This window comes from Eucyclogobius newberryi, unplaced genomic scaffold (genome assembly GCF_026437365.1).
Source record: "Eucyclogobius newberryi isolate DKJ021-1_F unplaced genomic scaffold, fEucNew1.0.hap1 SCAF_9, whole genome shotgun sequence".
Lineage (NCBI taxonomy): Eukaryota > Metazoa > Chordata > Actinopteri > Gobiiformes > Gobiidae > Eucyclogobius > Eucyclogobius newberryi.
In genome coordinates this window covers 27,510,660-27,645,817 of record NW_027316532.1, presented here as the reverse complement: position 1 = coordinate 27,645,817, position 135,158 = coordinate 27,510,660, and the positions used below count along the sequence as shown (strand labels likewise).

Here is a 135,158-nt window from a genome sequence, read left to right as displayed (position 1 = left end):
CTTTTTTCCACTGTACAGTAACTTGGGAAAAGTCCCGCCCTGTGCAGCATGGTGGTCTTCAGCAGGGTGCAGAAGGCTGAAGATTACAAATCATATCTGAATCCTAAAACACTAAATGAAAAAAACTATGAGCTTGCTGTTCAATGATAATGAAAACATTCCCTTTTGAATGCAGCTTTGACACTTTCTCTGCTTCATTCTCAGATGTGAAAAACCTGGAGAACTTCCACCTGGTAGAGAGCGTGCAGGAGCAGGTGAACGCGGCGCTGCTGGACTACGTCATGTGTAACTACCCTCAACAAACGGACAAGTTTGGCCAGCTGCTGCTGCGGCTGCCGGAGATCCGTGCCATCAGTCTGCAGGCTGAAGAATACTTGTACTACAAACATCTGAATGGAGATGTGCCCTGCAACAACCTGCTCATCGAGATGCTGCACGCCAAGAGAGCTTAAGGACACTACAACACCCACAATGCACTTATGTGCACTGCTTCAGCTGCTAGCCAAAAACGACATGCTTTTACCAAACCTGAAACCCAGCCCACTTCAGGGGAGTGGCGTGATGAAGAGAAAGCTCGCACATGGACTGAGATGTGCGCACAAACACTAGATTTGTTTATTTAAAATAAGTGTTTTCTCATTAAGGACAACAGCAAAACGCTTGAAAAACATTGAAGAATTAGCATGGACTATTGAGACTGAAAGCCTGCAAACTTCATACAGTTCAAGTGGCAGCAGTGTGTGGCAAACTGTGCCCGTAAAGAGAAGCAACTCATCATCAAAAACTCATTGGTACTGTAAATACAAGCGTGGCTTATCGAGCCAGAGACTCTAGAATACCAATCTGTCTTCAGTCTGTCTTTCTTATGTCCTCTCACCCAACATGACTTTATCCCGAACGGAACTAACGCAAAAATGAAACGAAAAAATGAACAAAGAGCCAGTAAGGAAAATGCTTTTTTCATAATGCTTACCATGTAATTGTTATCTAATATAATTTAAACTATGTACCTCAAAAATTCTTAAATTTATTTAATAACCAAAATCCCATGCTAAATTCATTTCCCTGCTCTATAATTTAAAACTTAAGTGTAATCGTGCAGATGTGGAAGGAACCATGGCTACTTAGTGCAGACGACCAAAGCCTGCAGAACACCAACCAGAATCAGTATTGATTAATGACAAAAATGATTTGTGATGTCACACTTCTGTGAGTTTTGCCTTATTTCATCACCATGCTAGCTAACCGTGCAGATGTGAATGAAAATATGTACAAATATATATATTAAAGTATTAATGTTGTAAGATAATTTTAAAAAGAAGAATTCAACAGGTGTTTACATGAATGTGGTCATATGGAGAGAACTGTGATGGCATTGCAATTTCAATGATTTCCAAAAAAGAAAATGAAAAAAAAAAAAAAAAAAAAAAGATATTGAAGAATTGAAGAAAAATCCCTCTGATTTGCGTTCTTGGTTGCGTGTACAGTGTTTTGTTTTTCAGCAGTACTTCAATGATGTCGTGAGACACTAAAATCGAAGAGGAATCACACTTATTTCTTTGTGTCTGCTGGCATTCAAACATTTGTTCCTTAAGCATTACTGTATAATGGTCCATGTTAGGTTTCAGCCTGTTTTTGTAGATTTTTTTACAGTGTATTTTAACTTTTTGATGTACAGTATGTCACTGGTTACGCTTAATAATGAAGATAATTTATTGCATCTCTTGGTTCCCATCTTTGTGTTACATGACGTGATGTGTCCGCGCCAGAATAAATTTGTTTACTGTAGAATGGTCTTATTGTTTTCCAGATGAGTCAATAGCCAAACATGTTTTCACACATTCTTTATTTGGTGTCAGCACGTTGAGGGAGGGCTGTATTTCAGTCTGGTGCGTGTGTGAAAGGACAATACGTTTCATATCAAGCACAGACTCTTATAATGACATTCTTACAACACTTTTCAACTTGGTTTCCCATTGGAGTTGTTTTCATGCATTTCAAATATGTGCAGACATTTGAAAATAACGTGTTATAACTGTTGCCAAATCAGAACTACAACATTATAAAAGATAACTGAACTAGGAATAAATAGCCAACATGGTTTACACATCATTTGCAAACACTCCAGTGATAATGAATCTATATATTTGGCTTTGCAGACATTCACATGTTATTCCTTATTCCTTAGACACACATATTAAAATTACAAATAATATAAAGGTTGTTGTTTGCTATTGTGGTCCTGCCCCTAAAACATGTACATGGATGTACAGAGGATACAAATACAAGTTGATACTCACAAAATATAGTACAAAGACAACAGCGAAAATCACAATTTGACAAAGGACAGAAGCCGAGGCTGGTGTCAGTCAATGTGGACGAGATGGTGGTTCGTCCGAGGGCTCAGAGGGAAACAGGAAGCAGAGAACTCCAGATCCAGGGGAACGTGAAGACTGCAGCCCACCGGCACAGAGCCCACCCCGGGGCCCACCTGTGGCAGAGCAGGGGCATGTCATTTTGATTTGATTGATTGATTCATGAAAATCATATTTTAAACTTAACAGATACTGACACACACAATCAAATAAAAATATATAGGGCAATTTTACAGTTTAATTATTTCTGACTTTTTCTTACTTTTGTAACAAACGTGGATTAAACTGTCTCCACTTTTGAGGGCTCTTGAGCTGATGATGACTTTTTAACAAATCATGAATTTGTCATTGTATTAATAAATGAATAAACTAGATAGTAAGTTATGAATAAATTGTATCTTAGGAGTAAATGGTTGGAAGCTTATATTTCTTAATTTAGATTAGTAAATAAATTTAAAAAAAAAACACCAACAACAGCACTGTTTATAGATTTTTCATTCAAATCTACGTCTTTCGTTAAAATGATCACAATAATCTAAATGGATATCCAGCAATTACATAATTAGTTAAGTATTTGAAGATAAGTCTGATATCAAAGCATTAAGATGCAATTCACAGTCTCTGAGCGCGATCTCCATGAGCTTTCTCAGAGCTTGGTTTGCAATGCCAGGCCTCCTGTCTGTAAATGTGTTAAACCAGCTTTCACTTGCCCTGAATTTGTATAAATAATGTATATACATTTATCCACAGACTCTAACAAGTGCAGCCTCAGGTGAAAATACTCAGAAATGCATGCTATGCGCATCCCTGAAGGTGGACATCAGCTTCAAACCTCGGCTCAAAAATGAACCACACAGAGAGCAAGAAAAGAGAGAAAAAACACAAATGAATAAGTTGCCAAAAGCAAGCTAAATGTGCGCGCACACAACTCGACTCACACACACAGGAGCCTGCTAATGCTCACAAATACAGGGCTGTCAGTTCCTAAACAACTTTTCCTTTCCGTCACACAAACAGCCCCAAGTTGCTTCTGCCAGTGTGATGAGAAAGCTTTTAAACTCTGGAACAACATCACTCGTGTTTACCGAGATGCGCTCATACGTTCCACTGTATTGTCAAAGAGAAAAGGACTGGAGGCATGAGGAAAAAAACAAGCTTTTGGAAATATTCCAACAGTGTGAGAAAAAGCTACAGATGAGCGCTAGAACAAGACAGTTTTGTGCTTCGCCCAGATTCAGGCAGAGCGGCGGTCTCAGGAGGAAAGACAAGCGCACAGCCGCCTCAGCCGCCTCAGCCGCCTCAGCCGCCCATAAAACACTCCACTGGACATGAAAAGCATATATGTGAATCATAACTAAATAGTCTTATTGGAGTACATTGCCTCTACATTTCTCTGAAAATCACATTTGTTTTGACAACACAATGACAAAATCAGGGCGGGTCAACTAACTAGATTATCGTATTTTAATGATAATGACACATTTTCTGGCTTAAAAGAAGCAGCACAAACCTTCAGAGAGGTAATTAGCCAACTTTCCAATGGCTTCCACCAAATAGCAACTCAGGGAGCTATTGTTTGTCGGTCTGATGGACAAACTTTAAAAATGTAAAGATCAAATTAATAGGCTGGCATTGTTAATAGGAACACTCAGCATTGTTATGCAAAAGCCTCACTGTGGCATGCAAAACAAATAGGTTTGGAGACGGAGCGCTCTGAAGGCCGCTGCCGTTTCATTTCAAAGCATGCATTATACATCATTGTGCATAAAGAGGAAGCCTACAGCATTATGATGTTTTTTTTCCACGATGATTATCCTTTATTAGTCATTAAAAGAGAAAGAGAGAGAAAAAATACAACTTTTAAGCACCTGAACCTCGCTGCCAGCATTCCATTAATTGCCAGCACAATGGGGAGAGCCTTTAGAGATTTTTCAATTTCAAAAAATGAAGAGCGTGTATTCAGCCGGGCTCATGTTATACCGGCACTTAAATCCTACAGAACTCACATAAAAAAGGACTCAAGGTTGCATCCGATTGAAAGCCTCCAACTACAGCCACTTCAGAAATCCATTTAGCAAGCGGGGGGTTAGAACATCTAATTCAAACAGAGTCGCCCTGTTAAAACGCTTGCACCAATGTCTTTAAAGAAAACAGAAACACACACACACACACACACACGTCCCATGCCATTGTGCGAGGGACGAGACTGGCAACACACGGCAACAAAAAATTAATCTTGCCAGACCTCAGCCAAGTGGCGAAGGTGAATGCTTGACTGCACTTGTGCGGATCTTGACCTTTGCTTTGCCAGTGCTGGGCGTGTAGCACCGCAGCGGGGACAAAGAGGGAAGAGGTCTGTGAAAGAACCACGACCTGAATTTCACGACTCGGCTCTTCAGCGCCAGCAATTTGGCAATGAAAAGGGGGAATGCTTATGTTGTTCGCGTGACCTCAAAACTGTTCTCGCTAAAATATACAAAATCTCAGACTATATGCCTACCAAAAATAAAATGGGAAAATGACCTTTGAATAACTCTTGATGCCCAAATCTGTACAAATATTTATCTTATGTCCAAAAAGGCCAATTTACCTTTAATACAATACAAAATACTTCACAGAACACATTACACGGGTAACAGCTAAAATGGGTTTCACATCAGAGATTTGCACATCAATCCATCTTCTTCTGCTCAGACGGGGCCGGGTCGCGGGGGCTGCAGTCTAAGCAGGGACTCCCAGACTTTCCACTCCCCAGACACTTCCTCCAACTCCTCCTCCGCCCAGGAGGCATTCGGAACAGATGCTCGAGCCACCTCAGCTGGCTCTTCTCGATGTGGAGGAGCTGCGGCTCTACTCCGAGCTCATGTTTAAATATGCACAATGACAATGGGTAGTGGTATATAGTGATTGCTATTTTAAAAATATATGTACGACAATATATGGTAGCATTGTGATGATGGTAATAATAATATAACATGCATACACAAATACACACACGCAAACACACGTGCATCCACGCACACACCCACACACGTATGCAAATGCACACACACACCTACACCTACACACACACACACACACACACACACCTACACACACACACACACACACAATCACCCCGCTGTTGTCCCTCTATTTGTCTAATGTCTGCATGGTTGTTTTTATTCTTCTTCTAAATACATTTAAATAAATATCAAACTGTAAATGTCCCATCCTTTGGGATGCAGCCAAAGCTGTTTTTTTTTAGGTAAAATTATTTCCGTTGCCCTGGCTAAAAAGAAAAAAAACTATACTATACAAAGATTATTTAAAATTGAGAATAAAGCAAAATTAATTGCAAATGCTTTTAATTTTTGAAAAATACAGTAGTAGTAATTGTCCAGATTGTTGTAGGTTCAATTCTCAAACTAATTGACTAGATAAGATCATTTATATTTGTCCTGCAATGGGGAAATTTTAGTGTTGCAACACGCAGTTCAATAACAGCAGGTGAATAGAAACATGCGATAAAACAAAACAAGCAGATGCTGGTAGTGCAAAACTATTAGGTACAATAAGTTGCTCTGGCTATGATGATGTTCTGTGCAGTATAAGATTAAATGACAAGTTGTTACTTCAATGAATTGTATTGAAACAATTGACATTATGTTACAGTATTGCACATATTATTACATCTGTAACACTTGTACACCTCATTAAGTACAAGCTACTGCACACCAACGTGTAATAACCTGTAACCTGAACCTTAAAACAAAGTATTTCATGCTTTTTTATTGTTGTTAAACAGTGCGTTATATGACGTGGGTGCAACGTATCAAGGGGTAAAATGTATCAAATGTGTGACCAAAATCTCCGCTAAAATGTGTTTGAATCCACGTGTATTTACCGTCCTTTAGTCAATAGTGACACAACCTTTTTGCCCCATCAGACACCATTTGTACGTCTGATTAACTGTTGACACTTTATAGATTTAAAGTGCTATATGGATGTCGCAAAAACAAACAAAATCTGCATCACAAATTTAATATTGTTTTCCCTTGAGTGTACTGTACTCTGCTCCTATCAACCTCAATTTAGACTGATTCTGCTTTTGCCCAAATGGAAATATTCTGCAGCAGTTTTATTTAAATATATATCCAAAGCATTCCTAGCAACAGCAACTTTCTTTTCTTCCCCTGCTTCAGTGCTTCTTTTCTCTCTTGTAGCGGCGCAGACGACCGCTGGCAGGCCTTCAAAAGCAAGCAGCTGCTCTCACATTGTCGCTGCGATGAGAAAGTGATTATTTAGTCTGCCGCGCGTCTCCCGGGACAGTGGCGGTTTCACAGAGGACTCTTAAGAAAAGCCTCGTGGCTGCTGGAGGCAGAGGGGAGCGCACTGGTAACAGAACATCACAGACTGAACCACAGCCGGAAACGGGAGGACAGACCCCAGGGAAAGGCTTTGGGAAAGGCCTCCTCAGCATCTGTTTGCGTTGGCTGCGCGGCCCGAACCTGCCGACGACCGCCACGAGACTTTCAAATCATACTTTGGTAGCACAACATGAGAAGAAACTGTGATATTCGATAATGTTGAATTCTGTGACAGTGCTTTATTGTCAAGGCCATACGCTACGCGTAAAACTATCAGATTTCAATTCACAATAAAGACAATAAAGAATGACTATTAAAGCAAGGACAAATAACGACTCTTGTACAGATTTAGATTGGAGTATCTAAAAAGACATGAAAAATAGCGGTGAAAAAACTGCTATTTTTACACACTGCTTACAAACATAGCCTTAAGGTCATATTCTTGAAAACACAATTACTGCCGTGTTGCTGAAATGTGTCAAGTGTTTCTTTGTCCTTTGAATTGGCGACAATAGACAAGCCTGTGTCAGACCATTGTATCACTAACATCGTCTTTGGTGAATGAACTTGTTTCGAAGATACAAGCCGCTCTAAACAGTACAGGGAATGACGAGAAATAAAGATAACAAGACTACTGTAAGAACTTACTGGCAGCATTTCAACACAACTACTTAGGGAATTTAGAAGTCTTAATTTCTGTTTCCAAATTTATATCAGAATTTGCATTGAAAGAATGAATGTGCTATTCATTTTTTTTCATGCGGTTAGCTATTTACCTATAAAATTAAATGAATGGAGGTTGAAATCGTGTGCTTACGAGCTGGAAAGAGCTCAGCAAAACATACAAAATTAACAAAGATGTCAAAATCTTAAGCTTGTTGGTTTATGATCAAGGTATCCACAAATAAGGAGTTAATTTAACCGAGAAAACAAACAAAGCAGTGGCCACTGTAATCCTCTGACTGGAATGTTTAGCAAGGCCTATGAATCATACATTTCAAGGGAAATAATATCTAAACTATATAAATGCATTAATAATCTGGACAACCATTCTACTATGTCAAAAATAAATGGGAAAGAGAGGGTAATTTTATTTTGACTGATGAAGAATGGGAAAATGCATGTACATCTCAATCACATCAACAAAATCACATGTTTAGGAGTTCTGTGGGGTGGGGGGGGGGGATATTGTCACTGTTGTGCTCACTAATCACAAGGAACTGCAGGAGAAACTGTGGTCACCAGAAGACACACCGTTATCGTGTGGTTTGGGACTGTCCTGTTAATCAGAAAAACTGGACCGAAATCAACAAGGCACAACGAAACGTCACCAGCATCCCACTGCATTTCAGAACTACAGTATGTATCTGGGCCTTAAATCTCCTGCCACGGACACAATAAAGGACCTTTGGATCATTCTTTTGGCAGCGGGGAAGAAGGCCATCACCAAAAATGAATGGCACAAACTGAGCCAACAATCAAAGACTGGACTGACATAGTTAGAGACATTAGACATTACATTTTTGCTCTCTAGTCGTGTTCCTTGTTCTGTGTTTTGTGTGTTCATATTTAAAACATTTTAAAATATAAAAGCAAAAAAGTTAAAAGCAACCTCTGAAATTGATATGAAAATGAAAATTATTGGTCTGAAAAGAGCTACAGGTAATATTGAGAATGATATGACATCTTGCACATTGTGTGTTTTCACGATCCTTAGCAAGTTTTCTTTTTCTCAGCCTGGCAAATCTGAAACAAATATGAGAATGATAAAAAAAAAAAAAAAAAAGTGGTGAATCGGAGCGGGGGCATTGTTGAGTGACCTCCAGCATGACACGTGATTGACAGCCAGTGGCTCGTGTTGTTTGGCTCATGTTAAGCAGCGTTTGACAAGTCCTCTGTGCCCGCACGGTCTGGCTCTTTAGTTAGTGAGTGGAGCGATGTAAGGTGAGGCCTCGGGCGCAGAACCGCAGCACCCGAAGAAGCAGAGGCTGGAGCCGAGGTCAATATAGAGTCACACAGTGCAGTGGTTGGTTAGGTCAAGAAAGGCCTAACCACCCAAAGAAAAACTACAAACAAAATTGAAAGAGGTATTGCTTGAAAATAAGCTATAAATTTCAATTTGAAAAAACTAAAACATGCACCATATTAGCAAATCCTTAAAGGCGTAATGGACGATTTTTCGCCGATTTGAGAACTCAGGCGCATGCACACTCCCCCCGTGTGGACTGATACATCACACACGTGCGTTTGTTTATTAGCGCAACGGATCGCATCGCATCTCTCGTCTCCCGTAGATTTTCTCTTAGATTAGATAAGATTCTCTTCTGAGACAGCTCGAACAGTCTTTCTCCGTCTTAATTTTGTCCCGTACACTGAGGGAAATATATTATGATAGATCCATGCGCTTAGACATGCGGAAACGTGCTGCTCTCATGGGGACGAGCCGACGCGGCTGCAGGTGAGCGGTAGGTGCGTTCTATGATTGATACGTGGCAGGACTAATCGGCAGTCCACGCCACGAAGAAATGAGACTCAGATTTGGGCCAAAAAATCGTCCATTACGCCTTTAAGCATTAGGTAGTTCTCCTGATCAAACCTCGCAGCATTGCGTATGGGTCAAATGCAGATGTCAAATTTACCTACAAGGACTATAAACGCCTTTACCTGTATTACTTGAATGACTGGATAATTATACATATTGTTGAGTACATAAAAAATATAATTTATGATGCCCACAAAAGGTATTATTTACTGTATCGAAATTACCAAAAAATAAAGAAAATCTAGCAAGTTTTTCTGATGAACTGCAAAAATATCCCACAAAAATGTCAAATCTCTCCAGAACGTACTGCATACAGTTAAATGCAAAATCTCAATCCCACATTTAAACTGATAAAAATGTCAAGTGGAATTTGTAAAAAGTACTGAATAATGTATGCTGAGACTGGGCAGGGGAGCGTGTTCGATAAGAGCCGGTGCTAGACGTGTGGGCTCATCTCCAAAGTGAGAAGACGATGTTAATTATTGTGCCTGGAGACCTGAGGATCTCAATCAGCTTCCCCCCACTTTCTCCACCTACTGTTCAACATACTCACAGACACTTACCATCATACAAACTAGACCCACCGCATCACGTGCCCCCAATAGCCAGCAGTGGAGGAAACTCACGCCCTTAATTTAAAAATCAATATTTGAAGAAAGTGAACCAACTGAGCTCCTACAATTTGAATGGCTCTAAGACAAGTACGCAATACTTGTCTTTATGGATGCTATAGATAAAAACAGATTCAACAGTCTTCCTCAAACTCTGGTCTGATAGATGAACAAACTTGCATTCTTAGTGTGAGCAGAGTCGCCTCTACACAGAGCTGACCTGTAACTTGAACTGATGGCAATTCCTGCTTGTCTTCATGGAGATGGATTGATTTCATTCTGGACAAAGCAATAACATCTCCATGGCAGTACCTTCACCTATAGGGTTGGGCGATATGGCAAAACCGTATCACGATTTTTTTCTCCCCCATAATGATTGATCCCGATATTCAATGTCTTATCACCTCCAGAGTCTCGCTCTAAAACCTACAAACCAAATTAGAAATCTGGGGGTAATAATGGACTCAGACTTGAACTTTAATAGCCACGTCAAATCAATAACATCAGCAGCTTTTTACCATCTAAAAAACATTGCCAAAATCAAAAATATACTGTCAAAACCAGATTTAGAGAGACTTATCCACGCGTTTGTCTCCAGTAGATTAGACTACTGTAACGGCCTGCTCACTGGTCTCTCCAAACGAGCTGTAAAACAGCTGCAGTACATCCAGAACGCTGCTGCTCGGGTCCTGACCAGAACCAGGAAGTACCATCACATTAGTCCTGTTCTCAGGTCTGCACTGGCTCCCTGTGGCTCAGAGAATAGACTTTAAAGCAGCTCTGCTTGTGTACAAGTCTCTCCATGGCCTAGCACCAAAGTACATCTCAGACATGTTAGTGCCATATGAACCATCTCGGACTCTGAGGACCTCAGGGACCGGCCTCCTGCTGGTGCCCAGAGTCAGGACAAAACATGAGGAATCTGCGTTTCAGTTTTATGCAGCTAACAGTCTTCCTGAAGATGTGAGACAGGCTTCTACTCTGACAATGTTCAAATCTAAGCTAAAAACAGTTTTGTTTAGCTGCGCATATGACTGAAAGGATTTTTTCTTTGCACTCTTCTCTTTTGTTTGTGATTTTATTAGTTTAGAAAATCAGTTGGATTGATAATTTTTAATTTAGTTAATTTTATTGTATTTCTGTTTCTGTAATTTCTTTGTGATTTGAATGCATTTTTCCTGCTGTGTGAAGCACTTTGAATTGCCTTGTGTATGAAATGTGCTCTACAAATAAACTTGCCTTGCCTTGCCTTGCCTTATTGAAATAATTTAAATTTATTCATTGACCTTTATTCAACCACGATGTCCTGCTGAAATGTAGTAGCTCTTCTTCAAGGAAGTCTTGGCCCCAGAGGGGAGGAGCCTCTTGTACATGTTTTTAGTGGTAGGGGAATCCAGAGCACCCAGAGGAAACCTACGCTGACACAGAGTGCACGTGGAAACTCCACACAAAAAGGCCCAATGCCACCCGGGAATTGATCCCAGGACCTTTTTGCTGTAAGGCAAACCGCCGTGTTGCCCAAAAATGCCTTTCAAAAATGATGTTCAAAAATGCCTTTTAAAAAATATTCAAACAGTGCCATTTAACAAAGTCTGAACTCTACTCGAACTATTCATTAATTATTCATTTGCATATGAATTTGGACACAAAGCAGGAGATTTCTTGTCATTAATGAAACTTGACAGATATTTTTTTAAGGCTTAAAGTATTGGGACTCATTTTTAACCATGCTGTTCCATCATGAGAGGGGGATGGGGAGGGTCACATGTGAGCAATGTCAGGCTGTGCACTGTCCTGACCTGCATTCAGACATAAACAGGAAGTGACCTACAGGAGGGAAGTCATATTTTTTTCACAGCTGTGCCCTGGACTACACCGAACTTAAAACAGAGCTCTCAAACCATAAAAGAATGTAACGTTATTTTTATGTCACGTTTCACTACTGTTATTTTTGCCACCATTTCCTATTATTAACCTGCCTTTTCCTCCCCCAGATAAACAAGTTTGTCTCTTTGTTTTCTTTGTTGGAAGACGATCAAAGCTGCGAGACCAAGCTAGGTCTTGTGATCTGTCATGGCGCAAGGATTTATAGGCCACTTGCATCCAACACTACTCATCGCATCTGCAATTCACAGACATAAATCAGGACAATGAACGCCACATCGGTACAGAATAGTACCACAAGATGTTATAGGTGGTTTGCATTGGTGATGGGGTCTGGAGCCTTTTGCTGTGTATTATTAATGAGTTACTGTACGTTTATACCTCCGAGACATCCCCGTAGAGACAAGCACACTTTAAAAAAGCCCTGATCAATTCCTCTGTCTGTCTAAAAGGTGTTTAAACGGGATTAGCATTAGCGGGGAGCAGACTGAAAACGAGAGGAAGTGATTTAATGTTCAAAAAGACAGGGGCTTGTTTTTTTGCAAAGTCTCGTTCCTGTTGTGTTCAGATAAGGACTTCCTCTCCACAGTGGGGCTGGATATGGGTGTCATCCGTCTGTCCATACATCCACCCATCGTGCCCAAAGTCCACCGCACCTTTGGAAATATCAGTCTGATCTTGTGCCATGCTTTCCAAAAAAACATAACACATCATTTGAATCTCCAGTAATGAGTAAAGCGTCATTTTTTAAAATTAAATTGAAACGATGGATAGTAGTGCGTGATTTTACCAGAGCATGTTTGGTCAAATCAGACTCAGCGATTTATGTCCATTAATTCATGATTAACGCGTCAATTTCTTTGGATTAATCACATAATGAACAGGTTGTAGTTTTAAGCAGTCACCCATGAACGACCCCTCTTGCCTGAGCCTCGACCCCAGCTACAGCGACACCAGGATGATCTCTTCCTGTCTGCCTCAGTATCTCTGCAACTCCCTTCCTATCCGCTAAAACATACTCACCAAGATCATAACATAACAAACATTAACACTATCTGAACATCATAAACTCCTATTGAATGAAAAGCCCATATCTCCCTGTGTTCATGTCAACGAACTAAGGCTGGTTTTAGAGTGGTTGAACTAGATCGAGTTCCTTTTCTGGTGCTCTTGTCTTCTAAAAGCCCCTAAAGAGTCCTTTTTTGCTAAGAGTCCTTGAGAGTTAAATGCTGCTTGATTATCAGTGGTCTGATGGTACCAAGGATAAATAGCCCATTCATGAACCTTGAAGAAACCTTTAACCTTTTAACAAGCTTGGAAAAGAAAAGCTCTAAGATACGTGCACTGAAAACTGCATGGGAACATAAATGTAATCTTGTAAAGTAGGGTGTATTACTGATCTTAATCTAGCACTGTGTATTTATAGAATTGAATAGTGTTTTAATATATGGATGGGAGATGAAAAATAACACTTGCTATAAACTCTGTATGCATTGTACCTATTACGGTCTTGGCGGTGCGATCGCAGCTGCCTCAGGTAAATACTGCCCTTGTGTCCTTGGGCAAGACCCGCCTCACTCCCAGTGTCTGCGTACAATGGGTGTGTGAATGTGTGTGTGTGAATGGGTGACTGGTTCCTTTATGTAAAGTGCTTTGAGTTCCTTGAAGGTAGAAAAGTGCTGTATAAATGTGTCCATTTGAACATTTAGTACCATATTTTCTGGTCTATAAGTTGCACCTTTTTTGATAGTTTTGGACCGGGTTCGACTTATACTCAGCAACTGAATTTCTGCAACTGAATTTCACATGTTAATTATTTTCACACTGACAACCTAGGCGCCTAGACCTGACGCTCTAGGCGCTTCTGCAATGCAGAAGAAGAATCTGCACTTCCTCTACCTCTGGAGTTTGCAGAGTTGTTTTGAAGTGACACAGAGGAAGAAGAATTCAATGGATTGGAATAATGGTAATACTGATGCTTTGGTAAACTTGTTAGCATGTTCTTTATGCTATAGTTATCTGAATAAAGGTGAATATGTAACGTTAACATACCAGACACTTACCACAGTTCGTTGTCTGTGCGTCATGTAGCTGAAGGTGTTAGCTATTCACAATCTTCTCTAATCTGTTATTATTTTTAATTGCATTTCCCCAAAAAATGAAACTTATATATGTTTTTTCTTCTCTATTATGCATATTTTGGCTGGTGCAATTGATACTCCGGAGCGATTTATAATCTGGAAAATATGGTATGTCTGACTGCATTGTCCCTGCTAAATAAATACATAAGGAAAATAAATACATTTTGTTAGGACAGATGAAGAATTGGAACATATACATCTCATTGAGAACAAGTCTCTTGTTTGGAAAAAATTCTGTTGTTGTACAGCGGTGTTCTATACTATTTCATAATATGATGTCGAAGTGCATAGTATTCAGAAAATTTGAAAGCCCACTATTACTATGAGTTTTCAAGCAATCAATCAAACAAACTTTACTTATGAAGCGCTTTCCATACATAAAATGTAACAAAAAGTGCTTTAGAGTGCATCAAAACAGAAATAGGCCGATTGTTCATAAATATTAGAGTTAGAGTTTCATAAAACACTACAAATGATTTTCAACATGATCATCCTACTTGTATGAAATGAATATTGAATGAAACAATAGATGGACACGTTGGATTTTGGCAGCAGGAGAAAAGCTGTCCATAGAAAATAGATGACACAGAGTGAGCCAAATGTCTAAGATTTTGTTTTTGTTATTTGTTTAAATTTGTTCTCATTAAATTCTATATTTTACTTCCAAAAAAAGTAATTGACAATATCTCAGTATTTTTCTATTTATTGCCCTTCTCTAAACATTTTCTTTCATCAGCATTGGAATGAATCCTGACCATGTTTTGTATTATATGGGGTGATTATGTCCGTCATTTTGTCATGTATCCATAAATAATCCATTTATTCTATCTGCAACAAAAACTCATCCCACAATGGCCTACGTTGAGCGATTTAATGCAGCTTCACGCACACACACATTCACCAACAGTCTACAGATGGAGGAAGCCAGTCCAGCCTGTGTCTGTGAGGATGTGAGCTGCGGTGATGGCACATTAACGATTGGACCCATGACAGCAGTACGCATCAGCCCAAAACCAAAAAAGTCTTTAATTCAATGCATATTGTTTAAATGCAACAATGGCCCGGGGTCCCAGTGTGGTTTAGGGAAGGGTGAGAAAGGTGAGCATGTCCGTGTTTTTGTGTTATGCGCTGGAGAAGATCCCGTGGGTTCTATGGGACACTGGATCAGAAATATTGTTGTGGTGTGCCAACATCCGCATCAGATAATGGACAAAATGTCAGACAATGCCAGGGCAGAACAGGAAAGCGTGCCATAAAAACTATGAAGAGATCCAGAGTATTTAAAGTCAAGCTTATAGTGTGGTTTAACAATTGTTAATTGTTCCTGACATACTAGTTCCTTGACATACTAGATAATATTACTATTCATTCAAATATTATCACAAACATTATCACTATTATCACTGCCTTGGTAACCAGAATCATGGCAAAAATAAATGTATTGTCAATTAAAACATTCATCAACAAGCTATGAGTTACTGAGCAAAGTTCAATCTTCCAATAGGGAAATAGTATTTTGTTCATGTTCTAATACACACATTAAATATATACAATTCAAATGTAACAAAATCAGACCATAATTTGACTATAGAAAAATGGCGCTGTTAAGAGACCAAAGTTGGAATTCATCCCTCAGGCGTTTTGCATTTTGACATTATCAGACAGATCATGAAACGCACTTAAGATTGGCCTATACTACTTAGCATTTCCCTAGCCCATTTGGCCTATGCTAATGGAGTGTACTCATGCAGAGCAGCAGATCTTAATGAGAAAACCTTTGGCTGGTGATCAGTGCTATTGATCAGGCTGAGCCCCAGGTTTACACAGGGCTAATTGATCAATCACTGCTGGTTGGTCTGGATTAATGGAAACTGACTGGTGCTTGGCCCCTCCTCGACTGGGCCACACAACCAGGAAGCACAGGAGGAGCGCCCTGCCAATATTAATACAGACAGAATTTTAAACATACAGGGAAAGTGAAATTACCTCAGATAGAAAGGTATCATAGTATTTTGAGAGCCCTGCTATTCATGCATTTCAGCTCCCTCTTTTAACAATGTCCCCATTCAAAATATATAGTATTTTGTTTTGTTTATTGTTAATTGCTAAGGCATTAACAATGGTCCTAATGAATTACCGGTATCATTCTGAAATCCATAAATATGTAAAAGTATATAGAATAATGTTAAATATTCTATAAAAACATCACCTAAATGTGTGTCCAAATATGAAGTAAACATTTTCATAATACATTTTACTTCCTTTTAATATTTGAAGGGCTGCAGCTAATGATCATTTTGCTAATCAATTAATCTAGCAATTATCATTTCGTTAAATAGATTTGTTGTTTAGAATGCAAAACTCAGGTGATGAAAACATTTTTAGTCAATTTGACCCAGATGAAGTGAAGCCGTGGAGCACTGGTTGAGCACTAAAGGACTAAAGAGTCAAATACACTGAAATTGTATAAATTTCCCACATGATTTTCATGGAATTACGGCTAAATTTCAGACATAAAACGACTTTTCTCAGCTCATGCCAAGTTATAGAACAAGTACACAATTATTCAATTCCTAACTGATTAGTTATGATTACTCGATTAACTTGTTGCAGCCCTAGATATTTTGGTAATTCATTTGCGTTTACTAAAACATATCAAATACAAATTGTATTGTTTAAATACATTATTTGGTTCTCTAGCCAGTTATCTAATAAAAAGCCTAACGAGTACTTCACTTTTGGTTGCCAGATCTTAAGACTAAAATCATACAATAAACCAAAAATTCTGCAATGTGCCTCAGCTAAATTTAATTGTGATTAAATAAGTTGGCGAGCAACTATGACCTTTAAATTAAGTACAAAGGCTAATCAAAATTGTAAAATAAAATGACAAAAACATTGATAAGATAAACGTTTTTGCAAACCTCTCCATGGATTACACAGCCATTTCAATCAGTGCAAGAGTAAAATGTCCAGACCAACAGTCGGCATGACACCAGCACTGTCTCTGCCAGGAAACCTCACCACACCGGCCAAAACAGGAAGCCCTGACAGCACACGCAGCCATCCCAGTGAGCGGCTGTGCTGAGCGGAGACTGGCCCTCCGCAGAGCCCTCCTCAGGGGCCAGTGTGTGTGTGTTTGCGGGTTTCCAGCTGCTCTGCCGAGGGACTCCCAATCGCGTGTGAGTGAGACACAGAGGGAGCCGCGGTAACAAGGCTAAATTAAAACATTCAACAGGAGGAAAAAATGAGCAAGCAAGGGAGGTGTACAAGTGTATTTCTGTACTTGTTACATCTTTGACTTAATATTTGACTGCAGCTTGTGAATTTCTTTATTTGATCTGTACATCTGTATCAGTCGCTTGACAACAGTGGTCGTATTTCACCTGAGGCCTTTAAGATGCAACCCTCTTTATCCAATCTGTCCCTGCAGAAAATAAACACTGGCTATGGTGCTTTGAATATTAATATTGAATAAAAATTTCAAAATATTAAGAAGTTTGTGATTCACACTGTCTATGACAAATTAATATTTCTATGACACACTATGAAACTGCTAGTTTGTTTGGGGATTGGGTTTCAGTACACGGGCGTACTATGTAACTCTTCTGGTGGTGGTGTGGGAGGCACCTGCTCATCTCCATGGAATAATTAATGCTTTGCCTGGAATGTTCCAGAATTTCGTATTAAACCTATATTTTAAATCACGGCAGTTTTATTTATATATATTTAATCCCCTAATGTGGAACACTCCAGGCAGAGAAGTAACATATCTATGGAGACAATGTGGATTGCTTTCCACCAGAAAGTTATTATCTCTGATCAATTAAAGATGGCAACCGAGTCAGTTGGATGGTCATTTTGAGGGTCCCGGCCTGAAAAGTTTGGGAACCCCTGGTCTAAAACACTTGCGCAGCATATAAACACTAACAGCCCTGCTTTACCAATGCAGTGATGGCTCTGTGAACTGGGACTTCCACTCTAACCTCGGGTGTGAACTTAATTGTGTATACTCAGGTATAGGGTTTCCAACCTGCGGAGCTCAAAGAGAAACAGACGCTGTGAACTTGACAATGAGTGAGGGAGAAGGGGAGATAGGGAGAATAAGAGGAGAGAGACCACCCAACAGCAGAGAAGAAAAATAAAGCAGGGTGGCGAGAGGAAAGTCAGCTCCGATCAGGGCAAATCTGTCACAATCTGGAGGTTCAGCGGCAGTAGCAGTTCACGAAGGGCCAAAAATATGAGGCAAGCTAAAAGTTGAGATTGAATAATTTAGGAGCAATGAGGTTAACCGTTCAAAGTGAGCCTAGTCGCATGTATTTTCTTCTGGTTATACATTACAGTGTGATTCTGACAAAACATATTTAAATCTGAAATAAATATGGCAATAGGAAGGTATTATTCGTGTTCAAGTCTTGCTAAAACAGCAATTGAACAATAAACATATTTTAAACATTCAGGTGCGTTACTGGCACTGACCACAACATCTGTTAGTTATTTGACATTATGCTTTAATTTAGAAGTAATTTGTTATTATTTTATATCTGAGTTTCCTTTTCACACCTTCACACACGAGTTTAACCAATACGCCGTACAGCAATATAAAGAATTGTAAATGAACTTGTGCATGTGAATGTGTCATTTTATGATGCTTATTTAATAGATGTACATAGATAATTGATATATGAATAAATGGCTTATCATTTTAGCCGTAAAATAATGTCTAGATCGAGCAGGATTTCACCACTGAACATTAGAATATCCTGTTCTTGTGTTTTTCACATCAAAAGTAAATCGCCAGTAATGTTATGAGAACTGGTCCGAGCTGCTGAGTGCTGCTGTTGACTCTGTTAACCCAACAAAGTAATCTCTCAACCCTTCACCGTGGTCTGTTTTTGTCTTGAGGTCGGAGGTCAAATGCCGCTGTTGACCTGCTTCAACCGCCCTGTTACCCAAAGCTCAAAGTCCCAGCGCTGGACTGACTGACATGAAACACAGTATTCATGGTTGTACGTCAGGAGTCAAGTACCTCTCTGTGCTTGTGAGTGGCGTTGGAAGTGTGGCCAGGAGGATTTTCTGTACTTCCAGGTGCAGAGGGCGGCGACCGATGACCTGGGCACACAGAACCAGACGGACTGGGTAACAAATGCTAGTACAACATGTAGTATATTCTGTTGAATGTATGCATACTTTTAACATTTATATAAAAATAAAGCATGTCATTATATTTGATATTTTGGCTGAGCGAAGGGAAGGGAAACAAAACCGTCCAAAAGCAACACCACATTGAATTGGAAAAGGTTTGACACATTGACAGTTGCCACATTCACAAAGATCCTTAATTTGATGGAAAAAATGCTAATATCTCATTGCAATAATATTTCCAGTAAAAGGGCAATACGTTTGATTTAGCAATTCAGATACTCTAATTCCGGAAAGTTTCTTAAATTACAACCAGAATTTGGACTCCTAATGACAGGCCGTCTATAAGGGAGCCAAGATTTCTTACTGTAACAGGCACATTTGACCCAATTATGAAAGGAAAGCATGCAGTAAAAGGAGGGATGACCCAGAGGTGGAGGATTATAAATTGCAGCCAATTAGGCCCACGAAGAGGAGATAAGACAAGCGTGGCTAATGATCCCATATTCATCCACTCCTGACACTTGTTTTACATTTGAGGCATTTAGAAGATGATCGGCCAGCTCTGGCTCGCACTGATTGGGCAGCGCTGCAGGGGCTAAGTGTTGTTCAAGGACACAAGGCCGATTATAGCTGATGGACAACAAGAAGGCAGCAAGGAACACAGCAAACACACTTCTAATTCACTGAGTAGCTATTACAGATACCTTATTTATGATATCTATGTTAAGTGCATGTTGATTTGTGGTTAAATGTTTATAAAAGTCTAATGTTATCTAGATTTAATAATGAGAGTTGGGGTTATCCTGATAAAGGATTTTAAAAAATGTTACATAAGCTTTGATTTAAACTTATTATATAAACCCATTCATGCATGTCATTTTGCACTTTTTGTTTCATTCCTATTTCCCCAAAAACATGTAGAAATTAATTAATATTAATTAATGTACATTTGTCAATTTTAAAACTATAAATACTGTACATTCACAGAAAATAATCAATATAATATGATACTACTGTCATTGCCTGTACCAAATCGGCCTCTAACTAAAACCTATAGGCAAAGATTAAGAGGTTGAAAGTGTTGTTTTGCATGAGGAACTTTTGAACCTCAAATTGAATATGGAGTCCCATTCGGCTGTAATAATATACAAACACAATTTGACAAGGCATTTTTATTGGTGAATTTCCCCCACCCGAGTGTCCATAACTACCTCTGCTCCAGACCTCATCTGCCTGAAGTAATCACTGCCGATCTGAAGGTGGGCCGGACACATCGCCAACCGAAAGTCATTTCACTGTGACGCTCTGTGACCCCCACCTGCACCGACAAACAGCCACACACACTCCACTGCATATCTTCATAAGTCTCTGTCTCATCTGCATGGGGAGGGGCGCGGAGGCGGGGCATTGGTCCGAGGGTAGAGAGGTCAGCGCTCTAAAGCAGTGGATCATCCAAAGGTGTCAGAAATGCTCTTTAGGGCAGCAGATGAAGGGGACTTATGGAGTACGGCAGGCATACATTAAAGTGTGTACTGCATAACTAGATTCTCGGCCAAAGTTTAATTCACAGAGCTGGCTAACATCCACAAACCGACCACCATGGAGTGCATTTTGCATTTGATTATAACCTAATTATAAATCCCACACACTGCTACTGTCCCAGGCCTCGATGGTGATTTGGTGGCTGAAGCGCACCAGGGGTTGTACTGTCAGAGCTGGTTAGATGTGCACATTTTTGTCATTCACAAATAAACACACAGTGGACTGACTGTGTTTGGCATGAAGTAAGCTGCTTTTAATAGCATCAAACTGACTGCATTTGGTGTGCAACCATCTGTCCAGCCCATTGTGTGTCTCCGCTGTGGCTTTTTAGATGCCTGTTAAACAACAGCTAATGTATGGGCTGTGGTCATCGCTGTCTAGACCCCAGTCAAATTTTTCTCTTGTTAAATTTATGTTATAAAAATCATAAAGAAATGATAAAATACTCCGTTGTGACTTTTTTACTCAGGTGTTGAGGCATGGACAGACTAGGATGGAGGACTTTATGCATCAAACCATACTAGCAAAATATAGTTTATTATTTAATGATTATAATTTTTTAAGTCTTTTATTTTTTTTATTTTTTCAGTAAGACAATGAAAGGAATGAAGGATTTTACAGTTTGTGTTTCTGTCGTCAATAATTATCGATAATCATACAATTGACACTAGATCCTTAAGTAGTCCATCTATAAACTGTAAATTAAGTGTTGTACAAGGAGTGAAAGAATGCATTAAAGTGTGGAGACGAGGGTTGAGGGCCAGGTTCAGGAAGTTTTCACTCCTTCCTTCCCATGGTGCCCCTGGCCTCCCCAACTTCCAGTCACCGCCTGAGAGAAGCCAGACGCGGACCGGATAATAACCATCTAATAAGACAATATTGAAAGCAGGCTGGCGCTTGTATATTGGATGTTAGACAGGCATCTGCCGACAAGATTCTACAAGTCCCTTCGATGTGTTGTATAAGACAGTGCCAGGTGAATTCAAAATGCATGAAAAGTATTAGTTAGTTTTCAATTCGAACATGTGGGCAAAAACATATTTTAAGTTTGGACACATGAAAATAACAAACTTGCCCTGTCAGATCTTCTTACCCTCCTCTGCCACCAGCAGAGAAAAATGTTTGCACATGGCAAAAGATACCAATAATTTCCCAGTGTATCAATTATCAATTTTGAAAGTGGAACTGAATCCCCTTTGGTTTTGTGCACTGTGTATCTGGTTTGGAGATGGATGGAGGCCGAAATGAGTTTGTTTAAAAAAAGTTTGTAAAATATGCTCATATGTTTCTTCCAAGAGTAATCTTTTAGTTCATATACCAAAACCAAAATATAAAAACTTGGATTTTATGCAATGGTTGCCTTTATAAGCAGATACAGTATGTACCTGAAGTTCAAATAAGCACATCACAAAGTGATCTCTTGTCCCTGTATTTGATCTCTACATATCCACATTAGTACAAAATTGCAAGAAAATTCCAACTTGCCTTGACACAACAGGAGAGACTCAACCATGTCTTCAAACAAAGCCCAGCCTCTCACAACCAGATGAGAATCTATCCTTTCTGCTGGTTTCTTTGATTTGAGGATGGGGCAGAGCAGCTGGAGCCTGCCGCTACACTGCTCAGCCAGGGGAAGGCAATAGGTTTAGCAGGCGAGAAGGCGAGGCAGATTTATGGCTCTGGAGGTGACCTCTGGGGCCGTAACACGGTGATGGGTGAGTGGCTCTCAACGGTAAGCTACTGGCACTTGACAAAGTGCTCGAAGCAGAATGAATTTACTTCTCTTTTCCTCAATCATCAAGCAGCCACTGCCCTGACCCCCATCCTGACTGCTATAACAAGATCTCCCATCTCACAAGGGCCTGAAAAATTTACTGTCACATCTACTTTTCAATGAGCTCAAGTGAGCACTTCTTTCACCTTCAGCGGAGCGGGTGCCAGTGTAGAGGATGGCGAGCTTGCCCGCTGGGTTCATGTGTGTTATGTGGTGTGTGTAATAAAGAAGAGACACACATTTGTGAAAGTACACAGAAATGCAGTGTAGTCTCACTTATCCGGCGCACAAAGCAGCGATATGGGTGCCAGGCAGGGACACAAAGGGCACTTCTATACAAATGTCAATAGACACTTGTGAAGTTTAGATTAGAAGTCAATCTACCTTAGCACATTGCTTAGCCACACACATCCCACAGAGACATTACAGAGGCAGTGTGTTCACCTGCTTTCATCAGCGTGATGGCAGTAGAGTTGAATTTAATGATGCTGATATTTTTTTATATGCACTTCATAAATCTTGGTGCACATGCATTCAGATTTCACCTTTACTGCACTCTGGTTTGTGAAGAGCAATGACAATGGCCAAGAGAAGAACTAAACCAAGAGAGCTTATGATTCATTCAGTCTACAAAAAGTGAAGCCCACTCACGGATTACAGTTTAAAAACTAGAAGGACATCTACAGTTGTTCAAGCATTAAATCATTTAAAGAAACATTTTGCTGCAAATCAATATGCAGTCATTTAGACTGTAAAAGTTGGTTGAGCATTTCATCTTGTCACATGAACTCTTTAAAAGCCAATAAGTAATCAAGCCTTGTTACTTTTATGGCTCTTTGGTTCAGCCACATCCCCTGGGAAAATATTATTATAATGAGCCAATAAAAATCAATGATTAAACATGTGTAATTTTCCATAAATGGGATATTACAATTTATTGTGATTCTCCAGAGGAACATAAAGTGAGACAGTGTGTTGCTTACGAGGAAAAATAAAATCTGTTCAATAAGCTACAGTAAAATTGATCAGGCAGTAAAAGTGGCTACATGCACTCATAGTATTACACTGGGCTTGTTCTATAATGTCCTACATCTTTCAAAGGACCGGCTAACTGACATTGTATTATAAACATTTATGAATTAATTTTATTTAATGCATACATATGCAGTTCATGTTCTTTACTGGCAATCAGTCATTGATTTACACATAACACATTCTTAGAAGAGAAAGACAATAGGATGATAAAAGCCTTTTCAAAGAAACAACTTTTCAAGTTAAAGTAAAAGAACAGACTATCCCCCAAACCTTTATGGAGCCTGACTTAATACGCCACAGCCACTGTATACATAGTTTATAATGTTATTATGGACACTGTGGCACCTGAGCCTTTCTATCAAAGGAAAATGAGAATTCCACTGGCGAGTAGTGGTGCTGTTGGGTGAATCAGTGTTAGTGGCTCGGCAAACAGCGTTTTTCTTTTAACTTTCAATTCTCCTAAGCATCCGTGCTTCACAGCCCCTGGGGCTATTGCCTTTCTCAATCTGTCCCTGGAGAGGCACGAGTTATGGTCCCTGTCCATTGAGGAGAAAGGGATGTTATTCCCCTGTCACCTACTGGTCGCGCCGCCATCCTCCCTGGCCTGATCTACGGCCCGAGAGCCCCCCCACCACCTTGCACACCTCCCTCTATAGCGCTTTGCTTCATCGTAAGGTGCTGGCTATGTCGTTACCACGGCCTGTGGAGATGAGGGTGACAAAAATGTGATGGTGGGGGGTAAGGGGGGCTTGTATGGTTCAGAGGGGCTGAGGTGTCAGGGATGGGTACAAATAAAAAAACTGCAGTGAGTGAGGCAACTAGATTAGTTTAGGTTGTAGATTCTCTTTCACTGCATCAGAAATGAAGGGGAGACATTGTGAAAAGGCTTATGACAGTGAGGAGAGTGACCTGCCCTGAATATGCACTGCAGATCTTCCACTGAGCCACCTAAAGCACAGCAACCTAGGTTTGATTTGCTTTAGCATACAGCACGTGGCCAGCAGAAGACTTCCAACCTCCCAGATCCAGAGACCTTCAGAGCCTGAGCCTTTTCCATAATGACCACCCTACCACTTTTTATAGGCTTCACTACACCTTAGGCAAATGTGTGCCTTGTGAGGGTCTTTCTGGGTGAGGGAATAAATAAATAAGTAAATAAGCAGATAAATAGATGAATAACCCAGAGGAACTGGTGCTCCTGTGCTCTGGTCATCCATCATACATCCCATTACCACACACTCAGCACCACTTGCAGTATGTATAATGTAGTCAACCTCCATAAGCAGATACAAATTCAACTCTTTTCCTCCACAATTTGTTATGTGACAACCCTACAGCCCATGCCTTGTTGTTTCTTTGAATTATGAATAGATTCTCCTTACCACACTGCCGCTGAGCGCTCTTATGCAGAACAGCTGTGGAAAACAAATTCAAGAAGCGGCTGTAGCAAATGGCCATGTATTCATAAACTGTTGTGCTTAAAGCCACTTAAAAACAAACAAATGGGCTCAATATTTCATCTTGTGAGTTCTCCCATTGATAGTGAGAAATACTACATAAAACAGCGCCTGAATGGGTACACGGCTTTCTCCATTTATTCAATAGAAAATAGTTTGAACTTGGAAACTGAAACTGAATTTCATGCTAGTTCTCTTAAACGAGCCATGATTTAGATGTTAAGTGCACATTTGAACTACCCACATTTGATGGTCCAGGACATTGTTGTACAAGTGAAACGGTGAGGGGGAAGTAAAAACATTTTAAAATGTTTCTTACTCTACTTATTGCTTGTTTGAATGTAGAACAATGTACAATGTACAATCAACTCTGCAGAGATTTAGCTACATAACAACAACCTGTTTTCCTGTCTTTATCTTTTAATTGTTAAAATCATTTTGATAATTAATAATTATTTTAAACAAAAAAGCCAATGAAGGCATGCCTCTAGCTGCAAGCATGTTACCATGGCAACCCGACAAACACTGCCATAGACTTGCATGCATTTGGATGCAAGGGATGAAAATATTAACTCCACATCACACTGAACATAAAAGCCAATGGCGACTCTATCTAACTCTATAACTCTATCTCAAACCGAGCGGTCATAAAAATGAAGTAGTATAAAGTTGGTACTATCAAGGGAGGGGTGATGTATTCGGGGGATTAGAGGTGTACTCTTCGCGGTGGCTCGTACCCCGCGCCAGCAAGGCGAGGGCCTTTATCGCCGCCTGCGGCTTTAATTATTACTATAAAATCGTTTCTCTCATTGGGTTTCCCCTGTATTAATAAAACAATAAACAAAATACACAAACTATCCAAACTTACACTCCATATATATATATTTTTTCCTTTTTATTTTCAACTGGCTCTTGTAAGGACATTTATTTCCTTGTGTGAACAGAGTTAGAGCAGGCGTGAAGCTGTGAGGAAGTGTGTTTTGAGGGTTTGGCTGAACTTTCTGAGCCTGTTTGGGTTGAGCAGATGTAGAATTAGTACACATCACTTTGTATCAGTGAGATGTTGAACACAAGCTGCCACTCAGGGGCCAAATGCCTCCGTGTCACACGCACACCTCACTGCACTGTCTGTGCATCAGCTCCTGTGGTCATTATCAGTGTGATGTCAGCTCCCACAGCAACCAAAATCCCCCATACTAACGTACACTTAAATGTCTGCATAACTGGCTTGTCTCCATTTGAATTACAATTTCCACATTCAGAAGGAAAGTTTGGACAATCTACAAATATATAACACATCACAGAAACTTGTTTTGAAGGTTTGAGGTTGGACCACACTGGATTTATATGTTGTATGCCTTTTTTAGGTATTTAGTATTAACCTTTAACATATGCAGATAAATATTACCATTTTGTTAATTAATCGTAACTTAATACTGAATAATGACTATGTGACATTTTCTAACCTTAGTTGTATGACCTGGAGTCTGAGTTTTTTGTATGGCCAAAAATGTAGACCACACAGTATGACACAAACATTACACAGTTAAAAGCTGTTGATTTTGCATAAATTATTTAATTTGTATTGCCTACATGTACTGATGCTGCTACCTTCTTGACACGCCTATTCCCAGGTAGTTGGAAGCCATAAAAAACACTCATATTGTGTGTTTTATTTTTCCTTTGCCATTACGCTTGTTACTTACATTTTCACTCCAGTTCAACAGACCGTTGACCTAAAGACAATAGATGTATTAGATTAAACATTTATTGTAATTAATTGTAATTGCATGCTGTTTGGTCTACTTAAAATAGGAAATACATATGGTAAATGGACACTTAAATAGGTTATATGGTTATAAGGTTAAAATAATGAATAACGTCACCTTTAAATAGAAATCAAACCTTTATCACCACTTTTTCCACCCGCTATTCACAAAAAATCATCTGAAATAGTCAATCCACAAGGAATCTTTGTCTGTGTAGTTGAACAGACCCTGTTGCATGTCAGCGGACATTGCTAAACACACATGACGGCTGATGGTGTAGGGGCAGGGGGGATGAAGAGGGGGGGTTCAACTCATAGTGTCAGCTGCAGGATCTGGGTGTAATCTGCCGAAGATGTATGCAATATACCGCCACGCCACTTTATCTGGAAGGCCCCTAATTGCAAGCGATGCTATAAAACACATGTTAGCGAAGCAGGAAGGAGTGTCAGATGTCAGCCATGTGCAGGCGTATGGTTCCTACAAGAAGACCTGTGTAAACTGGATATGACACCAAGCCTGTATCTGCAAGAGGCTGTAGTTCGCCTCTCTGATTGCTCTATTTTGCTCCAACAATGCCACAAAATACATGAAAAGAGAACAAAATGTCTGCAACTGAATTCAATACTTGTAAAGATATAAGTGATAAACAGAAGGAAAAAAGAACTCTGGATGAGACAGAAACAACCAAAAGTATAAAACCCGGTCTCTTTTCAGTTGCAGAGTGGAGGGTTTTAACAAAGCAAGACGAGGTGAGGTAACACAAGCGAAATAGCATATTATTCCTCCGTTAAAGAGCTTGCAACCTTCACATAAACATTGTGTGGGTCCTTCTTGTCGGGAATATAACCCACTCACAAACACCCACATAACCCTTCCCTTTTCAGTTCAAACCTCTATCAATCCAAAGCTATTCTTTTGCTCCTCCATTATGCACTTGTCCTTCTCCAGTTCTCACATACCCTTAACCTGGACCCAGTCTTTTGTAGTAGACATTTGTGTGGACAAACTTGGGTAAAAAATATATACTGAACATAAACAAGACAGAAACATTTCTTCCTCTCATTTCTTCCTCTAAATCTCTAAGCTTTTATTGGCAAAGGATTGGTTGTGGTTTAAGTGACTTTTAAGTAATTCTAATCTCGACTAAAATGTATTTCTTGACAAAATGTTAGTATTTTCAACACAAAATGATAGTTACAGTGCACTATGTAACTTTTATGGTGGTGGTGGATATTGTTTTACCCAGAATGTTTCGCGCTATGGCCTTAAACGGTTCAGTCTTGCATTTATTCAATAGCAGGTGTTTATAATGTCAAACATGTTTTACTGTGAGCAGGGTGACATCTCTCTGATCTGACCTGTAACTTGGCCTTGTGGCATTACCTGCTTGTCTTTATAGACGTAGATATTTCCAACAACATTTTGTAGAATATTGCAGGCCAAACCAAGAACATCTTCATGTGAAAATGAGACGTTTCTCAGTTACGATTCAGTTTCAGGTCAGTATGTAATTTCAGTATTGATTGATTTATTGGTTTAGAATATTTGACAGCCCAGTTTGTAGATTCAGTCTTCTTTAATATTGTTTTCTAACATGTTTCATCAGTGTGTCTATAGTGCAAACATTATATTTCGCTATTAAAAACGAAACAAACTGCTCTATTCAAACAACACCCCTCACACAACATCTGTCTATCTTCTATTTCTTTATAAGCTATTTTATTAACCTTTTCAAGAAGCTTTCTTTTACATGAAGAAATGCTTTCTTTTTTGCAGTCGAGCTACAACCTGTATCTACATTTACATATTATTCGAGTATTCTTCTCTTCTCTACAGAAAATGTTGCAGCTAATGTACCACATAATAGAAGGTGACGTTCAGTTATTACTACAATCGTCTTTCTTTCAAAAACATGACTTTTGCGGCTGATTTTCATTTTTCTGCCTGCGCTTCATTCGGCTAAACGTGACAAGTAGACTGATTTAACTAGCGAGCTCTAACTGTAAGTGAAACAGTGTCGGAGGGCCATGCAAATCACCTGTAACGGAAAGGCAGTACATCACCACCAGCGCAGTCTAACAGGCAGCACATGTACTATTCAAATGTGATTGTGAAAGTCATAAACCACGGGCTGCCGTCTATTTCCTCAATGAAGACGACTCATTATAGATTATTTGCATTGACTGATATTCACGGCGTAGAAAAGCCATAAAGCTCCGCGTGAAATATGGCGCAGTTTTGTCAGAGCTTTGTATATAAATGTATCTACGTAAAGAATGTGTGGTTTGTCTGTAAATGCTTCATCCTTTTTAGGCAAATAACGCAAATTGACGTAAGGACATGCTTCGAATTACAGTCAAATCAGCAACTATGGCCTCTTGGTCTTTCATTACTCCGCTTTGAAATGTTTGCGTCCAATCTTTTCCATAACCAAACGACTGCTAAGTTGACCGAGAGCGCTGCGGGCCAGACTGCTAGATTGAATCCAGGCTCTCTGCTTAGTGTATGCAGGATATTTTTTGATTTAACATTGCCGTGCTCTCCGTTGAACCTCGTTTACCTGCATTTTCGTCCTCACTCCACTCTACATTGTACACCAGGCACAATACAAACAAAACAGTTGTAATCACTTAACTGAATGTCAATAAAGGCAGCTTTTGGGGGAATTTATTAGAAGCCGACATACCAAAAAAAAAAATGTAAGAAGTCCTTCGGCAAAGCAGCCACTTGTGAACACAAACATTTCTAAAGTCAAGGTTACAGGTGCAGCCGCGCTCAAAAGAAGTACGCGGACGAAAAAAGGTACACAACAAATATTTGACTTATTCGGAAAGTGTAGATTGAGATTTCCGCTTTCCAATTAAAAATGCTGCTCAGACGCTGACCTTCCGTGTTCTTTATGAGGCAAAGTGCCAATTGGTTGTGCTTTTTGGGAAGCAAGGTCTGCAGAGTAGTTCAATCAAATTAACTAAAATTATGTGTAGCGTTAAAGAGGAGCATGAATTCTCTGAAAAGCTAACCTCGGGCCAGCTCATGCTAATTCAAGGGGAATTGTATACAGTAACAGACTGTTGATGTTAAATATGATGAGATTTGTCACTGATCAAAACCAGACAAAATATTTAGCTTTAGATCACAGTTTCAAAATGTCATTGTAGAAGCTCGATTATGTGATAATATAATCCATGTTGCAGGGATGTCACGATATAATTTTAGTCTTACAAGAAACAATCACAATGTAACGATTATTCAATATTATTGACACATAATAACATTGATGTTCCATGATAAGTGACCAACTTTATCAAATCAAACTTTCTGAATGCAAAATAAAGTTCATTTGATGTGCACAGCCACGTAAAAATCACATACTTTTAGGTGTAATTATTTTATTTTTTGCACAAAGTGAATTTAAATTACATAATTTTGCTTCTACAATAGCCACGATTATTAGTTAATTAGTTAGTTCTTACAATTATAATAATGTCAATTACCGATTAAATGAATCATCTTGACATCCCTACAGTGTTGACAGAGGTAGAACTAGTCAATAACTTAATCATCAAGTATATGACAGAGTGGTCTTTTCTGCATCATGCAACATTTGTATATTTTTATTTTTCTCCCCATTTTCCCACATTATTATTTTTTCATTCATTGGTTGAATAATCTTGCTTTGTTAGGCTTAATTGTCATTTTATTGATTGAGGTCAATAGTTTGTGTAAAAAAATATTTTGTTGTTTTTTTATTTGGTTTTTCAGTTAGGTATAAATGATCAATTTTATATCACTTGCATTCAATGAGAAAAGTCCAGCTGAGATTCAGGGGAGACCTGGTCCCAGATGGGAACATAATGTACATGTTTTTAATGATAGGGGAAACCGGAGCACCCAGAGAAAACCACACAAGCTGCACACAGAAAGGCCAAGGCCACTCTCCAGAGTCCGGGATTTGCTGTTGGCTGGAATGGTAACTATGGTTCATACAGCAGTGATTTTGTGCCCTTCATAATAAAGTATCAGTGTGGAGAATCACCTGTTGTTCGCTCTTCCTCGTGGGCAGGGCCAGGGGCACTGCTACAGCTGGACACATTGTTGGCCTCCTCGTCCTGACTCAGACCGGTGCCGAGAGGCAAACTGGTGGGACGAGAGCTGGTCATGGAGCTGGACGGTCTGGAACTGGCACAATGCTAAAAGAAAGAGCAATAACAAGCTTTTAAAAAAAATAAAATGCAAACTTAATATCTTGTCAAAACTTGAATTAAGGGGCAAAAAAAACTAATCCTCTGCTGACATATATCTGTAATTCAAAGGTGTCAGGGGCAGAGACATCAACAGTGTGCGGGGGGCTGTTTTTATTTGGGTCTTGCTACTGACAGCTTTATTTCACAAAGCAATCTGGCAGTGTGTGTACAAGAGGGAGGTCAGGGTGGGTCAACAGACACTGGGTATGAGCCGACAGCCTGCACAGGTCCAAATGGCTGTCTGGGCGTATGTCAGAAGACCATCTCACGGCTGTGTGTGACCTATGCTTATGTTGTGAGCTACTAAAAAGAAGAGGTCCAAGGAGGTCAGCACAAGTGTGAAATTAAAAAAAAGCGCTCAGCGGAATTTTTATGAGAGACGGTCAAGGCCAGAGAAGCTACCAAGCAAAATACTTTATTTAATAACGTTATAATGATCTGCAATTTTCAAGTTTGTAATTAATAGGAGGTGGATCAAAATAAAATGTAAGATTAATTAGTTCTAGTGAAAAATATGTATTATGTGTATATAAATATGACATTTAGATAAAATTGTGAATGTTATTCTGAAGATATGTAACATTTGAATATTGTATGTCATTCATAATAAAACAAATATTTGATAGTAAAAATAAACAATGTCTAATTTTGCATCAGCTTAACATTCCTGTTTGGTGAATTTAAACCTTGATAAATGTTCAAAACCATTTCAAATACGTAAAGCAATGAATTATGTCACAGTGTCGGCTCTTGAGTCACAAATAATATGAGATATAAACTTCCCTGTCCCTGTCAAGTACCATTCATCTCCAAATGACCCCATATGTAGTAACGCCACAAGAGCCTCTTTATCCTGCGCCATCCCCAATCCAATGTTTTACAACAAGGGGAGATATAGGGGCATGTGCGGTCATCTAGAGCCAAATGTCTCCTATCTAACCACAGGACAGGTAGATACAGTATTTCAAGCAGGATTTATGGCAAAAAATAGCATTAGCTAAAAACCGTCAGGCGGTAGCATGGGCTAAAAAACGTATTCTTCTAGCGGAACCCGGCGAGATTGGAAAATTGCGAGAAGGAAAGCAGTAAAAATGATGGTAGATGTTTGAAGGCGGGGGTGTATCGCTGATAACACGCGAGACGATATATCAAAGTGCACCTGGTCACATGGGGCCCCCCCTCCCAAATCAAACACTTCAATTTATTTATTTATTTTTATATTTCCCACAACTCCGGACCATATCAGAGGTGGGAGGTCAAAGAGGAAGCATGAGCTTGCTTGGGACGGGGGGAAAAATTAATCTGCGGTTAGCAATAGCTGGAAAGGGGGCGGAGGGATTAAAGGGGGGGGAGGGGGGACTTGCGTGGGTCAGGGTGCAGAGGGAGGGGTGTAGGACAAAGTGTCACTGGCCATAAAGCGTGACACAACATCCTGGCAACGGGACGGGCGCTAATGTGATCACTCATAGGGGACGGCGCTGGCTCCTCTGTACGGGGCCTATACGGTGTGTGGAATGATGCTAGTGGCTGTTTGTCAAGCCGCTGTGGGATCTGTAATTGTCGCTATGTGCATGTGGTTTGTGCGCACTCTCGACTAGTAACTACCTTTAAAGAGCTCGGGCCGTGTTCTCAGGAGCACACACACACACACACACACACACGCCGTTTCAACCAAACAAGGTATAAATACTGGCCTGACACTTTAATGTCAGGGGACGGCGTGTCCGGGATTAGAAACTTGTAACCCACTGCGAGGCTTGACATTGCGAGGATGAAGGTGCAGCAAAGGGCCAGTCACGCAGAAGGAGGAGGGGGAAACGGGGGACTATTACAAGGAGTCTGTGTTTGATGAATAAGGGCATCTAACATGGACTGCCGACCGGTAAGAGGAAGAATCTTATTTTGTGGCCAGTTTTTATTGGCTTTGTTGAGGCGATTTTGTGTAAAGGGTGCAAACGCGGTTGTGGTCTGTTTTAAAGACTATAAAGAGACAGAGAAGATTACGTACTGAAAAATTAAGTGCTTTTCTTCTCTCCTTGATTCTGTTGACTGTGCTCCGCACCTGAGGAGAACAGAGGGGACAAATGATGCAGTCAGTAGTCTTTTCTTTCGTTTGAGCAACTTATTAAACAAACAATGTTGGATATAAGTACAATAGAAAAACACAGTAAACAATGCCAAAAGGAGAAGCACCATCCCAGTACATTTAAACATAACAAACAAATTATACATATTAGTTTATTTAGGATATTCAATAGTTCATCTAAGATATTTTTAATGTGTTTTGTTTTAAAAAATCAAAACAATATCAGTAGATTAGGTCAGCTGTTTTTTGGGGGGGTTTTCACCACGGTTTGGGAGTAAAACAGTTTGTTCTTAACTTAAGGGTGACATCATCTGCAGCTGTGTGTGCGTCATATTGAGTGAAAATACAATTAAATACAATTCAGTTGACCTATTAATATTGTTTGAATTTGAATTGTACCTGTACCTAATTAAAACAAACATGCACACAATGTTATTTTAGGAAAACTGGTTATTTCTATTAAAATGTAGAATTGTTGAAAAATGTACTTGGCCTTGTTTACACTGGTAAATCATATATTACGGTCTAGTAAAAACGTATTATATTAGTATAATGTCAGTATACACAAATGGAAAGGATGGAGACTGGTAAACAGAACTTTTATGTTATAAATTTGAGTTTGAAAAATGTGTCTAACAATTGAGTTTCTGTATTGGCACAGAAAGCGGCTGAGCCAGGCCCAAGTCTGTGTGTCTCTGTGTTAAAGTGGTTCCTCTGTGCCCTACGGTCTAATGGCACTTGAAAGTGACACAAAGAGCAGCCAAACTAAGAAGACGACTTCAAGCTATCATCTGTCAACATAGAGCGCCGTGACCAACAAATGGAGCTATTGGAGGAGAGGGGACGGGCCTAGCAGAACAGATTACATTTTTACACTCTGGCTCAAGCAGCGCACGGCAGGCTTTAATTTAACACACACTGTATCCCAGAGCGCAAAGAGAAACCAAAGCACATTGTTCTGAATATAATGGATGTAATATGTTGTAACTGATCAATTGTGTATTAAAAATCAAAGTCGATTGACATGAATGTTCAGAAGAGCGCTCATTTAAAGCAAAACAATCATACCATTATTATTAATTAAATATTGAAATGATCAATAAAGTTCTGGTGTCACAGATTAAACCCGTTAGCATCATCAGGTGTCATTTCCCTTCGTTCAGTTGTTTGCGTGGTCCAGCCCACCAGGTTAGTGAATATGCATTATGGCTTATGGCTTCATTAAGTCCCAGTGTAATAAATTATGTCAGTGTGCCGAACACAAACACAGCACACACTGTTTTGCATAAAGGCCACATAATAAAGAGGGCACCGGCGTGACAAGACAAAACCCACAGGCGTCATGTGACCACAGGGTTGATAGTGAGAGGATCCGCACAGGCCTTCAGACAGCACAGACAGAGCCGAATGTTATTTAATGGAGGGGAGAATGTCCTGGGGATTTGACTGATATCAAAAGCAGAGTGCGTGCTGAGGCAATTACATGACACAAGTTAATTAATCATTTGACAATGAGGGGAAGGGCATTGTTTTAGATGATTGTTATGTGTTTAGGGGGATTTGTGTGTACTCAAGGTTTCAAAATGATGCAATGCATGGCTCCCCATGTAAATGGGCGCACAGAGATTACCATATGAAAGCAGAGCACCCGACAACACCTGCCGACATCCTTGGAGCTGATGGAAATAAAAGGTCATCAAAGCGTGGGATTACAAGGTGACCACCAAGGAAAAGCTAATTGCAATGAATAATGGAGAGCTATTGTCAGGTAATTAGCAATTAAAACACTATTTTGTGTTTAATAGCTGTAGAGGCAGTTTGTCTTCCACGGAATATCTGTAATTATGAAGCTTAGACTCCATAAATGAGCATTGCTGAATTTGGACAATGGATAATGCAACAGCTTTCCTTTGCATATCAAAGAAAACTGGGCATACTCTGTTTAATTATACAATACCTTTTGCTTTATTAGGCTGACTCTTATTCTCACGTGTGAAAAGTTTGTAAAAGAAAGGCAAAACTAATTTAATCTTTTCTCTAATTTCTATTAAAAATATTTCTGCTTAAAAAATAGTGTAATACAGTATGATGTATGAGAGTGTATATTTCTCTGATATAACATGAATAATGTATCACCGTTTTTGAAACATGTACCGGTACATGTTTTGTTTAATAGTTTACAATAAGAGCGATAAAATACAATTAAAAATATGAATACAGTTTTAAATGTTCTCAAACAATTAATTGCTGTGGTACACCTCACTATCCAGTCTGTACATTGTCTTTAGGATGAATAAAAACCACATTTGACCAAGAGTGATTTCAATGATTCGAATCTCATCCATTTACTCTCTCCGCCTCCACACTGTGACATTCTCCGCCTCCACAAATCTAAATGGTAATGCCAGAGTGATATTCGCTCATAGCATACTGCCGCTTGCATATAGTTTTTTTTTTTTCCCTTCTCTCTTGCTCTTTATGTCGACCACTGCGGAGCCCGGTGCGGAGGCCTGGCCAGTGGCTTTGTCAGGATGCTAAATGGAGGGCCGTGAGTTTAAAAACTTAAAGAGGCAGTGAAATATTAGCCAATGTGGGTGAGGAATGAGTGGCTGAGGAGTGCCGCGTGTCAGTGTTTAATGGTGGGACTCAGATGCATATAAGTTAGTCCAAGCATGAAGGGCAGTGGGACGCTGGAAACGATGGCCCCTCCCCTACACGCCATCCCTCCTCTCAGCCACGCACACACTCACGGCACTTAAGCAGGAAGCCCATCAGAAACTTGTCATTTCTCTCATTCACTCCGACAGCCTTGAGACACAATGCAGACTTACCTCTGTGTTGTACACCCCATATATCAGGAAGATGAACAGGCCCTGCAAAAAGAAAGACAGAGAGAGTGGGAAGAAGAAAGGAAAGAGAAAGAGGACAAAGTTGTTACAGTTGTTTTCTCACTTATTTCCAGTGGTCAATTTTACAATGTGAACTCAAGAATTAGCATCTTCTTTCATTAGCAAATATTATAAACCTGGTCATATTCAGTTTTTTTTATCTTTTGAAGAAAAGTCATCAACCTCAAGCAATGCTGTTTTATCTGTGGTAGTTTATTACGGTGTTGACAAAATAGAAGCTGGATTTCTGTAGCATGAATTAAGGCTGGGCCATATCACTCACAATATTTGCTTTTGGGAATTATATGAAATTATTTTAAACTACTGTGATGTAAGTTGCACACACAGCATCTACCACTAATGTGTAGCAGCCTAAACACTGGCTGTGGAGGCTCTGCAGGTGCTGAAAACACTAATAATGACAGAACAGACTAGGGACTTGAAACAGAACTTTTAACTTTATGATAATAACTTTAAACGATTGAAACAGGTTAGCACTAAAAGGGTGAATGCCACAGTTTTGTAGTGATCTGTCTATCATTATAGCAAGTAACACTCATTTATATTCATGAACTTTAGGCCACACCAATCTGCTCTAGCAGTCATTCTGTAATGGAATACTTTAATAAATGCATACCATGTTTTTTTGGATAATGATGATGATGATTATTATAATGATAATTATTATTATTATTATTACTATTATCAATAACATTATTCATATTAATATGAATGAATCGTATTATTAATATGGTCAGTAAGATTCTGTTTACAGACTTGGACTGGGGTCAATGCTTGAAACAGTTTCTTTATTCTATAAGAAAGGGTCAATGGTTAGTGCTTCTAATGTAGATAATATTTTCATGGGCTTTCAAGAAAACCAAATTCAAATCCTTGAACAGAAAATAATGATGAGTTTTTGTTTAATTTACAATGTGATGTCCGTCCTTCCAGTCCTCCCAAAGCCAACAAAGGACTGACCCAAGGTCCCACACAACCAAGACATAAGGGACGACATACGGAGGACAACCTGTTATTAACCTGTTATCTTCATATTCTATACAAATATAATGCATGTATGAATGAGTGATAAAACACAAAAAGAGAACATGTAGAACTAAAAGGAGACAAATGCTCGTAAGACCAAATGAGAAAAGACGCAGAAATGCGAAGAGAGCAGCCGAGACTATGAAGAGAAGCAGAAAATATAGAAACAGAAGTAGCATAATGAAAAAAGACGGATAAAAGAAGATATTTCATGTTCACAAAACTCCACAGCTAGTACCCAGGGCCCAAGAATGCCATGCCCTTGGACACACAGAGGCTGCACTTGTGGACACAGAAAAGCTATTTTTCATTCCAATCTATTGTGACATCCGTTGAATGTAAAAGCATCGAACGTACAACCATAATGTAATCTTGTTGCTTCAATGGGAACAGTGAAGACACAAAGCCCTGATTGAATGTTGCCACAAAAGTACTGAAATGTGCTGAGAAAAATGAAAAGCCGGGTAAAATCCTATAAATTTCAAGGCTGACAGATACAGGAGATCTTTGATAAGTCAAGCTTATGTCCTTATGGGAGTTTAGAGTGGCAAACTTTTCAAAGTACATCGGCCAGCTGTTCTGATTACCGTATTTGTATTTCTCTCTCTTTTTTTAAACAGAAACGTGAAGACAACACAAAGAGCAAAATTTTTCATTGAATGATGCAATGTTGTGAGAAACTTTCCTTACATTTGCCACAAACAGAAGACCGTGATTAAAATAAATCTTTCACAATTTAAGCATGTGCAAACCTTCAGTCATCACAACATTTATAAAAGTAGTTAACAAAATGTCTTTTGTACAAGTTACAAATTACAACTTTATACACACTATATATATTATTATTTTATTTTATTCTATTTTTTATTAATAATTGTTTTATCTTGCACCTAATGTTTGTGAACTGTGGTCAATGACAATGGAAATAAACCTTTTCTGATTCTGATAAAAGAGTTACGTCTGAATATGTAAAAAGCATAACATATTTTGCAATTGGTTTAAAATTGATGCTGGGAGTAATTTATCATGTTATTCCATTTCATTAGTATGTAGCCTCACGTATCAGACTAAATGTGATCTAATCCAGTAGATTTGAGCCTTTACACATTCTGGCTGATCTTGAGAACCGCACATACTTTCATGCATCACCAAGCAGTGGGTGGTTAATGTGCCGCACTATTGTGTTGCATTAGAATTGCAATTTTCAGCTCATTGTTGCAATTTGATTATCATGTTTTTGATCAGTCCCCTGATTTGTAATTAATCTTTTGTTGTGTGCTGAACAAAGTGGAGAGAACACGGTGTGCGCATTAGGAAAAATGAACTATTAGATTATAATTGAGTTAAAAATAAGTGGCAAACATAATGATGGCTTGTTTAAAATGTTAATTCATTAATATTCCCAGTAAAAAACAAACACAGCGGAAAAATGGGCCACATTATTCAAATGCGTGTGTGCTTTTTCAAAACTCAGGCCTGTTTCTTTTGAACTCTGCTGCAAATGGTACAAATTTATGCAAACGATGAGCTTTCAAAGTATTGCTTCACTGTACATCAAACAATCCATAGATTCATTAGCCGCGAGCTAATTAGGAGACAATTGTATCTTTAAAAAGTTAAAGCCGGCAAACAGTAACCAAAAACAAATATTACCCGAGAGATTGTGCGCACGTGAGACGGAAAGATGCGTGAAGTGAACTACTTGTACGGCACTTCTTGTGTTTTGTCGGAGGCGAAGCATCTGCTCTGGTGCAACTTCCTCTTCAACCATTTGCACATTGTGCCAGTGATGTCCTTGTAAATTGCTCATTGGAAAAGCATTTTATAGAGTGCATGAGACTGAAAACATTAAGTTCTTTTCGACAGAGTTCTGAGAGCTTGTCTTAATAGCAGAGGAGGTTTAACATCAATTAATCAGAAATCAACATTCTACTTCAACTGGAAAAAGTGAATGGAGAATTTGAAAGTGTACACCTTTGAATGACAGTTAACCATGTTTGTTTACTAAACATAAAAATATGTCAAGAGTTTTTGTGCTTGTTAACTTTCTTTCTCAAAAGGGTTCATATTGGGATTATAAACACATTTTTTTATATATGATTACAAGAAAAAAGCACAACACAAAATGTAAATTCAGCACGTCAAACAAAATGGCTGACATTTCACCAATCATTGACCAGTCTTTGGACAAAACGACTTATTTTTTGGAATTTATAGATGAAAGCTTGTATTATACAGTATGATATCTCAAATTAACATGAAATCGATGTTAGAAGAGAGTATGCATTTATAAACCGGTATATGTAATATCTCAAGTCAAGTCACATGAACTCACAGATTTTTTTTTAAATTTAAGTTTAGAACAAAAACAGCACCAAGGTGAGGTTATTTATAAGTAACTCGCCAACGGAATAAGTACTATACATTTTATTTCATTTGTACTTGTTTTTTATTATCAGAATTCTTGTCCAAAAGAGGAATACAATCTGAACAGTGGTGAGTCAGTTCCAACAATTGACACAGTTACAGAAAATATATGCAGTTTCCACTTAAAGATGCTTGCCAATCCAGGTACATGAAACTTGAGAAATGTTTTGTTTTTTAACATGGTGTAATCCTTGCATGTTCCCCATCTGTGTGTTTAGTTGTTCGACTGTTGTACATGTATTTATTTCTTTAGCTCCAAATGTCATTTTTCACTAAGATAGCTTTAATTTACACCTTTTGACCTACATCCGAACGAATCAACATTTTAAACCTGACATTCTACAGTGGGCCAGAGTATTTTGTTTAAGCTGCTGAACTCATGCGTCCTTTGCGGAGGCTTTCCAGGCTCTGTGTGTCACCCAACGCCAAAAGTGAGCAAAACGAGCAGAACCAGCCGTCAAATCCCTCGCCCAAATTCAAACACACAGAGACACTTTTCACAAATAGAGCTATCTGCATCTCCACTTGGCCAAAAATGTGAGGCAAGAATTCTGCCCGGCACCTGGTTGTCATTACCAAAATGAGAGACAGAAGAGGTTAAAACGCTGCGATGGGGGAAAGAGAAGAAATTCACACTTCTACGCTGGGACTTGCTAATGTCTCTGACCCCTCCACGCATAAACAGTTTAATTAACATGTATACATAACTTTCACTTTAACTGCTCGTGGCATGTCAAATCAAAGTGTCTGTCAGAGCTGTGAAACGGGGAGTTGATACCTCGCAGGTTCGCGGTTCAATTCCAGCTCTGTAAAACTTCTCCAGCTGGCGGCGGAGGCTGGCAGGAGGACGTTAGGGGAAGTCGAACACGCAGGTAACCAGGCCGCTCGCCAACCTCAGTCTGACCAGGCGAGGGAAAAAACGTTGGCGCGCTAAACCGTACGACGCAGAAATAAGCATAATTGATGTCGTTTGCGATAACTAATGATGATGGGAAAGCAATTAACAGAAACTAGCATTGTGTCGGTGTATGTAATTGTGTCAGTGTATGTAAAACGCACACGCTTGAGTTGTAATATTGCAGATATTATCGAATTAAACGCACAGAGAGCAGGGTTTGACCTTTAAGGGTCGGGGTCACGGCAAGCAAATTCAGCCGAAGGGCCCCACAACAATTTGACTAAAGATGATTTATTCGAATAACCTCAACTATTCAGACACTATTTATTTTAACGGCATGTCACTCAGGCTGTGGAAACTCGGGTAAAAGTTGAACATTTGAACTAAGGGATGAGAAGGTGTCTTTAGAGTGAAGATTCTGTCCACACACAGTTGCAAAAATACACTTGTAAACACAGCACATGACAAATGTATAATTATAGTAATTTAGCAGTTGAAGGAGTTGTAATGAGTTGTTTGTTCGTAACATTGATTATACAATACAAGCAATAAATAACAAGACGTAATGTTGCAGTTATAAGGATGTCAGTATCATGATCATCTAATCTTTTATTATTTTTATTACATTTTTTACAACTGTTCATGATTTTTGCACTGTCTAGCTTTATGAAATCCAACTTTCGAAAAGAAAAAAAAAATAATGATAATAATAATAATACACCCATAAACAGCCATATATAAGTATTTTACATGTAGTTTGAGGCACAAATTGAAATTAATTTACTTTATTTAGACCTGAATAATGACAATTATCGATAAACATAACAATCTTAACATCCCTGGTGTGCTATGAAATAGAAGTCGATGAACAAAGGTCAATCAGGGGGCATTTCTGAGACCAAACATAAGAACGCCACGCCAGGATCATAAATGTGGGACATCACAAGTTCACCCATTTTTTTTCTGCACAGTCGGACTCTATGAAACAAGCTGCATTTTACCTTTTCACAAGCACCAATCCATCAAATCTGCCTCATTCTCTCACTGACATTACATATGCACTCGATGGATCACACTGTGAGGCAAATGTACGGTCCAACTTCATATCTTGCCCCTATTCTGAGGCAAAAGTACATCATTTATAGTTTGTTAAAAAAAAAAAAAAAGAAATACTTGAAAAAAATGCATGTCCTCTTTTTGCTTCCCCACAAACTCACACATCTAGTCAGTTGAGGCTGTCACTTTGAGAAGCGGACCCCCAGGCCAGCCACTCTGCTGCGCACACACACACGCACGCACGCACACACACACACACACACACACACGCACACACACACACACACACACACACACACACGAGCCTCCAAACCAGCTCTGAGTGAGGCCGAGCCCGCAGCAACGCCAGCACAGCGCGATGTGATGGCTCGGGAGAGGAGGGAGAGTTATTAGCTTAGCCCTGAACCACCTCCTTAATATAGGGGCCGACGGTGATCGCTAACAGAGCCTGGCAGAGGTGACAGCTTTTGGCCCTGCTTGAGGAAATCCAATTGAAAAGCAGCCAAGAGGAACAACAAGCCCGAAACAGATGTTGCTCACCACTGCTGCACCGCTACTTGGGTGTACACACAACACAAAAGCCGCGGGCGACAGACTGCGGTGGGGAGTGTGACACGGACGCGGCGGAGTACATCCACGTATCGCAAGAGGCTAAAAAATGATCTGTGAACTCAATTCTGAAGATGCTTAAATAAATACACTATACACACAAAAAATAACAACTGTGATTTTTTATCCTTGGATTTTAAATTATAATTAATTCAAAAGATACACTTAAAAAAAAAATGAATGTGTATTTGCGGCATATTTTGTCACAAAGCAGAAAATGTATGCGATACTATTGCAAATAAATGATTAAAAATAGGCTAATTTTACGCAGCTTTTTCCATATTGGGTTTGTATTAACTCTTTGTTCCTAGGTTGGACCGGAACCATGAATGTACATACAGGTAGTAATGTTGTTATGCACCTGTTTAGCTTGTATAGTCGGGGGCGCCCAGGGGAACCCACCACCGAGACATGGAGCAGACCACAAACTGGGCATCCACAGTGTTTTCCTTTCGACAGCGAGAAAACCAGTAGTATCATCTTTTAGGTACAAAGTTTACAAGTGAGGTCATGGCGGGGTAAGTACAGTTTAGTAGGTCGCAGTAAAGTAATGCTGCTGTTGGTGAGAGGATGACAAAACTGTGTACTTTGAGGTTAATGAAGGCGAATGTGTGCACATAGTGACACTGATATTTTAAACTCAATTTTGATACTGAAGAATAGCTTGATACTCAATACCAATTTCGAAATTTCCAAAAAATAGACTGTAATTTTCAACACAAAATAGTACTTTCTTTATTTTATCATGTGGCTTTATACTTGTACTGATAAAGCATGTAAAAAGATTTCAAGATCATTCTAAAACTGTCCAAGAAAGGTCAAATTGTATCGTGTTTGTGATTTTTAACACATTTTCAAATACATTTTTATCAATACTTGTTCAATGGAGTAGCTAGTTTCTATACTATATTAATACTAGATTTTAGTATTAACCATGTGGTCTTATAGGTCAGGTCAAAATCAAGATCATTCTAAAATTATTGAGGAAATGCCCAATTGTGTCCTGTACAGTTTATGATTTCCAGTGTCTATACTTAAAATGATCTAGTTTTGACAATAGTTTAAGCATCAATTAGTATCTGAATATCTTCTTCTTTTGTGTGCAATTTTAATGCCATCAACCTGTCAATAAACTTCATCTTGCACTGTGTTAAAATTGCCACAACTTGTAGCACACTTTATGAACGGACAAAATCATCCCTTAAATGGAACAAAATATGCTCTTATAATAAACACAAACAAACAACAAAACAAAGACATTTCCACTGAGTTTTAAAGAAAGACGCAAGTAAAACAGCAGGAAGTCAAGGTTAAGTAAATCTTTTTATATTGAGAAGCACAAACAGCAAAACCCAAAAGGAATTAAGTAGAAAATAGTAGCTGAGAAAAAATAACACATATATTACAAGTTGAGAACCAAACCTTTTACAACTATCTATTTCCTCATCTTTCATTTTTAGAACAAAACATCAAATTATTACACCCCTTTACGCCAGTATTAATTGACTTTGACACGTCTGGCCGTGCCACAGCCATAACAACATTCATTTTTCTGTTTTATTTCTTACACAGAAGAAGAGATAGAGTTAGCATGTGTGTGTGGGGGGTAAAAAAAATCAATTGTGACATATCTTTATTGCCACTCAATGACAAATGACACCACATTTACCATTGCCCGTGCTCTGCGTCGCTGCGTCATATTGATTTTATATCAGACAGACAAATGTTATGATTAAGTAACGGATGAGCACTCTATTTGACATCTTTTAACGTTTAAATAAAGTTGAAAGATGGAGCGCGAAGGCTTTGCGGGCCACGAGTCATTTGCTAATACTAACAGGAATCGCTGGATTTTTCTGGACCAATATCGAGATGGGTTTGCTAAAGCCTGAAACTGATTGCGCGGCACATGTGGTGCAAGAGCCCGGGCAGAAGTGAGCGCGGGCGCGAGGGAGAAGAGTGAACTGTAAACAAACTGGCTTTTAAACAAGACAATTTGGGGTTGCATGTCTCGAGTGCCAAGCCAAACACGGCGGCGGAAAACTGATACAAACTTTTAACACATGGGTCGATGCGGAGTCTTTGAACTGGGGAGGGAAAGCGCACCGCCAGAGCTAAGAGCTGTTTAATTAAAAAATACTTATGTATCCGAGGGGCCTTTTTTGAGCATCTCCCTGTCAAACTGTATGTGATTCTGCTGTCAATCTCTGAGAAGGGTTAGACTAGTTTGACAAAGGCTGGAAAAACAGTCACACTTTAACGCGCAGCACAGTAATAACATGATAATAGGATAGAAATAGCATGAAAACCAGGATAAAATACTGACCATGGATTCCTCTTATAGTAGGAATACATGTTTTAATTGAAAAATAAAAACACCTACAATTGAAGATAGACAGTTTAAAGTCGCTCACGTTTTCCTAATTATGACTTTGTTTGGTGAAATAGTCCGCTGTAAATAATTATCATAGTTTTACATCAGTCAAGTTGTGATTTGCAGAGAAATATTGACTCTAAAAAACTCTAAAACAGGATTGCTGGGTTTCAGGTGGAATCACAACGTCCTATAGGCCAATAATATCTAATACAGATTGGCGCAGCTAACATTAATCTTATTAAAAATCTGATTTTTGAGTGAATGTGTTTAGTTACTCATAGATATTATAAGATTAAATACTTCTGAATTTACCAAGTAGATATGTGATATAAATACTACAATGTAAACTACCAATGCCTCTACTTATGTCATCAAAAAGTGCCATTCCATCAAAAATGCAGAGTGTCCGAATGTCCACACTCCCCATAACCCCTCAATCACTACACAGTCCTACCATATTAGGCAGACTTCATAGTGCACTTATTCACAGAGCGATTTCGGACCCTCCGCTTGTGGATATTGATCAAATTATTGTCATGGCTGTGTCCTATTTATCATGAGTCAAGACGATCTTGCTGCATATGGGTCACAACAAACTATTCTGTGTATTTTAACTATTCTGTGTATTTTCTAATCATCTGTGGACTAGTCTAAACAATCTTAAAGCGGACGTCATAGCGAAGGTCAGGCCATGTTTATCAGACCCAAGCAACAGCGATATAAAACACAGCTAATTCTTGTGACGGGTCGAATCTCAGCTGCAAGACGAGCAACATGCTGCTGTTTTGACCGTTTTTCCCTGTTTTCATCAAATAAAGAACTTGAGAACGATCTTCGCCTCTCGCAGTCTGTATAGACTAAACTTCGGCAGAATTGGAGGAGGATGCGGGCATCTCATCGTGCTTGGAAAGGAAACATCTGAATTTTGCTCTAAACGATTCCCTTCTGGATGTCGGCTGACGACGCATAGCGTCCAGTAACAGTTCAGCTGGGAATGATGGGAGAACAAGGACCGAGCCGAAAGAGAGACAAAGAGGAGTGGATTGCCAGTTTATTTTTGACTTACAATTGTGACTGGGACATTCAACAAAAGTAAGGCAGAAACCTCTTGTATTTATTACGAAAATCTGCACATTGAAAATGCTAAATTTACCAAAACTTGACCTAAATTTTCCACATTGCATACAAGTATGAATTTAGTGAATGTTAGCTCATTAGTTTAGACAATCAGTTGGACTGATTTAAAGAGGAGTTGGACTCCAAAACACGTTGGACGTGTAAAAGTACGTACAATCAGTTGGACTGATTTAAAAGGGAGTTGGACTCCGGAAAAAATAAATAAAAATAAAACGTGGGACGTGTAGGTAACTAAAGGGAACTAAGAAAGCTATTACTTGGCTTAAAGCATTCTACTCACAAGATTAACTACCCTCTGTGGCTAGGTGGAATTTTTATTTATTTAGTTAATTTTATTTTTTCAAGTTTGTATTCTATTTACATTTTAAATTATTATTTTTTTTTTTATTAGATGATTTTTTTTTATTTGATTTTTTATTTTAAATCTTTAATTTCAAATTTAAATATCATTTTTTTCCCTAAAATGTATTTCATTTCATTATTATTCTTATAATTATTGTTCGAATTATAATAATAATAGTTATTATTATTAGTTTTATTGTTTTGTTTGTTTTTGAAATACCACTGACTGCCACACTTTTTTTTTATTATCAAATAATAATAATAATCAAAAATTTTAAATTAAGATACAGATAAATTAAATAAAATGGACCTTATTCCATTCAAAATGAATAACTTTTTGAAGGATCTGGAAAACACAATCCGCGCAAATGAACAAAACCCAAAGGAAGCAAAAAAGCAAACAACACGGTGATGAAGCAGTGGCTCCCACAGAACAACAATGGAATTGTATTCATGAATATCATCAATCTAAGGTCCTGCATTACAAAACACATCAGATTTGGACAGTGAAAGGAAAAACTGTTGACAAAAAGAAACTGAAAGAACATGAAGAAAAATTATCATTTTCAGTGAAACTACATAAAATGGCAAAAGACATTTTAATCAGAAGAGAGAGACTTTTTTTGGCCAATATTCAGGTGAAACCAGAAGAGCATCAAACAATCAGAAAAAACAAAATTAAACAGAAAAACAGAGCCAATAAGCGCATTCCTTTTGGAGCGAATAACAAAGATGAAGGCTCTAGAACAGAGGAAGAGAGCGAGCAGACTGGGGTACAAGGTCGACGTCACAGCTATAGCGCCCCCCCACCTCTGGCCAAAGGAGAACTGCAGTGCCCCTCCTTTGAAAACAAACATCATAGCGCATATGCACAACCGGCGAAAGAACTGAAGAAAATTATGACAGACACGGAACAAGAAAAAACATTCTACTCCAGCGGCTCCTCCCCTGCAGTGCTCATCCATGGATTCATCTATGATAAAAGATGCAATCAGAACCATACCACTGCTGCCAACGAAACATGCTGTAGTCTCGGGTACTCTGACTATGGTCCCGTCAGAACCCACTCAAGAACAAAGACAGATGCAGGATTTGAAGGAACAGGTGTTGGCTTTGACAACATTGGTTTCCAGCCAAAATCACATCTCCAAATTCATACTCGAGCAAACAGTGGCTCAAAAAGAACAACTTGCCACCAATGCATGGTCCCCACCTGGGTTGGCTTCGGACACAGATGAAGAAAGAAGATTACAACGACTACTGAAAGAAAAGGAACGGGAAGTGGCGGCTGAGCTACGCAGGAAACAAAAAGAAAAAAAACTTGGACGAAAGGGGGAACCAGTCACAGTCCTAGGAACTGGGCTAATAGAAGCTGAAAGTAAGAAGCAAGTACAGCAGAAACTCCACATTCAAAGAGGAGTGGAACAACAGAAGAAAACGGGTTCAGACCCATTTGTGTCAACACCAAATCAATATGTGGTGGGAGCATTCACAGGAATGGTGGCTGAGCATAGATACGACAACGCTATCTTGAGTGGAGAACTTCACCCGCTCCCCGTCCACAAGGGTCCCAAGGAGGAAGAGGATGAATTTTCTAGCAATGAAGAGGCTCCTCCACTTATTGCACCTCTCCGAATGACTGCAAGTAACCAAGAAGTGTACCAACCATTCGCACTGAAAGATCTAGAAGGGCTGATGTTAAAACTGCCCGAACTGACACAAGGTGCGCCGGCCTTCCTCAGAGCATTGACCACGAATACTGCAGGAGAAACACTTTGCTGGGGAGATGTGTCTGCAATTCTTATAAGAGCAACAGATGAGAATACGGCGGCCAGGATCCGTTCTGAAATATCCAAACAGATTCATGCTCCAGTTAGAGCATCCACATCATTTGCCACCATAAAGCCTCAGTTAACTCAGGTACTTAAAGGAATGTATCCCACCTGCCTTCCTGACGCACTGTTGGCTCTGAAAATGAAAGATGATGAAGACTACTTTACATATAAGCAAAGAGCTAAAGCACAGTTCCATGATGCAACTGGAGAGCCCATACAACCTGGTACTGGCAACACTATCATGTTCTTTTCTACTCTGGTGAAAGGACTACCCAAATGTGTCCAGGATCATTTGGCTGACGTTGTTGGTCTTTACTCAAAGACAGAAAAAGAGTTTGATGCCAACTGCCAACATCACGTTGCTAAGTACCTGAAGGAAAAAAAATGACGGAATGAGGATATGGAAAAAATGAAAATGGCAAAGATCAAATTACAACTCAAAAAGCTCCAAGAAGAGGTGAATGATAAAAAGAAGGAAAATAAGTCTGCCAAGGTAATGGCTGTGGCAACAGAAGATAATCCAGTGTCAGACAGTGCCCAACAGATTGCTATGGCGGTTAAAATGGTCATGGGACAAGTACAACCCATTATGGCACAACCACAGGCCGTCCCAGCCGCCACAGGACCAATGAACAACACACCTGCTTCAGAAATCATCTACAATCAAGGACGTGAACGTAATTCATTCTCTCATGGAAGAGGACGTGGGGCAGGAGCTGGAAGAGGACAAAACAGGTTCAGCGTGACTCCTGATCAGTGCTTAAACTGCTTTGGAACTGGACATTGGGCTCAAGACTGCCCCATAGGGCAAACACAAAGAGGTCAACACCAAATGGCCCCAAACCAACCTGGCCAATTTCAAAGATGGCAAAGGATGAATATAAGTCAACCCATGTCAAGCCAGAATCATCTACCACCACCCTTGCCCCTTGTGGTCTCCCTGGTTATACCAGATCTTTGGGCCTTGGGGTGGCACTGTTTCTGTTTTTCACCATTATTGTTATTGCCTGTGTATTGATTATGATTGGATGCTATGCTGTCTTAGATCACTTATAGAACGCTTGATTGCATCTGCTCTTACTGGACAACCCGCTTATCTTTTGACCCTGATTACATACGCTATTACTCTGCCAAACACGAATCTAACTCTGATAGTGACAAGACTCCTAGACTTTTTCCAGAATCTGATTACTACATCCCACCATGTGTTTACACTAACTGGGGATGCTCCTTGTCTCAGACCGTTTTATGTCCATGATGGGTTATGTTTAATAAATGTTTTCTTTTATTGAGTTGCGATATTATACAATGATTTAATATGATTTTTAAACAGTTAGTATGTTTTTGGGGGGTTTACGTTCTATTATTTTGTGAGGTTGCGTCTGGCGCCTCTTGAGTGTGATCACATGTGGATGTGATCAAAAGGGGGAATTGTGGATATTGATCAAATTATTGTCATGGCTGTGTCCTATTTATCATGAGTCAAGACGATCTTGCTGCATATGGGTCACAATGAACTATTCTGTGTATTTCAACTATTCTGTGTATTTTCTAATCATCTGTGGACTAGTCTAAACAATCTTAAAGCGGACGTCATAGCGAAGGTCAGGCCATGTTTATCAGACCCAAGCAACAGCGATATAAAACACAGCTAATTCTTGTAGGAGGTAGAGCGTTTAGCTACCAAGCTCCTGTGTTATGGAATCAGCTCCCGACCCATGTTAAATATGCTGACACAGTCTCTTCATTTAAGTCCAGGCTTAAAACGTTCCTCTTCGAAATCGCTTATGGTCAGAGTAGTTAGGAACAGAAAGATAAACCCACAGCTTCAGCTACGCTGCCCTAGGAGTAACTATGCTGGGGGAAGTATGACAGCTTGAGCACTATCCTCTTCTTCTTCTGACTACTTATGCTATCAAACAATATTTATTTTTTGATTCCACTTGCAAACTGTTCACCGCCTTCTTTTCTTTCTCTCACTCCTGAGGACCTGTGGACCCAGATGCCCCTCCCCTGGTGAAGTGGTCCCTGCCCTGTGTGGACGGTCCCTCATCTGCCTGAAGAGTGGCTCCAGTTCGCCTCAGTCGGTCCCTCATCTGCCTGAAGAGTGGGTCCAGCTCGCCTCTGACGGTCCCTCGTCTGCCTGAAGAGTGGGTCCAGCTCGCCTCCGACGGTCCCTCTTCTGCCTGAAGAGTGGGTCCAGCTCGACTCAGACGGTCCCTCTTCTGCCTGAAGAGTGGGTCCAGCTCGACTCAGACGGTCCCTCATCTGCCTGAAGAGTGGGTCCAGCTCGACTCAGACGGTCCCTCTTCTGCCTGAAGAGTGGGTCCAGCTCCAGTCTCCTTGTGTCCGTCTGTCCGTCTGTGAGAGTCGGATCTCTCCTTCACTGGAACTCCTCCAGGTTTCTACGCTTTTTTCCCAAAGAGGTTTTTTTGTAGTTTTTCCTGGCCGAGAAGGAGAGTCTAAGGATAGAGGAGTCTGGGACATCGTCCCTCGCCACCACAGACATTGTCTGACTTCATCGCCACCACAGACATTGTTGATTCATTTCTCCCTGTGGCCCTCAGAGGCAACTGTTGTTGTGATTTTGGGCCTTACAAAAATAAATTGATTTGATTTGATTTGATTTGTGACAGGTCGAATCTCAGCTGCAAGACGAGCAACATGCTGCTGTTTTGACCGTTTTTCCCTGTTTTCATCAAAAAAAGAACTTGAGAACGATCTTCGCCTCTCGCAGTCTGTATAGACTAAACTTCGACACGCTCACTACTTTCTCCTCGCCGCGGGTCACGTGAGTCTGGCGTCTGATAAAAATGCACATATTGAAAAACGAATAATCATAGAATAGAATAAAATACAGCTTTATCATCCACCAACGTAGAACTTTATCTTCGGCTCACCTCGGGGTCAGCCCTATGTTCCTCAGTCTATTCCCCGGGACCTGCAGCGTGGCTGGATATGCTGCTATACCATACATTCATGCACAACTATTGGGGATGTGGAACTGTATATGTGGTTGAACCAGTAGCCTACTCTATAATTTGAGGAGATTTAAGACAACAGGCCTACACTCAAATATGAGGTACCTAGATTCCCCCATAGAAAAGGGGGAATATAGGTACCTCACCACCACATAAAAACATCATAAGACATAAATAGAAATGATAAAAGCTTTATTTAACATGGATCACATACTAAACATCAAAAACGGACTGGATTATTCAACTTTTTGCCTGTGATTGTGATTTTACAGCTCAAGCTAAAGTAAGTGGCTAACGCTAGCAACTTAATGGTTTATTTTGGAGTGTTTTACAGGTCAACGATTCTTCTCTCTGCTTTCTATCAGGGTTGTGTCGCTGTTTGCTGTTGTTTTTTCCGACCACAATGCAGTGTGGTCTATAGTGACCGGCCTAGTGACCACTACCACATTCGAATGTCCACAATAAATCATATTGAAACCACAATTATTGCATACTGTTTTATCCAGAGTAGAAAACATCAGACACACGATTAACCAAGGTTACTTCTGTACAACATTCTGTAATCAAAAACATCTATGTTTCCACTATGTAAAGGAAAAGTAGCATGACAGCAAGGAAATCAAGCCAGATGGAACACTGCTCAGAATTAAAAACAAATGTGCGAGAAGTACTCCGCACAGTGTCGACAGACTCTCACTTGAAATATTTCTTGTTCTAAGTGTGCCTGAACAAAGGAAACAGCCGTGTGAACACCATTGCTTGTGTATCCAGAGTGCAGAATAGAAAGAAGAGTGTGTTTATGTGCAGTGCAAACATAGGCACGGCAAATATGACTAAAATAAACATTTGCTAACATATGAAGACCTATTCAGCCTTATCTAAAGTAGCATTGTTGGTCCAAAGTAACATTGCTGCCAAACAAAGACAAAAAGATGCTGCAAAGTTTGAATGTTAGTTTTGTAAGTGTAAAAGGCTCCAGAGCCATAAGGGGAGGCATTTAGGGCCTCTGTCCCAGCAGAGGTGAGTCGGGCAGGGGACAATGTCATGACAAGATGTGGGAGACTCTGTGATGCTACTTGAAAGACATTAAGGATAGAGGTTCGACATCAGAGTGTGATGTGGTCTGTGATCAATGTTGCTTCGTACAAAGGGTATATTTTAGGAATTCTTCAAAGTCAAAGTTTACATCCTTCAAAAAAAATAAAAATAACATTGCATCCAAAACAGATACAGTAGTAACAGTGATAGCGGTGTGTAATAAGGTGATAAAACTAAAATTGACCTGATCCCTGTCATGATCTGCTATTTTGGTGATATCGTCATCTTGTGATTCACTATTTCTCTATGTGATGCAGCCGTCGGCTCAAACACAGACACTAATTCCATTCCAACTTCTCTTTTTGGTCAGTCTCTGTAAGTTCTGAGTGAGGCAACTGGTTTTCCCAGTCACAGAGGAGTGAGACATTTCTGAAGCAGATTACTTTATTTACCTCTAGGCAATAGGCAAGACAAGGCAAGTTTATTTGTAGAGCACAATAAAAAAGTATACAGTAATTGTGATCAAATCATAATTTGGATCAGATTTTTTTTGCCATATCACCCACCAAGTGATGCATTTGCAGTCAAGCATGTGATGTTACCTCTGAGTGTGTCACAAACTGTTCTAAATCTAATCAGGTAAAAGTGATATCAAAATAAATAAATCAACTACAGGTGCAGTTTTAAATTGTATTGAGGTCTCTGACCCTCTCATACAGAATCTGCTGTCCTGACATTGTCTACAGTATGTGTGAGTACGAGTGTTCATGCAGCTGCAGCCGCAGGAGCAAGAGGCAGGTGTATCCATCATGATAAACTGGCAGACATGGCAACTGTCACATGCAATCACACCTCACTACGGTCTGCAAGTCTTCAAAGTGAAAATGAATGGTAGTTCATTGACATGAAGACTTCATAAATCTTCGTTTTTTGGCTTTCCGTTACCCTATTTTTTGGAAGAGAATAGTCTTTCTCTGCTGTGCCTTTGTGCAGCACAACACCTGTGCTATTATATTCTGCTTCATGAGACTACAGCAATAGATGATTTAAGAAAATTGGTTTGCATATTATTTAGATATATTTGAAGTTCAGTATTAGCTAAGGAGACCAGCAGTTACAATATTAAATACTAGGGTTTCCAACATGAGTTTTACTCCTCCTCTGGTTAATTCACATATTTATTTTGTCATTCAAGTTGATCAATTTCAAACTACTGTTCTCTATTTTAGCAGCAATACCTCATGATTAGAAAACTGTTTAACGTGCCATTAGACCATAATTGAACATGGCAAGTGTTAAATGTGATAATCATCAAATTTGTAACCACTAGAAAGTCAAATGAACTATAATAATGCTATCAGTGCAGCTGCAGCAGCCCTCTCCCTCTGTGGCCGCCAGTGCCTCGCCTTTAATCTAGTAATGATTCTGAAATGGCAGCGCTTGAAAACGGCTGAGGCTTCGGGATCTGTGCACCTCCCTGCAGCTCTCTGGCCCGGTCCTGCTCTCACTCTGCAGCCGTTTGATTGGCACATGCTTTCACTTAATGAGGGATAATTACTAAGCAAAACAAGTGGGAGACCACATCTGCTCAGTGTAAGAAAGGCCAGGCCTGGTGCAATCTGTCAGCCAGGGCTTTCAGGTCCAGTGTTTTACCTACAGCCTCCTGGTCCAACACAAACCATCCGGCGCACACACACACACACACATGCACACACACACATGCACACACACACACACACACACACACACACACACATACATGTGCACAACCCTACACACGCACAAGCACACACACACGCACAAGCACACACACACGCACAAGCACACACACACACACACATACACACGTGCACAACCCTACACACGCACAAGCACACACACACACACACACGCACACACACATCACCCTTATGCCCAAGATGAGAAACAGATTAGCATGATTCACCGTGCATCTCTCAACATTATGGCTCCATGATTTAGGAAACAAATTTAATTGCAATTTGTTTTTTGCAATTTACATAAAATGTACAGTTTATATTTCAAATCAAGATTCAGTTAACAGTGCACATTTAAAACACAATCAGGAGCATTAACATAACAACTTTTCCATCATGTTTTAAAAGGATATTTTATTACCTAAATAATTACAGCTCTTGAAATTTGAGACATCAAATTGCGATAAGGGATGTCAAGGATATTTATCGATAGTCATGATTATTCAGGACACAATATAATCCAAAGAACTAAAAATTAATAAATGGGACAATTGTAGAAGCAAAAAAAATATTGATCAATTTAATCTATACTAATCTATACTAAAGAACACCTAGATGTAAAGTGCTTTTGATGTGACTGTTTTTATCTCCAAATCCAGTGTATTTTTACAACCCATTTTATAAGCAGAACCAGACACAAAACAAAACAAAAAAACATAGCAATAAGTAAGTAAAATAAATTAAAATGAATAATAATTTACAATAATTTACAATTTCCAAATTTTCCATTCAGAAAGTTAGATTTCATGAACCTACATACTTCTGGAACAGTAACATACTAAAACAAAGTAAAATGAACGATTGAACATTGGCTTTGTTACTTGACAATCGGGAATAATCATTATATTTAGATGTCTCTTTTCGCAATATCCGTAGCACTAACATTTAATATCGTGACAGCCATGATCGTGCACATCTTCTCCGTCAGGGAAGAGAAACGGGGTCAGGGCAAGAACAGCGCGGAGGACAATTGTCGGGCCAATCAGTGCCCCGCTGGTACGAGTGTCGTTTCCTTCTGCCTCGGCGGGTCACTCTTTCTCCTACACAATACGCAGCAGCAGCGGGCGAACACACATGTGGCCAAAGCGCTCTCCAGGCGCCGCCACACAATGCCCATAAATCATCTCCGCCAGGGATTTACATTGTCCTAAACGGCCTCTTAATGAGCGCACCCTGTTTACAAGCTGCAAGTCTCATGTGCAGCTTAACACAAGTAAATCATGTGTCCACACTGCAAAGGTGGGCAAAAATAAACTGTTGGAATATAAGAATGAAAAGAAAAGTCAGATTTTTTTCTAAAACTTTTCTTTCTCTTCATATGATGTAAAATGTACAAATGTATAATGGGAGAATGGGAAATAAAAGCGCCATTGGAAATTGACTTTGGGAACATTGGGATGTGAATACTTAAGTACCGTATTTTCTGGACTATAAGTCGCACTGGGGTATAAGTCGCACCAGCCAAAAAAATGCATAATAGAGAAGAAAAAAACATATATAAGTTGCACTGGAGTATGAAATGAGGTTGCAAGTGTGAAAATAACAAATAATATCACATATAAGTCGCTCCAGAGTGTAAGTATAGGTATAAGTATATAAGTATATGTTGCACCACGGCCAAAACTATGAAAAAAGGTGCGACTTATAGTCCGGAAAATACGCTATACTTTAGTATTCACAAAAGCTTTCAAATTCTCTGAAAATTACTTTGTTGTGAATCATAGAGACGTTCCAAGAAGAATGTTGATTTTGAAAACCGCCAATTCGAACCGACATTTCACAATCTAATAGTCCATATTCTAACACACGATTAGTTTTTGTGTGATTTGTAACAACAAGAGAAAGAACGTCTACATAACCCAGGCCAGACCAAGACATAACTTTATTGTCTCAGTCATTATTTTAATTATTTACAAAGCTCATTCCCAACCCATATTTCCTCTGTTACCATATTACAAAGCAAATACAATACCTCTCATGTAAACCAGCACCAAACACATCTGACAAAGGCCCACCCAAACCCGCCCACCAGCAGACGCCGCTTTCTTGCCCCGCTCTGACCCGGCTCGCCCTAATTACCTGCAAAGTATACAGCACATCAAAGCCGGGGCCAACGTGAGGAAAAAGTCCCCCATCAGCTGACAAAAGTGTGAGCGGTGATGTCAAGCGCCGCGAAAGGCAAGGTTGTGAACTTATAAATAGCGCCGCTCATTGTTTCGGGGTAATTTTGGCTGCCTTGAGTTTTTCCTGACGGTGTGGAAGAAGGAGGTCGCAAAAAGTCGGATAATAGGACCACATCACTGAAAAGCACTTGAAACGAAAAGCAGAGGTGACAATTAGGGCAGGGATCTAAGCAGGAATCTAAGCAGGGATCTAAGCAGGGCTGCAGTGATTAATCAACAAATCGGGATTGGTTGACTATAAAAAAAAAAAATAAGAACGTCCTCTGCATTTGATCCATCCTTCAACGCCGCTGGGCCGACCTGTCACGAGCCCGCCAGGGACACATCTCCAGAGCTCTTGGTCAGGATTACCTTACTAGTACTTATTATTAGTACTTTTGATCGATTGTGCATGTTCTGAGTTGATGGGGGGAAAGACAGAAATACTTCAGTCCCCATATTTATTTGGGTAAAAGTTGGTTTTCAAAGTCGCAAAGAAAAATAATCGACAACTAAAATACTTACTTACTATTTTTACTACTAAAAATAGTTGCAGCCCTAAATCTAAGTAAAATCGCAATGGTCTGATAAGCAAATTGCAAAGGCAGCAGCAAGTATTTAACTCAACTGAATTAGTACTTTATAAGCACACTTTAAATAGCCTTAATAAAGTGTGCTTGTAAAGTACTCAGTAACAAACTCATAATGAACAAATTGTATGTTAAGGAATGATTCGAGCGTAGTATTAAAAGTATTTAATTAAGAGTTAAGGGTTAGTAGTTAAGTACTAAGCCTGAATCATTTTAATAAACCCATTGTTCATTATTAATTAGGTCTTTACTCATGGTTTACTAAGGCTTTTTGAAGTGTTACCAATAATCTTTTGAACATTGTTTTTCATTATAGTGTTTTTAAATATTCAGTTTCCAGTGGCTCTCATTACTGCTTACACACAAACCCTAATCTATAGCTTAGATCTTGATAAACATGTCCTGAAATGCATGTGATTCAGCCTTATGTCCGAATCCTGTTCAAAATATGCACTGTGGAATTAATCTAAATTTTAAAAATGTAAATTGTTTATTCTTCACGTATTTGGATCCCAGTTAGCTGACAGCAACTCTTCCTGGGAGGCTTACACCAAAAATCCTGATTCAAAAACCAAAATTGCCAATCTAATCCCAAAACTTCTCCAATTAGATATGATTCTAAAATTGTTCGGAGCGACTCCAGCGCATAATACAGAAGCCGCTTTGTATACCACGCTTTACAAGTCGCTCACACAATAACATGCGATACAAAAGCCGAGCCAGGCGGGAGCAAAAGGACAGCGTTTGCTTTCTTATGACACGGCCTATTACTAAATTGAGCTGGCAGGTAATTCTAAAGCAAATAAATGCCAGCGGGTTTAACACAAGGAGAGGTCTTAAGAGTGGCAGCGTGAGCCATGACAGGAATTCTCTCACCTCTTTTGACAGGAAGCCTATTATTCTTACAACTTTATTTACCCAGCTCTGCCTCGCTTTTGAACACAGGGCCGGGCTATAATATTTCACCCTCAAATCAGCCTCTCATTCGGCGTCGATCTCGTCCCTAAACCCAACACACACAAGGCAAAGGCCGGTATTTTTAATCAGAGCCGCGTCGGTTTATTTCACGTCGACTTAGGTGACGGTTTTAATAAGAGCGGCTCCATCCCGAAAACCTTGAGTCTAATACCTTAAATGAAGCCGCCATCTGCAAAGCATTCTCTGGTTGAATCATGAGCTCTATCACTAAACGCGGCAACACGGCACGAGATGAAAAGAGGGAAATAAGTACAAGTTGAGACAAAACACACTATAAATATACTACTTAAAAAGGCGGTGCTGTGTGCTCATTAGAAGTGCCATCTCCGAGCGTAGTGGGAGTCAGTTCTGACCTTGGTATCCCGTTTGAATATTGTTTTAATACCGCCGCTGGTAATTGAGATTGCAAGACTGGACTTTTTTTTTTTTTTTCAAAGGAGAGCTATTTTTCCCAAGCAACGGGAATGCAAACAATTGTGTCGCACATTTGTTCTGTTTGTTTTGTTCATATCCATCTTGTAATGATCCAAGAAACACTTTAATGTGTGCGTTGCTTGATGAATAATTGCAATGATTGTACCTTTCTGTGCATTGAAAGTTTGCACCCTGCACCTCATTGTATGACTTAATACGAAGCTGTTTATTTAAGAATAATTCCACAGCATGTACCAGAGGATATTTGCATACTGCGCTTTGTGAAAATGCACTTTCTGCTTTAAATTATTGTGACCATTTCCTCTGGGTCTCTGTGCGTTTGGAAATCATTACTAAAAACCATAACAGAAATGAAAATAAAGATAAATAAGGAACATAATTACAAATACTAGAATGTTTCAAGGTTTCAAATGCATGCTATTATAAACCGTTGGTATATTGTAACTTAACATTAAAGACACAAAGGGGCAAAATATGTTCATTTCAAATATTGTGTATACTTTTTATGCTTCGTGCTTCCTCTAAATTACATCTTGTCTGACCAATTGAGCTGCAAATTGCTGTGGCTTGCGTTTTGGGCGCCCCGAGGTACAAATTCAGCCCTTAAGCTGTTGAGGGAACACTTGATGCACCCGTGTTTTAGGAAGCATCAACAAACAGCCAATCCCATGTGACTTTCAAAGTGACAGCGTTAGGTAAAATAGAAGTCAATACGGCTGTGCTTATATGTCATTTGTTTTTTCTTCTAAATAAACAAGCTCGAAGACCGCCGATGGTTGTAAAAGCACGGGTAATGTCTGGCTGACTCAAGGTGAAATTAAGAGCACACTTTTCCTACTTACTGTATATGGGAAAGTTTGCGTTCTGATGTTAGGCCTGGTTATGTCCCCAAAAAAGCACAGTGTGACAATCATTAAGTCTCATTAGTCGAAATGTTTTCACTCTCATGTTTATATTTTTCACTTCCAAAATAGTGGGGGGGAAATAGGATCAATTGGACAAATAGAAGCGAAATGGACAAATCAAGGCAGGAACAGTTGTTTTAGCTGTGTAAGAGCAATGTTTACTCACTCCAAAGCTCCATACGGCAAAAATCAATAAGAACAACACTCTATTGATCATATCCATATTGTAGATACGGTCTGATGACACGCTCTGCCAGCCAAGCACAGATACGTCCCGAGACAACTATATTTTGTTACAGGCATTGAGGAAACATCACCCTGAAATTAATAAAAGATTATGCATTATTTGCACTGCACATTGGGATCAGCAGAAAGTGTTTTTTATGGTTGTTAAATTGTTATTTTCATCACCTAAACTACATTTGCAACATACTCATAAAAAAAAAAAATCAATGCTCAGATGCAAAAAAATGAAATTAGTATCAGAACTAGATATTAATACAACATATCTTAATTTAAATATTTCAGCAGGTGTCAAAACTAAAAATAAATATGACCAAACTAGAACAAAAAAGGCCTTTACTGGGATTTTGTTTTTATGTTTTTATGGTGTTGATCTTAGTATTGGGTTTGAAATGTCAGTATTGTGAAAGAACTTCAAATTAAGAAATGTTTGATCATTGCATTCAGGTCTGTCATTATATAAAGTTAAATAAAACAGATAAAATACAAAGACATATAATTAAATATAATGATAAACATATAGAATCACAACTAATTGGAGAACTGAATAAAGAATCTAAATGACATTACATTATTTATTCTTCCTTCTACCTCCAAATAGTGACAGGTACAGCGTTGCCCCCCACTGGCTGTGCACTGACATGACAAAAATGACACATGACTCAAACAAACCACACGGCCATATTCTGCTGCAAAATATTTACCCAAGTTACTACCACTGCATTTTCTTGTCCATAACTTCAGTCCACTTTTCCCTATGCTGCCTTTAATTCCCTCCACTTGCCCACTCCCCAGCTCAAAGTTATTGATAGTTAAAAGTTATGGCCTGATAATAAGATGATAAGGTGGACACTGCATCACCGGGAGCCTATTATATCCAAGTAATGGATAGTGCCGGGTTTTGAATGACATTGCTCAGAGATTGGATGACGGAAGGTGGAGCAATTTATGGACCTCCAGCACACACGCACACACATATACATATACATATACATATACATATACATACACACACACACACACACACACACACTGCTGAGCTGTTTAGCCTCAGATTGATGAGGAAGCAGATGAGCCATGGCTATATTTATGGCCAAGTTGGACATAAAACTATACGCTCACACTACGATCTTCTCCTGGGGTTTGGGTTAAGTTCAACCTTACAGTAAAACAGCTATAATTTATATAACATCCTGTATTGGATTACTGAATTTGGAATAACATGTAAAATGAATAGAAGGGCTGCCACAATCATAACATAATCATGGCTGGTCTAATTGTAATCATATTTTGATTATCGTATCTGGAACAGAAACAAATTTAAAACAAAGACTGCTGCATTATTAAATCAAGATGTCAAAAAAATATTCTATTTTTTATCAATGATACACTTTATTTATAAATTATCTCTATTTAGATGCCTTCAGCGACCATTCAGAATAGATTTAGAACAGGAATAAATGTTTAACCAGTCGACTAATCAAAAAATACAACTCCAGTATTGACAACACCACCAAATTCCAAAGCCCTGGATGTATTAGAATAATCAAGTAGCAATTGTGAAAAAATAATCTAATTTTTGTTTCATTTGTATGTGATTTTTGTACATATATATATTTACTTTCAAACATGAACTTCATACAGTTCCAAACTTAACTTCAGGAAGCATCAGATCTTGGCTGTTTCGGATCAAGGTTAATACACTTCTAATTTGCTCTGCACAGACATGATTGGGGTCTGTGCAGAGCAAATGGACAAGCACCAGAGAAGCAGTTTACAAAGTGTTTCTAGTTGAGTGTTGAGAAGAAGAGCCACAGAGAGGGCACAGAGTGGAGCGCAATGAAAAAGGCTTGTCAACATTATCTTTTGTATTGATTTAACAGTAAAGGCTTGCCGCTTAAGCTTTATGTGGCATCGGGCAGCCCCATTGAAAATACTACAGCCACAAATAAAAAACGATTTCTTAAAAAAAGAAAAGTAAGCGTGCTTCTCATGTATTTATTGTTATGCCCTGTCTGGCGGCGTTGCATTGAGTATTGTTATGGTTACATACATTTCATCATCTTTACGAGGAGCTATTAGGTGAAACACCTTCTGATGCTGTGGCCTCTAGAGCACTAAATAGACCAGAGAAGGCGCCGCTTTAGTCAATATTATGGTAATAATGGACATAATTGAAATAATGCAAATTATGGGAAGACATTATTCATGACAAACATTGATAAAAAGATTAAGCAGGCTAGATAAGCACTAATAGACAAACAACTAGGTTACATCAGGCATGCATTCATGGCAGGGTAGGCTTTATTAGAGCAACCAGCAGGAGGCGCCACATTGTTAAATACATAAGAAAAAACACAACCAAACAAGCAAGCATGAATAAAAAAGTACAGGTAGCAGTAAAGTCAAGGTAGTGAACAGATCTGTATTCCCCTAAACCAGTGGGGTCACCTCTGACAATATTTTTCTTTCCACCAAATCACAACCAGTAGCACCAGGTCTGGGCCCGAACCAGGTCGAATGCAGAACTTAGCAGTGACTGTGGCTTAAATAAGGATTCATAAGTAAATAAGGCGAAACTAAAGGAAATTAACTCAAAATTAAGACTAGACCTGCAGAGGGCCTCACACACCATAACATCTCCCGTTCCACCAGAGATGTTTGAGAAGCAGGATTATGTGACATTGCTCTGGCATTGCATGTTTGGACTGAAACAATATTGTATTTATTAGTAACAATTATAGAATTTACTGTCCGCATTTCCCCAGTGTTCCATCTCGACTCTAAGCCTATACCTCTCAGTATACCTACAGTAAAAATCACAAATACAAAATAATACAGACAATTTATTTACTTTTTTGTCTGTTCTTTCTGTGTCAGAGTTTATGTGGTTTGATTGTTTGTACCTGAAGGGAGTTGAGAATGATGAAAATATAGGCCATGACGATGGAGAAAGGGACCAAGATGCCAAACAGCCACGTCAGACCAAGAATGGGCAGCAGGACCAGCACAGCTTTCACTGCAGCCCTGAGCACATAGAACATGAACATTCACTCTCAAGTCTTCGGCAGGATTAGTCCTTCTGCCCTCCGTTCCATGTTCCTCACATTTTCTAATCCTCTTTGTCTATGTTTGTTTCTTTGCTCATTCCATTCACAGTTGTACAGAGCAAAGGAGGTTCATTGGAAGACAACTTCCATAATTCATACCATAATTCTGTTTAGAGAGGAATTAACTTCCAGCTCAGGTGACCACCAAACCACACCAGCTGTGTGTGTGTTCCTGAGCGTGTGACATGGCAGTGGGCACTGGGCCTAGTTTGTTCAGCGGAGGAATGTGTTTGAGTTTCCGCTGCCACTGCCACCCACGGGTGTCAAGTGGTTCAAGGCCACCTTTGAAAACTTCCATAGAGCATCTACTGTGGGCTCTGGAGAGACGAGTAAGAGCAGTGGATTTTACCCACGAAATTCAGACAGGATTGACATAAAGAATGTAAATGAAATAAACTCAGTAAAAGGAAAGGTGCTGTAGTTTAAAATTAACATAAGAATTACCTTTATTTGAATTCTCAAAGACATTGCAATGTCTTTTATTCACTCACCATGTCATTAATCTGAGGCAGGGAAACAATAAAATACAGACAAATGGTGCCTCCTTGTGGCTGTTACCTGATCTGCTCATAGGCCTGTTCCACAGGGCTGGCTCCCATGGCCAATAAGATGGACCTCCTTTTGGCTGTTGAGATTGTGATGACCACCACTCGAGTTAAAACTAGAACGTTCACCTAAGAGAAGAAAGGAGTTAATAAGTGACTGATTGAGAGAAAAGTGTATGTGAAGTCTGAGGATATTTATTGAATCTTTGGTTGGATATATTTTGTACACAAACCACCAAGGTAGAAAACCATAATTGCTAACCATAATAATGAATATGACTGGTCCAGTAAAGCCCCAGATTACACCGGTCTGAACACTAAGCCAGCAGTAGCCATCAGCTGAGTATTTGCCTGAGGCTGAGGCCAGTGTGATAGTGACTATCAACACAGGCAGACCTGCAACACAGTGGAAAAACACATGAAATCTACAGTAACACCATAGCACACATGGTTTAAAGAAAGAGGGCGCGTAGGTACCCCAGCCAATCAGATAGTAATACTTCATGTGCCGGTCCTCACTGAGGTTTACTGCCACCACTTTACTCCAGAGAAGTAACCCCTCCACCAGCATCCAGCTGAACGCCGCCATGAAGAAAAGATGAAGCAGAGCCGCCACAAGCGTGCAAGCCACCTGCAACACGCAACAGCTGTGAAATTATGTTTACGTGCTGCCAGGTGGTTGAGTGGTTAAGGCGGCAGCACATATGCCAGGGTTTGTGGGTTTGAGTCTCGACTCTGACCGTTTCCTGCATGTCCTCCCTTCTTGCTCAGCTGCCCTGTCTAATAAAGCCTACAGCCCAAAAAATATCATAATAAATATTTTTTTATTTGTAGAGCACATTTCATAAACAAGGCAATTCAAAGTGCTTCACACAGCAAGAAAAATGCATTAAAATCACAAAGAAATTACAGAAACAGAACTACAACAAAATGAACTAAATGAAAAAAAAATAATAAAAAAATAAACACCTAGCCACAAAGGCTAACGTGTTTTCGGAGTCCAGCTCCTTTTCAGATCAGTCCAACTGATTGTACGTACTTATATATTATTATATAGTATATGCACTGATATTTTAACAAATAATTTAAAATTTTAACTAAAATTTAAAAAAGATTAGGATTGTGTTTTAATTTTTTCTAATTACCAATACAGATAAGATTTATAACCTAAAAAAACCTTGTTGTCTTTTATGTTCTAAATGAAGACTAAATGACCTAATGACCAAAAGGTTCAAGGGGCAGAATTCACCAAGAAATGACCAGAGGTTAAAGACACAAAGGTCAAACATACAGCAGCCAGCTGAGCGACCACTGTCCGACTGATGGAGTGGTCATCGGGCTTCTAAGAATACTACAACTAATCATAAAACTTAATTTGCATGGAAGTAATTTATTTCCTTTATCTTTTTTTTTTTTTTGCCCGTAGGAAAGGACAGTGTGAAATGGGGATGAGAGAAGGGAGGACATGAAGTCGGGATTCAAACTCACGACACTGCGACTGGTTGCACTTGGAGCCTGGCATACGTGTTCTGTGCTTTAACCACTCGACCACCGGGCAGCACAAAAGTCATTTATTTCCATGGAAAAATAACAGTATTGCATCATGTCTTTGTAAATACCTTGTTGTGGATCGCTGAGCCGCTGCACAGTAGAATCACTTGAGCACAGATCAGAGCAATGAAAAGGTTTTTATGGATGGATGTTCTGTCCGATTTAGGAATGCTAAAGACCCAAAGAGCAAAGCGTTATTACATGTTGCTTCATATGCTATTTAAATATTATAAACACACTTTGTAAATACTGTGTAGGGCGTACAAGATGACAAGTGGCACGTGTGAATCGCTTGACTGGACGTTTTGATTTTTAGCAAAGACATAAATTATCCGAGCAGGTGTTTTCCAGCTGAGTCCGATCCCTGAATAGCCTTTGTGTTAATTAACGAACCCAAAATGGTGCCATAAACCTTCAGAGTGGACTTACATATAGACAAAGGTAATTATTGGATTAGCACTAGTCAATACCCTTTGCTCGCTTAAGAAGAGGGCACCGGCAAATGCACCCGATAACTTACAGCTGTCACGGCAAAACATCCGGTCGTTTATTAATGATCAATAAGCGCAAAACTGTGTGGAAATAGCTTTATAACAACCTGACAATATATTACATCCAAAAAATGAAACATAGAAACATATTCCCAATGTGAAAATGTTGCAGCGGCCAAATAAAAATGCGACACAATGTTTATTATGAGCGAAAGCAATAGGGAACCTAAGAAGAGGTGTCAACAAAAGAGAATCTCACTCACTCCAGCACGGTAAACAGCATCAAGGTCACTACGAGAGCACAAAGAGATGCACCGCAACCGATAAATGTTAGTTTGGTCAAGATGAGCTCCTCCTCTGGACTCCACTACAAAAGAAACACAGAAATGGTGTTTGTGAAAATGTAAAAAGTAAACAAACCTTTTTTCATTTTATAAGTCATATGAAAGTGTTGAGGTGCACATTCAGGCAGTGACACCTACTGGCCAACACAATAACTTGCAAAATCCAGATTTAGGATTCAGAAATAAAAATATGATTACGTTCTCATATTGAATGCGTTCCAATACAAAAAAAATGTTCTTGATGCAAACGACGTGCTTTTATTGATAAAGGATTGGCTTTTTACTCTTGATAAAAAACACACATGAATATATATTTGACTAAAAATGACTGAATCTTGATATCAATTGAAATGTTATTGATTTCACAAGCCTATTTATGATTACATTTCCTTTCATATTGCGTGAATTTCACAAACCTCTGACTCAAGGTAATTCATGAGCACTGCAAAGTTGGTGGTGTGGTTGCACCGACACGTCACGACGCCAGCATCTGCAGATACAACTGAGCAGCCATCGCTGGACCAGCTGTTCATCTGCCTGTGAAAATATGTGTCATAAGTCAGATCAAATGAAAAGTCCAAAAATGAAACGGCAGCAAACGGTGTTCTCTTACGTGAGACTGAAATTCCAAAAGGCACAAACACTTTGCTGGGCAGACTTGCTCTACAAGCAGAAGTATAACACGCATGTTTGATACAAGGAACAAGGAAATAGTTGAAAGAAACTGGGATCATTTTGTAATTTGATAATAATTTGTCTAAAATAATATGGGCCGTACCTTATGAGAAGTTAAAAGAGTGTAATGAACTGTAACAGGGATGTTTTTTGACATGACGCCGTCTCGAACAGTTGCTGATATGACAGCAGAGGCCAGATGCTGAGAATCGCTTCTGAAAACACAAGGAAATGCTCCACTGCACAGCTTTAAATACAGAGAAACGTCAAAGAGTAAAATGGCTTACCTTACATTGTCTTTAGGAGAGTCATATTTATTAATATGCGCAGCACCAGCCACAATGTCAGTCAGATGGCTGTAGTGGGTGTGGATGAGAACCACATCTTCATATCCTGGGTTGAAATGAAAATGTATTTCTGAAGTCTCATTTATTCATCTATATATATATATATATATATATATATATATATATATATATATATATATATATATATATATATATATATATATAAGGCTGAGCAAAATAATGTCTGTTTGACATAACCTGACAAACCCGGTATGAAACTAGCTGACTGAAAAAAAAATATCAGCATTTAGTTGAAAAATTGTCAAAATCTTTCATTTGTCAATAATTTTGCCCACTCACGACCGGTCTTTCCTAAACCGCTGTGACGAGTATTTTTATCATGTTAGTAAACCTGTCTTTCATCTCAAAGGACTGATAACGCACTGCGCAACACATGTGAGACTTCATATTCAGTCCCCCACATGCGTTTGTGTCATAAAAGAACGCACAGAAATATCGTGAGATTGCTTTTGACAAGTTGGTTTGCTTCCCACAAAAGGGCCTTGAGCTTGTTTAGAGTTTCTAGCAGGGGAGCGCAGCTACTGGTACACGATGGTCCTCTTCCACCGAGCGCAGGGAGGGACACACATGGACCTGTAAGGGAGGAAGGGGACACCCGCCTAGCCAGCCAGATCAGCCGAATAAATCTTAGCGATCGATAGGGTGACAGATGTCGCCGCCAGATAGCCAGGTCGGCGCGACTTTAGTGTCTATAGTACATGACAAGCTCTGTCACGGTGTGAAATTTGACTTACGCAATGCATTCTGGGATTGAAACACGCCCAGCAGCATCATCACAACAAACATGGCGGCGCCCGTATCCCCCGCATGTTCCCCCGCTCGCCTTCGCTACCAAAATAAAGGACAACGGCGTACAAAAAGTCTATTGAAATATCTTAAAATCGTGAGATTTAGTCTCCCGATTGGGTTGATAGAGACGTTTTCCATCATTGACTGTTGAAGCCTGACCCCTGGTGGTCACTCCGAGTCAAGAAATGGCAACATTTTGATCTTTTTTTTTTGCCTTCAAAGTAAAAAAAATAAGAATTTGCCTACCGACCGACCCACTTGAAAAATGTTGACTCGGGTTACAGCAAACAGACAATTCATTTGGGGTAGCCTAAGTATATAAATTATACACTAATTGTCTACATAGTTAAGTTAATTATGTAAAACAGGTTCTTTTTTTAAATTTGTATTATCACACATACAGTAATAATCAGATTATAGAGGGTATAACATTATCGTGTGTTCTTATACTTGCTCTGATATCACACAATGCTAAAACTATTCTGTAAACTTCCTGTTTTTCTTCAGTATTGACACTTACTCAAATTAATATCTAGTTTTGATACTAGGTTTAGCACATTTGCATTACTACTTTGTCACTAGTCCAATGTCTTCTAAACTACCGCATTAAAAATAAGCTGAAGGAATAACATGTTTACTTATTGTGCCATCTCCACGTTAGTCCTTACCCTGTCTGTGTAATCGTTTCAATTCTGTGTCAGAAATGAGCAGCTCATCCTGATCCCGGCTGCTCAGCGAGGAGGAGTGAGGAGAGGCGGACGGGTCAAAGACTTCACTTTTGCTTGTATTAGAAAGACTTTGGCACTTCATGTTGACACCTGGAGTGAAGCACAGCAAACATGGATAGAAAACACACTTATTGGTTTTGTATCTTTTCCAAGCAAACTAAAAAACAAATCTTACCTATATTTTTTGTAAAGAGTGTAAAATGTCTTTTCTCTTTTGAAAACATGTCAGCAAGAATTTCAGAGAGACTGTCGATGGTTTTGACAATAGTAAATGGTCCAACATTAACCTGAAGAATAGTGAAAGACGCAGAATCGGTGAAAAGGAAAGAGAATGTCAGCAAGTACTGAACAGTGCCTTTCAAGATACTCAAAGTACTCGTATATTAATTCGCTTTTTCTGTTCTTTTACACACAATGTTCATGCAGACAAGGAAAAAATGTATAGTATCTGATTTCTGGACCTATGAATTAAATGGCATGCGAAACGCAAAATCTGATGCGAGTTCTCAGAGGAACCATGATAAGAAGGAAATCTGATTTAATAACTCCATAAATCTTTTTGAGTGAGCATGTGACAGCAGCAGTTGGCCAGTAACGATCAGAAACTAGAATACCATATTTTCCGGGCTATAAGTCGCACCGGAGTATAAGTCGCACCAGTCAAAAAGTGTGAAAATAACAAATAATATCACAATTAAGTCGCTCTAGAGTATTAGTATTAGTAAAATACAGTAATCAGTCAACTCGATAATTGGATTTGATTTTCTGTGTGTTTTTACCAAAACACACAGAAATGTCCAAAGTGAATTTAATGATCAACAATATCTGGATGTGAACAATGAGAACAAAATCAGATTACTCACATCAGAAGCTGCCGTTTACATGTCATTTTTGAATCAGATTTTTGGTGTGCATGTAAACATAACCACTGTTGCATCTTATATCACATTAATAGTAAACTCACTCCATCCTCGGTTTGGCCCATCCATTGTGCCGCCATGTGGGGCTCCAGCAACTGACTGGCCAGTTTAATGAAGTCGGTAGCGATGGACACCAAGACCTCTGACGCAGTGGCAGCAGACAGTTCAGACTCGATTCCCTTCAGCAGGAAGAGAACATCTTTGGGGGAGACTGTGGATTCGACCCCCGCTTCAAAGTCATGCAGCACAGTCCGAAACAAGTGCTGCAACAACATCAGATCCCCCGTCCAGGAAGTATTCTCGTGTAATTCTTCTTTGGTTTCCTGCAACAAAATCTACCAGTGAGTATTATTGTGCAATAGTAAGGGTCGTGTCAAAAATAGAAAGTTCCACTCACTATTTGGTAAACACGATCCTTGTTCCATCTACTGAAAAATGGTGTGTTTGGAAAAATTAAACCCTCTATGACTTCTGAAAACACAGAAGAAAGAAGTAGTTACGATCTTTTCTTTAGTAAATTAATTAAAATTATTATCGCTGATACCTTTTTTAATTTGGCAAACAGCCACTTGGAATGAATCACATGAGGTTTGATTCAGATATTGTACAACCGGATCAAAGACAACACACTGCTCCTTGACCGGTGTGAAGTCCTGCAGAAAGTCCAGGAAAGGAATCTCACTGAAGTTACCTAAAAAGACTGGGATAAAGAAAATATATATTTATATATATATATATATATATATATATATATATATATATATATATATATATATATATATATATATATATATATATATATATATATATATATATAGTGTTAAAATTGTCATGCTAAAGGACACATATTACTGCATACATGTATATTGACTATAATAAAATAATAATATATATCAATATTGATTGACTTCATATGAGACAAGTTCCTATGTTTGCGAACTGTGTTCAAGGACAATGTCAATAAACCTTTTCTGATTCTGATTGGGATATCAGTCAGTTTTCCCACATCAGGAATAAAGCTCCAGTCACTGGCTGCAGAGGGAATCACATAGGGAAGATCAACAAATCTAGCTTCCACCTGACATGCTAATGCAATCACGCAGTTGAAGTTTTAATAGATTTTACAGTAGAAAGGTTCAGATGAACGAGTCGACTTGAAAACAGCACAGAAAATCTCAGAGCTCTTAATTATTAAGTCACAAAACTGAAACATTTGAAATGGAGAGTCTTCTGAGGCTCAGACTGGAAAGGACTTCATAAACAGGATTCATCAAACAAGCGTGACTGAAGCTACGCACAACTCCAGGTCTGTTTTTGACGAAGGAACGTTAGAAATGCTCCTAAAACTTCTTTGCAGATTGTAACTTGGAGTTTCCTGTTGGAGTTCCCCTAAACTTGGAGAATGTGCACAGAAAAAGGGGGCGTCTGGCCCCTGATGGTTCACTCGGGACAATGATGTCAGACCAGCACAAGTTTGTTTTTAAGGGTGGGATTTTGAATGATGTGACTCACTAGAAATTTACAACCATTTGGGAGACTTTGCGGTTGCCAATAACTGTAGTCACCAGCTCACATTACGCACAGACTGAAGAGAAACGAGACGATTTAAAGTCTGCCAGTGTCATAAAGGGACATTAGCAGGAAAAGCTCTAGAGAATTCTACTGCCCAGAAGTGTATTACAGGATATTCGACAAATAGAAAGCTTTTTTTACAGATTAAAAGAATGTTATTTTAGTTCACCCAATTTCCAAAATATGCATCGCGTTTTTAATCATCTGGTTTCTGTTCTCAAATAGGTAAGATAAGATAAGATAATCCTTTGATATCCACACAAGGGGAAATTTCGTTGTTACAACGCAGTAGAAACAGGAGGAAAGGACAGATTACAGGAAGTTTCTTCACATGACGCACTCTTAATAGAACTCTTATGAACAAAAACAAAAAAAGGTGGAGCTACAGTAAAATATTCAAATAAATAGTGGCATGATTCTGGCAAAGAATTCGATCCAAAATGTTTCTCAGATGATCTCTCTGTTTTAGCAACTCCACCACCAGTTTTGAATCAAAAAGCTGAACTGAAAGTGGGATATGCAATTAATTTATTGACATTCAACTTTGAACAGTAAGCAAAATCAAATGCTTTGATTATGCTTTGCACAAAAGCTGTGTATACTCGCTTTTGTACCTTGACACATCTCGTCTCTGAACTGTTTCGCGACTGTGGATTCTATTTCCAAAGCCGCTTCGCTCCATTTGAACACAAGTCCAGAAGAAGGAGGTGAACAAAGGTTTTTTCCATGGCGAGGATTTCGTTCCTGGTCAATTCTCAATCCCAAATGTGTAGCTGTGCGATGCTACCAGAGAATGATTCGCTCTTTTTGAATAAACCCCTGAAGGTGTCCTGCTCCTGGCCGATAAGGAAAAGAAGAGAGCTGTGTAAGCCATTGCCCCAGAAGACAAGACTCCCATCTGCAAACACGGCCCAGCGTCCTCCATCTCGGCTCCATGAAACACTGAGTGCCAAGAGCTGTCATGCTCAAGCGCTTCACTGTAAGGCCCACGACTGCCATGGGCCATGCCATGGGCCATGCCACTGCACAGGCTTTTCTTTGATTACGTTTGCGCGAAGCTGAAATTCTTTAATGTATGTCGGGATGGAGACTTGTGCAAACTGTCATGGAGTCCAGAGTAAACCTGTGTCTGAGATGAGCACTCTTTGTGTCCGACCGTCCAGTGAACTCGAATGAGACTTTCAGAACCGTTATTCCATCACACACAAGGAAAACAGGCATTAGTGCAAAGTTTGGCACTATTCTTGGAAAGTATGCAACAAAATTCCACTGTGTCCTCGTGCTCTTACTGTAAACACTGTGGCTTAAAATCTCATGCCAGAATTGTCAGTTCCATTTCAGACAAATGCATGCTTGAAAAGAATATATACAAAGACTATGTTTTAAAATGAGAGCTAATGCGTTAAAATGACAGACTGGACCTACCTTGCGTGTGTGCCACAATTTTCCTGGCAATCCACACTGGGTGAGAAATGTTCAAGGATTGGAGGAAGGTAGTGAGCGCTTGGTTTTCTGCAGGGCTGGATACAGAGGCTAAAGCTCCTGAACGCTGGGTACACAGACTCACTGCTACATCCCACTGTTGACTGCCGGACACGTATTCATAGTACGTCTCATGTGAAGCAGTGAAGGCTGGGGAAATACAAACGGGACAAATGAACACGAGGAAGTTTTCTGATGAACTGTTTTCTCAATAAGCTACAATCACAGTGAGTTGGGTGGACTGTCCAAGATAAACAATAGGCTATAGGTGTGTTGCAGAATGATGGAAATCGTGTATTGTATCTTTTGAATAGGCAAAAGTCCTCAATATATCACCAATAAACAGGAAGCTGAACCCCATAAACATGTTTTTATATTACATAGTTCAAATAGTCGGCATGTGAAGCCAGTTAAGTTACCAACCTGATAAAAAGCCCTGGAGACAAACCTGAAATGAAATAGATTGTCAACAGCCTGTGTATACAACCAGAATGACAAGATAGCACTGCACCACAGGGACAAAACAAACCAACAGATTTATATCAGAGGAAATCTTGTGCAAGCCTAGATCAAACAATTCTACAAGGAAATTGATTATTCTACTTACAAGAAGTTCTAATTTTATCCACACTGATTTATGCATTCTGAAAAGTAAACAGTTAAAACAGGGTAAAGAGGGTGTCCATTGGTAGTTTAAAAATGCAAAAGGTTTGGTTCTTTTAATTTACCTGAGTCTCTTTTGGTGTGCTTCTATGTCAATGGCAAAAGCAGCATCAAAATCACCTGTCAGTGAAAGGCAAAAGGCTTTAGGTTCTTCACTTTGTCCGTCATTGGAGAGTCAGACTTGAGCTTCGTCTTCCAGTTGCAGTGGGAGGATGCAGTGGAGCTGAACGGAGGGTGTAGCCCAGAGTTTAGGAGAGACGGAGGGCTGCTCCGGCTGCAGACAAGAGTCCAGAGGGACGCAACACGTGTCAGTGCCGCGGCCCAAAAAGATTGGAAACACATCTGTGGAACTTCAGGGGAAACAGGTTCATCAGACGCAATGACGAACAGTACAAATTATTTTACTTTAAAAAAAAGTTTTTCATCATGCATAAAAATGGCCAAAAATGCTGACATACTAGAAAAAGTGAATATCTTATTTAGTATTTAAGCCAACTGAAAATTTTAATACAAATTAAAATGTTTACAATTTGTCAAAATATTTGAAGTAGCCTACCAGATTGGAAGGTTTGGGGTGTGTGTGTTTTTCAGTTCAATTTCTCATGTCAAGCTCTGCATGGAACGTTGATTAAATGAAATACCGGTAACATTAGGTGTGGAACCAGATTGGACAATTTTGGTGTTTTCAGGAGAAAGCTATGCTCTTTTTATTATTTTTTTCTTAATCTACAAATACAAAACAGTAACAAAGCTAGTTGTGAGACAGGCCCCTACTTTAGCTTTACTTTTTGTTTAAATCCAGGTTAAAAACAGCTCTTTTTAGCAATGCATAGGACTTTGTATCAGTATTTATAATTTTTTTAAATATATTTTAATGTAGCTATTGTGTTTTTAAATTCTTTATATTGTGAAATATTGCATACTTTAGTTATGTTTTGCATTATTGTATGTACATAAGTATATACACACAGGCATACATGTTTGATAATTTCTCCCCGCATCATTTCTGCCTCTTCTATTTTTTTTAATTTGTTTTTGAAAGCATATGCTCTCAACGTATGCTTTCACTTAAACCCCCCAAAAAACTAAACTGAGAAACATGTACCATAGTTTTGCCTGTGGTGTCTCGCCAAAATAGCCTAATAAAAACTCATTGCCAAAGTGAACATGAAAGTCGGCACAGAATTACTAAATGGGCATTACATTCCAAAATATTACATCATTTATCAGTCATTTCATGTGCACGTTTATTGCAGTAACAGCATGTATTTCAGAGGTTCTGTGTATCCCAAGTTTATAACATGGTAGAAAATATTACATGCGAGTCATTAAACATACATTTACAGCAAAGTGTGGGAGCAATTTAAATAACTCAAAAGATACAGTTGACAATATACATATGATAAAATCCCAAGTATAATTGATAAAATAACACCAGTCATTACACAATAAAAGCTGTTCAAATTCAGATGAAATCTCTTAGTTACACATCATTATCCTCTGCGCCGTATGATGGCGTATGAATGTACCATTTTCAAAGCACGAGTATATTTTTCAGTAAGTCGTGATTTTGAAGCAGAATAAATAAGCATTACACCCAGCGCGGACTGCCACCTGAAGGAAGAGCGTAGATGACTTTACTAAAAACCCTATTTCTAACTGAACTGTGAGTGACAGCCCTGTCGTGGAGTGAGGCGTCACTTTCTGAACCGTCGGAGGGGTCTGCTCCGCCCTCTCCTGCTGAGTGCTGTGGCCAAGGCAGGCACAGTGAGTGGAGGGCAGAGTGAATATCATCACGTAGGGAATTTGGAGATGAGGCAGACTGCGCTCCTTCTTTGTCCTCAAAGAGGCCAGTTATGAGCTCATCCACCCTTTTGGCTGAAGACAGAATAAGGTCTCTGGAGCTTCCAAGGTTAACATCTGTGTTTTTTCCTAAAAATAGGCGATACAAAATGAATTAACATTTGCACTGCATAAAAAAACAAATGAAAATCCATACCTCGAAGGACAGTGGATATAGAGGAATTCAACTGTCCGATAACTTGGTTTAGCTCATACAAACGGGTCACTGTAGTCCTCAATTTTTGGCAATCTGAAGTTGAGGCTTCTTCCTCAAAGTCATTATTATTCTCTTGCATTTCCTGCCAACAGAAAAAGTAATTATGAACCACAGATTAAGCAAAGGTCATTTCGGAAAAAGAAACACATGCATGCCGAGGTCTTTTCATCATGATGCTTGGTGTGTTGCAAAGATAAGGTCAAACAACCTGTCAGTTTTGACTCATTGCACTTTATTCTCTTCAGACATTTACTTCCTGAGTGCTTAACAAGGCAGAAAGATAAGCATTAAGTTTAAGAACCAACCAAATACAAACAACCTGCCAGATGACAAGTCAAGCCTTTTATACCTACTGTAGCTCAGAGAGTATTTTCAATCTGCCACAAATGCTATTAAACTGAGCCCATATGTTTGATGCTATCCATGCATCTGTAACATCGTGTGTTGATTATTGTAATTCCCTGTTTGTAGGGCTGGACCAGGGCTCCCTGCAGCGCCTTCAGTCTGTGCAGAATGCTGCAGCTCGTCTAACAACAATCAAGACATGAGCACTTCACGCCTGTTCTGTGCAATCTGCACTGGCTCCCCTTTTCATTTAGGGGGAAATTCTAAAAGTTATTGATTATTTATAAATGTCTGCATTTTATGGGTCCACTTTGTCTGAGGGAGTTACTGCAGCTTTATACTCCGCCCAGCGCCCTGAGGTCAGCTGACCAGCTCCTGCTGGTTGTGCCTAAAGGCTTAAGACCAGAGGTGACAGATTGTTTCTGTGCCTGTCAGAGCCTCGAGACTGAAAACATACTCTCTCCTACCTGGTATTTAGTGCAAGCTAGATAGGATATATCTTATTTTATCCTTGATATTTTACTCTTTTTATGCTCTCTGTATGATGTCGTTTGTACCATGTACTTGGTGTTCTTTCGTTATGTGAAGCACTTTGGTCGACTGGGGTTGTTTTAAATGTGCTATATAAATAAACCTGAAATGAATAACAATAATAATATTTTTTTTTATAAATCACTCACAGTGATATGGTAAAGCATGAAGTTCTGAAGAGCGCGGGCCAAGTCAAGTATCTTTGATTTAAGGCTTTGCAGAACCTGCAAACACAAAATCAGTATTATTAAGAATAAGAATGTCCTCATACTGCTGTGGCTTTGGTCATGGGCTGTGGTGGAGAATTCACAAAGGCCTCATGTATCAACTGTATGCAGAGAAGTATATTTGAGCACATTTTGACAAAAACGGTCAGAGAATCTTCAGAATTTGCCATTTGAAGATTATTTGAGGCAACCAAAAACTTAATTCAGAATGTAAAATGTGTTTTACTTAGATGTCATTCATGTTTTTTTCATGTCCATCAGTTTGATAAATGAGGGCCAATCTGAATCTAATTACAATTGTGTTTAACCGGTTTCATATTCACATTACAAAGCTGAAAAAGGGTCACTTTTATATATAAATACTCAGGAGTCCTACCGGATTTCGTGGATACGCCAATTGGGCCTCTCTCATCATTTCTCGAGTTATGTTGAGGCTTGCCTCTAAAAGGGAATGAAATCCTTTACTGGTTCCTTTCATCAGAGATGTGACGATTGAAGGCTACAATGAAACGCAATAAAACAAATGTTCAAGTAGACAGTCATAAGTATATTTAGATATTTTGCACTGTGATTATCCCCACAGCTGTTATGTCAAAAGAATGCCATTACTAGTGGCATTACCTTGCCAGTGGCTTGGGCAGCAAGGGCAATGGCATTCAGAGGCAAACCTGTCACTGCTGCCAAATGACAGATTGTAACCAACACTGCATTCAGACACTGGCTACTCTTCCTCTGTGCCTCCGTCACCATCGATGTTATCTCAGAGTCACAACCCTGCACAGCAAAACAAAACCTCATTTTCAGGCAGTATCAAATCACCACAATCATGCCATAATTTATGCATTAATGATTCACAGCAATTGGCCAAACACACCAACAGGCAGACACTGTAGGACAAATGTTACATTAAAATGCTACACATTGCGCAGAAATCTAAATCAGAGCATGAAAATTGTGTGTTTAGGTGGTGAGGCTGGTAAGGAATTAAAATCTATCTTCCATATATTCATGTGCTGTTGGGGCTCAAGGTTGAGAATTCCCTTTGCTTGTCCATTTCCATAGACAGAGCTCAAACAGCTCAAAGCGAAGACCAGTCAATCAATCTTTTGCATTTTGATCAGCCATTGCCATGTCCAAACTGCACTCCGCTGAAAATCTGTTTCCAGCGGTTTTGGACTAATATATTGACGGTAAGTGCCTTGAAAAGCAAAAGTATATTATGCAAGCCTGTTGCCTGTAATGGACTACGGTACTTTTCATGTGCACCTGTATGAGAAGCTGAAAAAATCCTCCCATCTTCTTTACTTGACTCTTAAGTTCTTCAGCGATTGTGTAGAGCAGGCCTGAAGACGGTTTCACAATTGCCAACCAATGCATGGTGACAAACACTGCACTCTCCATAGCGACAGCAGACTTGACCAACTGTGTCTGTGCTATGGGGTTACGTGCGAAAACTGGTGAAAAATACCAAAATGAGTACTGCAACTTTACCGAAATGTTTGCGAGGTACTTGAACTATAACCTCACCGTTTTCGGGACTGTCGTCGTCCAGGCTGTCATACAGATCGGAGATGGTTTGGGCTGCGGTGTAAACTACGTACAGATCAGAGGCCAGTCTGTCTGCCAAGCTCTCCTCTGTGGCACTGCAACTACGGAGAAGAGCGAGTGACTGGCCAATCAGCTCCTTGCAGATTCCTGGTACTGCAGAATTTGTTGAACTTGGAGACGTGGATGGGGGTTTGGGCCCACCCATTAAACCTGAAGAGTGAATGTCAAATTTAGAAAGGAGTATAGTCTGGCTGAGAAGACAAAGTGCGGTTTATATTTACCAGCAGTTTGGGAGGAGCCATTGTGAAGACTCTGGATTGGGTGAACTCTGATCTCATAGAGTTTGCCAGAAATTCTCCGACTTTTTAACAAGCTTCTACTCCTGAACATCAAATAAATCAGAAGACAATTCATGAGAAAGAGCGCCTGCTGTATTACATAAATTGCAAATAAAATAATATAAGAATAAAGGGGTGATATATAAAACAACTAAACAGAATAAACAGGAAGGGAGTAAACGTTGTATAATTACCTGCGGCGTGAAAAAGAGGAGGTGGAGGAGCCCGATATATCTTGCTCCCACTCGTCTTCAGGGTCATAAAACACATCATCATCTTTGGATGTGGAATCCTCCTGCAGAGGTTAAATCACTGTTGTTATGCCCAAGCGATTACTACACAAAAGTCTGGTAAGCTTTGTCCATTAAAGATAAAACTAGTCCGTCAATAGAGTTTGAGGAGAGATTAAAACCGTTGGCATGTATTCAGGGTTAAGGTAAACGGAAACGTGTCCTCTAGAGTTTATAGTTTAATTTTATTTTTGGGAGTAACTGTCTTTGGGTAAAAGAAAAACATACATCATTTTCTATTTTTTAGCAATGACACAAAGAAACAAACCTGTTCGAGTTCTCTCATGACAGCGATGTTGTTTTGAAATTTTTCTAAACTCCAAAATGTGGAGATCCCGAGCTTTGTGTTTTGTACCCGAACGTGAAGTCCACTTTGATCATTCTCTGAACTTTCATGTCTGCAGCAGAAGAAAGTTAATTTAGGAATAATGGACAAATGTATTGTTTTAGCCTCTTGATAGAGTGCCATCTTACCGGCTGAAGACGGTGTTTTTCCTAAACTTTGCACTTATCTTGTTGGCCTCTTCGATCATTAAGGACAGCTTCATTGAATCCCATTTAGGACAAGCTACAAGACACAGTGGTTTACAATAAATAACTAAATTAATTATATGCAATCAGTCTAATCTGGCAAACTCACCACTATTGAGACTTTGGTTTTCTCTCAAAGCTCTTCTCTTTTGGATTTCCTCAAGTTCTCTGCTGATTTTCTTTTTCTCTGCTTCCAGGGCATCCACAATCTTAGCCTGAGAGACACGATGTTCCTCCATTGCCTGAAAGAGAACGAACCGTGAAACAGACCCCTGAGGCATCTTCAGCAGAGACTTAAGAATTAAACGTGTGTGCCAAGTCGGACCTGGGCCTCCATGTGCAAGCGGAGGCGTTTCCTCTGGGTGTCAACCTCTTGTTCCAACCCCAACTTGGCCGTTTTGAGATCTTTTATCTGGCAAGCCACCGTTTGTTGGTTGAGCTCCTCCTGACGTTTACGTTCATTTTCTGCATGCTAAAAATCATATTAAATCATATGGTTAGCAAAAGGTGTCTCTGTACAAAAAATACAGGCAAGTTTGAGTACCAGCTCTCTCTCTAGTGCTCGAATCCGGTCTTCATAAAGTGCCTTTTGGTCCAAGAGTTCCTTTTGCGCCACGTCTTTTGCCATTTGTATCCCCTGCATCATCTCTTTTTTAGCTTTTAAATTGGCTTCCTCAATTTCTGCCTCCAGTCTTGAATGAAATAGAAGGAAGTTTAATGAAACCATGTCGGTGTAATCCCTCATTTGTCCAGGAGTGTTCCATTGTAATGTTTAATGAAACCATATTTTATTGTTAATGTGCAGAGCATTAAACTGAACTTACTGTGCTCTTTGAGCCACAAGCAACTCATTTTTGGCAAACTCAAAATCTTTCTGGCCATCGCCTGCACCTGTCCAGCAAGACACTCGCTTTCCGGACTGAACCTCAGCTGGATGATTGAAGCGGAAGTAATGGTCTCCACCCAAAATCACTCTATCACCCTGAAGCCCATCCACAAGAACCTTATAATATTTATGATTACATTAATTACTTGTGATAATGCTTTGGGTAATTACTCACGTGATGAAGAACAAGGGATTCAGAAATGAGATTTCCATTGACAAAAGTCTTGGCGTTTTCCATAGGTGTAATGCTTACAGTACCTTCAGTGCTGTTTATAACACTGAAGAAGAAGGTAAATTATTGTTAATAACAACAGAAATGGGGACATTTTAATCAGTGCTTTCATACCAGTGTTGATCTGCAATCAGAGCTCCCGTCAGCTGGATATCGTGGGTTGAATCAGATTTCAGTTTCCCCACTGTTGTTTGACCTTCTTTGATCATGTATAAAAGCATCTCCGACAGCTGTGGATCCTCATTTAGGTTCACCAAATTTGGAAGACGATTGTCTACTTTAAATGTAGCACCTCCACCTTTCTGGAGAAATAAAATAGATAAAATCAAAGATTTCATATTGTATGAACAGAGTTTAACTTGTATCACGGAAAGTAAACATTTAAAGACAAATACCTGCAAATCTTTGGTTTCGTCACGTTTACGAATTTCTGCTTCTTCAAGTTTTTCTCTCCAAGCCCTGAACAGTTAGAGTATGTCATAAAGTTTTTATTCTGGAATAATCCTGACATATTATTTAGAGCCGGGCTATTCAACTTAAAGCCCGGGGGAAAGAGCAAGTCCGCCAAACGATCCAGCCCACAACCCATCACCCAAATATTAGAAAAAAAACATGTTTTCTAGTTTAATTGTGGGTTAGTATTTGTTTAAAACTGGTTTGATGCTGGCTTAGTCCTTATTTAATTCTGCTTTAGACCTGGTTTGATTGTGGGTTAGTCTTGGACCTCTCACTCAGAGGCCACAGTCCTGCTTTAGACTATGTATTATCTAATTCTCTTCATCTTATACTTCAGCTACTTTGTCTGATCATTTAATATGGATCTTAGTGTTCTACATGGCTTAGAGATACAGATAGTTCTTCTATTTATTTTTTCAAAAACTGTAAAACACTTTTTTTTTAAACACATAAAACAGAACAGGACCAGAGTAAACAGAGCAAATAAATGAAAACCAGAAAAAAATATATCCAAATTAAATCAAATTAAAGCACCCCAAGTCCAAAATAAATGTTGTTCTTCTATTTAAAGGACAGCTTTGTTACGTACCTGTTAGCCTCTATCATTTCTCTTTCTTGCTGACACAGTCTGTTCCTTAGGCCCACAATCTCCTGCTGGAACTGTTTGACCCTCTCAGGCTCGATACCTTGGGCGCTCATCTGGGCGGCTCTTAGCTTCTCCACCTCTGCCTTTAGCTCTTAAAAATAATAGGCAAAAATAAATAAAAAGTGTTGTAAAAATGCCAGGACAGTACAAGTACAAAACTAGTTACACCAACTGTGCAATATTAATGGCATATAATGTAGAAACAACAGCTCCCCTTAGTGTCCAAATGTGGAATAACGGCCCAAACTTAAGAATAAAACAACTAACTCCAAGAAGACAACCAATATTAGCCCAACGTTTCAAAATAAAAAATATAAAAAATGAGTAAAAGAGTAGATGAGTAGAAAGGAAGTGTGTGCAATAGAAAAAACAGCAGTACAAATACAAGCATTGTATAGGATGGAGATTTTACATATAAAGATTTTGTGCAATAAAAAGGTTTTACAAATCCTTACCCAAACAAGATTTAAATTTCTGAATGAATTTACGGAAAACATTTACCGACAACCTTTCAATACACTTATTTTGGAACAATTCTTCATCCGAGCTATTGTTTATCTTATAGATCAGATTTCAAATGTTTGCGAGATCTTTTGAAATGCGTGGCTCTCACCTCTGATGAGTTTGGCGTTGGTGTCCTCATTAACCTTGGCTACATTGATGATGGTGCGAGCCTGCTGAGCGTAACGTAAAGTGCTGAGGCTTTCGTCCACATTGCAACCAGCCGGGCTGAGCGTGGCAATCATGGCCGTCTTAGAGTTTCCCCCAAGACTCTCTTTTAAAAGCCTACAGTCCATGCAAACAACGTAATGGTCATGAAAAAAAGCTTCTGTCATGTTTCTGTTTACTGTACATGGCACTGCGCTCTTACCAGGTTAGAACAGACTCTCTGTAAGGTATGAAGACCTTCTTTCTGCTCAAAGCCTGCTCAGAAAGTGCTGAAATGACCTTTCCAAGTGTTAAAAGGGATTTGTTGATACTGGCACCTTCCTATAAAATGTTGGATGAAATAATAATTATGTTTTTTATCAATGAAAAGTATTTATTTATGAAAACAGTCAATCCAGATTGTGAGCTTGTGATATACCCTGAGTCTGTCTCCACTGGTCTTAGCAGAGTTACAGCGTTCACTGCCCGCCAGATCCACCAAGTTAATCTTGCTGGTGATGCTGTGGTCGTGCTCCTCTCCTTCAACCAGCTCAGTCTGTAGACAACAGTTTAAAATAAATGGACATTCTAATCAATATAATAGACATAATTCGTTAAAAACTCTAAATTAGAAGCCATACTTTAGTCTGGGTCATAACCAAGGTCAAGACGGAGTGTGATCTGGAGCTCTTGTCGTTCATTCCAGTTGCAGCTGTAGCCCTTTGTTTATTGCCCAGCTTTAACCAACCCTAGATACGGAAAATACATACATTACCACTTTTAATGAATATTATTAGATTTATTAAAATGTTACTTGACTCAATGTTGAAATATTTTACTAAACTCACCTGAATGTCATTGTAACAGCCTACAACATTACTGTAAAGACAGAAACGTTACAAGTTTTGCAAAGTGATTGTTATTTTTCTTCTCTTTTCTTTAAAAATCAGAAAAGGTGAACTTACGCAGAAAGCTCTTCGACAAAAGGGCCGTGCACTGGGTGTTCTCTGACTCTCAACTAAAAACAAATATTTCTCAGTTAACTTGTTCCATGTTGTTTCATGAAAAAATATACGAATAAATAGTAGATGGATATTCTGCAGAAAGATATACTGCAAATCAGACTCACTAACACTATTTTCTACTTACTGGCATCTGCCTTTGATTGGGATCGTCCCGGGTGATGAGCAGATCGTGAATCTTCTCATTGTACACTTCAAAATAACTCATCTCAACATGGCAATTCACCTAAACCAAGGGCCACAACTCACAATATTATAGTTTTAACAAAGTCAATATGTTTACGCCAGTGCTAAAGGAAACATTAATAAATTGTGGAACAAACGTACCTTTTCATTTTTCATAGAACTCAACTCGGAAAACAGATCTGCACAGAATCTGGGGATAATGCCTGCCTGGTCTCCAAATCCCATCATTCTGAAGAGCCGTGTAAACATTTCATAATAGTAAGGGAAATGTTGATGAAACAGATTTTGAGTAGACAGGCACGTTACACAAAACAAAACTGTAAACTCACGTGTAGGACTTTCCTGAGCCGGTTTGTCCATAGGCAAAGAGACAGGTGTTGTAGCCTTCAAAGGCCCGGTGTAAGAGAGGTCTGGCTAAGGTCTCATAAATCCTCTGCTGACTCGCAAAGGCAGAGGCTCCGCTGTCCACTGAGCAGAAGGAGAAGTCGTATGTGAAAGAGTAGCTTTGCTTTGTGTCTGGGTGGTGGACCACAGTCTCTTGGCCATTCATGTAAATGACTTGCAGAGCTTTCTCCGTCTTTTCTCTGAAAGAAGAAAATAAAACAAAATTAATTTCAATATTCAGATTTACAACTCAATAAAACTCCTGGACAAATGAGGGATTACACCGACAAGCCAATAAAACTATCGAAAAATGTAAAATATCACAATTGAAGTTTTGGAATTAGAACATTTAGTATATAATCTTTGATACAAATGTTAACCTTAAAATGAGACGGAAACATCCCAATATGTAATCTCCCAAACATGGACATGAAGTGATTCTTCTGCCCTTAAACAGAACAGAAAGAGTACTAACCTGGTATTGAAGGGGCGAACGCGGACTGCAACTGTAACTGCACTGTTTTCCATTTGTAGAGCATCAGTCTGCTTCACACCTTCACATGGCCTGGAAAGTGGCTGTTCAGGTCCCACTGAAGCTGGTGCAGCAGTGGATGCTCTTAACCAGACAGACTCTTCTCTGGGCCTGACAGACTCTTCTCTGGGCCTGACAGACTCTTCTCTGGGCCTGACAGACTCTTCTCTGGGCCTGACAGACTCTTCTCTGGGCCTGACAGACTCTTCTCTGGGCCTGACAGACTCTTCTCTGGGCCTGACGGCAGACTCTTCTCTGGGCCTGACGGCAGACTCTTCTCTGGGCCTGACGGCAGACTCTTCTCTGGGCCTGACGGCAGACTCTTCTCTGGGCCTGACGGCAGACTCTTCTCTGGGCCTGACGGCAGACTCTTCTCTGGGCCTGACGGCAGACTCTTCTCTGGGCCTGACGGCAGACTCTTCTCTGGGCCTGGCGGCAGACTCTTCTCTGGGCCTGGCGGCAGACTCTTCTCTGGGCCTGGCGGCAGACTCTTCTCTGGGCCTGGCGGCAGACTCTTCTCTGGGCCTGGCGGCAGACTCTTCTCTGGGCCTGGCAGCAGACTCTTCTCTGGGCCTGGCAGCAGACTCTTCTCTGGGCCTGGCAGACTCTTCTCTGGGCCTGACAGACTCTTCTCTGGGCCTGACAGACTCTTCTCTGGGCCTGGCGGCAGACTCTTCTCTGGGCCTGACGGCAGACTCTTCTCTGGGCCTGACGGCAGACTCTTCTCTGGGCCTGGCGGCAGACTCTTCTCTGGGCCTGGCGGCAGACTCTTCTCTGGGCCTGACAGCAGACTCTTCTCTGGGCCTGACAGCAGACTCTTCTCTGGGCCTGGCAGACTCTTCTCTGGGCCTGGCAGCAGACTCTTCTCTGGGCCTGGCAGCAGACTCTTCTCTGGGCCTGGCAGCAGACTCTTCTCTGGGCCTGGCAGACTCTTCTCTGGGCCTGACAGACTCTTCTCTGGGCCTGACAGACTCTTCTCTGGGCCTGGCAGCAGACTCTTCTCTGGGCCTGGCAGCAGACTCTTCTCTGGGCCTGGCAGCAGACTCTTCTCTGGGCCTGGCAGCAGACTCTTCTCTGGGCCTGGCAGCAGACTCTTCTCTGGGCCTGGCAGCAGACTCTTCTCTGGGCCTGGCAGCAGACTCTTCTCTGGGCCTGGCAGACTCTTCTCTTGCAGGTGCAGTTGCAGTGCTTAAACTGGCCACAGGGTTTGTGCCTTTCCCAGATCTTGGAGTTGGGACAGGTTTTGGATCACCATTTTTCTGCATTGCTGACTTGCACCTTTCTAGACTTGTAGTTTTTGCATGCAGTGCTTTAGGGGCTTCTTTAGCTGCCAGCTTTTCAAACACATCTCTCTTGGCAGCTATTTTCTCAAACGGGGTCTTTCTGGTGGGCGTTTTGAAACTCCTGTCATCGCCCTCCAAGTGTTTAGCAGTAGACGTTAATAAAAAAGGCGTTGAGAGGCCGCTTGCCACCTTTGTCTTTCTTTCCACACTTTTTCTTGACTTGACTTGACCCTTCGCTCCTTCTTTCAAGCTAACTGAGCGAAACGAAGCGGTTGTCCGGCCGTTCGGTTCGCTCAGAACTTTAGCCGCACTGGTGCTGCCCCGCGACAAACGGTTCACGCTCTTGTCCATGGATGAAGGCGTCCTGGTTCTCCTCAACAGCGTCAGTCTCTTCTCTGCTGGGGCTGGCGTGGTGCTCTGGCCCTTGTCGAATGTGCGCTCACTCCCAGACCTCCTTTTAGACCTCCTCTGCAGCGTGAGTCGGCCGTGGTGAGGGGTCTGTGGTCCATTTCCGCTTTTTGACAGCGCAGACACGACATATGTTCTGTTCACTTGCCTGCTCCTTTCCGACGTCCTGCTAATGTCCTGGTTTACAGAATCCAAAGTGTTCATCGAGTCTTTACCATCTCGAGTTATTGTCCTCCCAGTTGACAGAAGATGGTCATAATATGCAGTATGTTTTCTCGCTTGGATACTAAAAATCGACATTGTAAACTATTTTCAAAGACACTGACTCTAAATTAAACTTATCTTAAGTGGAAACATGGCTACTATTAACGGAATTGTTTTAGCTTTTACCTACACATCACGTTTCTTAAGTAAGTAAACGAGTTGACTGTACAAACCCTTGTTGAAAATGTACAAAATAAACACTCCTATAAAGTATTATAAATGGATTTGCTCTACGATCGCACAGCTGCTTTTGTTTATATTCCGCTCTTCGCTTCCGTGTTCACCCGCCGCATTTTCAAACTATTCCTCAAACTCGCTGGTGATTGGCTGAAAACCTTAACTGACGTTGCGTCAGCGCGTAGGCGTCTAAATATCTAAACCCAACGCTAGGGGGAGACATATACCTGGAAATGTGATAAAGAGGTTTAGAAAATGTATTTAGTAAAGGTAAATTTAAGTTGATAATAAATACTAAGTTATTACACGATAAAATTATCAGTGTTTAACAAACAATGCGCAGAGAGCAAGTTCCTAGCCTGTGAATTTTCTTCACTGACAATGGCAATAAACCTTTTCTGATTCTGAATAGCAGTAGCTAATAATATTTTACAGCCAGAACGCCCCAAAAGTGACGTTACTTTTTGTTTTGTATGTAGATCTCACATTTTTATTCAATTGAACTAGCAGTAATGAAAAGTATGGGCATTCTCTAAAAAGAAGTATGACAAGTGTCAGAGGCCTAAATGGCTGTGCAGCACAAAATATCTTTACTTTATTAAACATAAATTATCTGCAAGTAACTGGTACAAATCACATTTTATTACTGTAGCAGCTTACACACTTATTTACAAAAGGTAGAATATGTCTAGGGCGCTTCGGAAACTTACTTTTTTGTATGACTATGCTTCTTAATAATGTCAATGATATTATTTTGAGTCACTAATGGGTCATTCGAACTTTCTTTCAGTTTCGCTCTTCTTTGTTGCTCATGAAGATGTGGTGAATTAAGCAGTTGTGGGGGCAGAATTGAACCAGTGGGTTTGACTCTATTCACTACTTCCAGAAAAAGTCGTTTGTTGTTGTTGTTGAGAAATGTGATGGCTGTACCCCTGTGCCCCAGCCGACCTGCTCGTCCCACCTGAGGGAGTAAAAGACATACACATAAATACAAAGTACAGTTCCTCAATAAAAAAATAAATAAAGCAAGAGTGTACAAGCGGCGGTGGCGCGCGCACACACGCGACTCACTTGGTGTACATATTCGTCCATTGTATTTGGCATGTCAAAATTAACCACTAGTCTGACATTAACCAAGTCCAGACCTCTGCCCAACACACCCGTGCTGACTACCACCTCAAAGTCTCCATCCAAAAGGCCCTGGAAAACACACAAAGTGGGTGAAAATGTACACGTGTGATTATTTTATTAGAGTGGTTGTACATTTTAATTGTGAATACTTTCATTCTCACCCGGATTATACGGTTGCGCTCCCACTGAGTCTTGTCAGAGTGAATCGCTACAGTGTTTAATTCAGTCACTTTGGTGATTGCCTCACACAAGAGATCTGCTCCAAGTTTACAATCCACAAATACTACCACTGGAGGTTGGTACAATTTACCGTCCTAAAAGACACAAGATATAAAAGTCATTAGAATTCTGCATTAAATAACAGCATGACAATTGTTGCTGTTAGTCAACAAACATCAACAAACTAAATAGATTTGTAAGAAGGAAATGGTAACACAGGTCAAAAATAAAGTTGAAGCTATGTAAGAAATACTATGTTAAAGTAAAACTACAAAATAACTTGATCATTATTAAAAGTATACATAAAAAACAACCTACATGAAGAATATCAAACAGCTTCTTCTTCTTAGAGGGTTCCTCTACCCACAATAGTATCTGTCTGACATTGGCACAGGGTTGGTTTTTCTCCCCAACTGAAATATGAATCGGGTCTTGAACAAATCGAGAAGCAAGCTCCTCTGTCCCTGCTGGAATTGTAGCTGATACTAAAAGAGTTTGATGCTGCTTAGGAACCTGCTCCAAAACCCCCAGCACCTGCTGTTGAAAACCCATTTTCAACATGGTGTCAACCTAGAAAACACCACAGTGTTCACACCAAATACAGACTGATCACAAACATTGAGAATATTTTGTAATAACGATTATCAGTTTTAGTCTTTGGATGCAACGGTCACAAAAACAAAAAAAGCCAACATGGCTACATGTATATTTATGGTTACGGCCTTAAACACTAAATTCAGAGAGATTCTTCTACCTCGTCAACAACAACAATCTCCACTGTGTCCAGCGTCACAGCCTTTTGCTTGATGATCTCAATAAGTCTTCCCGGTGTCGCAATGACAATCTAAAAAGACGTTGCATCATTTAATTTATTTAAAAGTATATTCTTAACATAAAACAGAAACTAGTATATACTGTACCTTGATGCTTCTTTTGAGGCGGTGCAGCTGCTGAGGGAGTGGCATACCACCCACCAGCAGGGCAGTTCTCATGTTGGGGAGACCCATTATCAGTTCTTTGGTTTGTCTCTCAATTTGAATTGCCAACTCCCTGGTGGGGGTCAGAATAAGAGCCATGGGACTGCTCACAGTTGGGATTTTTTTCTAAAAACAAACAGCATTTCATGAAAATGAAGGACTGAGCTGAACCTTTGAAATAAAATACTTAAAATACTGATTTACATATTGCAACAAGAAATAGCATACCTTTAGAGCCTTTATTATCACAGGCAGCAAGAAGGCCACAGTCTTCCCTGAGCCAGTGTCAGCAGTAGCAATCACATCTCTGTGGCTGAGACCTACAGGAACCATCTGCATTTGGACTGGTGTTGGAGTCTCATAGCCAGCCTTCTTCAGGTTGGAAGCAAGTGTCACTGGGAAGTGACAATGCTCAAATTCAATTATTGGCCTCATGACAGCTTGTCCCTTAGTACAGATGCCGAGCTCCTGCAGTATGCGCTTAACCTGGTCCTCAGTCAGGCCTGATATGAAAATGTCCTCTTTATATGAATATTCAGGTTCAGAGACACCTGCATCTCCAACAGGCTGAGATGTCCTCTTCTCTGCAAGAACACTCAAACGATTGAAGATCTCTTCCCCAGTCCCCAGTCGCATTTTAACCAGATGACTGGATTTGCATTCAAGGCTGCAGACATCATTGTCTGTGCTGTCACAGATATACTCCCCATAGCGTCCACACATGACACAAACCGGCTCCCCGGGCTCTGGCCATCTCTGACTCTTCTTAAATGATTTCACAGGATCGTCTTCCTCGTCAGATTCTTGTGCAGAAGACTCGTGTTCGACTTCAATTTGTGTCTCTGGGTCACAAACAGCATCATTTTGCACATGTGTCTCTGAGCTACCTGAAGTCTCCTCTTCATCGGTCTTACTTTTCTTCTGTTTCACCACGTTTGAAGCCTCGCTGGAACGCTTCACCTTAAGGGCTCTTGGCATAAACATTTGAAATTCTTATCAGTTTAGAATGCTGGAAAAAAAGTGTTAACTTTGAGCTGCCGCTGCAAAAACATCCCTGACAAACGCTCCAGACAAACAAGGGCGCACAATGATGACGTACACAATGATCAGCGCGTCTTTATGTTGGGAATTGTAGTCCGTTAGGCAGCCTACGTTTCCAGCGCACATGTACCAGAGCAGTCTAGTTTTAAAATGAGGTTGGACTCGAATTTCTTCTGTAACTAGGGTGACCAGTTGTCCCTATTTACCTGGGACGGTTCCAGTTTAGAGCCCTGTATCCCATGTTCCAGCAGATGTATCCACAACCATTAATTTGTCCCAGTTTTTGACCACTTTGAGACCTGCTAATAGTAGACAGAGGGATATATTGTTGTTGTTTTTAGCCAAATTAGAGACAACCTGGCTTTAGAATAACCGAAACACAAATTATGCACTCATTTCCGTTGATGAGTTTTATGATACATTCAAGGACATCTCGTAATTTCCCACGAGAAAAAAATACAAAATGATAGTTCTTAAAATGGATTAAGTGACCAAATAATACTGACGGAATTAGAGAACGTATATAAATGTAAACCGCAAAGACATGCACATTAGATAAAAGTAGGCGCACAGTTTTGTTGTAAAATAGTTACATCTTGCGAATCAATTCGTATTCTTGCGTACCGTGAAAGCAGCTTTGCGCAGGCGCAGTACGCATCAAAGGTGCAGCGCCTGAGCCTCAGTGCGGCAGAAAAACCGCACCACGGCGCGTTTACCGGAGCGGAGCCCGTAACACGCACGGCACGTTGGCGGTAATTCAGGGAGATGAGAGGGGCAAGCTCCTGAACCAAGCCAGACAACAATAATGGGAATATTTTTGTTTGCTGTACAAATGAAGATCTTTTTTTTAACTGAAACTTGATGAAAGCTCCTCAGTCCAGTCAGACGCGAGCACTATCCACGGGTGAAGAGGAGAACGGATGAAAAATAACACTCAAGGATTTGCCCTTTATTATTGTATAGCTAGAAAGCCATCATAGAAAGCCTAGATTTAATAACTCTTCAACTGTCTTAAAAGTCCACAGACAGTGAATCCAAGCAGTCTACCTGTAACAACAATTTGTTGCATTGGACAAATAGGTGGGATGCGTCTGCGTTTGCTTTGCAGCTTTTAAGAAGAAGAGCCAAGGAGAAATGGGTGATGTTCAGGATGTCAGGGATGTCAAGAGGCCTTTTGTTGCTCCTGCATTAAAACCTTTTGAGCAGTATGACTTCTCCAGGGCCAAAATCAGTTGCAACCTTACATGGCTGGTCTCCAGAGCATTTGGGACAGGTAAGCTCTGTTTACCTGCATGGTGGATCTCTGCACATCATGTAATAAACATCATACAGTAACAGATTGATCTGCTCATTGGTCACTATTTAGTATATGTTAGTTATTTAAGTAAACACACAACCTGTCTTTGTTTGTTCAGTCTAGACTGTATTCTTTATTTTGTAACATAATTGTTTACACTGCTGCACAAATGAGCACTTTAGTCTATCCATTGTCAACTTTCAACCTTTACTGTAGTACATTATTGACCTAACCTAATGCATCCATTGTTTGTTTGTTTGTTTGTGTATTAGCTCAAATTTCTATGGCTATTGTAATAAAAAAAACTAATGGTTGAAAACTACCGTTGGTCTGCAATGGTCATAGTGGGCGGTTCTGGCTTGACAGTGATGACACATAGCTGATGTCACACACCTCGGACTGCACATTATTATGAGTTTTATAGTTTTGACGATAAAGAAACAATTCACGCACATCCTTAGTGTGTTTTCAATTGAGGCTGGATGAAATTGGTTGATTCCAAAAATATGACCCCCCCAGAGAGAAGCAGTGGATGTGAGGGAGAGAGTGGGCCAGGAAAAGGAGGCTCGTTTTGTAGATCTCAACCTACAGTGATGTGTCTCGAGCCGTTACACTGAGCTATTACATGTGAGCACTGCAGATGTACCTGTCCAGTATATCTGTGACATCACCGTTCATCGTCGTTTGGTAATAAAATGCTTAAAATTAGGATTTGACGACTGCAGGTGTTTTTTCATGTTCTTGCAATGGAAGGCCAAAACAAAATACACATTCATGAATTAAATATACTGCAAGAGAATTGTTGATGGTGCGTTTCAGTGCTGCCAGATGCCCTTGTTGATAACAGCCTCGTGTGATTTATTGACAAAGAGTCCGAGCTGTTGGAAGGGGGTTGTATCGCAGAGGTGTTACAATTGTGCCTCACCCAAAGCTGAGACGTGACTACCAGGAACATACATAATTTTTTTAGCGATATAACAATACCAGCAACAGTATTCCTGAGATGGATTTTGGTGAGTTAGCTGGAGGTGTTTATCTTTGATGAGACGGTGAAGTGTGTTCCCAGGGTGCTCTGCTGCACATGGCATAGGTACAGACTAGTTCAATCCATCCATTTTCCACTCCCTCTGCGGTCGCTATAGAAACACTAAGGTACATAGATGCATTAGGGGTGTAGCTGTAAACATGATGTGGAATTTATAAATGCTGTTATTGCTGAAATTGAAAGAAAGTGAACGCTTTGGTGTAAATATTCTGTATAATATGTATTTCAGTTTCTTTCTTTCTTATTTATCAGCTAATGTGGATAATCTGCTGATGATTTAACCATCAAGAAATGTGCTTTTTATTTAAAGAATGTGCCAAAACATAAGATATATCACTGAACATTTGTTGCTCAATAATATTCTATGTTTTCAATATATATATATATATATATATATATATATATATATATATATATATATATATATATATATATATATATATATATATATATATATATATATATATATATATATATATATATATATATATATATATATATAATCTCCCACCTCTAATCTGAAAATTACAATAATGAGAGGATATTTTTGTTTTTTAGCTAAAGTTTTCAGACAAATGTGAAAGGACTGTAATCTTATCCACTAAAATATCCCATCATACTTCTATTTTTCAAAGGTTAAAAAAGTTTGTTCCAATTTTTTTTTTGATCAAGTCATTTTAAGCATTTTTAGAAGATTGGAGTACAGAGCAGTGGTTCCCAGCCCCTAATTTACCCATGATTACGTTAACGACCCAGGCATCCGGAGAAGCTACTTTTTTATAAGTAACCTATTACAATGTTCTGGTTATAGAGTAGTAATGTATATAAAATACTTTAAAGAAGCAATTAACAGTTCATTCCTTCATTAAAATTCACAGAACTTGGATCCCAACCCCACGTGTTGGGAGTGACTGATACAAACTACATTAATTTTGCAATCGGTTTGTTTTTTTATGTCATTTTTATTTAATTTAGTGGGTTGCAGTCTTAATAGGCCGTAGAACCGGGCCATGACAATATAAATTCTAAACAGCATTCACGGTATTGACAATAAATTAAAAGCCGACATATATATTTATATTGTGTAATTCCAAACGCTAACCTCGATTGTCCCTTTTAGACAGCGTCCCTGCAGACCTCCTGGAGCCGTTCTACACAGACCAGTACGAGCAGGAGCATCTGAAGCCTCCGGTGGCCAGCCTGCTCCTGTCAGGTGACCTATACTGCCGAGCGGGACGCCTCATCCTCAAGAGTGACGCTGCCAAACCTCTGCAGGGACATGAGGCTGTGATCCAGGCTCTGGCCCAACGCGGACTCTATGTCACAGACCAGGAGAGACCGGTCACAGAGCGGGACCTGAGAATAAGGCCTCTGCAGATGGTAAGAGATGCTCAGGAGTTGATACAATATATATGTATAACAATAACTGTAGTTGCACACATTTAAATCTAGTTCATGTGCTGTTTGCAGGAAACATAGGCATGATACACAGACTACAGTTAATTCACTCAAAAAGTAGATTCAGTGGAACAAAACATTCTTGGCCATTTTTTTATTGCAAATGTAATCTTGCCTAATTACGTTACATAATATTGTATTGTAAAAAACAATGTAATGATTATTGATAAAAAATGATCACATTTTATTTTACAATTCATTCAGTTTTGCTTGTGACAGTTGTTATTTAGGGGTTTCTTACCTAAATGTAAAGGTGCACCGTGTAACTTTTCCATCAATCATTCCTGGCAATGGATTTGCCTGCAATGTTTGATAATATGACATTAGACATAAAAGCAGGTTACGTCACCAGGCCAAGTTACAGGTCAGATCTGTGGAGAGGCGACTCCGCTCACAGAAGGAATGCATCTTCTTCAATGTGTGTTTTTAGCAACAGCAAAAATTGTAATTGAATCAATACCAGGTTGATAAGTTTAATACTATGGAACATAGACAAAACAATAACCTCTCCATCAGAAACATACATACAGACTACATAGTGCACCTTTTAATATTCCTAAATATTCCTAAATCCAATGCCTTTAATGTTACGATTTACCTCATTCTGACACGGTGAAAGTATTTTCTCTTCAATTGTAATTATTAGCACGTCCTTTCTCTTCGTATTTCAGTGTTTGTGTTCATTACAGCGCAGTCTGACTGTGAGAGATGACCCCAGAGGCAGTAGCGTTAGAGATGGGCCCATGTTCATTATTTGGGGGCATTTTCTCAATAGGAGCCTTCATTGCTTCAGTGCATTGCAATTGTAACACAATTAGTGCACAGTGTGGCAGCAGTCTGTTTGTACAGCCTCGCTGGGTTTAATTCCTCTTCTATGCTAATTCAAAACTTATTTAAGTTCATCTGGGAGTCACAGTGCTCCCTACTGTTATGTGCTGACAGAAAACATTTATAACAATCATTTGAAATTGAAAATATTATTAAATTAACTTGAAGATGGCATTTTCTGACCGAAGTTGCTGTTTATAAAGAACAATGAAAGCATGTTGTGCTTTGGATTGTGTAACATTTGTTTATACAAGCAATATCCCGCATACCAGTCTACAATTATGTGTGACAAAAAGTGATTTACCACAAAACTTGTCCTTGAAAAGAAGTTTTCACTGAGTTAAAGTCTGTTTTTTTTTTTGTTTCATCTGGCAAGGCCTTAACGCTGAACATTTTAAGTGTTCTTGAGGTTTATCTTTTTTATCCCTCGCTTTCTGAATTTCAATTTCTGAACAACATCTTGTGCATAATTTAAATGAACAGAAAACAGGGAAAGAAAGCACAGAATGACCTTCAAGCAAGTTGAGTTGAATTCAATAGTACAATACTGAGCAGGTGAACCACAGAGGAGTCCCAAACTATTTTGAGCTGATTTGAACACGCCAGCCTTTTCGAAATTCATTCAACCGTGCCCTTTTATCTGTTCCCTCGTTGTCAGTCCTCATTGTTACTCATTCTTTTAGATTCCTCTGTCATTAAGTCTTCATTCAGTTGATTCCTCTTGTATAATTTTACTCCTGTTGTACTCTTAATATTATTATTTCATCCTGTTCCCTTGCAATTTGACAAAAACAAATGAATCCAGATATAGTTTCATCATTCTCTGATTGATCCCTTGTCTGATTGATTGATTGTTTATTTAAAGGTGGAATGAACGTTTTTTTTCTGCAATTTTTTTTATCATATTTCCTCGTGGCGTGGATAAATCATTTGTCCTGCCACGTATCAATCATAAAACGCACCTATTGCTCACCTGCAGCCGCGTCAGGCTCGTCCCCACGTTTCCGCGTGCCTATCATAATATAGTTCCCTCAGTGTACGGGGCAAAATGAAGACGGAGAAAGACAGTTCGAGCTGACGCAGAAGTGGACAGAAATCTACGGGAGACGAGCGATGCGCTCCGTTGCGCTAATAAACAAACGCACGTGTGTGTTGTATCAGTCCACACGGGGGAGTGGCATGCGCACTTCCGCCTGCGTTCTCAAATCGCCGAAAAATCGCCCATACCGCCTTTAATTAGATTTATCCTATTAAAATTACTTTCAATATTAATGACCTGAACATAAAAAATACAGACTTTTCAAAATCATATTAAACCATTAACCATAAAAAACTAAGACTTCGAGACGTCCAAGACTTCGGAGCCGCACTGTAATTTTTACTCCTCATTTTTGAGTATTTAAATATCATGTCCAGGGGTTCTGAGCCATCAAATGTATCATATTATAGCCTAGATTTTACAGAACTCCAAACCACATATTTTCCCACGGCAATGGCTATAAAGAAGCATATGATGGATAATATGAAATAATTTAATCTCAATTCAAATGTGATTAATTGCACATAGAGTTAGCTGTCTCCCCTTGTCCAATCTGAATCATTTCTCCCCATTTTTTACCTTGATATGTTGACTACATGATGCAGTTGCAGACTTAACACAGTGAGCTCGTGCTGAATGAAAGACTGACAGCTCTGGGGGAGATGATCTATTATTTAGAGGTCTTTTCAAGTGCTGAGAAGGTGAGCAGAATTGTCCGGGCTTAGTGCTCACAGAGAAAGAACAAAGACTGTTTTTGAAACCTGTTAAGCCTGAGTGGTTTAATAGCCGTGTAAGATAAAGATCCTGGTGCAGTGTGTGAAAGACACTAGCTGTAGCGTCTCTGAAGTGTTTTTCCTGCAGTTTAATTAAGAGTGGTTAATAACGTAACAGCCGTTGCTTCAGAAGGTGAATGAAACAACGTTAACAAGCATTTTCTTTAGCCTGCGTGTAAACTTTAAAATCATCTCATCGTGATGATTTCGACTGAACCTTCACACACATTATGCAGCGCTAAGATTCTCCTTCGCCTGTGACGCTGAGACAAAACGATGTGGAGGTGGGCTGGAAATGGAAACCAGGCATTTTATTATTCTCGTTAAAGAGCTGTGAAAATAGCAATGGCCCTCCTTCCCTCATTATCTAAACATTGTCATCTTATCATCCTCAGTATTTTTTACCTTGATTTGTAGCATGGATTGTTGGAATTGCATTGTATAATTTTTTATGCATAATGAGTTTATTAAAGTTGATGTTGCCCTTGTTTCTTCCTTTGTTCCCTGAAACAAGCGCCGACAGGATCAAAACAAAGGAAAAAGATGGCTCTATTATGTTCTTAAACGGATGTTCCTGGATGTAGGCATTTCCTCTTAGTCTGAGGCACTTTTGAGTCATTGCTCGGCTCGAGACGTTTTGGATCTTGTTTAATTTGCATGTTTGGCCGAAGTCCCAAGTACACAGTAACCTTTAAAGCTGAAGTGCATTTATTTCAGTATTTATCTATCTTTGTATTACATTAAGCTTTGAGCTCTTAAGAGTTATTAACATGATCTATTAGGGCTGCAAAATATAACGCAAAAGCAATGAAAACGTCAGTAAATACTAAATATATCGCACTGTCACCACCGTACCCCATTCGACAGAAACATGCTGGTTTAAAAATGAAAAAGTTGAAGAAGGTTGATGTTTGTTCATTATTTTCCTTATTCCGTCTAAATTATTCTTGATTTAGTCTCTTTTTATTGATGTTACAATTTGTTTTTATATATAAAGTTTGACTATTACATTAAGGCATGAACATATAGCAATTATAACTAAAATGTATGTTCAAATATTGCAATAACCTTATATTTCTGTACTTAACAGTCGCAATATCGTCCTGCCTTATTATTTATGACTCATACAGACACTATTAAGTCGTTATTTATTGTTCCACATGTTTTATTTCCTGATATGTTTCATTTGCTGGGATTTCCCTGCTTTAGGCTTTTTGTCTGTGGCATAAAGTAGTTTCAATATTATCGTTTAACCATGATATTTCAACATTTGTGATTGTGAAGGACCTACTTGGATAATGCTCTTTATAACATTCTATTGATATCACATTATTGCCGAACAGCCCAGCTCGCGCTCTCGTTCTGACAGATTATCTTGTGTGACACGGCTGCATTGAGGAAAACGCTCCTCATCCTCGTCTGCGGCCGCCTCTCGTGTAGTCCTTTTCCAGCAGCCGCCTGGTTTCCATGGTTACCTCGAGCGCGCGTGAGTAGGTGTGCGCGAGCGAGGAGGGCGCGGGGGGGTACTGCATATGTCGCTCGCGTGCTGCCGCGTGTCTGCTGCGTGGAGATGGGGGTGCAGTGCAGTGCAGTGCTGCTCGCCGAAAAGCCCCCGATTGTCACACACAAACGCAGGACCCGCTCCCAAAAACAGCCAGGAGCTGCGCCAAAAACCGACCCGCATTTCCAGATAGATAGAGATGCTCCTCGACGTTAAACTGTCTGTCAGCGTTCCCCTTCGCTTCATGTCATGAACAAAGGCGCGGGGAAGCGGCGGGGTGGAAGGGAAGCCCGGCCAAGTACGCTCTGTTCCCGTCGGGCGCGATCTGCTCCGCTCGCTGCCAACGGCCCCCCGACTCCCAGGCCCCGGCTCTGTGGATGTCGGAAGAGCTCATTAGGAGAGGCTCTGTGTCTAAAGCCTTTCTGGATGAGGTTTTCTTTGAAACATAAGTATTATATGAGTTATTCTTTTTAAAAACTGCTTGTGCACAAAATGAGTGTCTTGTTTCTTGATTTTTTGTTGTTGTTTTGAACTCTGAATCAGCACTTTGAGGCGGGTGTGCTTGTTTTGCATTTTCATCAATTAAAATCTCTTTGAGCTGTAACATTTTCACTAATATAAATATGCTGCGATAGAAATAAAATGTCTAACTTTGTTTTATATTATGTAGGGCTGCAGGACACTATTATTTTAGTAGTCGAATAGTCAAAGCATTATTTCTATTGTACATTTAGACATTTTGAATACATTATCAACCAAATGAACATTTAAATATGGGCTGACTGGGCTGGCTTCTAGATAGTGAATATTGATTGTATATTGTATTGTATAATATTTATTTTATTTTTTAATCTATATTTTGTTTTAATAATGCCACTGTCTTTGTGATAAAAACATATTTTTGCATCTGTTTGAGAGTCTGTCCAGATAACAATTACAATGATCAAAATATGCCTATGGTTATTTTTTGTAGTCACAATTAGTCGGTTAATTGCTGTAGTCCTAATGTTATGTAAAGGTTTTGTTATAATGATTTATTTTGATGGTTTTGATGGTAATGCTTGAATTAAGAAATGAAACCATAGCAGTAAATCTTTTGTTGTGTATCTCAAATCTCTGGTTTGGTAAAATTAAAGAATATAAGACAGCTGTCATTTCACTTAGCATTTTTAGAAGTGGATTGTGTGTTAAATCACATAAATTGTTTTCTCACCTGAGCCAATGTGTTAGTCATAAGGAAAATCTAAGACATTTAATCCATAATAACCTTATCTGGCCCCAAGCAGAGGGTTACACAGGGATCAGGTTTAATACGATTACGTTATCATTTATTCTAATGTTGCTCTATTTTACATTGGTTTGCACTAAAACGTTTAGCTGGCAGCTCTTTTACTGGAGTTAATAATTAGTAATACATTTTTTGACTTCGTTAACCCTTAAAGTTGTGCCTTCATTTGCATTGCATTGCACTAAACAAAAATATTTATTTAAAAAAATAAATAAATTTAAATGTCGGTGTAATCCCTCATTCTTCCAGGAGTGTTCCATTATAGAAAAAGATTCAGTTGTAGTCATCAGGACTCTATTTTTAGTCATTCTCAAGACTCTTTTCATTTAAATGTGTTAAAATATTTACACAATGTGTCAAAATCAAAAGTTATCTAGGCCATTACACTTAGATATGGATAATGTGCGAACTGACGTTACATTAATAATCATTTTGTCATTAGGGACACCAGGCAAATCCTTAGTTTGAAACATTTTTAAACTCATGACACAACAACACTAAACAACTCATTCGAAACACATTTAAAGGAAAAGGATAAAAATACATTCCAGCTTAAACCAACAACACAGAGCAAACACCACAGTGTAGTCCTGCCAACATGAGGCGCGTCTCCAAAAGAAAGGCTCTCTTAAGTGTCCTAAAGTTAGCTTCGAGGTTTCATTCTATTTCTGTGAGTTTTTTTATTCCTTTGGTGCACAGAGAATGGTCCTCCTCTGCTTTTAAACCTTTTACTTGCAGTTGTGCACCTCTTATGTAAGGTTAAAATGATGTATCCTCTTTTTAAATACTCATAAACCATAGAAAAATATTATGAAATACCCCCATAAATACCCACTCAGCAGGAGCAGGTATAACCTTCTAAAAAGTGATGCTGTTGAGTGCATTCCTGTTTCCAGCTGAGTTGGCATGAAATGTCCTGAGGCAGAAGGTTTCAGTTTTTTGACAACTCCCACCAGCGCAGAGCCACTGGGAGAACTCTGCAGATCCAGTTTTTGGTCCTTAATTTGTTGTAGCCTCTCATACCATATTTGAGTCAGCTAAACCAAAAAATGTTCCCCTTTAATAAAGTTGATCATATTTCAATTGAATCTTCAATAATCATTGTTACTTTGAAGAAAGCACAGAGAAAAAGTCAAGAGTTCAGGTCTGACATGTTGAAAGTTGCTGAAGATGGACAGGAATGTGTAATTATACTTCAGGAGGACGGGGAGATCATTTAGATTGAAACATGCAAACATAAAGGGAGGATTGATTGATGGATGGAAGATAAACCAAAGTTTGCTCCTGTGTGAATTGGGAGGCTGTAAATCTTAACCATTTTAAATGACTCAAATCAAGATATTCTGAATGTTATAACCTCTGAGCTGTATTAAAGATTAATGGGTACAAATCCTGAGAAAGACACAAAGCTGCAGTACAATACGAACAGGATTTTTACCACGAAGGAGCAGCTTCTTACCTCCTTAGAAATCAGTGTGAGATTTATGGCACAAATCCGCTTACACAACAGAGGAAGGCTTGTGTACTCTGCCATAGGTGTATCAGGTTCAAGTGAAAGTATTAGAAGTACCGTAAATAATGGGATGCATATTATGATTGTTCCAGTTCCCTTCTTCGAGTCATCGGGTCACAAGACATTATATAACTCAATAATGCTAAATGGCCAGGAGTGTTTGCGTGGATTCATAGTGTGTTGTTGTATACTAGAACTGGGCATTTTAATCAAGATCTAATCATTTGGAGTTCGCAGTTATTGGCTCGACAAGTCTTCAGTCAGTTCTGTAGTTGTAAAATCATATTTTTTGAAGCAGAGTTCTGACTTTGGAAGAATAAATTGAAAACGTGAAAGCTCCTTATGTCTATGTTCCTATCTTATTTAAAGTCATTTCTAAAGCAAAGGGTTAGACAACTGTACAGTGTAGTTGCAGGGAGTAAACTTGACTGTAAAAGGCTGGTTATAATGAAAGGAGTACAGAGCAGGCTTGTCTTTGGGCAGTGCAGCTACAGTGTCTGTGTGCTGTTTCCCTCTGGCTGGAAGCGCCTGTTCTTCCACCCCCACAGATCCTCATCCATCCGTTTGATGAGGTCTCTCTTTCCCTCGAGTTTCTTTCTGGCATTTATATATAGCCACGTGTGTGAATGCTGTACATTGCAGCACGTCGTTTGCTTTAAAACAAGAGCGGGGTTTATTGGCACATTCCATTTGGTGAAACTCAGTATGAACTGCTCTTCTTTTGTTGTTGGACCTTATAGAAGACGGTGCTATGGTTTTGTTGCTTTATTTTATTAAGTTGCTACATTGTCAAAACTACTACTAATCTGATTACTGAACTATTTTGGGAAAATATGTAATTGTGATAATTCTGTATGTACCGGTATTTATTGTGAGTAATATAATTCTATGTGGCACAGTGCAAACATGTTCAGGGACATTGAACATACAGGGACATTCACAGAAGACTGAATATGAAATGATAAACTCGTCTCAGAACCTGTTTGTAGACGTCTAACAACAGGGTTAGGTATTTAATAAGAACATTTAGCTTGCAGAGGAAATTATGTTGCAGGATTGCATTCATTCAAATTGCGATTTTGATTCAACTAATATTGCTTTTGTTTATATAATAATCTATTTGCTTCTCACAGTGTCTTGATGTAATTTAGTAATTAGAGTCTGTATGTGTGCGTGTCCGTGCATGTGTGTGCGTGTGCGTGTGCGTGTGTGTGTGTGTGTGTGTGTGTGTGTGGCCACTGACCAGTGTAAACGAGATTAGTTCTGCTTCTTTCTATTTGATCTTATCAGACCACAGTGGAAGGAAATCTATATTCATAAATGAATCAAAGGAGCAGACAGGAAAAAGAGGCCTCTTGGGACGGACATTGCATGGTCCCAGGGCTAATTTTAAATTGCCTTTGTCTGGAGTTCATCATGTTGTTGTCAAAATAAGAAGCAAACTGATAACTGTACTGTGTAATCAATGGTTTCAATTGTCTTCTGTGGTTCAGTGTTTTCACTGTGTGGACTGGATCACTTAAGGCCAATAGAAAACAGCGCAGTGGTATATAATTAAATGGGCTGGTTTGTCTGAAAATTACACCTTACAGCTAAATCTAACCGCACTTACCCCAACTTTATTAAATTGTTTTTTTTTCTTTGACCACACTGTAAAATAACAGACATTTTGCCACTCACTACATTGTCTTATGCAATAATAATGTGTTTTAGACCACTTGAACGCCACACTGAGACACTGTGTGGAGTCATGCTATGTCCCAGCCTGCTTCAATTTGTCCATCATCATCCCTGTCCCCAAGAAAAAACAAGCGCTCAAATGACTTAAGGACACAGGCCTGAAGTCTCTAGTGAAGTCATTTGAGCGCCTGGTCTTGCCCCACCGCCACCTTCCTGCTGGACCCCCTGCGGTTCGCTTACAGAGCCAACCGGTCTGTAGATGACGCAATCAACCTGGCACTCCACTTCATTCTGCGACATCTGAGACTCCACCTCTAGGTGGATCACTGACGGACTGGAGGCTGTGTGTGCAGCTTTGGAAGAATCCTATCAGCACAGGATCTCCACAGGGCTGTATACTTTCTCCTCTGCTCTTTTCCCTGTACACAAACTGCTGCACCTCCAGCCACAACTACGTCAAACTGATCAGGTTTGCGGACAAAACCACCCTCATCGGGCTCATCTCGGACGAGGATGAGTCTGTCTACAGGAGGGAGGTGGACCGGCTGGTGTCCTGGTGCAGCGGTAACAACCTGGAGTTCAACGCCCAGAAGACAGTGGAGATGATCTTGGACTTCAGGAAAGTCACAGCACCCCAACCCCCCCTCACCTTGACAGACTCCCCCATCTCCCTCTGCTTTCTCAGCACCACCATCACCCAGGACCTCAAGTGGGAGTGCGCCATCAGCTCCCTCATCAAGAAGGACCAGCAGAGGATGTACTTCCTGCGGCAGCTGAGGAAAGCCAAGCTGACAGCGGAGATGATGGTGCAGTTCTACACGGCCATCATTGAGTCCATCCTCACCTCTTCCATCACCGTGTGGTGCACTGGAGCCACAGCTAAGGACAAACAGAGACATTGTGAGCTCTGCTGAGAAGGTGATCGGCTGAAGTCCATCCTGACCAGAACCTCCCGCCACAAGAACAGTTTCTTTCCCGCATGAATACTTTTTAATACCTGCCACTTTAACAATTATTAAAACCAATAACTATCCATTGCACTGTTTACTTTTTGCACTATTTCTGACCATTTGTATTTTTTTATTTTATTAGTAAATTCTTAATTTTATACATGCCTTATTTGATATTAAATGTTATTGTTGTTCGTTGTTGTTTCCTGCACCGTACCACCGAAGCAGTGAAGTGAATTTTGTTCTCTGACAATGGCAATAAATATTTTTTCTGATTCTGATTATCCTATGGAAATTAGAGCTCAATTATAAATATTGATAGTAGTGAGTTTTGCTATAACTGGATACATAAAGTTACCTTTAAGAACGATTACAGCTACCCAATGTACTGAGGTTAGGGTCAACCCCCTAACCCTAACATACTGTATATACATACCAGTACTAATATCCTTGGATCATATCATAAAAAATATGAAAAATACACAGTGCCGGTAATCATGTGTCATCTTATGTGTTTTGTTTTTCAGAGCGCTCATTTGGCCATGATTGACACACTGATGATGGCTTACACAGTAGAGACTGTGAGTGTGGATAAAGTCATGTCCTGCATCCATCAGTATTCCCCTCCTGACTCTGAGGAGGAAACGCCATACGACACTGAGGACACAGTCACAACCTGGATCAACAAGGTACACAGTGTTATTTTAGTCACAGCGATCAGATGATTTATTTTGAGCGATACATTAAAGTGGCAAAAGATATCATATATCATCAAGATTTTTTTTCCGCATATTGATTGATCACATTTAAGTGGCTTTCAATGTTGACTTCTTAAACATTAACAGGACAGATATTAATTCCGTCCTATTGAACACAAAACTTCCACTCAAAACCACATGCTTTTACTGGGGATGGCTTTAGATCTCTCCATTAAAAAACACATAATTGATTATTTGAAATGATTGGATCTTGATTCCATTTTGAAAATATGATTAATCACACTGCCCTACTTCTGAGGCACACCATAAATGTAGCTAAAGTGCAGCCTAATTTAACAACATCAGTATGCATTTTACAACTTTATTGTAAGGGTGCAAGAGAAAATAGAGAAACCGCTGACAGCGCTCCATACAAAGCCAGTGAGCCCAGTTTGTTTACATTCCTTTAGTGGAATCTAAGCTGTCACTCTCACAGCACAGCGCACCCATAACACACTCCATCTACGCGGCGTTAGACCCAACTGGACTGACATATGGTGCTCTGTTCTCCTCGCTCAAAAGTGGTGGTCTAACAGTAAATACAGTGACTCAAATTAAAAAACGCAGAATGTATTTTAACACTACTGACTTGTTATTAGTAACGTCACAATACTAAACACTAAAAGATTTTGACACCAAGGAAAAGGTTTGATTCCCAATTTTGACTCAAAAAACCAATGATAATAAAACGTTATTTTCTTTGCTCAGACTGTAATTTCCAACATAAATCGCATCTTCTTTATTACGACCATATGTTTTATACTAGCTCTACAATTCTAATTCTAACTATTTAGGTAAAGATCAGGTTTTGTCCTGTTATTTTTTCTGTATCGATATTTTTTTCAAATTAATATCTAGTTTTGGTATTGATTAGTCTTGTTTTTTACAACCCTCCTATTTCTTGTTTGTATACATTTTAAAATATTTTAAATTATTATTATTATGGTACAAGATTTTACATTTTCTGAACACTTATATGGTCAATGGTTCTCAAATCGTCCAATGTTGTTCATCTGTCATGTCTTTCCAGGTAAATGAGTATCTGAAAGACATTTTGATCCAGGAGAAGAAAATGAGTGAGGCACAAAACACAGATCCAGCTGGAGCTCCTCTGGTAAATAACCTTTATGTAATTCTATAAATCACGTGTTAATGCAGCTTGTTTATCTCTAACCTTAAAGTCACAATGTCATTCTCTATCAGTTCTATTGTCGGGCTGTTGGCCATGAAATCCCAGATAACACGAGCCATGTTACTGTTTGAGTTTCAGACAAAGAATTATTTCCGTTTTACTGAATGAGATAAAGAGACACATCAGGCTTCACGCTTAACATCATTTCATATTATGATCCAAATTTCCTTTATCACCATGATGACTTTACAAGCTCCTCATGTTTCTTAACTAATATTTCACAGCTTAGCAGTCTAATTGAACCAGCGGGCGCAAAGTGCCGGGTCAGTCCAGCCTGTAGTTTATTGTCTTACATAACTAACTTTGCTATGGACCGTCCTAATGTTATATGACAGGCTGCTGTTCAGGCGTAGCTAGCGATGCCATTTACTGGAGGCTGCCAGAGTGAACTGTGTTGAATTATTCACTGGTCTGGACTAAAGGTTGTGGAACTTTGGTGATGCACTTCCCAACATTGTATAGTATTTTTATTTCATTTTCTAAGTTTGTTTGTTCAAATTGGTCAGAAGCACGTATTTAAGGGTACATAAAGTGATACTGTAAGGAATATATATAAGAATAATAATATTGCATGTGTCGTTACAGCTTTAAGAATCACAGCAATGTAATACTGGGTCAGGTAGCACGACATGCACAGTAGGCAAATCCTCCAGTGAGTTTTTAGCTCAAAATCTGGAGATGGTTCCTCTGACGATTCACTTCTGACAGATCGCCCGTGCAGCATTAAATATGGGTTAAATGCAGAACGCACATTTCATCACCCTTACCATATCCTTGCCATAAAAATGTGAAATCTTCTTATAGGTAATTTGTTCATTTTATTTTTTGTGGACTCCTCAATAATACTGTTTTGTTACCAGTGACGACAAGGCGTACCACCTGTTACCATCTGTTGGTGTTAACACGGCACTGTAGCTGTAGTTCACACAGTATTTCATCTCATGTGTTCTGCTGTAGGTTATTAAAGAGAATGGAGCTATTCATCAAACACAGCCTTCGCTTCCTCACATGGCCGTCATTTAAAAAACATCATCACATATATAACGTACCATTTCAAACAATATTTATCTATACTCAACACTTAACTTTAAAGCATCCCTTCACGTTCTATGTGTTGACTAGCCTGAGTGTTCAGTATGTTCTGAATCTGCTGCATTTACATATTAGAGCAAGGACACTATCTAGTAGGTCACTTTATTGATTTGATTGATATTGATAAATCATTATCCGCGACCCCGAAAGGGAACAAGCGGTAGAAAATGGATGGATGGATGATAAATCATTAGTCATTTAGGGCTGTTGGTCATTCAGTTTCTTAATCGGTTGATAGCGTCTTATTCAAGTCTTCTTTTTATTTTTATTAGGATTATAAGGATTTATATGGACAACAGCAGAAAGGATAATGCATTGGGTTTATTTTGGGAGTGACTGGACAGTTAGATCTGCCTTTTCACAATTTACTGCTCTGTGTACATAGTTGTTTTGCACAAAATACTAATTATTTTAAAAGCTTTTGCCAGCACCACGCCGCGCCCCCCTTTTAGTGGATTAATCAATGCACAGGGCACATCTTTAGTCAATCAAGTACATTTTCAGTCGACTAAACTCAAGAAGAGATGACGTTTTCGGGTTGAGCAGGTCAAAATAACCACTTAGAAAATCACCTTTGTCAATGTTACATTTCCTTAAACTTCACATACAAAAAGACAAAGAACAGTTGCGGTAATCCAGATGTCGAAGTGGACATGAATGAGTACAAAGTCATTGAAGCTGTAACGCGACACAGAGCTGCACTTGTGCATTTCATCCCCTTTGTCACGTTGCTCCCCCCTTTCCTCTGTCTTCAGTCTGACTGCTGTGTGAGTCATGCATGAGGCCTGTGTGTCACTCAACAAATATCTCCCAGAAAAAAACGCACTTAAGACACTACCAGGGGTCAAACTCTTGCTTTACCAGGGGTCAAAACTCTTGCTTTACCAGGGGTCAAAACTCTTGCTTTATGAGAGGGCCATGCCAGGACAAAGAGGAAAGGCTAATCCAATAAGAAAATGCTGAGCTGCTGATTTCTGGGAGAAGGGAAGAAAGAAGGAACATCGTATTCTGCCTGTCCATCAGGGCTACAACAATAATGGGAATGATAACTATGACTAATATGCCATTTTGGAAAAGAGGTTTTATTGGAAACAGAGCCATAATTGAATCAAAATGGCTGTAAATGTATTTTTGTGATTCTGATTAAAAATTAAGAATAAACTGTAATTTTGTCAACCAAGTGGCTTCAACTTAACATTAACCCAACCTGGTTAAAGTCGCTGTAGAAATAGTGATCCAACAAGTCGACTAATTGGGAAAAAATAATCTCTGACTTGTCAACTACTAAAACAATCCTTAGTAACAGCCTTATATCATGTGTGTACTAATTAAAAATCATTGTATTGGATTACTCTTTGGTGTTAATGTAATTAGCACATTACTTTACAATAGACAAGTTTGCTTTCTACTACTGCCACTTTGATTGCTCCAGGCTTTTATAGCAGTCATGGTTCATAAGAAAAAGATCAGTACACGGTCCTTGTCGCTTCCTTGCCTTTGAAGTCAAATTTTAGCTGTAGCATTTTATGTGACACTTACATTTGGTTCTCTGATGATTTTGGAAGTATACCGCGGGAGACCTTTTTTCTCTCCACAATCAGCTTATAAAGTTAGCATAAACTGACATTTGGTCCTCCTAATGCAATAGAAATGTCTTAGCTTTTGAGCTAGTTTTGTTTATTTCTTCACCTGTCACATTCAGATGGCATTAAAGACATACTTTGAATAATTTATTTTGCTGCTACAACCTTACCTCAACTCTATGTTATGTCTCTCTGCCCTGTTTTGTTCTGCCAATTGTATTCCAAAGAAATCATGTACAAATATTGTCTTTCTTCTTTTGCTTTGCTTTTGCAGTCTCCAACCAAGTGGTACATGAAGCTTGTGCCCGTGAGTCAACTAATAACCGCTTTGCTGTTTTTCTGTGTGATCATATTAAACACCCTTTTGTGCTTTGTGCTTGACTCCCTGATCCTATAAAAACTACATTAAACAGAATTATGTTTTGTAATCATAGTTTGTAGCTGTAAGACATTTAAACATTTCTTTTTTCACCATGTCACAGGCGGCCATATATAAATCAAATATTAGATCAAATAAGACATCTGTTTCCCCCCCTCTTCTCAGGCTCGCTACAGAAAAGACCAGAGCCCCTCACAGCCCGTTCCCTGGATCCCTCCAGTGGACAATCTGCTCAAGGACAGCGCTGATGGCTCAGCTCTGGCCGCTCTGCTGCACTTCTACTGCCCTAAGCTGCTGCCACTGGATGGTGATGGCAAAATATTACTTACTACTTACTTACTACTATGCATCTTCAATGTAAAGGCCTTATATGATATCATCAAATCAAGCACACACATTTAATAAACAGACATATAGAAAATAGGTGGGCAACAAAAGGGATATCTTGAGTATTAGCTCTCACATTGGCAATTGTCAGACAATTTTATAGCAGTGCATCATAAAAGGGCTAAAACGTACCTGTATAATGCCTTCTTGACCTTAGACTTAATATTCTGATTTTGCATATCTCCATTTTTTATACATGTAATGCAAACTGTGACTCAAAGACAAAGATGAATTGACAATATAAAAAACGTAAAGGACATAGATATTGTTTGCACTTTAATTTATAATCACCCGTACAAAAATTATACTCAGGATGTATACAAAGATACTGAGTAAGGATGACTTTCTTTGTCCCTCAGATATCTGTCTGAAGGAGAACATGACGCTGGCCGATAAGCTCTACAACTTGCAGCTCATCCAGGACTTTTGCAAAGACAACTTAAACAGCTGCTGCCACTTCAGCCTCGAAGACATGCTGTATGCCTCCTCCACCATCAAGGTACACATTTATCTCATTCAAGCTTTGATTCTGTATTGTAATAGAAATGCACAATATAAGGCAAAATAGTAATTATAGCATAGCAGTAAATGCAATATGCTTATTACAAGACTCTTGAATGCTGTGCTGTAAACAGTTGTCATTGAATGTCTGTTTTCCCTAAAATAGACGCTTTTCCAGATTATAATTTCTAGATTTTATCATCTGAAAAAGTCAATAAGATGCAGAACATTCACTGGATTATGCATTGTTTGTAAATCATGTACAGTTTTGCACAGATGTGAAATTAAAAACTGGGCTTAGGATACAAGTAAAGAGAATACCACATGTTTTAGCTTGAGAGGCTGAAAAAGGAGAAATGTGGTGACAGTTCAGTGGAAAAACATATTCAACCCGCGGATCTTTCCTGACCTTAAACTGGAGACAATTGCACATGCCTTCTAGTTTGTTTTTTCCCTCATTTCTTTTTGCATCTTCCTTTCCTCAGATTTCACATTTAGTTTTTTGCTAGGACCAGGATGTCTTGTTGATCCAGCTATAATTACCTATTGCAGCAATTGTAGGCCTCGGGTGTCAACCAAGAATTTTTCGTCACTTAATTTCTGGGGATTATGGGGCTTCATAAGTACAACCACAGACAGGGTGGTCCCTTGAAGGGAGTGAGATTGAGATTTCGTAGTGAATTGGGAGTTAATCTCCCTTTTCACGTGTAAATACGCCGTAAATACTTGGAACTTTATATATAGATATTTGTTATCGCATGAACTTACGTGATCTTCTGAGTGCACTTTAGGTATGTACAGTATATAGTGTATACTAATAAGATAAATGGGTGGGCAAATGTGTTAAGTAGAGAAATAGAAAGTCAGGATATGACGATAAGAGCAGATTGTCACTTGGATGAGATCACAATCATTTGATTTTTATCACCATTTTGCACAGCTTTACTTGTGGTCTGTTTTCTTTGTTGTTGTCAAGTAGCCTTGTGATTATGGCATGTTTTTTCACACAAAAAAGAGGCATGTTTTTGGTCAATTGAGAACTTCTTTAGTCGACTACAGCCGTTCAAAGATGGCAAAAAGGTAACAGGACTGGCTCATGGGCACAAAAACATACGTTCACTGTCTATACATTTGCTCAGGGCAGTTGATGTTAACAGATAACACATTTCACAATGCATATTCCCCTCAAAGACTGGGAGCATGCCTTGTGATCACACCTACAATTTACTTACAGATAAGAGCAAGAACCAGTCTGCCAAGTAAAAAGACACAGACATCCAATTAGCACAGCAGCACATTAAACTGCTGTTCCAGAGGGGCCGTTTCTAAATAACTAAATAACTCTGTGTGTGTGTTAAAGCTACCTAATACAGAGCTGGTGATCTCTAAGTGAACAACTTGTGACTCATCAAAGCTAACAAGTAGTATTACAGGACACTGGAAGGTACAAGCACATGTTGACCAAACTACCCTAGAATTCAAATTGTGCTGTTGTTAGTGATTTTTGGTATGCAGGGGATATTTCTGCTGATCCAAAATAAACCAGTCTGTTAAAAAAGGCAACGAGACACAGGTAAGCATCGCATAGAAGCAGTCTGCATCTTAGCACTTGACACACAATGCGCATTGACTGAACAGCTTTTTGCGGTGTTGTGCTGACGCCGTTGTCTTGAGGGATAATAAAATTCCTACCGGGCAGAGTTATGGCCGCTCAGCAGGCCAGGGAGAACTGAGTACCGACCGAACCATTTAATTTCAGTAACCTTGACCCACTTTCAGGCGGCACACCCTGAGCAGCAGTGTACCGCGGCGCAGGCATGCTAATGGAATGACCTTATTATAGGGATTGCACCAAAGCAGGCATAGCAGTGTGTGGGGTCTTCATGTGGAATGAAAAAAAGAGAATGGGAAATAAGAAGCAAAAGAGTGTGATGAGAGCGCTAACTAATGGGATCGTTATAAATAACCAAAAATAAACAAATACTATAGAAAAGGCTTGATACTCAATAGCAATTTTGATGCTACAATGGTTAAAAACACCCCTTTTATATAGTAGAATTTTCCATACAAAATAAGAGCTTTTTTTTTATATTATCACGATTTCTTTAGTTGAACTTTTGATAAAGATCCAAACCATTTAAAAACAACACTGGAATTGTTCAACTTTGTCCTATTCTTGTCATTTTCTTGTATCGATACTTCAAATGAGTATTTCGCTTTGATACTAGTTTCGGAATTGCTTAATATATGGGTATGGAATCATTTGACAATTCTACAATGTGATAGTGATTAGACAAGATGCACTCACACACTCTCCCAGATCCATACATCAGGGCACGCATTAGCCAAAGCTATTCACTCTTCTCTCCTAAAGGACATTAGGCGATAGTAAATCACGTCAACGCACTCCCATTTACCCTTCGTTTAAGTAATACACACATCTAAATGACTATCTGTGGATCCAGGGGAGGGAAATGAGATTCACTGCAGTGGACCATCACAAGCTGTTTCCTGAGCAGGTTTGTTCAGTTGATTTATATAGCAGCTCTCAATAAAGTGTGTGTGCCTAAAGCATACTTTTATATTATGTGTCTTAAATGCAGCTCATATAACAGACTCATACTGAGAATTTGTTATGCCAGTTTTTGGTATTGTTTTTGACATCGACACAGAGGGACTGCTCAGAACACTTGGCAAAGGTCAAAAGGAGAGGATTGTGATGTCTGCTGGTTTAGATCCTTTAATCAACCCTGCTGCCAATGATGTCTGACATTAATGCTCTGTGAATGGGGTAGTCCTGCACTTAACTACATATAATGAATTATTAGCAATAGCATGTAGTGTAATTTGTTAAATAATTCAATGCAGTACTTAGTTTGAAGTGAAGTGTGTACGTTTAAGCCACATATGCTCGCAGGGATGAGGGCTTTCTGTGACCATCCGTCCAGAGTGGATTATCTTTCCACAACCTCTCCCCCTCAATCCACTCAACCCCGGGCTCCGGGCCATTAATCACCAATCAGGTCCGTGGTTAAGTTCCATCGTAACAGAGAGGACAGAATGAAATATCCAAGCACCAGCTGAATATCTGGCAACGCTGCAGACCTGGCAACACACGTGGCAGGAGTGTGGTGCAGTGACTGTTATAGATGGAGAGTGTGACAATGCTTAGGACTGCATTAAGATAACCTTGCCACCTGGTGTGTCAGTTGTAGTCCACACACTGGCAGAGAGAGGGCAGGTTGTGTTAGAGCTTTCTTCAATGGTTGGATGGACTTTAGGAGGTCAGTCTTTTTCTGTTAATCTTGCTTAGAATTGTGCAGTATCTTACTTTTCCCGCATGTTTTAATCTAACTTTGTATACGGTTTTAGTTCACTTAATCTATATGTTCTATTCTATACTGCTGCACGTTTGATTTAAAGTTTGATTTGTAGTGTCACATGTAGACAAATATCAATATGTAAGCTGTGTCATCACATTTTGCAACCATGTGTAGATGTGGAACGTGCACAGACACAAGCAGAGGACATAAATGTGTAATTGTGCCATAAATTTCAGAAAGTGCTGCAGTAAGGGCTATTGTCAAATGCTGTAATGGTTATTAATTGTTCCTGTCCTAAATGGCGAGTTGTTCTGGGATGTCGTCGTCATGTTACAGATATCATTTTGATGTTGGGAGTGTGTCCTGGGGCTCACTAGGACAGTTTTTTGCTGATGGAGTGAGTGTCTTTGGAGCTGAGCCATGCAGCATTGCCTTTGTCTGGAAACAGCGGATCGTAGACGGGGTGGGGGTGTGTTCCCTCAAGGTCGCTCCCGTTCTGGCTGTTCTCATTTTGCACGTGTACCAGGTTCTGTGTGCAATTTCACCCACTGTTTTCTTGCTTACTGATGTACAGCAAGCCACTGACAACACTTTGTAACAGTGTGTTGTAATGCTGTAGTTTGTGTAATCGGGGCATGCAGCGTACCACCTAATGCAAGTTTAATTAGTGTTTGTATTTTATTGCAGCATGTTTTTTGCAGCTCCGACTCGCGGGTGTTCAAAATTTATGTGTGCTGCTTTACAAAAGGACATGTATTTCTGTGGTTTTGCTACAGTTAACCTCCCACTGTATTTTGACCTCCTTTTTTGCACGACCTGGCTCTGCAGTGTAGCGTTCTGCATTAGTTTATCTGTCCTGTTATATTGATATTGACCTCTATTCTCTAAATCAGGTTAATACCTTAATCACTTTCGACTACTATCACCTCAAGACCTGGCCATTACCAAATGTTATGTAAAGGTTAGTGAGTTTATCCAGCAAGTAGAAAGCCAGGAAATGTTAGGGGAGACTAGAAAGGACTTACTGGTAATGCTTTTTTACCCTTTTTTATTTTAGCATTGCATATTCTGGTTCCTCAATGGATCTTCAATTACATATTTGCATTTATAATATAGAGGGCAGCATCAGCCATGTTACACCCTCAGCTGCATGAACTAGACTGGGCTTGAAAGGTTAACAGAGCCCTCTACTGGACAAAATTATACAATAGTTTACATTGACATTAAACCATATAAATGTATTTTTTCTCAACAGAACAACTACCTGGTGTTCATGGCAGAGCTATTTTGGTGGTTTGAATTTGTTAAGCCATCTTTTGTGCAGCCAAGGACTCTGGACAACGATAGCACAGGTTTGTCCTCAAATGCAATGATACTGTGCTTTTAGGAGAATTAGCAAAGTGGTAATTTTCTGTCACTTTCTTCTGACTTTAGTGCCATCTTCATTGTTAAAAGATGTGACAGTAGTTCCTATTTCTATGGCGACAAAGAGGAGCTTCATGGAAAGACCTCCTAGTCCAGAAAGGCCAAGGTAATTTATTTTATTATAAAGATATCATAGTAATATTTCTATAGTATAACACTAACATTATTATATCTGATTGTACAGTTTACCACTCCGACCTCAACCACGAAACTCAGGTAAGCTAAAATTACAGTTTAGAATATTTTTTTATGGCCTTGGTTGTAAACGTTAAGTATGTATATTTTGCCTCAAGGAGAGATCAAGAGGTCTACCTCAATGTCTTTTGTTGATGGGAACCTTGGCACTTGGCCCAAAGAGAAAAGGTTTGTAATATGACCTTATTCCTTTGAAACGCTTCATCCTAAAACATTTCTGACTGTCATTTTTCCAGGTCAGGGCCTTACGGAGTGTCTTTTGATATCCCATTGGACAAAGAAGACCTGGCTCCTGCCCCTCACCTCTCAACACGAGGCATGGTGCGGTCTGTCAGCACCGATGATGGCTCTGGTTTTAAAGTCCACAGCCTTCCTCGGGGGATGAAACGTAACCTGTCATTCCAGCCAGTGAACGGGCAGAGTATTGGCATCGAGGAGGAGGAGGGCTGTCCCGACAGTCTTTCCGCTAGGGAGCCGGGCAGACCAGTTTTTCCAAATGAACATGGCAGCGCGAAGGGAAAAGTCCTGTCAATGGAGGATGCCCTGCAGTTAATCCAGAGCCCTAACAGACCCCCGGTGGAAGGGATCAACAGCGGATTCTTTTTGCACAGTCAGGATCGTGGAACTGCGGTCGGAAGCTTGGAGCCGGTTTCGGAGTCAGATTCCAAAAACACCGACACTGCGGAGGCTGACACTGGCATTCACTTTCACACAGACGATATGCTGGATGAGGACTCCTCTTTGAAGGACTGCTCTATGAATATGGACCTTGACATGGACACTCCCAGTCCTAGTCCAAGCAATCAGAGCAAGTCTCCCTCAGGGATGAAGATGACTAGTTTTGTGGAGCAGAAGATTAAAAAGGTCACTCTATCGGCACCAGATTCAGGACGGGGAAGTAGCAGCTCTATGAAAACCCCTCCGGAGGGCTCAGAATTTGGATTGCCATTATCTGTCTCCTGGGCTCCAACTCCTGAGCACAGCCCTATCCATCAACAACAAACCACTCCTTCTCCCATGGCAAAAACGTCACCCTCCCCGGTTCAGCTCCCACCCAATGACCCCGCTCAGGTTATGGCCACTGAGATGGTCCAGCTGCGGATCCGTCTAGAGGACAAACGCAAAGCCATTGAAGCTCAGAAGAAGAAAGTAGAAGCTGCTTTCATTAGACATCGGCAAAAGATGGGTCACTCGGCCTTCCTCAATGTCATGAAGAGGAAAGGAGATGGTGCTGCTAGCTCTGAAGAGGAGTCGGGAAAGACTGCAAGTCCCACTTTCAAATTTGGCAGGAGCAAAACAGATACGCCTGATGGGGCAGAGCAGAGCGGCACCAGCTCGTGTTGGACCAAGTCACCCGGCGCTGGAGAGGAAGGAGTCCAAAGCCATCCTCAGATCACAGAAGTAGACTTTTCAGAATACACTCGCTCTATTGAAAAGCTCAACCATTCACTGGGTTTCCTCCAGTCTGAGATGCAGCGACTGTCTCAACAGCAGGAGATAATCATGACCATGCGAGGGCAGCAGCAGGGCTGGGTCATACCTCAGACTCACGCCAATCCACAAAAATACAACCGCAGCGGAGCCGTCACCCGATCCTCAGGCCCCTCCTCGCCTGTGGACTCCCCGCGCTTCACTCACCGATCACCCACCAGCATCAATCGCAAATCTGCCTCATTCCACTCCAAAAATCCACGCACGGCTCGGCCCAACGAACTCAAGCTGGCCCCGTACAACCGAGTCCTAACCGCCCCACAGTCTGTAGACAGCATCCCCAGGCTACGCCGCTTTTCCCCTTGCCTGCCCTCAGCGAGCTCCTTTGTGTACATGGGAGAGACGCCAGCGTCTGCCAACGCAAAGACAGCGGAGAAAACGAAGGAGATGGAGTCTCTTCTTACTCGCGGGAAGGTGCATTGTGGTAGAAGTGCTGCCAAGTCGCTTCCCACGTCCCCCAACAAAATGAACATTAGAGAGCTAGATTTACTTGATGAAGCAATGAACCACACTTCGAGCGGTGGTCTTTCCCATCCGGTTATGGAAGGTTTCTCTCTGTCACTTGCAGAGCTCGATGCCTCGGCCCAAGGAAAGAGCAACCTAATTGAGGTGCCTCTTTCTGTTGTGAAATCACTAGAAGATCTGGCTCTAGAAGATGCCTTAGATCTTCAGCCTGGAACTGGGGACAGCGTGGAGGAGGATCAGAAGACATGCCGGGGCTTTTTCTTTAAGGTACATTGTGTTTTATAGTGAATATTTCCCAAGAGTTCATTTGGAGTTCATTTTGAAACATTTTCAAAACATTTCAATTATTGTTTTTTACTTATTTTTGCAATATCAGGAAAATAGTAAATTACAAGCATCAATTGTACTGAAAGAAACACAAACATTAAATTTGGGGAATTAAATATAAAGCAAATCTTGTTATAATTAATACACATATATAATGTAAGCTTTTAGGCGATTAAACATATTTAAAAATAGACAGACTGAGCTGAGTATCTCCTCACCTCTATTTATTATGATCAGACCTCTGGCTTGCTGCAGTCTGGGTCTGCATCGATGTAGGTCATGAAACTGGGGCTGGAGTGAATAATTCAAGCACAAACAGCTGTAGAGATGTTCATCTGTCATTAAGGAAAGAAAATCCTACTACAATATAGCATGTGTGTGGAAATGGAGCAAAATGTGTTGTTCTTATGCAGGAGGATGGGAAAGCTGAGGAGAACATGGCCCAGAAGAGAGCAGCTCTACTGGAGAAAAGGATGAGGCGAGAAAAAGAAAGTCAGCAGAGAAAGATGCAACTGGAGGCTGAGCTGGAGCTGAAGAAGGAGGAAGCTCGGTACATAAAAGTCCCAAATGGCTTGCTATTTTGGTTGTCTTTCGTTGCTGGTAGGGGGTCCGCCACCTGCTTTTCTCATGGAAATGTTATTGCTTTGGCTGGAATGGTCCACCGTACGGTATCCAATGTAACCATCTTGCATTAATTTAATTACAGGTTTACTTATTTCTCAAAATCACCTTGACAAACATGCATTCTGAGCAGGATCGCCTCTCTACAGATTTGCCCTGGCATCACCTGCTTGTCTGTATGGAGATAGATTTAGTTTCATGGGAAATAATTGCATAGTGCACCTTTAAACTCCATACAAGACACACAGATAACAGACAACATTTGTATCTCAGAGCGTCCAGATATAATCCTAATACATTTTAAAACACATTTATTCCGTTCCGTCAGCCATAATGATGAAGAAACAGCAGCGTATGTTTTGTTGATGTTGTTTTTTTATCTCTTGTTGGTTCTCAGCTGTTTGTTCCCTAGCCTAGAATAAACTGAAGTAGCTTGAGAGTTATAAGAAGAGGCATGAAGCTAGAGTTCTAACACAGGAGAAGTTTATTTACCATCAGCGCGGGATGGTAAATAAACTTCTCTTGTCATAGTATTGTCCATTCAAATCAAGTCTGGCCAGTATAACGCACTTGACCAGGACCTAATCCAGCCTGTCGAGACCCACAACCAGAAGAAGTTAACTTATACTGTTGTCTATATTATGTGTAGCGCCAAAGCGGAAGAGGAGCGCCTCAGGAAGGAGGAGGACAAGACCAGAAAGGAGTTCATCAAACAGGAGTATCTGAGGAGGAAGCAGCTGAAGCTCATGGAGGATATGGAGACGCTCATCAAACCGCGCACACAGAGACGTGGCCGGCCCAAATCTATCCACCGGGAAAGCCTGGAGTCTCCCAAAACACCTGTCAGGGCCGCTACAGGTAACCATAGAAACGAGAGAGAGAGTTCAGAGTCATTTACCTGGCCAGGGTCATTTACCTGATGGTGTTAGCTTTTTTTTTATTTAACTGGAGGATTAGAAAGAGAGCTAATGCATTCCAATTACCCATACTATGAATTTGATAATGTTTTATCTCAAATAATCTTTAATTTTATATCACATGTTAAAAGCAATGTATTTTTTCAGTGTGCAGCTTGTCATTGGCTTCACTCAATCGGGTGGATAATGACAGTGAAAAGAGAGTTCCAAGGTAAGACTTAAAAATAATACAACAAAGTAATTGCACTAAACAAAAAACTTAAAATGACAGTATTATCCTCAATACTGAAATATGAACTGTGTTGATTTATTTGACATGGTCTCGTACTGGTCTGGTCGTTTTAATATTATAACATATCTTTGTGTTTTCCATAGTCAGTTTCTGTATTGCTTAAACTTTAAAGACTAACGTTTCTTGTGTATTGTCATCCATTACATTACCCTCTATTCTTGACACTTGTCAGAAGTGCAAGTTTAGCCTCTGTCAATCTCTTCTTCTTTCTACGTTCTCCTGAAAGGAGACGAAGGAGGTTAGTTTGCTCTTATCAATGTACACTAAAGACACGGCCTGCTTCCTGCTCAAATGTCAATTCCTACTGTGCCTTTAATAAAATTATCTTTTTAAGTAATTATTTTATATACTTTCACAACACTTAATCCCAACCCTTTATATTATGCAATTGTGCTATGTTCTTATTAGCTTTGTCCATCCACCTGCTTGTTTCACACTGATGAAAATAAAATAACCATAGTAAATATACCTATTTTGTTTATTACTAATTGCACCAGACTTCATCCCTGCACCTACCAAATGCTTGTAAGCTTTGCAATTTGCCACGTGCAAGAACCACACGAAGCATTCTTGTATTCTTCTCAGAGGAAGCCACTGTTATACTGCGGTGGAGAATTTCAAACGAAAAGCTAAACGATAATGACGCACTTGTATGTTTGTCGCGTAGGCCCGATTCTGCCGATGGCTTCCTGTCTCCAAGTCGCTCCAGCAGCAGAAATGGAGAGAGGGACTGGGAAAACGCATCCACCACTTCCTCTGTCACATCCAACACAGAGTACACAGGTATGAGTCCAAGTTAGGCTTTTTATTTCAGAGATCCTAGCTAACAAATGACAAAACGTCCCTAATTTTCTCCAATTTTGCAGGTCCGAGGCTGTACAAGGAACCCAGTGCAAAATCTAACAAGCACATCATTCAAAACGCCTTGGCCCATTGCTGCATGGCAGGAAAAGTCAATGAGGCCCAGAAAAACAAGATCTTAGAGGTAACAATCTCACTACTACAACACAACTGAGAAACACTACAGCTAGCATAATTATTCACATGAAAAGCTGCAATTTCCAGCATGAAAAAGCTAAAATCTATTGATCTGTTTCAGGAAATGGAGAAATCGGGGTCCACCAACTTCTTGGTCCTTTTTCGAGATGCCGGATGCCAGTTCCGCTCTCTTTACACTTACTGCCCTGAGACGGAGGAGATCAACAAGCTGGCAGGAGTAGGCCCCAAAAGTGTCACACGCAAGATGATTGACGGCCTCTTCAAATACAACTCAGACAAGAAACAGTTCAGTCAGATACCAGCTAAAACCATGTCGGCCAGTGTGGATGCTGTGACTATCCACGGTCACCTGTGGCAAACCAAGAAGCCAGCCACTCCCAAAAAAGTAGTTCCACCACAGAGTTAATGCCAAACATGACTTCTCACTCATGAAACTGAACCCCATTTATGCTTCACTGTACATATCCATAGAGATTCAAACACCTGCAATGCCAATTCAAAGAATGCATTTATGTTTCTATTATGTTCTTACATCCACACTCTACATAATTGTCCTCGTCAGGTCCATGTGGTGTGAAATCGATCTGACAAGACTCCTGAAAACTGGAATGTATGCCACTGCTGAGAATGACTCTTTTCTCTCTGTGTTTAGATTGTTATTTGGTGATTATGATATGTGTCTGTTCTACAATGTGCCAAACATAAGGAGACAGTCTGAATGAAGGGTTATTTTCCTCAATACGCCAAGTACTGAATGTTTTTAAGTCTTGTACAGAATATTTTTGTTTACATTTTTGTGGAAGCCTTCTGTGTATTTTGTTTATGTGGGAATGCACTGAAGTGTTTTATTACATGAATGAACTATAGTTTATCAGTAATACAGTTGTACTGTATAATAGGTTATGTAAAACTACATAGGGCCAAAAATGTTTTGCATACAGCTAGCATTAGCCTCACACAACAGTGTGTTCAGCTCAAAGCGTAGCGGTTTCAGCTTTTTACACAAGCCTTTTCAGGACTTTTTACATAAATGCTGGGTAATATTCAATACAAAGCCTGATAAAGCGATAATGTATTTTAATTATTATTTATGACTCAATGTAAACGATTATCATATATCTTTAAATGTTGGTTTTCCTGTCATACATTCTGTGTATGACTGTAGTCTTAAGGTTTAGGGTATGGCCGCACAGGGAGGTTTTCCTTGTTCTAAAGTGGTACCAGTGTGGAAATGTTGCTGCTGGTTTGTAAACAGTGTTATTTTTTAATGCTGTCAGTATTATTTGTGCAGGAAGTTTAACTAAGGTACAATCACAACATTATTCTGTGAAATAAAATGGAGAATGACAATATGTTAGATATGAATCAGAACTTACAGTTCCTGTTTGCATAAATACTTTCCTGACCTTATTTATTCAATAAAGAATTTGTGCATCTTTAATATTTGCACTTGCAGTGTTGACAATGCTGTAATTAAAGAGGTTCACAGATTTGTCACAGCAGTTAGTGCCTGCTGCCTCCAATCTCAATAAGAATGGGCCATTAACCAGGCATCTGTGAATTTGTTAGAATTTACATAAAAACAGTGTCAGTAGGACCAAAAGCAGATTTTGTAAATGTATTGGCTGAATAAAACCAAATAAAAATCTCTACATTCTCAGAACATTCTTTGATCTTTTGTAATAATATAAATTGGACCTGTAGAACATAGTAAGACTCACCATCATGTTATAATGCTAGAGATACTTTTTAATTGATTTAATGTATGACTCATTGGCCTGGCACAGTGCACTTTTGCCTCGTTCCTAGTCTTACCTGTGGTGGTAAAGACTCAACACTAGACTATAATATAATACATATATAATACAATAGATCCATGACTCAAACACAGTAGCGCGTGTGCACGTGAGGCATGGGCGGGACCCGAAGACACCGCGGTCACTGATTGGCGGTTTGAGGCGGCGTCCGCATGGCAACCACAGCTGTGTACAAGGGCAAAAATCACTTCTGCACCGGTCCTGCTCTCTGATTCCCGCTGAGGTGGATCCTATTTTGTAAATGCACCAAATACCATGCTTTTGCCGTGGGCGTGACTGCAAACCGGGCCGTGGACACGTGAATGCGTCAGACTGACAGGTGAGCGCGGGGCACGTCCTTCTGCTGCTGCGGCGGGTGGTGCTGCTGGTGGTGCTGCTGCTGGTGGTGGTGGCGTGTGTTTTAGCTGTGAGCTGCAGAGTTGATGCGTGGAGGTAAAACGTCATTTACATCCACACAAATCTGACAGCATCAGCCAGGTTGTGGCACTGTGGCTTTTCCATCAGCGTCATAAAAACGTGGCCGGTGGTAAACAAGGTGCTTAATGATGGAAATGGGCTGAGGCGGTGTTTTTTGGGCCGCAGACCTGCAGACAAACCAGTACAAGTGCATGTAGGTGTGTAGTGCATGGAGGGATGGGGTGGGGATAGGGTGGGGACACCAAGGGGGGGGAAAGACCCAGACATAGTGTTCCCTCAGCTTCATTTTGTCCTGCTGCACAAAGACATAATGCATAATTTATAATGAATAGCACTGTACTAGGGGTGATTAAAAACATGAAATAAAAACATCTATGTGGAGTGTTGAAACGCAATTTAATTCAAGGTGCTTCCACTGATCTAATTGTTTTAGACTGTTGTATTGCCCAGTGTTTACTTAATAAGCATTGATTTCTAAAGCTGCCCACATGAGTGCCCTCACACATCAGTGATGGGTCGATTTGAAATGTCCTGATGTAATATTTCAGGAGGAATATTTGTACACAAACCAGGCCTCCAGTGCCACTTTCACCTGTCATGTTTGTGTTAAAAGCTCCTGGTTATGTCTCCTGGTATATGTACAATGACTAATGGAGTCTATTTTCTGGTCAGTTCTAGGCTGTAGTTGGACTTCTGAAATCATGACGGCAGAAGAGATCATCAACATTAAAGAGGCCGAGGTGATCAAGCTCATCCTGGACTTTCTGAACTCCAGAAGGCTCCACATCAGCATGCTGGCGCTGGAGAAGGAGAGCGGGGTCATCAACGGCCTCTACTCGGACGATATGCTTTTCCTCCGGTATGACAGTCTCAAAACAGACACGGACAAACAGTCATCTCCGTTTGCTTTTGATTTAAAACATTCTTCTGAGCATTAGTTTAACATAACTTATGTCTGCAAACTAAACATTATTTTCTGTCCTTTTTCAGGCAGCTGGTTTTGGATGGCCAATGGGATGAAGTTATGCAATTTATCCAACCTCTAGAGGGAATGGAGAAATTTGACAAGAAAAGGTCATTTCAAATGACATCTACCTTTTTTAACTTTCTATTTGGCATCAGTTAATCACTGTATTTATTGTGTGTTTGCAGGTTTCGTTATACAATCTACAGACAGAAGTTTTTAGAAGCATTGTGTGTAAATAATGCCATGTCTGCTGCAGAGGATCCCCTGAACGTATGTATGAATATTTATTGTACTTCACATTTTGATTTGACTGACTAACCGCAAAGATGGATATAAGTTTGTTTTTTATATTAATTAAAAACAAATTCAAGATGAACAAAAAATATAGATGGAGTGTTGCCCGGTGGCCAGGCTCCAAGTGCAGCCGGACAGTGTTAGGAGTTCACATCCCGATAATTTACTGCATGTCCTCGCTTCTCTCTCATCCTCCATTTCACGCTTACTGTACCTTTCCTGTCTAATTAAGCCTTCGGGCCAAAAATAATCTTATAAAAAAGAAACAAAATATATTTTGCATCAGATGTCACAATATCAAATTATTCTTTACGATTATTGTAAGAAGAAACATCACAATAAAGCGAGTATTCACAATTATTGACAGCACAATTATTTTTGCATCTGAAATTCCCACAATTATTATTATTATTATTTTTTTTATCTTGACATCACTGTTAAGGTCACAATAAAAAGCAAAGCAAAAATAAATATGTATACATTTATATATGCACATTCGCACACACAAGGTTCATAAAACTAGTCACATACTAGAGAGATTAGACGGTGTGACTTAAGAATTCCACAGATTGGTTATGGTTAATAATTGTAAAATCGTTTCTTTTTAATCATAACACACATTTTATATGACCTGAATAATGCAGTTTAATGACCTGCTCCAGAGTAAGGCAGAATATGATCTCTACAGCTGGAGCTCTCCATGCAGGAGGCGGTGAAGTGCCTCAACAGTCTGGAGGAGTTCTGTCCCACCAAAGACGACTACAGCAAACTGTGTCTGCTGCTGACCCTCCCGCGCCTCACCCACCACGCCGAGTTCAGAGAGTGGAACCCCAGCACGGCGCGGGTGCACTGCTTTGAGGAGGCCTGTGCCATGGTGGCCGACTTCATCCCCGCAGACAGAAAGCTGAGCGAGGCGGGCTTCAGGGCCAGTGGGAACCGACTCTTCCAGCTGCTCATCAAAGGCATCCTCTACGAGTGCTGTGTGGAGTTTTGTCAGGTAAGGATAATTATGTCAATATATGTGGTGTTGTTGTTATATTACAAACTTACTTGAAAAACTTACTTGAAACTTAAAATAGTAGCTGTGGTTTTTGATTTACAGTTTTTGCCAAAGATTTTTACTGAGACTATGGCACTAGATCAGGTTCAGGTTTCTTTATTTGTACTTATACTTGTATTTGAGGTAAATTTGTTTGCAGAATTCTGGTCCCACATTACAGGCATCATTCACATTATAGACAAATAAATAACTGCATATCACAATTAGAATTAAGTGTTGCACACAAAGCTTTTCTAAAAACAACAAATTTTAGACCTTTTATCCAAAGGGAAGCGGCTGAAACTCAAAGTTGCTGTGACATCTAGTATAAATATATATATATATATATATATATATATATATATATATATATATATATATATATATATATATATATATATATATATATATATATATATATATATATATATATATATATATATATATATATATATATATATATATATATATATATATATATATATATATATATATATATATATATATATATATATATCCTAATTTGAATACATTACCAGATGTAAACTGTCACTTCATATCTCTATTTAATCAGTTATGCAAGAAGCAAAAATAATGTTATGTTGACACTTTTTACAGAATCAGAATCAGACCTCGTTACAGACATGCAACGACCTGAAGGAAAATTATCAAAAACTAAATATCAGTAAATACAATAAAATCCCCCAGTATGAACTTATACATTTGTATTTTAACTTATCCAGTATATCGTTTATAGTCAAAATGCAGCAAAAAAGCTGATTGAAAAAAAATATATAAAAAAAGATATTTCTGCACTTTTGTGATTTAATTTGACAGACATTTCACCCATAAACCACCACCAAAGACATGTTTTAACACAATTGTATTTCTTACTATTGGGGTTCTCAAAAAAATATATAGAGAAAACGTTTTTGTCAATATCGCCCAAGCCTAAGTGATGGTTACAGTCCATTTCTATGCTGTATGAACCGCTATACAAATTAAATAACAGTTTATTTTCTATTGTTTGTTTAGAGTAAAGCTACAGGTGAGGAGATCACGGAGGGAGAGGTGCTTCTCGGAGTGGACTTACTGTGTGGGAACGGCTGCGACGAGTTGGATCTCTCACTCCTGTCCTGGCTGCAGAACCTCTCCTCCGGTGTCTTTACCTGTGCGTTTGAACAGAAGACTCTGAACATTCACGTGGATAAACTGGTGAAACCCTGTAAGGCTGGCCACGCGGACCTGCTCACGCCCCTGATCAACCGCCTGTCCCCTTGTCCCGCCTCGCCCTACCATCACAGACCTCATTCGGCCGACACCTACATGTCGAGATCCCTCAACCCAGCTCTGGACGGCCTGTCACACGGACTCGCGGCGCAGGACAAGAGAAGCCACGAGGCCGACGTGAAGGCAGCCCTGAGCCGGAGCTTAGTCGAAAACCACTCCCATCAGCCGGAGGATTCACCTGAACGGTAACAGAAATAGCTGGTATTACATAGCTTAGGTACAGTATTTATTATTTTACATTGGCAGGCAAGGCAAGTTTATTTGTAGAGCACATTTTGTAACCAAAGTCATTCAAAGGACTTTACAGAACAACATTAAAATCACAAAATAAACAAATAAAATTCGAAACACAACATACTTCATCATGCAGACAGCCATAAAAATGTGATATCAATTATATTACAACAAAATGCAGTTTAATAAGTAGAAAATCAAACTGTGCATTTTGTCCATGTCTCTATCATTGTGTTGGCTCTGGTGCCCCCTGCTGGATGAATGTGTCTGTACATGAAACTCGGAACATAATTATACAATGAAAATAACACTAAATATAATGAAATAAACCATGTTAAAATTACAAATGGGGACAAGAGTTTTAGTTTTATGAAAATGACAAAGTACGGTTTTATAGTAGATGTTTGTTTTTGTTTTTTCCCTCCTACTTGACTGTTGGTTGTGTCTATCATTTTACAGCTTTCTTCTTCTTGCAGGAAACTTCCGCAGGGCCTTGATGGTCCCAACCCAGTGCGCACTCCTCTGACCCCGGGCAAAGACGGGGGACCGCCATGCAGCACAGAATTAAATGAGGTAATAAAAAGCAGTATTATGAAGTATTTTAACCCCAGATGAGCTGTAAATCTCGGTTCTCATGGCCTATCAAGGTTGAATTGATTTACTCTTTTCGTTGGTGAGGATCAGTGAGGTTTGGGGTGAAAGCCTTATAACCCAGGAGTGTTTTTCAACCTTTTTGAGTCACTTTTTTGTTGAAAATATAGTAAGGCACATCACCTACTTAAACATTATCAAATCAGACCTTAAAGTGTAAAAATGTGGTGTATATAATGTGGCACATAATGTCTGTGTCACTGTTTGGTGGACTTCTTATCATAGTTCAGTCGGAGTTCAAAACACTCCAAAATGATTAAAATAAAAACATGTGTGTTTCTGGTCAAAAATCAAGTCTCTGCCTGGACAAAGTTGACGCAAAATGTACATTGTGCACGTGCGGCTGAGGGTCACAGCATCACATCGCATCTAAACCCCTGAAGTACCTCATCTCCATACCTCTGCTGTCCTATAAATCCTGTCCAATTCTCCAGACCTGTCCTAATGCCCCCTGTCCCAATGAAGGGAGGAGGAGGTCATGGACGTAGCAGGCTGGTAATCTGCTTTGATGTGTACCTTGTCACAGCTAAGATGGGCGACCGCTCTCATCATCGCTCACCTTTATGTGCTGTCGCCGCCATCTAAAGGAGCAAAGTTTGGAGACTAGATTGTTCTGCGTACGAGCCGAGATGCGGAGCTGTATGTAATGGCCCCACAGAATATGATGGGGTCCTTGAGAAGTTTTTTATAGACTGCGTGATGGGGAATTAGACCTTGGGAGTTAGTTTGCGGGTGGCCACAGCGACTGCCGCCAAATGAGGTTACAAGGCCTTGGCGGATACGATTATTTTCCAAAAGGGATGATAATGTTTTGAGTTTGTCTGTCTGCGCAGCGACGTGACTCCACTGAGCAGATACAAGAGTACTATCGGCAGCGTCTTCGAGTGCAGCAACATCTGGAGCAGAAGCAGCAGCAGAAGCAGCTTTACCAACAGATGCTCCTGGAGGGAGGGGTCAAACCGCAAAATGGGACCCAAAACAACCTCACAGAAACGTTCCTCAACAGGTAAATAAAAGGGTAAAAAATTTGATCATTGTAGTATTGATAGAGGGAGAATATTTGTGGACGGTTCGAGCCCTATGTTGTGTGTTTTTCTTTTGTTTAATTACTGTAATGTATGAGTGATGTGTGCAAGATGATAAAAAAAAGAAAAGCTTGACCTCCTTTTGGTTTGTAAATACATGAAATAAATATTTGCAGAGCACCTATGCTAAGTAGTTTTAAAAGTGCTTTGAAGAGCAGTCTTGATGCCGCAGTACTGAGTCATTACCGGCCCATCTCTAATCTGCCATTTTGGGGCAAAGTCCTTGAAAAGGTTGTTTACCAGCAGCTCACAGATTTCCTCTTAATAAACAACTCATTTGATGTTTTTCAGTCAGGTTTTAGACCTCATCACAGCACTGAGACTGCTCTTGTCAAGGTGACAAATGACATCCGCCTGAACACTGACACGGGCAAAGCCTCAGTCTTAATTCTGTTAGATCTGAGTACTGCTTTTGACACTGTCGATCATGGGATCCTCTTACAGAGACTAGAGGACTGGGTGGGCATCACTGGCACTGCCCTAAACTGGTTAAGGTCCTATCTGGAAGACAGGAAGTACTTTGTTGAAATTGGTAGCTGTGTCTCAGACCACATGACCCTGACCTGTGGAGTGCCCCAAGGGTCAGTCCTGGGTCCCCTTCTGTTCAACCTCTACATGCTGCCGTTGGGTCAGTTGATACGCAGTGAAAATGTGTCCTATCACAATTATGCAGACGACACTCAGATCTATGTTTCACTATCGGCAGGTGACTATGGACCAGTAGATTCACTCTGTCACTGCATCCAACAGATCAGTTTGTGGATGCAAAACAACTTTCTCCAGCTGAACTCAGACAAGACTGAAATAATCGTTTTTGGCCCACAGAAACAAAGAGAAAGTGTTAGCGGTCACCTCCAGAGTCTCGCTCTAAAACCTACAAACCAAATTAGAAATCTGGGGGTAATAATGGACTCAGACTTGAACTTTAATAGCAACGTCAAATCAATAACATCAGCAGCTTTTTACCATCTAAAAAACATTGCCAAAATCAAAAATATAGTGTCAAAACCAGATTTAGAGAGACTTATCCACGCGTTTGTCTCCAGTAGATTAGACTACTGTAACGGCCTGCTCACTGGTCTCTCCAAACGAGCTGTAAAACAGCTGCAGTACATCCAGAACGCTGCTGCTCGGGTCCTGACTAGAACCAGGAAGTATGATCACATTAGTCCTGTTCTCAGGTCTCTGCACTGGCTCCCTGTGGCTCAGAGAATAGACTTTAAAGCAGCTCTGCTTGTGTACAAGTCTCTCCATGGCCTAGCACCAAAGTACATCTTGGATATGTTAGTGCCATATGAACCATCTCGGACTCTGAGGACCTCAGGGACCGGCCTCCTGCTGGTGCCCAGAGTCAGGACAAAACATGGGGAATCTGCGTTTCAGTTTTATGCAGCTAAAATCTGGAACAGTCTTCCTGAAGATGTGAGACAGGCTTCTACTCTGACAATGTTCAAATCTAAGCTAAAAACTGTTTTGTTTAGCTGCGCATATGACTAAAAGGATTTTTTCTTTGCACTCTTCTCTTTTGTTTGTGATTTTATTAGTTTAGAAAATCAGTTGGATTGATAATTTTTAATTTAGTTAATTTTATTGTATTTCTGTAATTTCTTTGTGATTTGAATGCATTTTTCCTGCTGTGAAGCACTTTGAATTGCCTTGTGTATGAAATGTGCTCTACAAATAAACTTGCCTTGCCTTGCCCTTGCCTTTGCAGAACAAGAATAAAAATGTATGAATATTACACTACAAACTAATTAATGCATCATTCAATCGTAAAGCTCAGCGTTGCCGGGACTTATTGTCACATTAAAAATCAAACCAACCCGGGGCCCTATGTAAAAAGAGCCCCCCCTAGTGCTATTTCTGTAGTCACATCATCACACAGATGGAAAAACAAAATGCGAGTCAGGCCCAATCCGAGAAATGTGATTCATATTCCCTGTGAAAAGATAAAGCCCAGTCTCACTGAAACTAGTCTGAAACTTGCTGTGCTAAATGTCAGATCCTTATTTAACAAATCTCTCTTAATTAATAATTTTATTTCTTCTTATAATCTTGATTTTATGTTTTTAACTGAAACATGGCTTGACAAAAACACAGGAAATGTAGTTCTGATAGAATCTGCTCCACCTAACTTTAAGTTTGAATCTGAAACACGAGAAAACAAAAAAGGGGGTGGAGTCTGTGCTGTCTTTAGAGATGAAATAATTACCCGCAGGTTGTCTTTTGGGGTGTTTTCATCATTTGAGTATGTATCCTTTAAAATGGAGCTAAAACGGTCTCCATCCATTCTCTTCATTGTTTTATACAAGCCTCCCCAGCACTGCCAAAGTTTTATTGATGATTTTACTGAGATGCTTTCAGTCATATGCACAGACTTTGATGGTTTGGTCATTACAGGTGATTTCAATGTGCATGTTGATAATATTTGTGACAGAAACGCTAAAGAGCTTGATGCTGTCCTTGAAACCTTCAGTCTTACTCAGCATGTGAGAGGCCCCACCCACAGCAAAGGACACACTCTAGATCTCATAATTACAAAGGGGGTAAATATTTCAAATGTTAATGTGATCGATGTTGCTCTGTCTGATCATTTCTGTGTCTTCTTTGACCTGTCTGTTTCTCCCAAACCTCTGGTTGGTCCTGCAGTTGTTCAGAGGAGACACATAAGTGATGGCACAGGTGCACTGTTTATGGAAATGATAAACTTTGAAAATGTCTCATGTTCTAATGTAAATGATTTGTTGAACTCTGTTACATCTAGTGTTTTGAATGTTCTGGACACCATCGCCCCTATAAAGGCTAAAATGGTTAAAAATAAGCAGAAGGCGCCGTGGAGAAATGATGATTGGGTCAGGGCACAGAAAAGGGAGTGCCGCAGGGCCGAACGGAAATGGCGCAAGTCAAAGCTCCAGGTTCAAAAAGAGATTTACAAAGAAAAGCTGAACATGTACAACCTAATTTTATGTAGAACTAGGGAAAGATATTTTTCTGAAATAATTGGAAGCTGCAGTAACAACTCGCGTGTCCTGTTTGCCACAGTAAACAGATTAACAAACCCTCCAGCTCAGCTGCCGTTAGAACTCATTTCCACATCCAAGTGTAATGAGTTTGCATTATTCTTTAATGACAAAGTTCAGGGCATTAAAAATGCTATAAATCCCACAATGCAAAAAATTACCCTAAAACCACCAAGACACTTAGAGCTAACTCACTTTGCACCAGTAACTGACAAAACTGTCCATGAGATCATCACCAGTCTGAGTTCATCTACATGCTGCCTTGATGTGTTACCCACCAGATTTCTAAAGTCTGTGCTGAACAGTTTGTTAGCACCATTCACTCACATAGTTAACATGTCGCTTCAATCTGGAACATTCCCAATGTCTTTGAAAACTGCGGTCATAAAGCCTCTCCTGAAGAAGAGCAGTCTTGATGCCGCAGTACTGAGTCATTACCGGCCCATCTCTAATCTGCCATTTTGGGGCAAAGTCCTTGAAAAGGTTGTTTACCAACAGCTCACAGATTTCCTCTTAATAAACAACTCATTTGATGTTTTTCAGTCAGGTTTTAGACCTCATCACAGCACTGAGACTGCTCTTGTCAAGGTGACAAATGACATCCGCCTGAACACTGACACGGGCAAAGCCTCAGTCTTAATTCTGTTAGATCTGAGTGCTGCTTTTGACACTGTCGATCATGGGATCCTCTTACAGAGACTAGAGGACTGGGTAGGCATCACTGGCACTGCCCTAAACTGGTTAAGGTCCTATCTGGAAGACAGGAAGTACTTTGTTGAAATTGGTAGCTGTGTCTCAGACCACATGACCCTGACCTGTGGAGTGCCCCAAGGGTCAGTCCTGGGTCCCCTTCTGTTCAACCTCTACATGCTGCCGTTGGGTCAGTTGATACGCAGTGAAAATGTGTCCTATCACAATTATGCAGACGACACTCAGATCTATGTTTCACTATCGGCAGGTGACTATGGACCAGTAGATTCACTCTGTCACTGCATCCAACAGATCAGTTTGTGGATGCAAAACAACTTTCTCCAGCTGAACTCAGACAAGACTGAAATAATCGTTTTTGGCCCACAGAAACAAAGAGAAAGTGTTAGCGGTCACCTCCAGAGTCTCGCTCTAAAACCTACAAACCAAATTAGAAATCTGGGGGTAATAATGGACTCAGACTTGAACTTTAATAGCCACGTCAAATCAATAACATCAGCAGCTTTTTACCATCTAAAAAACATTGCCAAAATCAAAAATATAGTGTCAAAACCAGATTTAGAGAGACTTATCCATGCGTTTGTCTCCAGTAGATTAGACTACTGTAACGGCCTGCTCACTGGCTGCTCCAAACGAGCTGTAAAACAGCTGCAGTACATCCAGAACGCTGCTGCTCGGGTCCTGACTAGAACCAGGAAGTATGATCACATTAGTCCTGTTCTCAGGTCTCTGCACTGGCTCCTGTGGCTCAGAGAATAGACTTTAAAGCAGTTCTGCTTGTGTACAAGTCTCTCCATGGCCTAGCACCAAAGTACATCTTGGATATGTTAGTGCCATATGAACCATCTCGGACTCTGAGGACCTCAGGGACCGGCCTCCTGCTGGTGCCCAGAGTCAGGACTAAACATGGGGAATCTGCGTTTCAGTTTTATGCAGCTAAAATCTGGAACAGTCTTCCTGAAGATGTGAGACAGGCTTCTACTCTGACAATGTTCAAATCTAAGCTAAAAACAGTTTTGTTTAGCTGCGCATATGACTGAAAGGATTTTTTCTTTGCACTCTTCTCTTTTGTTTGTGATTTTATTAGTTTAGAAAATCAGTTGGATTGATGATTTTTAATTTAGTTAATTTTATTGTAGTTAATTTTTATCTTTGCACTCTTCTCTTTTGTTTGTGATTTTATTAGTTTAGAAAATCAGTTGGATTGATTTTTAATTTAGTAAATTTTATTGTATTTCTGTAATTTCTTAGTGATTTGAATGCATTTTTCCTGCTGTGTGAAGCACTTTGAATTGCCTTGTGTATGAAATGTGCTCTACAAATAAACTTGCCTTGCCTTGCCTAAAGCAAAGAGTGCAGATCCAGTCCTTTCTATCGTATGTGCAGCAAAACTGAACTGTTTCGAGCTGAGATCTAAACGGTAGAGGCCTGTCTCACATCTTCAGCAAGACCATTCCAGATTGTAGTTGTATAAAACTGATACGCTGGTTTCCCATGTACTCTGCTTCCTGCGTAGGTCTATTCAGAAGTTGGAGGAGATGAACGTTGGCCTTGAGCACAGAGAGGAGGTGACGGGGCAGCTGGGTCCGCAGTGGAATGGACTGGCAAGTAACGGCAGCACACCGAGCCCGGGGACAACTGACAACCACCACACACCGGAGACTGGGCCGCCAAAAGAGGGGCCCGGGGAGGTGAGCAGCAGCACCCCCGTGAGGACAGGAAGCCACATCTTGCCCTGCCTCAGCGAATCCCCTGTTCCCGTCTGTCACAGGTGTGTTATTTAAACATGCGCTGCTTTTCTGGTGGATGGTATGCAACCTGCTTGTCCTGGAATGTTCCCTAGTATGGCATTATGCATTATTTCAGTTACAGGTGGTTTCATTTCTAAACAAAATGCGTTCTTACTATAAGCCAAAAAAAATCCAAAATCCAAAAAGGTTTTCAGGGACAAAATGTGATTTGAACTAAGAGAGACAAGAAGTTAGTAAGTTTGAGGAAGTTCTGTTTCATCTTAATGTACACATTATTTATTTATTTATTTAATGTTTTATTACAGTGTATTTATATAGCACTTTTCCACAGTCACTATACACTATTAACTTTACTAGGCAATGTTTTTGAAGAGGCTTGCCCGAGGACACAGCCTTTCCTTTAGCGCCCCCCTGTGGAACCTGGTGTTACAGCAGTCTGCCCTCCAAGCACTAAACCAGGCCCTGTCCTGCTTAGCTTTTGAGAGAGGAAGAGATCGGGCATTGGCAAGCGGGTATTATTAACAATTTCATGTGTTTTTATAAATGAGGCCATGGCCAGATCAGGGTGTGATGGCATCACCTGCTTGTCTCCATGGTAATAAACAAGATTAAGGCTATACTGTGAAGCATTCTAGGCAAAGACAAAGCATGTATCTATTGTAGGTAGGTGGCAACCCATCCATCTGGAAAATGTAGAACACCATTAAATTTGATATGTTTTGAAAAACGTACATGGCTAACTTGTAACACCGAGTTTGGATTAACAGTGTTGAAAAGATCAAGATCCAGGATCAATCTGGCAGCTCAGCAGCTCATCACACACCCAAAGAGGTATGCGTTTTAACAACAGAACACTCAACTTAATACCTCCACAACGTCCTCTGCATTTTTTTACACACAGTCAAAGCCCAAAGCCCAGTTTGTTAGACTTACCCAGCTCGAGGACACACAGGCGCTACGTGCAGTGGCCTTCAATACCTCAGGGTCACTGTACGCCGTGGGGTCCAACTCAAAGACACTGCGAGTCTGTGCATACCCCGACTCTCTGTCCACAAGGTATGAATGAACCGATGGTTTGGTGATATGGGGAGTTCTGTGTTTTGTTCATGAGAAAAGCCTTTTTTCTGTCCACTTTTGTAGCAGTTCTGGTGTCACCAAGCAAGCAGTGGTGCGCTTCCAAAGGAATAAGCACCACAAGGGCTCCATCTATTGTGTGGCGTGGAGTCACTGCGGACGGCTTCTGGCCACTGGTTCAAACGATAAATACGTCAAAGTTCTGCCTTTTAACCCAGAGAACTGCAATGCAACAGGTCTTTTTTTAAATTTATTTACTCAACTGTTTATGGCACTCTTCTTATGCTCCTCTGAATGTGATATTTTTGCAGGACCAGACTTGGAGTTCAGCATGCACGATGGCACAATCCGGGACCTTGCGTTTATGGAGGGTCCAGAGAGCGGGGGGTCCATCCTGATCAGTGCTGGAGCCGGAGACTGCAACATCTACACCACCGACTGTCAGAGGGGACAGGGTCTGCACGCCCTTAGCGGACATACAGGTACGAACACAGTTGTTTATTTGCCCAGGATACGGCTCAAGTCCACGGGAGACGGGCTTTTGCTCCGTGGAACTCGACCACCTTAAAATAAACTAAAACCCTACATTTTTAGAAATTGTAATTGTTGTTGTTTTCCTGTTTGTTTTTGTGTTTTTATTCAGTAGTACTTTGCCATTTGGTGTCAAGTGCGATACAAATCAAATATATTGTCATTATTAGTTAGCATATTTGGCCTATGTACACAAAAAGCTACTGATTATCAGCTATATTGGCAAATGCTCTTCAGATGAAATGTGTGTGTTTCTTTGAATATTAAATCTAAATATCTGGATTTTCAGGCCATATTCTGACACTGTACACATGGGGAGGCTGGATGATTGCCTCTGGGTCCCAAGACAAGACTGTTCGATTTTGGGATTTACGAGTGCCCAGCTGTGTCCGAGTAATTGGCACAACACTGCATGGCACAGGTAAAAAAAAAAAAAAAAGATTTCTTACTCTCATGTTTGAAATAGAAGTATGTTTTCAAAGGTCTAAGGTTGTTTTCCCACATGTTAGTGCGCTCTGTGGAGCAGTCTCAGTTTACTTCACTTTTAGGTCAGCCCTGTTCACACGGGCTGCTCCTCAACCTCCCCACACCATGAGCCACGTGAGATGTGATCAGAGTGAGGTAGAAGTGATATGGAGTTGTTCCAGACCTGAACATAGCATGAGGGCTTTGAAACTTGTGAATGCAAAATATCCTATCCATAATTGTATCCATAATACACAGAGAAACATTCAGATTCTTATCACTATGTTTAATGTATATTAGAATTCCTCTGTTGCAGGAAGTGCGGTTGCGTCTGTGGCAGTGGACCCCAGCGGGCGCCTGTTGGCCACAGGGCAGGAGGACAGCACCTGCATGCTCTATGACATTAAAGGGGGTCGCATAGTTCAGACGTATCGTCCTCACACCAGTGACGTCCGCTCTGTGCGCTTCTCACCCGGAGCTCATCACCTTCTGACAGGCTCCTATGACAACCAGATCATCATCAGTGACCTCCAAGGTACATTCAACACAAGAACTCTGTACCCCCTCACGACTGTCACTACTCATTCTTTGTTTGAACTTAATAGTTATGCTATCTGGTCAGGTCAATTTCTGCTTAAATCATGTTTCTTGTTAAGTGGCTTTATTAAATATACAACATTTTGGATGGATAACAAAAGCAAAATTAATTTCAATGGCCAAGTGACTGTTGCAAGATCAACCAGAACTCCTCATAGTTCCATGCTATGTAACTCATATGCGGTAAAAGACACTGAAAACTGAGCCAAAGTGAGACCTTCGACCTCTGCATAGCAACAGCACTGCAGTGTCCCATCAGGAAACACACAGGACAGGACTCTGTGTGTGGGCCGAGATGGTTCTAGTTTGAATGTAAAAGATTAGAAATGTTGCTTTACTGCATTAGCTCGTGTGCTAATTGTTGACAGCCATTCTGCTTCAGCACATTTAATATTCATTTGACTTTTCCATTTATTTATGTATTTATTTATTGCTTGAATAATGTTTGTGGCCCATAAGCTCCATTAGACCGGACAGTGTAGCGTGAAAAGGGGATGAGCGAGGGAAAAACATGCAGCAGATGATTCAAGAGCTGGATTCAAACTCATAACTTCTTTTCCTGTGCTTTTTGTGACTCTGTCTCTCCAGGAGACCTAACCAAGCCCCTCCCTCAGACCCTGGCAGGGGAGCACTGGGACAAGGTGATTCAGTGTCGGTGGCATCCTCACGACAGGACCTTTCTCTCCTCGTCTGCCGATCGCACTGCCATCCTCTGGGCTCCACAAACTCCCTGAACTCCAACCTGAGCATAAAGGCATTAGATTGTGTTGACTTGGGTTTACGTGTGCAAACAAGTTAACTTTGCCATTAAAATATGCATAGGGCGAGTCTTTTCCATGACGTGACTATGGCATTAGGAAAAAATATCACGTGATTGCGGCGAAAAGTAACATCTTTGCTACCGGTAATTTGTGATGTTTATTTCACGCTTATTAAGAACATGTTAGACTGTTAAATTGCATCGCGCCAAAGTAAACATGTAGGTTCATTATTTTACAAGTCTCACGCACATTTTAAGCTTGATTCGCCACAGTTCACAGATTTTCTCAGCTGTTGACAGAAGCAAATAAATTGAGAAATCCTTTAATTTTTAGCTGTTGAAAGTTTATCTGTTGTTGAGGTGAGACACTGCATGTGAGTGGGAAAACATTCTTTCATTAAGAGAGATCAATTTGAAACCGTAGTTTGATTACATAAAGGGGAAAAAAGTTTTTATCATATTAAAATAAGGCATTTTATCTGAGACAAATCTAAAAACTGGACAGATCCAACATTAAATAAAACGTATTATATAGCTGAAAATTGGCATGAATTTTCAAATTTAGTTTTTTTAAAAAGGATTGGAATTGGATTGTACAGAAGGATTTGTTAATACCCATCAAACCCTTGTACACGCTCTTGTATGTGTGTAGGTGTTACTTTAAGGGCTGCTCTTTATGTCTCTTTGGGAGAAAAAGGCCTTTTTGAAGTTTCAATGTCCACAATAAATCTATGGATGCAAGTGGAATAAATTAAATGATAAAACATGTAGGTGCAGATTGGACAATTGTGTTGTTTCCACAGAGAAGGATTATGTGTTGAGAACAAACTGAACGTAATGTAATGTCATGCTGTGCCTTTTTA

The 135,158-nt window shown here is 39.9% G+C and overlaps 6 protein-coding genes and 1 pseudogene across 10 annotated transcripts in view; 3 read left to right on the top strand and 4 right to left on the bottom strand.

The window, feature by feature from the left end:
* The window catches only part of nr5a2 (nuclear receptor subfamily 5, group A, member 2), a 61,446-nt gene extending 59,655 nt beyond the window's left edge, over window positions 1-1,791 (top strand). The window contains exon 7 of the mRNA XM_072437864.1: window positions 205-1,791. Coding sequence (XP_072293965.1) covers window positions 205-452 — 248 coding nt within the window. The 3' untranslated portion in view covers window positions 453-1,791. The remainder of the gene's footprint in view (window positions 1-204) is intronic.
* A 17,125-nt stretch (window positions 1,792-18,916) lies between these two features.
* Window positions 18,917-68,492, bottom strand: LOC140353489 (adhesion G protein-coupled receptor D2-like). The gene is made up of 17 exons (XM_072438064.1): window positions 68,243-68,492; window positions 67,454-67,565; window positions 67,219-67,368; window positions 65,681-65,786; window positions 65,497-65,608; window positions 65,332-65,381; window positions 65,135-65,255; window positions 64,638-64,741; window positions 63,952-64,054; window positions 62,810-62,963; window positions 62,595-62,728; window positions 62,346-62,461; window positions 61,584-61,704; window positions 35,786-35,827; window positions 32,877-32,930; window positions 30,661-30,814; window positions 18,917-19,014 (listed from the first exon to the last, which is right to left on the bottom strand). Exons 1-17 carry the CDS (start codon window positions 68,471-68,473, stop codon window positions 18,917-18,919), a joined length of 1,962 nt encoding a protein of 653 aa, XP_072294165.1. The 5' UTR covers window positions 68,474-68,492.
* A 347-nt stretch (window positions 68,493-68,839) lies between these two features.
* On the bottom strand, window positions 68,840-71,156 carry LOC140353488 (adhesion G protein-coupled receptor D2-like; annotated as a pseudogene).
* Window positions 71,157-73,148: 1,992 nt separating this feature from the next.
* On the bottom strand, window positions 73,149-82,880 carry kif14 (kinesin family member 14). 2 transcript variants are annotated; one of them, XM_072438332.1, is made up of 29 exons: window positions 82,720-82,872; window positions 82,190-82,444; window positions 82,002-82,089; window positions 81,802-81,900; window positions 81,618-81,670; window positions 81,501-81,531; window positions 81,294-81,401; window positions 81,092-81,208; window positions 80,876-80,994; window positions 80,618-80,790; window positions 79,948-80,095; window positions 79,298-79,361; window positions 79,017-79,204; window positions 78,846-78,948; window positions 78,609-78,766; window positions 78,329-78,476; window positions 78,110-78,256; window positions 77,894-78,026; window positions 77,728-77,821; window positions 77,522-77,651; window positions 77,158-77,258; window positions 76,907-77,007; window positions 76,605-76,835; window positions 76,344-76,531; window positions 75,699-75,851; window positions 75,454-75,576; window positions 75,000-75,074; window positions 73,915-74,056; window positions 73,149-73,847 (listed from the first exon to the last, which is right to left on the bottom strand). In XM_072438332.1, the coding sequence occupies exons 1-29, from the start codon at window positions 82,770-82,772 to the stop codon at window positions 73,507-73,509; spliced, it is 3,864 nt and encodes a 1,287-aa protein (XP_072294433.1). In that variant the 5' UTR covers window positions 82,773-82,872; the 3' UTR covers window positions 73,149-73,506. The 2 variants fall into 2 exon arrangements, with proteins under 2 accessions (XP_072294433.1, XP_072294434.1); XM_072438333.1 differs by having other exon boundaries at window positions 79,017-79,361; window positions 82,720-82,880.
* Window positions 82,881-85,535: 2,655 nt separating this feature from the next.
* Window positions 85,536-88,249, bottom strand: ddx59 (DEAD (Asp-Glu-Ala-Asp) box polypeptide 59). The gene is made up of 7 exons (XM_072438334.1): window positions 87,464-88,249; window positions 87,179-87,361; window positions 87,013-87,102; window positions 86,577-86,828; window positions 86,201-86,353; window positions 85,980-86,108; window positions 85,536-85,869 (listed from the first exon to the last, which is right to left on the bottom strand). Exons 1-7 carry the CDS (start codon window positions 88,217-88,219, stop codon window positions 85,615-85,617), a joined length of 1,818 nt encoding a protein of 605 aa, XP_072294435.1. The 5' UTR covers window positions 88,220-88,249; the 3' UTR covers window positions 85,536-85,614.
* A 696-nt stretch (window positions 88,250-88,945) lies between these two features.
* On the top strand, window positions 88,946-119,036 carry camsap2a (calmodulin regulated spectrin-associated protein family, member 2a). 4 transcript variants are annotated; one of them, XM_072439304.1, is made up of 19 exons: window positions 88,946-89,549; window positions 91,739-91,998; window positions 102,176-102,337; window positions 103,437-103,520; window positions 106,548-106,580; window positions 106,818-106,959; window positions 107,399-107,538; window positions 112,119-112,215; window positions 112,298-112,394; window positions 112,473-112,504; window positions 112,582-112,651; window positions 112,720-114,706; window positions 115,180-115,316; window positions 116,037-116,245; window positions 116,452-116,515; window positions 116,769-116,834; window positions 117,264-117,379; window positions 117,463-117,581; window positions 117,696-119,036. In XM_072439304.1, exons 1-19 carry the CDS (start codon window positions 89,411-89,413, stop codon window positions 117,999-118,001), a joined length of 4,260 nt encoding a protein of 1,419 aa, XP_072295405.1. In that variant the 5' UTR covers window positions 88,946-89,410; the 3' UTR covers window positions 118,002-119,036. The 4 variants fall into 4 exon arrangements, with proteins under 4 accessions (XP_072295405.1, XP_072295406.1, XP_072295407.1 ...); XM_072439305.1 differs by lacking the exon at window positions 106,548-106,580; XM_072439306.1 differs by lacking the exon at window positions 116,769-116,834.
* Window positions 119,037-119,805: 769 nt separating this feature from the next.
* Window positions 119,806-134,412, top strand: LOC140354338 (WD repeat-containing protein 47-like). The gene is given in 15 exon segments (XM_072439309.1): window positions 119,806-119,844; window positions 120,502-120,688; window positions 120,820-120,903; window positions 120,982-121,066; window positions 121,779-122,087; window positions 123,165-123,604; window positions 124,130-124,226; window positions 125,138-125,310; window positions 130,634-130,871; window positions 131,680-131,924; window positions 132,009-132,178; window positions 132,254-132,424; window positions 132,763-132,894; window positions 133,255-133,473; window positions 134,124-134,412. Coding segments are annotated over 15 exon segments (2,706 nt in total). The 5' UTR covers window positions 119,806-119,834; the 3' UTR covers window positions 134,270-134,412.
* Window positions 134,413-135,158: the final 746 nt, after the last annotated feature.

Bases quoted from the DNA above. Each gene is read 5' to 3' on its own strand.
- camsap2a (XM_072439304.1), top strand. From the start codon at position 89,411: ATGGGTGATGTTCAGGATGTCAGGGATGTCAAGAGGCCTTTTGTTGCT. The intron at 91,999-102,175 runs GTAAGAGATGCT...TTTGTTTTTCAG, and splicing joins GAATAAGGCCTCTGCAGATG to AGCGCTCATTTGGCCATGAT. The intron at 107,539-112,118 runs GTACACATTTAT...TTTTCTCAACAG, and splicing joins ATGCCTCCTCCACCATCAAG to AACAACTACCTGGTGTTCAT.
- kif14 (XM_072438333.1), bottom strand. From the start codon at position 82,772: ATGGAAAACAGTGCAGTTACAGTTGCAGTCCGCGTTCGCCCCTTCAAT. The intron at 80,096-80,617 runs GTGAGAGCCACG...ATTATTTTTAAG, and splicing joins CAACGCCAAACTCATCAGAG to AGCTAAAGGCAGAGGTGGAG. The intron at 75,577-75,698 runs GTAATGCCACTA...GTTTCATTGTAG, and splicing joins CTGCCCAAGCCACTGGCAAG to CCTTCAATCGTCACATCTCT.
- ddx59 (XM_072438334.1), bottom strand. From the start codon at position 88,219: ATGTTTATGCCAAGAGCCCTTAAGGTGAAGCGTTCCAGCGAGGCTTCA. The intron at 86,354-86,576 runs GTAGGTTGTTTT...TGTGTCTTTTAG, and splicing joins AGCTGTTTGATATTCTTCAT to GACGGTAAATTGTACCAACC. The intron at 86,109-86,200 runs GTGAGAATGAAA...TGTGTTTTCCAG, and splicing joins AGCGCAACCGTATAATCCGG to GGCCTTTTGGATGGAGACTT.
- LOC140353489 (XM_072438064.1), bottom strand. From the start codon at position 68,473: ATGTTGTTGCAGCACTTGTTTCGGACTGTGCTGCATGACTTTGAAGCG. The intron at 65,787-67,218 runs GTAAGGACTAAC...ATTTCAACCCAG, and splicing joins GAAACGATTACACAGACAGG to GATATGAAGATGTGGTTCTC. The intron at 62,462-62,594 runs GTTAGCAATTAT...TTCTTCTCTTAG, and splicing joins CAGTCATATTCATTATTATG to GTGAACGTTCTAGTTTTAAC.